The 144,179-nt window shown below is 40.8% G+C and overlaps 1 protein-coding gene and 1 long non-coding RNA gene across 9 annotated transcripts; both read right to left on the bottom strand.

Annotated features, from left to right (window-relative positions):
* Positions 1-26,924: 26,924 nt before the first annotated feature.
* LOC112263999 lies at positions 26,925-29,167 on the bottom strand. Its single transcript, XR_002955576.2, has 3 exons — positions 28,969-29,167; positions 28,447-28,514; positions 26,925-28,012 (listed from the first exon to the last, which is right to left on the bottom strand). It is a non-coding gene; the product is annotated as an uncharacterized LOC112263999 (long non-coding RNA).
* A 24,055-nt stretch (positions 29,168-53,222) lies between these two features.
* LOC112262973 (pre-B-cell leukemia transcription factor 3) lies at positions 53,223-129,930 on the bottom strand. Of its 8 annotated transcripts, none has more exons than XM_024438883.1 (11): positions 128,514-129,930; positions 127,690-127,769; positions 69,350-69,591; positions 68,374-68,564; positions 67,219-67,354; positions 66,148-66,177; positions 59,787-59,952; positions 59,096-59,173; positions 58,535-58,647; positions 57,414-57,503; positions 53,223-54,999 (listed from the first exon to the last, which is right to left on the bottom strand). In XM_024438883.1, exons 1-11 carry the CDS (start codon positions 128,705-128,707, stop codon positions 54,907-54,909), a joined length of 1,413 nt encoding a protein of 470 aa, XP_024294651.1. In that variant the 5' UTR covers positions 128,708-129,930; the 3' UTR covers positions 53,223-54,906. The 8 variants fall into 8 exon arrangements, with proteins under 8 accessions (XP_024294651.1, XP_024294652.1, XP_024294655.1 ...); XM_024438884.1 differs by having other exon boundaries at positions 127,690-127,763; XM_024438887.1 differs by lacking the exon at positions 58,535-58,647.
* Positions 129,931-144,179: the final 14,249 nt, after the last annotated feature.

Genomic DNA, 144,179 nt, shown 5'->3' with positions numbered 1-144,179 from the left:
CCTCTGGTAATGGTGGCATTGCAGACAAATGAAAGCTGGCACACAGGAGACCTACACTGGCCTTGCATAAGTTGTTGCAGTCATTTTCAAACATGGCCTATGTATCAGTCACCCGAGAGTTTGATGTTCTGAAACTATATATTTACAAAGTGTAGCAATGGGAATGGAAGGTTTTTGCTTTTGAGTCCTTACTAAAAAGACTAACAAGATAAACTAACAGAATATGATAATTAAGCATACAGAATATGGTCATCAAATGTGCTTGCAAATGACCTCAAACTCATCAACAAGCGCCTTTTAATGAAATAACATCCTTAAATGAACACTGGGAGAGAGTAAAATGTGAGCAATGGCTTTTCAGGGTAGCTTGAATTTTTAATTGCCTATTGGGAGAATATGAGATCAAGCTTGATTAGAAATAAATTGGAAATCTCTGCTGAATGCATCTGCTGATCAAATTATTAAAAGAGACTGGTAGGGAGGGCCATCCATAAAATAGACCCAGAAGAGAAGGACATTTGATAGATTCAACATCAAATAGTTTTTTTTACTTGTTCATACAGTGATAGTTCTTACATTATATGTTAAATGGTCTTTTCAGATATACATAATGCTCAGTGTGTTACAATAGTTATTATTCCTTAAAATCACATAGATAGAATAAATCATCCTTTTGATTTAATCTTCTTGTGACAGACAGACAGACAGACAGACAGACAGACAGACAGACAGACAGGCAGGCAGGCAGGCAGGCAGGCAGGCAGGCAGGCAGGCAGGCAGACAGGCAGGCAGGCAGACAGACAGACAGACAGATGAGAACATCGGACAAAGTGCAGGAGCTAGAATGCTGGTACTCCCTTCTTACATATGTCTCCCTCATGCATGATTTTGACCTCTGACTTTTCCTCCTGATTTATTTTACGTGTCTGTCGTCATCATTGGTTCCTTGGCGCCGTTAGCACCCAATTAAATTTAAAGGTCTGCAGTAGGAATTGGATTGAAAAATTATTTGAGCTCCTAATTATGTAATTTCCACCTCTGCCTCACATAAATTCGAGCTACATTTTTAATGGCCTTTATTACTTGTTCAGCAACTTATACATTTCAGTGATCCCTGAAAAAAGCAGTGAGTCACACTGCTTTCTCTACAAATCCCTCCATTCTGGAGACAGTCTAATGTTTCCCAGTGACCTTTGGACTGCAGGTCTGATTTATTAGCCAGACAACGTTTTTCACTTCTGGAAACATCCCAGCACATACAAAAGCTTTCCTTCCTGTACTGTATGTAGGCAATTTCTCTGACTAAGTGAATTAGACCACCACCTAGCCTTACATTATAAGGAGGCATCATTGGTGTGGATCAGTTCTGTTAGCGTTGGAATAACCGTCAATCTTAACATCATCCAACTACCCCAAACAAACACACATAACAAAAACACACTTTGCCACCTTTAAGGAGCCTTAACCTATTTATATCGGTAATTGGTGTTGCTTTATATTTTCAATCAAAGCCTAAAGGAACAAAAGTCCATCTAGAGTATGTGAAATAACTAGTTCTAGAGAACAGAAGCTATCACCGTGACAGGCAGGTCAGGGGTCGGCGGACTGCAGAGCATGTTCAGTGGCGGGTGTGAAGAAGAGGACACAGGGGACGCTGAGCCAAGCTCGTCTGGATAGACAAAGGGACGGCTGCCTTCTAACCGGACAGTCCACAGGAAAAATACAAATAAAAGGAATGCATAAATAAAGCACAGACAGACAGAGTAAACTATTTCTATCCACAAGTTGAGTTGAAAGCTGGTGAGAGACACAGGGGGCGATTTATTAAACATCGCATTTAAGGCAGCTTCTGATTGAGATTTGTACTTATAATTGTGGGGTGCAAAGCTGTGACATAAGCACATGAACATTACCGGTATATTTTTGTTTTACCACAGTAAAAGGACAAACAGATATGGCTTGGAGGGCATAGGTATAGGCCAATGTGTGTGCATGTGTTGTTAGTGTGTGTCAGACTTTTTATGTGATAACATTGACTGGACAAGATAAAGAAGAGCCATAACAGTGGACCAAGAGAACACAGGGCACGGATGCTGACATTCTATCACAGTAGACACATATTGACTGGCGCTCTGAAAGTAGTCACTCACTCATCAATGTGAGGCAAGCTGATTGAGTTGCCAGCAGCCAGTAAATGAGGCTTCCATTCACTGTGGGTCGAAATTAACTGCAATCTTTTCAGACCTCGTTTTTTGGCCAGCAGAGACAGATTTAAAACCCAGGAGGATTCCAAATAAGTTTATTGAAAGAGAAAGAATGAACAATAACAATGAGAACAGACATGGCTAAAGTATGCGCCTATTCTCCCCTTGTGTACAGTAGAATACATGTTTTATAATGTATGTCTATTATATATCGATTCTGTCCATTTCCACAATAGTATTCAACATTACAGCACATTTTGAAATCTACAAACATTGATTTGATTATTTTTTTTACAGCTTCTTTGCACCTGCATGGAATAGGACAATGTTATGTTGGTCCCAGTAGGATCATGGCATCTCTTCTGTCAAATATCAGAATACCATATTAACCATATCACTACTTTTTGATGGGAAGACGTATTATGACGTTCTCACTGTTATCACCATGCAGCCTGCGTGAGTATCCAACTTGTTTACATTCCCTCCCAAGCCTCTCCCCCTCAATACAGACTTATAAGCTGCTGGTCGAGGAAGGACAGAAAGCATGCAGTTAATTATGTCTAATGAAAGCTCGTTTGAGCGTAGGAGGAGGGGTGTACATTAGGGGAGGGAGTCAAGCGGCTTGAACCAGAGGGTTCTACGCACAATTTGTTTGAACCTGGGTCCTCCTCACACTCTGCATGTTAATTTACCTTGGGGCTGTACTGCCTGTTTTTAAATATCCTTAATTGACTTAAGAGCTCATCAGCGTGCTTCGTCTTCATTAGGTTAATGAAAAGGCCCCATGTTTATTTTTTTGTAACAGATTGTGGCAATGGCATAATCTAATCGGTTACTTCCACCTTCTGAAGAATTGAGTTTCCCTGACACGTGCCATTGCAACCATTCAAATTCTATGTGTTTGTGTATGTCTGTCTTTGACGGGAAAGATGGGGAGGGAATTCGAATAAACCCATTAAGCCCTTGGCATGAAAGCATGTTACACTTCTCTTATCGACAGTGTGAACTAACAAGAACATAATGGTAGCTGTGATGTGTGAGTTGTTGGGAGATGTGTCGCAAGGGGAATGGTGCGCTCCTGAAAATGGGGTGAGGGAGTGTAGATTTGTCTCTTTAAACCTAATTGGGCGAAATAAATCAGCTACAGCCGTGAAACAGCCATGACCCTGACCGTGACCCATGGGCCTTACAGAAATGTGATCAGCAATAAAACTAAATAACAAAATACTACGTTGACTATCTAAATATAAGACACTGTGGGTGTTTATATAAAGGAATACTATTGGAAAATGTATTTTAGACCACAAATCATATAGCTGACAACACACTCTTCCATTTTTGAGCAACTCCATTTTCCTGTCCATAATCACGCTGTTTCAAATGTACTATATCAGTTCCTTTTAGCGACAGAAACACACAGAATTACTACTGACACAGACAACTTCATTAAGACGTTGAGAGAGAATTGCCACATGGCCAGAATTCCTGTGACTCGTTACCTTACTGTCACTTCAGCTTGGTTGGATATGTAAAAATATAAACATTTCCCTAATTGTCAACCCTTAGTTAAGAATAGTTAGCTAACTGGTTTGATGTACAATGTGATTCCACAGCCTGACACATTTATCCTTATTTGCATTCTTCTCTTTGGACACCATTGAGACATGAATGTCTCACATCCTAAAAAGGCATGTACCTTGTATGGAAAACACAGAGCCAGGAGGGACACACAGTGAGTCCATTTGTCTGAGCTGCTGTAATGCTTGCCAGGGAAAGCTGTGCACTTATAGTGCTGATATTCCTCCTGAGGACGGTAACATTTGAGGCAGGCTCTTGTGGTGCGGCCCATAAAGAGTGACGTGGTGGTCAAATAAATCAAGCATCCTTCCCCCCTCTTCACTGTCTGAGCTTGGCTACCCGTCGGTAGGCAGCAACAGCTCACCAGTGAGAACTTCAGAATCCTCTTAGGAGCTGTTCTGGGGTCAGTTCAGTTGCTCTACACGATAAACAGCTCTCCCTGCAGTTAGGTTCATCACTAACTGTTTTCCTGTCCATCCATGCACTCCCTCTCTGTAGCATCCAACAGCAGACGTGTTCAATAAATCATTTTGAAACTCCCTCCTCTCGCTCCTTGTCCGGCACCTCCTGTCTGTCCCCGTGTTGGCCTGCTTAGGACTCTGAGGCGTTGTGTTGAAGTCACTTAAATAAAAAGATTGCAGTGGGAGACATAATGTGTTAAAGTAATAAGATGGTCTCAGGCAGGTCACAGCCCCTCTCCCTGCTCCAGTGCTCTTGCCGAGGCTCTTTGAGTTAATGGACTGTGGTCAGTGCACCAGTGAGCCATAAAGGCTGCCCTCTGCCACACAAACCCACTCCTGACTGGGAATCCTCAAAAAGCCACTAACTGGCCCATCTATATGACGGCACACCCAGCCCTATTCCCACAGCATCTGTCACTCTGTGTACCTGTAAATCACCTGTATTTATCATCTCTTGTTTTACCTCTTCTCCCTGTCTGCCACATTTACAACTGTCCTTCAATGTCATTTCTACGGTAGGTGGCTTTCACCGCCATCTCGTTTGCTGCATTTCCGTTATGAGTTCTTTTTTTTTTTTTTTCATCTGAATTCCCCCGATTAGTTTCCTACCACTACATTTCAATTGTTTGGGACTAAAGTGAATCTATTTGCATTATTCTGCTTTAACCTACATGTCAAGTCCATATCAACTGATGGGTCAATCTATTTAGGACTGTTTTCACGCGAACACATTGTCATCACGTTAACAAAACATTGTGTCCACTTAGAAAGTAAACAGACGGTGTGCACGTTGTATCAGTCCACCCCCAATAAGGGCAGACTACTTTCACACCAGTGGGGACCCCAATCAGACATGGTACATTTGCAATCGATCTGAGACCACCTCGCACTGGTGCAGGTGTGATCCTTTAAAGCACTCAGATGCGGAAAATGCATTTGCGCCTTTTAAAACTAAATTAACGCATCCTGATCCTAAACATCCCTTCCAATGGAACTAGGTTTGAAACACACACTCCCAGATTGGTCTTTAATGACTGTTTCATTTCATTTACCAGACACTCTTATCCAGAGTGACTTACAGTAGTGAGTCCATACATTTTCAATTGTACTTGTCCCCGTGGGAATCAAACCCACAACTCTGCCGTTGCAAGCGCCATGCTCTACCAACTGAACCATACAGGACGCTTTCACAAAGGCACACTGATAGCTAAACTGGGGTGTGTTGAGAAGAGGAGGGAGTGACTGTTAATGAATGTAGCTTGAGGGATTAATGAGAAGAAGCAGAGTACGTGTCATGGAGAAGTGTTCTCCCCTCATGACGACGGGACCGCAGCCCCGTGCCTCTTCACTTACAGTGATTACAAGTGAACCCCTGTCACAGAATATAAGTGGTTTTATGAAATTGTATTAAATGGCATTGTTTATGCGTCACTTTTCACTTGGTGTTCATCCGCCTTCCGTTTTGGTTTGTTGTTTTTTGGCGCCTGTGCATTTAGCTTGGTTCATTTGCTTTTCACTTTAGCTTTCATCATCACGACATTAGCATGTTAACACAAATTAGCCCATTTTTACTCTTGCCAGATTAATGTGACCTTTCGTTTCTATTTGAAGTTTTTAGTGCATTGAAATACTTCTGCTACGATTTGTGGCTCGGGTGGCTCTCATCTCCTTCAGTTGTATCATCAGCCACAACAAAATAACCAGTAACTGTGGGGAACTGGCTGAAGCAGCAGCTGAATTTGCCGCTGAGAAAACCTTTACTAATAGAGTTTCTGTTCATTTAAGCCTGAAAAACAATCCAATTGTCAGCTTCCTGGTGACAAGCTCTGAAGCCGAGACCGAATGAAGACCTACACTAATATGTCTAATGTGAGACACAGTCCAGCCACACCAGTGGGCTGCCAGAGTAATAACCGTCTAATATAAGGCTGGGGTCAACAAAAGCCATTTACACATCATCTCTCTGTTCTTAATAGCTTAGCCATAGGCTACAGTGTAAAATGAAAACCCTCCTCTCGTAACTTTAGTCAAATTATATTTCAGGACAGATATTCTTAGATAAAAAACAAAAGATGGATGCGAGAGAGTTGAGATAAGTCTTTATCTACACACTCATAGTTTTGTTTGTTGACATACAATGGAAATATCATAGATTTTGAGGCCCATGGGTAATAAGCAGTATATGTGGTGAAATGCTCTCAGATTGACTGTCTTTGTTTGACTCAATAACAAGAACTAATACTCTCATTGATTGTGCATTTCATAATCAAACGCTTAATTGTTGATATTCATTGAACATGTTCAGTGAGCATCGGCATGTCATCTGTGGATTAAGTGGAACTGTCATCTTGTGGAGAAAAGAAACCAATATGTCCATAAAGACACATTGCCATCGAGCTCTCGCTCCTATATATGGAGTCCATATACTTCATCACAGTACGTCTCAAATTGATCTGGAATAATCAAACCATAAGCGGTGCAATTTAAACTTCTCACCTTTAAAACCACGTAAATATTTTTTCCACACCCGTCTTTTGTGTAGAGACCAGAGTCATGTTGCTCGTCTTACTTATAAAAAAATCTAGTCTGTACTAGAGTATATCCCTCTCTCTCTCACACACACACACACACGTACACACGCACACACACTCTGTCCTCTTTCCAGGATGGCTATAATAACCTCCCAATGTTGGGGCTGACTCTGAGAGATATCCTTGAGCCTCACCTCCATCTCTCTAACAGGTCACGCCGAGGCGAGATTCAGGAGATAGTGAGCTATAGTTAAGGTCCAGATCTGCTATCTGGACTTGAATGATGGAGGAAACCATGCGGGGACATGTTTATTGTCACCCAGATGGTCCACAATGCAGTCGCTTGGCGAGCCATATCCATCCCTAATAAAATTCATGTGGTGGCACCATTGTAGGGTGACTGATAAGGCCTTCACTTTGGCCCGCACTGGTCACTTGTCTCAAGGAGACTCCAAAGAAACTTCACTCTGTACAAATGGTGGCCAAAATATCTCATCCCACCTAGGGTTGCACTTTTAGTGCTAAAAACTGTGGAAAGGTTACAGCATTGAGAGATGCCATTTATAACTACAGAATTCTCCCTTTACCAGTTCCTACAAAGGTATATTTTAGAAAACAAACACTTTGCCAGTGGTAGCAAATAGTGTAAATGCAGAGCAGGTCAGTATGTTAATTGATATACCACTTTCGTCAAAATCATGGGATGGTTTGGAGGCACTTTGATAGCTGAAAATCCCTGTCAAACTGTTGTTTCAACCGAGGGGGTACTACAGCAAAATCAAATGTGTGGACCCCTCTCATGAGTGTTATGATCAGGCAGATCAGAGATGATCAAACTTGTGTAAATCACAAACTTGTGATGACTCCTCATATCTGTTTTCTATCCAACGTTGATGAGTCTTGCTCTCCAGAGAACACCCCCTGACAAGGAAAATGCATTACGGCCTTACGAGTGGTGTAGTAATCTGTTCCAGTAATTACAAGTGGCATGCAGACTTGTAGCTTATGTGATAATCATGAACCATTGTTTAATGTTTCACTTTTATCTTTGGGCAAATGAAGGCTTGGTTTAGATTGTCATGCAGCAGCTCCACATGATGCAGCACCTCTTTTGTCTAGAGTATATACATGGCTGAAGTCAATAGAAAGGCAGTACATCTAAAATAATGATGTGTGTGGTAATCTCTCCACTTTTCAAAAGCCATTTATGAATGGACTCCGAGTCACACGACTATTTTTCAGAAACACCCAGAGTTGGACTTCTGCCTATCGAAGCAGCATCTTTATTCGGATGGAACACCAATCCTCAAGGAATATGGCCAGGCGCTTTATTGTGTATGCAGTGTGTGGCCAGGTTCAAATTGGCAATCAATTATCCAATTAAGACTGACAGAAATGCACATCAGGAATTCCAGCCCATCGGTCCAGGCTTCTGATTGGAACACGATTAGAGGGACTTAATTAAACCCTAGGTGCTGTGTGTTTAAACATCATTTGTGTGGCGTCAGAGGGGTTGCAAAATAGAAATCTGGACTCTTTGGATTCTTCACACAAAAATGCAATGTCTCGAGAGGAAAAATCTCTCTCATCCTGAGGTAAATCTTGTAGATGTAACTGTGTATTTAACAGTACAAAAAGAAAGTGTACCCCCCGGGCATAGATAAGAAGCAAGAGATAAACATACAGTAAAACGATCGTACAATACCCCACAACAAATATTGTCAATGATATTGCCTTACAGAACATTTCCCAGGGTTTTCTTGGTTTAAATAATTCAAGGGCATGATCCAATATCCATAATACCATACTATGAAAACACAATGTGGGACATGTGGAATAAAATGCACCATGACTCCGAGAATCCTAAGGATATTTTCATGTGTTGTGCACTTGTCTCACCTTCCTTCTCCTGAGCAGTTGTTTGGTGCCCGTATTGATTTCTGAACTGTGTCTTCTCCTATGTCAGACAGTGTGAAATGGAAGGCACTGCATTTTAATTTGGGGTTGTGAATTAATCATTTCCCCTGATACCACAGCTCAACTCGGTCCCTGTAGGAGAACACCTTATCACAGCAAATAGGATTCAAAGGAAGAGGAGGAGAATAATCCACAGCTAATTGGATGAAATGGCTCTGCACTTTCCCTCCTTCCAGTGGCTGGCGTCCACACAGCCTCATCCACAGGGACCTTGGAGCCACTGAAGAGGTTATTACAGTGTGTCCTAAGGGAGCATTAATACCGTAGCCCTTGTTCAGACATGCAAATAATCTAATTCAAGGTCTACCTAATTAACAACTCAGCTACAGTAAAGATAAAGAGGCTCAATAATAGGTGAGGGCTTCTTTCTTGGAGGGAGATACAGCACCACCTCCTTGAGTTGCACAAGTGTCACAATAACAAAGATGTGGCTATGAATAACCCAGACATAGTGGTATTATAACTGCACCTTCCAGAAACGAACAGTGGTATGAACAACAACATACCAAAAAAACGAAACACGTTTTTGAGAGTGGTTTTCTACAATACATCAATCAATGGCACAATGCAAACTATGTATGGTTGTCTTTATTGATTCATATCCCTTTTATATCTTAGCCCTATAAGAGTAGCATACGTATTCTACTGAAAATCTATAGAGCAAAAATGTTGCTACTCCTGGGATTTACATATTCAGAAATATAAACTGGTCGACGTGTTATCATTTCAGTCAAAGATTTGATGTGTATGCATTCATTTTTTTGACACCTAGCATTTTTAGGACTAATAAGAGTTTCTCCTTGAGTGCTCATGGAGTATACTGTGGACATTCATTTGAATAGCCTCTGTAGGCTGTTGTCTCATAACACACAAGGAAAATGGAAAATGTTTTAAGGCATCTCCATGTTTTCCCAGGTAAAATGTTAATCCAGCTTTAGCAAGGTTACATGGTCAAGGTTGCCAAATTACCGATAAGCACTAATAACCCTTGCCTCAGAGCAAGTCTGTCTCAGAAGCAAACACTGTGGAACCATCGTTCCCAGTCCCTTCCGCAACGCCTCGCCAATCTCCCAGCCAAGCTCCTTTCCTGTTTATGAAATTGTGATTTACTACATCAATTTACACATGCCGATACCCAATAACCTTTCCTTAATTCTTTATAGTCCAAGACGTTGATTTTGAATTTCAGGACCCCTTTAGGAATAAAATATATATATATATATACATACAATTAAAACGGTAGGTAGAGGTAGAGAGAGAGAGAGAGATAAGTTGGCCTTTACTGCTAAAGCACATAGAAATGCATTGAATAACACATTCATAAAGTGCAGAAAGGATAGTCAAAAATTGTATCAGGGGAAACAAGGTTTCGAAGTGTTTGTCCTAAATCTAGGAGATGTAAAACAAAACTGGAAATATACAGTACCAGTCAAAAGTTTGGTGACATCTACTCATTCAAGGGTTTTAAAAAAAATATTTTTTTTACTATTTTCTACATTGTAGAATAATAGTGAAGACATCAAACTATGAAATAACACATATGGAATCATGTAGTAACCAAAAAAGTGTTAAACTCCTCCTCCGCTGCAGAGGATAAGTTCATCAGAGTTACCAGCCTCAGAAATTGCAGCCCAAATAAATGCTTCACATTGTTCAAGTAACAGACATATCTCGACATAAATTGTTCAGAGGAGACTGTGTGAATCAGGTCTTCAAGGTCGAATTGCTGCAAAGAAACCACTACTAAAGGAGACCAATAAGAAGAGACTTGCTTGGGACAAGAAACACGAGCAATGGACATTAGACAGGTGTAAATCTGTCCTTTGGTCTGATGAGTCCAAAGTTGAGATTTTTGGTTCTAACTGCAGTGTCTTTATGAGACGCAGAGTACGGTGGTTCTGTTTTTAAAAGTTTTGAGTTTATGCCGCGACCAAGCTTTGTGGTAGATGATGGCAGATTATGGTAAATTGTGTTATTCTGGCAACAATGGCTGACACTTAAATAACTTGCCATTAAATTCTGCGGCACCCCACAAGCTTTGCTGCAGCACACCACAACTTTTAAAGGAAGAACCACTGTATTTGAACGGATGATCTCCCCGCATATGTAGTTCTCCTCCATGCTTCACGTGGGGAGGTGTGATGGTGCTTTGCTTGTGACACTGTCAGTTATTTATTTAGAATGCAAGGCACACTTAACCAGCATGTCTACCACAGCATTCTGCAGCGATACACCATCCCATCTGGTTTGCGCTTAGTGGGACTATCCTTTGTTTTTCAACAGGACAATGACCCAACACATCTCCAGGCTGTGTGAGGGCTATTTGACCAAGAATGAGAGTGATTGGAGTGCTGCATCAGATGACCTGGCCTCCACAATCACCCAACCTCAACCCAATTGAGATGGTTTGGGATGAGTTGGACCGCAGAGCAAAGGAAAAGCAGCCATATATATATAGAATATACAATAAAAGTGAATCTATATATTGTACATCTTTAACCCCTTTTTGCAGTAGTCACAAAACTACCTTCATACTTCCATTATTATTGTTTTTTTACTGGTACCGGTTACCTTCAGTCCCGTGACACTTGTGGGGGTCATAGAGCAAAATGGAGAACACCATTGTGTTCGTGTGAGTCTCCCCTTTACCTAGAGTGGTCAAACTATTCAGACGCTACAGACGTTTACAAACACCTCTTTAGCTTTGCCACCTTTCACCGCAAATTCGGACGTGCAACACTGGCGGATGCGGTGGATTGAGACGCATCCAGATATCTCTAGCTTAAACTGAAAGCTTTTTTAAAGATGTTTTAGTTTTTTGCACCGGTGCATCAATCGACTCTAGGGGGCTTTAAATACTCACAGTTTCTGGTCGGAAGAGTGGGGAGTTTTTCCTCTGAGGCAGTTTCTCTGAGATGTGCATTAAGCCATGCGTATTGAAGCTGTACCAGAATAAGACTTGATAAACATCAACATGACTATTGACCTTTGAAGATACAAGGAATTACCATTGCCATTATCAGAAGATAAACAGTAATGAAGAGCAATGACGAATATTCCACAGTATCATGAAAAAAATACACAAAATATCAAATGCTTTATTTATTGTTGATTCTATATTAAATTGTCCATGCAAAATGGCCTGATATTTAACTCATCTGGAATAAAAGGTTTGACATTTAGTAAGGAAAACATTTTTGAGTAAACTGAACCTTGATCTCATGACATATGATGCTTAACATAGCTAATAGATTCTGAGTGCAAATAAAGAGTTTTGATATCAACTCAAAGATACTGGGCAAAGTACTATAGTTTACAGAGTATGTTGCAAGAGTACAGTAATGATTTACAGAACCAACGAGACTGTTTTATGTGTTTATTGGTCTGGTTGGGGTAAGTGGAGGTAGGGCATAGAACACAAATGACTAAAACAGATAAAAGATGAAATTGTTTTCTTCTCATCCATGAGAGTTTTAAAAGAGTCAAGAAGGCATCATTTTAATGTAGGTTAAGTTTTTAGAATTTGCTTCAAGCCAAATTAGAATATGTAAATGATGTACAAACAACAAAGACAGTCACACAACAGGGTATAGTCTGGCTAGGCTGAAACTGCTGTAGACGAAGACAGGGAGAGTTTGAAGTTACCCCCAACCTCACATCAATCTGTTTGAACACCTCAGCATGCCGCTTTGCATCTCTCTCTACAAAACTCATTACATAAGGGTGGAGAGAGCATGCTCACATTTCTTTAATGATGGTTTAACATAAAATATTGTATACTAAGTCTTAGGATTCAATCCCTTTTTTAATAGCTTCGTAGAGGCCAGAAAATAAAGTGTTCATGAAGATTGAGGAAGATGATCCAGTGAACTTCAATTTAATTGGTGCAAATTAAAACAATCCATCTTTTCCAGCTGTCCATCTATCTGCTATCACCACTTCATTGCTCGTCCTGCACCTTGATTACAATTATCTTTTAATAGTAAAACTTGTCAGCAATTTCTCCCCCTTCTGATTTACATCACCTCAACACAGTATGGATTCACCAACATAACTCATGTTTTTACTGTAATTCAGAGTAAACCTCCACTGGGCAGACACAAGATATATTGACACCTTCACCTCATATCTGCTGGGTACCATGACATATCACAAAATGGCAGTCTACAGTCAAACAGCGAATCCTTTACCCATTGAAACACAGTGAGCGAAGGGACGTTTGCATGCTTGGAACTCTGTCTCTATGGAGTGATAAGTGCACATGCAGACACAATTTTTTGCAGTGTCCAATAATGGTTCTAGGCAATTAGAGCGAAGGATGACATTCTGACTTTTAATTTGGGACAAAGTGATCTCTCTCTCTCTCATACCCTTCTCTTTCTTCCTCCCCTGCATCCCACCTGAAATGCTGAGGTAAGAACTTTGGAAAGATCTTTATTTTATCATAAAATGAGATCTTACTATTTCTGCTCTTCATACTGACAGTGAGTTAAAATGCTCATTGTAAGTGACTCTAGATTTGGTAGATGACACTACATGTAGCTCTGAGAATGGAACACATCAACAGCTAATGAGCTAAGCAGCAAGCATTCACATAACTCAATTAAAAAAGTTAGCAGGAAGAAATGATTAAAGTTGAGTTTTAAGAAGTTGTTGGCAAACAAACACCTTTGAGAGATCACACTTTTGAGATTCAATTTCACGTAGACATTATGCCTCTTTCTTTCAAAGTATCAACAACCGACTAGTTTTGCTGCACCTACAGTACACTGAGTGTACAAAACATTAGGAACACAGTCCTAATATTGAGTTGCACCCCCTTTTGCCCTCAAAACAGCCTCAATTTGTCGGGGCATGGACTCCACAAGGTGTCGAAACCGTTCCACAGGGATGCTGGCCCATGTTGACGCCAATGCTTCCCACAGTTGTGTCAAGTTAGCTGGATGTCCTTTGGGTGGTAGACCATTCTTGATACACACAGGAAACTGTTGAGTGTGAAAAAGCCAGCAGCGTTGCAGTTGTTGACACAAACCTGTGCTCCTGGCACCTCCTACCATACCCTGTTCAAAGGCACTTAAATTCACCCTCTGAATGGCACAAATACACATTCCACGTCTCAATTGTCTCAAGGCTTAAACATCCTTCTTTAACCGGTCTCCTCTCCTTCATCTACACTGATTAAAGTGGATTTAACAAGTGACATCAATAAGGGATAATAGCTTTCACCTGGATTCACCTGGTCAGTCTATGTCATGGAAAGAGCAGATGTTCCTAATGTTCTGTACACTCAGTGTATAAAAACAGATTCAACCAGCAGGTATACAATCCATTTAATGTACATTAAAAAAAAGATATATAAAAAAAATGACAGTTTTAGAATGTCTGACAGCAATTCCAACCCAGTAAGTATTGTGTAAGCGCTCCTGGAAAAGTGTTTCCCTTTTTCAGGACCAGTGTAAATCAATGTACGTGTAGGTATGTTGTGCTAATCTAAGGCTACAGTATATGGTGAAATACTAAACAAGCACTTCTGCTATAGTGGTCTTTAAAAAAGCCTATGGGTGCTTTGGGGAATAGTTCTGACCATTTCCACTCTGCCCCAAATAAACGTGGATGTTCTCCATCCATCAGGTGACTACATGGAGAGCTGACCTGTCATAAATTCACAGTGGGGATGATGACAGTGCTGGAGCCAATCTTCATGAAAAAAATAAAAATGTCACTAGCTCCCTCCTACCATCCTCCACTCCCTAAGCCCCTTCCAACCCTAGCTCACCCTTTACCCTCATAACTAGAGCTCCTTCTCTCACTCTTTTCCCACTGTTTCTCTCTCTACCGTTCCTCATCTTACCCCTCTTTCTCTCTCAACCCCCTCTGTCTCCCCCACCCCCTTATATCTCTCTCTCTCTCCCTCTCTCTTCTTTTCTCTCCATGGGTAAGCAGGTAATCATGAGCTGTCACAGAAAGGTGACCCATTAATGTGATGGATACGGTGTGAAAAACAAATGGTGTGAAACGTGTGGATTGCTGTCCTTACTGCACCTTGGCCTTTTGTTCTGTCATATCAATATCCACACAGGGCCTCATTACACCGCTGCACTACACAATGAGTGGAGCGCCAGGGTCAGGCCTGCGCCACGCTCCCTTTGACTGGCTTCGACTGGGCTTTTCAGCTAAATCTCGCCCCATAGGACTCCCAGGTAAACAGGAGGAGGGGAGCCTCTGGAGCTGCAGACAGAACACATCAACATGGGCTGAATGGGGACCACAAAACAGCCATATTTTAGAGAGGAGCCACCATTGTTGCCAAAGGGTTCCCGGTCTCCAAACAAAACCAGTGCGTCCGAGATAAGCAGATGCAATGGCTTCTTTGTTGATGTTGGACACTTTTGTTTCCCCTTTTGGTTGGGTTGAATTTCATTCAACAGGAGCAGAGAGCATCGCTCAGAGAGATAGGAGCTTCTCTTTGTGGTCATTGTGTATGTGTGAATGTGTTCAAGCTTATACATAATTGTACTTATTTCATGACAACAACAATTGTGAATACTACCTGAAATACTATTTCACATTTCCAGGTGTTAGAAGCCCCCAGGACATCTTATCCTCTACATACAGTATAATAATGGGGACACTAAAAAGCTATGATTTTCATAATGTTGTGACTACAGCAACAGTAAACCTCCCACACATGTTCTGCATAAGAGGGGAGCACTTGCTACAAGTGATGCATAGTTATATAATACCCTTATGAAACACATGTACTTCATACTACTTCATAATGCATAATTATGGTTTTAGTCAAGAGGTTTCACCATGCTAGAATCACAGAGGACAATGCACATATTGTATTACTAATTCATCACTTTCTATGTAAATGTAGGCTGTATCTGTACAATTTCTAAATGATTGTTGCATGGGGAAGGGATGAATGAACCAGACAAATACTGTTCTATAATACTGTATGTACATGTATTGCTTCTGGCTTACTGCAGGATATGCCATTTTCAAAGAGCCACCCTGCCATTCAAGGTCAAGAGGACAGGCAGAGAGGAGCTATTCCAGTCCTGGGCTAACCTTCCACTGTCCATTACACTTGATGGTCAAGCTCTTATTAAAGACCGGGGCTAATTTCATAGCCAGGACCTGTGATCCATAAAGTAACTGATAATCACCAATTAAGTAATATTATGGATTACAATCCATAGATTTTTTTTGGTGCAGAATCCAGGAATAAGAGCCCCAGGGATCTGTGAAGAAGCTTGGAGGGATATACTATAGTATGCAAGGCTCAACTGTTCTACATGTGAGTCCCACACGTAATGACCCATGACACGGTACTAAAGTTGCAAAATGCTTATGACAGCATATTCCACATTTCCAGAGAAAAAAGGTTTATTTTTTTCTCTCCAAAAAATATAACTTGAAATGATCGTAGTTTATTGGCTTTGTTCACACACAGTAAGTGATAGTGTATGCCTGAGAAAGAAGCAGCCTACTCTGCCTCCCCACGAGTGAGCCAAACTCATGTCAATACACACAGCCGTGTTCCCCCCAAGGTCTCCAGTGGTGGTCTAGTGGACACCTCAGATGAAACGGTGGAGACTCTATTCAAGACAGTGGTTACAGGCCACAGACTAATCTAGTATGACAAACTGGAGGTGTCCTGTTATTTCCAGACCTGGTGATGAATAGACGGCCGTAGTCCCCCATGCTGTCACGTCAGGGTGGAACTGAAACAGATTGAGAGGGTGCGGACAGACAGCGGATTGATGTGCTGGGCCACTTCTCTCTCTCTTGTAAAACCCACAGAATCAGTCCATTAGCCCTCCTCCTATTTGCCTATCATCTTACACTGTTGGCTGCCAACACATTCAAACGTATCACTGGGATTTACTGAGACCAGGCAAAAAGCATAGAGCAGACCAGTCAATGTTCTTGTTCTTTCATGTGGCAAGAATGCCTTATCATATATTCAAGATATGATACTAGGACTATTTGTTATCAATACAAAATATAGTGTACACTTTAGTGTACTTTAGGTTTTGCAAAGTATTAGCAACCTTTAATAATTGTTTTTTCATGACCTGTTCAATTAATCTTTTAATATATGTCCTCTTCTAGATGATGATAGCCTTGTCGTGGTCATGAAAATCATATTTAGTCCTTCATTACGACCCCATATTGTCATGCACAATTGATTGTTATAGGTTGGGTTAAACATATGGATTAGATGATGAGCTTCAATAATCTATATTGGATTTCTGCCCTCTGAGGGAGCACTTTCAACCCTGTAGCTAACCATGGCCTCATAGGTCCAACGTTTAAGTGATATATTCTAACCTCTGATTGGTGTGAATGAGCCATGCAGGGACAGACCTCACGTAACTGCTCTCACATCCACTCTTTCATCAATCAAGACCATTGAGTGAACTACAGCTGTTTCAGAGTTTCATTCATAGCATGCTTGACATACAGTACACCACTACGGTATTTACACTGGTACTCCAGTCCAGAGGATCCTTGGCCAGCAGGTAAACTGTAGTTTCTCTCTGCAGCCATTGGCAGCACTAATGGGGGGATGAAGACAATGACATCTCTCTCTGTCATCACGGTGGGCCCTGATGTGTCTGTCTGGTCTGTACTCCCCCCTGTACACCCCCTCTCTCTGCGATGACCACGTCCTCACTGTAATGTACCGCTGGGTGTGTGTGTGTGTGTGTGTGTGAAGGACACCCCGGCAGGGCGATCACAGACACAATCTCAGAGCACTTTAATAACTTTCAGAGCGGTCAGCACCCTGCGCTTTAATAACACTCCCTGTCAGCTCGCCCTGCGCACCACAAAATTGTCTCGTTGGAATTCTTTATGGTGGCGGCCAAAGAACTGTGGTGATGGTGATGGAATATAGCCACGCTCAACCCACTCTGCCTCCAGATGGGTTTCCAAGAGCACGCTTTTATCTGTGGGTCAAAATAAAACAGGAGAAAAGACATTTACTTGCTCCGTGATGCAGCAATAAGCTTCTAAAATCAGTGCTGTCGTCTATGAAGGAGGACCAAGTGATTTTGTGAGAGCTTCTCCTACAGCTCAGTTCACTTGCCCATGTGATAGAATGACACAATTGACACAAGGCCTCTGAGCACATGAAATGCATTTCAATATCTTTATCTGTAAGGCTCTAGAATGGTACAGCCAGCATTTCAGACTGAACTATGAGGGTGCCCTAAGACCTGTCCTCATCACATGCAAACATTTATGCATTTGTTAGGGAAGATCAGAGACTGTGGGTTTAAAAATGCATCAGGTGTCCTCCCATAAAGAGAGATCGCACACATAGTCTGGAAACATGAAGGGTAAAGCAGATTGCTTGGTAAAGAATTGCTGTGTTAAGGCTAATGGTGCATTTGGGGTGCTCTTTTGTGATGCGTCTGTGATTATAGCCTCTCCAGCATCAATAGAGGTACACTCCTGGTCATTACAACCTCCTAGTACTACTTATTAGCATAATCAGCCAGCGTTAGTTATTCATGTGATGCGCAGAAGTGTTCTGGGAGTCACAACTTTGCTCTGTCTAATAACCTGTGTTAAATATTAAAGAAGAGCATGGTCTGGCCTGATTTACATGCCTCTCATCCTGCCTCTTAGATGCACCATTGTCGGGGAACTGACTCCGGGCCTGTTTCAGATTACTCTGAACCAATGTGACATACTATAATATGCTGAAAATACATTGTTTTGAAGAGTATATTGAAAGACAATATTCATAGACCAAGATCATGTACATTCGATAATAATGGATAACATATTTGAATGTTTCCATGTCCAATCACTGACTGGCCACTGCCTCACAGCAGACAGGCGATCAGTGTATTGTGTAAGAGGACCACGTAGCTATGTGTAAGAGGCTTTTCCACTCGGCTTCATCTGCCTTTCTGAAAATAAGGAGCCCACTGGGCATGAATGGGCTGACTCGCTACGTCCTTATGCCCCTGACTCTTGATTAAAGACAATGAGCGCAGAGGCTAGCCAAGCGTTGTGCTGGCCAGGGTGGGTTGGAGAGGGGGAGACCTACAGTAGGGCCAGAGAGAAGAAGGCTGCTGCTGCTGTGAACCCTGAGGAGGTCATTAGGAGACCAGTGACCTCACTGGTACAGTGCTCTTACAAGCCACCCACTGGCATGATGTCATACTTCACATGTCATCACAGCCACACACAAAAACAGTGAAGACCCAAAAATGATATTTAATACCGGGTAGCTTTACCTATGTTTCTATTAAAAGGAACAACATACACACTTTTCCCCTCCAAAAATATTAATCCTGTGTATTCTCCATGCAACAGAAAATTACATCAACTGATTCAACAGCAATTCACTAGAATGTTGCATTACATCTCCAAACCTGCCACCATATTGGCATATGCTGTGAGTATGAACTACTGAAGCTGTAAAAAGAGAAAAGAGGAAAGTCCTCATTAACAACTTGTAGTCTGAAATTGAACAGATGCACTATTTATCACATATATTCCCCCCACCCTGTAGGACCAGGAAGTCCAAGCATGTAGACTAATAACATGGAAACAGTCCTCTAGGCTTTCCTCTGTAATGATTTAGCTACCTGGGATTTCCTTTTTAATTTGGTCCTTAAGAAAATAACAATTCTCCTTGGTGCTGCTCATTACTGTATGGCTGCGGTGACCATTAGGAAATGAAAATAACCTTGCTCATTTATATAAAGCAAAGCATTTTAGTTAAAGGCCTCAAGGCCAAGGGTTTCAATAAAGAATGACATTTCCAAATATAATCATACAGCTCTAAGGTTACTAGGCACCAAAGTGAAGAGATGTGCTTCTGCCGAATGAATTCCTGAATACTTGGACATCTAAATAAATTCACTCAGGGAATAAGAGATGTATGTTGTGGTATCTATCTATCAAAAACCAGAGAGCCACAAAATGACGTATTTCATGATCTTATGAATTACGCTCTCTATGAGTCAGGTGTAATGAATAACAAACACTGCATACTATACATACAATGGGATTTTATAAAGGAACTATAAGCCGTTATGAATGCTTATAACAAGTCTTAAAGGCACGATTCATGATATATTTACATACAGGTGGGTCAAAGAGAGTATCACCATAATATTGTCTTTTTCATGAAGAATTGTGATCACTTTATAATCATCACTCTTAAATTTAAAATCGACAAACTTGATTTTGTATTATTTATTTTTATGTGTCTTTTCAAATATATCTCTTGACATAGATTCTGGACTGGACATATAAAAATGGGTGGTCTACTAGCCCAGCTGGCCAGTGTCAAATTACTTCAATTCCACCCCTGATTTTGAATGATTCTATACAGTAAAACATGAAATACAGAACTTGTGACAGAAGGTAGAAAGTAGAGTCATTCTTTCATAACAGAAAAACTCATGTACACATATTTCAATGATATAATCTAACAACAGCGTGTCACTTACTCCAAACATAAATGCACTAGAATGGTATCCCAAAAGTAATTGGGTGAGACCAATGTCCAGTGTTCGCTAGATGGATGGGTTACAAACTTGCATCGAGCGCACCCTCAGATCCAGGGTGGACTGTTTAAATCAAGCAGTGGTCACACTTGGTGTGTACATCACCACTGAGGCATGGTGAGCAATGAGACGCTTGTACAAGGCCCCTGCCTGCCCGTCGCAGGGCTGGACTGCTGAGGCCCGTGGGCTGCCTAATCAAATCTGAAACCATCACATTTACTTGCCTCTCAGGCAGCTATGCATGCAAAAAAAAAAACTGACTAGGCTACATAACCAATCACACCCTCATGGCCCTTAAAGACAGCCATTAGAGAAGGATTATAAAGGAATATGCGGATGGATCATATTTGATTTGTCTCTTTTAGTTTCCCTCTATAACCATAGGAACCATGCTTGCAGTTACTATTGAGCTGAGGAAAGTTAGAACATAACCTGACAGTGAAATCTCATGATGATTTATTATAAAACAAAACCATGTGTTACATGAATGTGGAGCAACTGTAGTCTCCACTAAAAGATAGCCAATGCCTCAAACCCTGAACATAATATTGATAAGTGTTTATTTTGCTTGGCCAACCCAAAGTAGAGCTGTTATTTCCTGGTCTGAATGGGAAAGATGTAAGCCTCTTATTCATTACCATACACGTTAATAGTTTCCTTTGATGGAGATTTGGGGCATACAAACTTCATTAGGCAAGCTTGAGCAATGATCATGATAAAGTGCAGAGTACTAATTAAAATGCTTAAGCATTACAGTGTTTTAAACATGACAATAAATATAACAGGCCCAAAATGTATCACATGCTGTAGAGGGCAGACTTCCAGAGAAACTAAGGGATGTAATGAAAATATGTCTGAATATATGAGATCCACCATGAAACAGCGGCCAACTGTATTGTGTAACATCCTTTTAACCTTAATTCTATACCCCCAAAGATACTATAAATCCAATATTGCCACATTGACTCTGAAAGAATGTTTACCTTTCTCAGTATTGGATTAGTAGAAGCCTGTTTATGTAAATAATGGTCATGCGGGAAAAATGTTTGCATTATTCTTTGAATTAAATTGAACAGATCAGTGATACACACAAATCTCCCAAATTGAAGGAAAATGATATACGTTGCTGCATTAGCTTCCTGTAAACTGGTATTATTTATTTGAACTATAATCCTGTCATTTTTTTAAACTGGGTTGTACCTGGTTTGTATCTACTCTGCTCATTTTGTGAATATGTTTAACCAATCACATGAGTTTGTTTGGAGTCTTTCTCTAGATGGATAACAACAATAAATTGTAACTCAATGTAACAAAGCACTTTCTACATCCGCAGTAAAATTAATACCATTAGTTATCCAGGTTGTATGAATACACATAGATAATATAGTAGAAGAGCACTTTGTTTTACCCACTGGTTTGACCTTGTCTTTTTCCTTCAAAAAACATGTCCATAAAGACCCAGTCAACATTCCACATCTTAATGTGATGTCAGCCGGGTTACTGTATTCATTTCTAGCCTCGCCAATCTTTTAATGCATGTACTGTGGCGACTTCCAAGAGCATTTGTTTCTCTGAAGATCAAAATAAAACAGGGTTTTTGAACCAGTCTCCCGAGAGGAGCATTGATTCTGTAATGAATGCAAGGGCAGAGAAAAATGGATTTCTTCCTTTAGATGTGTCTCTATATCTCTCCTTTAACATCTCTGCAGCACTGCATTGCATTGCATTTGATTGCACATTGAGAAGGAGAAAATCTTTGCATCTCTATAAAATATTCATTTGAGTGGATGTGAAACAGTGCTCTGTGGATGGGCTTGGGGAATGGGGAAAATACTTAAAGATTTGGCGGATTGAATAGATGAAAACAGATCATGGATTTAGTGGTAATAGGAAGAGGGAAGTATGTGCATTTTTTCATCTACAAAATATGATCAGTTTTATATTAATCGTGTGGCCGCTGAAGTTGTGTGTCATCCTGTTGTGTTTGGAGGCAGATTTATTTGATTCTTTTGAGTGTACGTACAGTTAGATACCGTATTCTTTAAATTGTAGAAGGATTATAGCTAGAAGCCTTTAAGCTGAGGCATTTAAGCTGAGGCTATAGACAATTCTCATGTGCTTCATTTATCCATGTCGCTAATTCTGTTTTTACAACGGAATTCACACATTTTCATTCCCGAAACAATGTCCTATGTCCCCACATTCACTCATTAAAGCATATTTTCAGTCAAAAAAGACATAATCACAAATTGATTTTAATGCCTGGCTTTTAACGTGCCTTAATATGTGTTAATTGGGTAATAATTAAGATGGATTTTTATATGCAAAACGTAATCAAATTAATTTGGAGTTTCCAGTCAATGGCCATAATTAAAAGGAATCACATTTACATCATCTGACAAAGGGAAACATATGAGTTTGTGATTGGATAATGAAAGCTGTGGTGTATTGTCTCCAGGGTATGGGTTTAGGCTACTAAATGGTAAAACGTTATTCTGCTCTTGATATATTTGGATGAGAAATACCTGGTGACAAAGTGTTTGATGTGTTTCAGTCAGTGGTGTAGCTCTTAGATGTGATTGACATGTGTATAATCCCATTGTTATTCATCACAAAATGTAAGACATAAGGGGCGGCAGGTAGTCTAGTGGTTAGAGCGTTGGACTAGTAACCGAAAGGTTGCAAGATTGAATCCCCGAGCTGACAAGGTAAACATCTGTCCTAGGCCATCATTTAAAATAAGAATTTGTTCTTAACTGACTTGCCTAGTTAAATAAAAGGTAAAACAAATAAATAAGATTAACTAATATTTCACATCTCAAGGCTGAACTAACTCACTACATATAAGTATTTATTCATCTTCCATTCATTAATTACACAATTAAATAATTACACATAAGAAATCAATTGGTTTTACTATGCTCTATGATTAGGGTGAACTTTTGTACACATTTAACTTGTTTGGATTGTGTTTAGGGAGTGCCAGAAGGTGTCACTGTTCATGCAACACTACCAGAAGGTTCATGCGTCAGAGGAGCATGGAATCACTCTCTCGTACGAGTCTGCGGTCCATTGTAGCACACTCAAAATAAATCAAAACGTCATACAGATAGTATAGGTAATTATATAGCAGGTAAGGTGGCATACAAAATGCATAAATGACTGTTGAAATCATTAATGAGAACTAATCAACGAGGAAGAGTTTGCTTATGCATGTACAGGAATTCTGATTCCTTTTAAACTTAATAGGATATGTTACTGTATTTCCGTTGAATATAGTGTAAACCATAGAAATTATGGAATTAATCATACCAACGTGGGATCCACAGGGATGCCTCTCAGGCAGGGTGGTGTGGGCTGGAGAGACAGGAACAGTGTGCACCTAGAGAGATAGCTGGAGCTTGTCAAATCAATAATACTGCTTGCTTGGTATCTTCAAAGATGACTAGATGACAAACATGTCTGTCAGAGCTGTGCCAATATAGTTTAGGGCCTCTCGTGATGGGGCATACACCCAATGACAGAAGCAGGTCATTTCCGCTCCCTGGCACCATAAATCGAGCGTCTGGCCCCTGTCCGAATGCTGATGCTGCAGAACACCACACGCAGAGGGCCTGTCTGTACACCATGAGCTACTGCACTGTCGCCATGGCATACTGCACAGTAAACACTTCTACCCTCCCTCTCTCTTGCTCGCTCAACAGCTACCACAGCAACACCTGTGTAATGCAAGAAAATCCACATATTTTCACAAACTACAGTGCTTGTTATCACTTCTTGGATGTTCTGTGTCACTAGAGGCTGGTACTTAATGCTGGTAGTTGTACAGTGTCAACAAATGTAGTAAAAACCCATAGAGGTCTTTCAGTTGACGTACGACGCCTTCTGGCGGCCATGTTGGAAGACCACCGCCTGAATTCTTCTGACAACAGCTGAGTAGCAACAACGGCATGATAGCAGTGCCTAAAACTAGTTGATTCATCACCAGTCATTTTCTGTGCATTATTTGGCTGCTCTAGCAAGGCAGAAAAGACAACGGGGATTTAAAAAAAAAAAGATTCCCCGCAATCATGAAACACCATTGTTGACACCAAGGAGATAAGACTCAAGAACTGTCGGATAAGTAAAGAAACCTTTTTGCCCGTCAAGCCCTAAATTCAGACAGCTGTCAGTATGTGGTCTGCTACTATCATGTTATCACTGATAGGTCAAGTCTGTTCGATTTTGAGTTAAGCCGTTATTCTAACCAGGCGTTAACAACAACACTAAGTTAGCCAGAATTAGCTAGCTAGATAGCTTGTAGTGTAGCTATTAGCATGTGTCATGTGAGTTTCAAGTTTTGGGGAAGCTATTTTTTCACCATAAAAATGCACCTTTATTACAAAGGATTCCAAGCATCTATCATCGCATTTGCAGCCTTATGTAAACCTACTATTCCTAATATGAGTAGATTGGATAGTCATAATGCAGGCTATCAATGAGTGCGTAGTGGAATGGGCCTATAGGCTATATCAGAGACTATTATTTCCTTTGCACAGGAAAAATGTGGCCTTTGATAAACATGTCATACACTTCTACTATACTTTGACTGGAGACATTATTAGCACAATATATTTTAATAAAATGCTACCCTAGGTATTCTCTTCTGACAACAGATGACCGTGTCTTGAATTTGCGGTTTATTATCTATGCATAGTCACATTATCCCTACCTCCTTTACATGTACAAACATTTCGCTACATCCGCAATAACATCTGCTAAACATGTGTATGTGACCAATACAATTACATTTGATGTACAAATTACCTCAACTAACCTGTACCCCCGCACATTTACTTGGTACTGGTACCCCCTCCCCTGTACATAGCCTCGTTATTGTTATTTTATTGTGTTGCTTTTTATTAAATCTTTTACTTTAGTTTATTTAGTAAATATTTTCTTAACTCTATTTCTTGAACTGTATTGTTGGTTAAGAGCTTGTAAGCATTTCACAGTAAGGTCTACACCTGTTGTAGTCAGTGCATGTGACAAATACACTTTGATTTGATGTAACCACGTAATCTAGGCCTATGAAAAAAAATAACCAGCTTTTGTTAAATTAATGTTAAGTTATTTGTTTTGCATTTTAGTTAAGCCTAACCCCCTTCCTTACCTTAACCTAATTCTCCGAACCTGCTACGTTAATTCTCCTAGCCGGCAGCGTAAATTCTCCTAATCTGCTACGAAAGTCAAATGAATTTAATTTGACAAAAGCTGGATCCCTTATAGCCATGACCATGAAAAGAGGAGACAAATTATACAATGAGGTCCATTATTAACAATATTCTTTTTGCAAATGTATATTAAAAAAACTGAAATAACTTATTTACACAAGTATTCAGGCCCTTTACTATGAGACTCAAAATTGAGCTCAGGTGCATCCTGTTTCCATTGATCATCCTTGAGATGTTTCTACAACTTGATTGGAGTCCATCTGTGATAAATTCAAATGTTTGGACATTAATTGGAATTGCACACACCTGTCTATATAAGGTCCCAAAGTTGACAGTGCATGTCAGAGCACAAACCAAGACATTAAGTCAAAGGAAGTCTGTAGAGCTCGGAGACAGGATTGTGTCGAGGCACAAAGGGTACCAAAACCTTTCTGCATCAATTAAGTTCCCCAAGAGCACAGTGGCCTTCATCATTCTTAAATGGCAGATCTTTGGAACCACCAAGACCCTTCCTAGAGCTGACCGCCCGGCCAAACTGGGCAATCAGGGGAGTCACTCTCCCAATGGTCACTCTGACAGAGCTCCTCTGTGGAGATGGGAGAACCTTCCAGAAGGACAACCATCTTTGCAGCACTCCACCAATTAGGCCTTAATGGTATAGTGGCCAGACGGAAGCCACTCCTCAGTAAAAGGCACATGACAACCCTCTTGAAGTTTGCCAAAAGGCACCTAAAGACTCTCAGAACATGAGAAACATGATTGTCTGGTCTGATGAAACCAAGATTGAAATCTTTGGTCTGAATGCCAAGTGTCATGTCTGGAGGACATGACATCCCTAAAGTGAAGCATGGTGGTGGCAGCATCATTCAACGGCAGGGACTGGGAGACTAGTCAGGATCGAGGGAACGATGAACCGAGCAAAAGACAGCGAGATCCTTGATGAAAACCTGCTCCAGAGCGGAGCACTCATGCCCTCAGACTGGGGAGAAGGTTCACCTTCCAACATGACAACGACCCTTGAGTGGCCCAGACAGAGCCTGAACTTTAACCCGGTCTAACATTTCTGGAGAGACCTGAAAATAGCTGTGCAATGATGCTCCCCATCCAACCTGACAGAGCTTAAGAGGATCTGCAGAGAAGAATGGGAGAAACTCCCAAAATACAGGCGTGCCAAGCTTGTAGCATCATAACCAAGACGACTCGAGGCTGTAATTACTGCCAAAGGTTCTTCAACAAAGTAGTGAGTAAAGGGTCTGAATACTTATGTAAATATGATATTTCAGTTAAAATTCAAATAAATTTGCTAAAGTTTTATTTTTTTTAATCACTTTTTGCCTTCCCATTATGTAGTATTGATGTTTTAAGCTAAGGATCCCATTTCCTGTTTCCAGACATTTCATCACCAAGATTATACGTGTTGGATTTGCACTAAACAATTTAATGTCAGCACAAGGTATGTACAACATCTAGCATAACGATTAGCCTCAAATTGTCTACTGGCATTGTTTTTAAATTGAGAATATGGCTCAAAAATATGTAAACAATGTGTGACTTAAGATGTTCTCTGGTTCAGGTGCACAATGTTAAGGGGTGCAATGCAAATGCCCATAAGGCTAATGCCATCATACTGTAGGCCAGTGTTTCTCAACTCCGGTCCTTGAGTACCCCCAACAGTACACAGTTTTATTGTAGCCCCGGACAAGCACACCTGAATCAACTTATCAACTAATCATTAGGCTCTCAACCAGATGAATCAGGTATGTTTGTCTAGAACTGCAACAAAAATGTGCTATTGGGGGTACTCAAGGATGGGAGTTGGGAACCACTGCTGTAGGTCTATGACTGCATTGGCTTTGCATGCCATTATCAGCTGCAAAATGGGTTCACATGGCTGATGCTGTATCTTGAAAAAAAAGTGACAAACTAATTGGACAGCTTACAACTGAACAAAAACGTAGGTAGTGCTCATTTGAGAATAGAGACAAATTCCCTTACCCTCTTTATTGCAGGATTGTGAGCTGTGGTTAATCGACATTGACACTAGTTCATCTTGAATAATATAGTTAACAATTAACTTATTTCTTTGTAAAAAAAAAAAGTGTACTTTTTACCCCTTTTTTGTGATGTCCAAATTGGTAGTTAGTCTTGTCCCATCGCTGCAACTCCCGTACGGACTCGTGAGAGGTGAAGGTTGAAAGCATCCTCCGAAACACAACCCTGCCATGCTGCACATGTTCTTGACACACTGTTTACTTAACCCAGAAGCCAGGCGCACCAATGTGTCGGAGGAAACACCATACTGGCCTGGCACAGGGAGTTGCTAGCGCGTGATGGGACACCCTCCCCTAACCTGGATGACACTGGGCCAATTGTGCATGTGCGCCACCTCATGGGTCTCCTGGTCGCAGCTGGCTGTGACACAGCCTGGGATCAAATCTGGGTCTGTAGTAACGCCTCTAGCACTGCGATGCAGTGCCTTAGACCGCTACGTCACTTGGGAGGCTCCTTAAGTTAACAAATAAAACAAGTTTAAACACTTCACCTCGAAGAATCAACACTTTCATATCATGTCAAAGTGTACAAGTAAGCTAAATCATATTTAAAAGGTTACACATCTTATTAACAAGTATGCTATTATTACTAAAGCATAATTTAAGGTGACCCCCCCAAAAAAAAGTAATTACCAGAGGTGGCCAACCTCACTCCACTGATCCCTAAACTACTGGCTGAGCAGACTTCTGTTCCAGCCTAGCAATAGGACACTTGATTATCAACTAATTAGGTTTGATACATTCAATCAGGTGTGTTAGTTATGGGCTTGAACAAAGCCTGCACACCCAGAAGGGTTGGCCTACTACCAGTTGTAATTGGTTTATACATTGTTGACTTTGTTTACCAAATTTGCTAACAATATAATTCATGGTATACTAGGATTTTACCTTTTATTCTTTTGGGACATTCATTGGGACCTCTTCAGCTGCAGGCAGGGTTTCACGGCTCTCTATATCTGACAACAGAAAACATTAAAGAAACAGGCTGCATTATACTCAAATTAGACAGCACTGAATATTATGTTTCTATATCTCTCTGTCCTCATAGTTTCTCGCTAGGGATTTTAACTGGAGAATATTTTCATAATGTTCTCCCACAAAGCTACATGCCTTATCCAAAGTAGCCTACTATCCTTTCTGACAGCTGGAACTGCTAGCTTTCACCCTCTGTTAGTTAGCTAACTACCTAGCTACAAATACGTTTTGAGTTACAAAAATAAATGCATCAAGATAGGTAGCTAACTAGCTAATATTAAGTTAGCAAATTGGTGAGATTTAATTAACTTGGCTACTGTAGCTTTATAGTATGTAAAGTTTGCTAGCTAGCAAACACATTACATTAGCAGATCATTTGAGTTAGCTTGCACACAAAGTACCTGTAGCTATCATTTTCAGAATAAATGTATTTACTTGAATAGGTTCTCCCAATGCCTCCGTTTTCTGGGTCCTTAGAAAAACAAAATAATGGGCAATCTTCCCGAAGTTTCCAGTGATAGCAGAACACAGCCAGCCTTTTGGACAGTTGGAGGACTTCCAACAGACTGATTGGTCTTCCAACATGGCTCCAATTGCGGTTGCTAGGTGGTTTGTGACGCAACTGCAAGCCCTCTATTGTGTGCAATTATAAACTGCGTAATTGATTTGTTGTTAATAAAAAATATATTTAAATAAATAAATAAACAATTATAAACTGCGTAGTTCGAGCACTGAATGCTGATTGGTTGACAGCCGTGGTATGTCAGAACGTATACAACTGGTATGACAAAACGTTTATTTTAACTGCTCTAATTATGTTGGTAACCAGTTTATTTATAATAACAATAAGGCACCTAGAGTGTTTGTGGTATATGGCCAATATACCACTGCTAAGAGCTGTATCCAGGCACTCCTTGTTGCGTCGCGCATCGCGCATAAGAAGCTATGGTATATTAGCCATATACACCCCCTCGGGCCTTAATGCTTAAATATACTCTTCAGCTATGATGAATATCTCTCACCAGGAGTACAGTAATATATAACAATATCTTGCAGAACATCCATAGTCTGTCTTTTCTGTGATTCTGAATAGTGGTTGTGACAGGAGCTGTCTTCTGTGTTGGCAGTGAGGCTAAGCAGCTACCACATCACACCACAGCATAAATAAAGTGTGGAACATGGTGGTGGGGTGAGGAATACTGTATGTAATATATTCATGTTTGTTAAGATCAGACTCAAGGTTAAAACAACAGCTATTTTTCTCCATGTCACTTCTCTTTGGCAGAGTGTGGAGAGTTGCAATGTGCCAAACTTGACGCCTATGTTCACTAATGGAGGAAAAATAAAAGATGAATGATAAATAAGTAAATATTTTCACAACCTTTCACTGCCCAACCCCCTCGCTCTTCTCTCTTCCAGACAGAAATGCAAATAGCCCCATTGGGTTTCATCCCCCTTATGCTCTAACATGCATTGACAGAGTCTTTATATTCCCACTTCCCCCGAAAGAAAAATATAGGCAACACTTTCGTTTAATATGAAAAGATATTAATGTTTCAGTATGTATAGGTAGGGATCAAATCTGTGCTTTAGGATGTCATAGACAGCAGTTGAGTGGAATGCTAAATGCCATACATCCTCAAGGTTATCTCTGCAGACAGGGGCCTTTTGCAATCCGCCTCTGTTTTATTTTCTTCAATGCATGCATCAAGTCAGCCGAGATTGTTGTACAGAGAAGATGAAGGTGACTTTTAAAAGAAGCCAAATCCTCCCTCTCGACATGTATTCTGTCAGTGATTTTAAATTAGGTTCACACCTTGCTGTGACCACAATGAATGGTAGTAATTTGGAGGGTCCAGTTGTGCTCTCCCAAAGCAGTGTGTGGGGTTGGTTTTGCTTGGGGGTGAGATTAGGCAGAGGTACAGTAACCCAGGGGCTCACAAAAGCACTGACACATGAAAGTGCCATTTCCCCCAACGAGTGCCCACCGAATATTAAAATTAGGTCATCAGTATAGCACGCGCCAATTTTTGCCCTCATAGATCACTGCTGCCCTTCCATCCAGGTTCTCATTATGCCATAATTGGTCAATAAGCAGTTAACATACAGTAGACAACGTGTAATTTTAACATGGATGAAGAACATGTTTCCATGTTTTCTGTAGAATTTTGTTTGTGTTGGTTCGAAGGCAGTCAGGCCCCTATCAAACAGTAATTTTGTATTTGTATTTATTAAGGATCCACATTAGCTGCCAAGGCATCAGCTACTCTTACTGGGTTCCAGCAACATTGAGGCAGTTATATACAATTTAAAATATTACATGACATTACATTTCATAACACTTTACCCAATACATTTAGTGTGTTCCCTCGGGCCACTACTCCACTATCACATATTTACAATACAACATTCATGTGTACGTGTGTCCCCGCTGTTCCATAAGGTGTATTTTTATCTGTTTTTTAAATCTGATTCTGCTGCTTGCATCTGGGTCCACCTGATGTGGAATAGAGTTCCATGTAGTTATGGTTTTATTTTGTACTGTGAGACTCCCATAGTCTATTCTTGACTTGGAAATTGTAAAGAGACCTTTGTTGGCATGTCTTGTGTGGCATGCATGGGTGTCCGAGCTGTGTGCTAGTACAGAAGTTTAAACAGACACCTTGGTGCATTCAGCATGTAAACACAACACACGTAGTCAATCTCTTCTCCACTTTGAGGCATGAGAGAGTTACATGAATATTATTAGTGGTGAAAAGTACTTAAGTAAAAATACTCTAAAGTACTACTTACAGTGCATTCTGAAAATATTTAGACCCCTTCAATTTACCACATTTTGTTATCTTACAGCCTTATTCTAAAATATATTACATTTTTTTCCCTCATCAATCTACTACACACAGTACCTCATAATGACAAAGTGAAAACATGATGAACGGCGCAAAGGACAGAGAGATCCTTGGAGACAACCTGCTCCAAAGCGCTCAGGACCTCAGACTGGGGCGAAGGTTCACCTTCCAACAGGACAACAACCCTAAGCACACAGCCAAGACAATGCAAGAGTGGCTTCGTAACAAGTCTCTGAATGTCCTTGAGTGGCCCAGACAGAGCCTGGACTTGAACCGGATCGAACATCTCTGGAGAGACCTGAAAATAGCTGCACAGCGACGCTCCCCATCCAACCTGAGATAGCTTGAGAGGATCTGCAGAGAAGAATGGGAGAAACTCCCCAAATACAGGTGTGCCAAGCTTGTAGTGTCATACCCAAGAAGACTCAAGGCTGTAATCGCTGCCAAAGGTGCTTCAACAAAGTATTGAGTAAAGGGTCTGAAAACTTAGGTAAATGTAATATTTCAGTTTCTTGATACCTGATTTTGCTTTGTCATTATGTGGTATTGTGTGTAGATTGATGAGGGGGGGGAAATAATTCAATCAATTTTAGAATCAGGCTATAATGTAACAAAACGTGGAAAAGGTCAAGGGGTCTGAATACTGTCATTTTTTGGGATATCTGTACTTAATTTACTATTTATATTTTTGACTACTTTTACTTTTACTCTACTACATTCCTAAAGAAAATAATGTACTTTTTACTCCATACATTTTCACTGACACCCAAAAGTATTACTTACATTTTGAATGCTTAACGAGACAGGAAAATGGTCCAATTCACACACTTATTAGGAGAACATCCCTGGTTGTCCCTACTGCCTCAGATCTGGCAAACTCACAAAACATAAAATGCTTTATTTGTAAATTATGTCTGAATGTTGAACTGTGCCCTTTACTATCTGTAAAAAGGATTGCCTAATAGAAGTAATTTGACATGAATTATATTTTTACTTTTGATACTTAAGTATATTTTTTGCAATTACATTTACTTTTGATACTTATGTATATTAAAAACTAATACTTTAGGACTTTTACTCAAGTAGTATTTTACTGGGTGACATTCACTTTTACTTGAGTAATTTACTATTAATTATATTAATGTATCTTGACTTTTACTCAAGTTTGACAATTCTGTATTTTCCACCACTGCATATTATTAATGTTAGCTTTCCGTGTACATTTAAGGGCCAGCCAGCTGACCTGTTCTGAGCCAATTGTAATTTTCTGAGGTCCCTCTTTGTGGCACCTGACCACACCAGTAGTCAAAGTGCGACAAAACTAGAGCCTGTAGCACCTGCCTTGTTGATAGTGTTGTTAAAAAGGCAGAGTATTACTTTATTATGGAAAAACTTCTCCCCATCTTAGCTACTGTTGTATCACATGTTTTGATCAAGCAGTTTTGTCACCTCAACTTGCTAAATTTCCACATTATTTATTACAAGATTTAGTGAGGTTTAGGGTTTAGTGAATGATTTGTCCCAAATACAATGCTTTAAGTTATTGAAATATTTAGGACTAACTTATTCCTTACCACCCATTGTGAAACTAACTGTAGCTCTTTGTTAAGTGTTGCAGTGATTTCACTTGCTGTAGGTGCTGATGTGTATAGTGTTGAGTCATCCGCATACAGTACATAGACACACTGGCTTTACTCAAGGTCAGTGGTATGTCATTATTGGCCTAGACAGCTGCCCTGGGGAATTCCTGATTCTACCTGGATTATGTTGGGGAGGCTTCCATTAAAGAACACCCTCTTTGTTCTGTTAGATAGGTTACTCTTTATCCACAATATAGCAGGGGGTGTAAAGCCATAACACATATGTTTTTCCAGCAGCAGACTATGATCGATAATGTCAATGTAGGAAGTCTAACAAAACAGCTCCCACAATATTTGTATCATACATTTCACTCAGCCAATCATCATTTGTGTAAATGTGGTGCTTGTTGAATGTCCTTCCTTATAAGCATGCTGATAGTCTGCTGTCAATTTGTTTAGAATAAAATAGCATTGCATTTGTCTAATGTTTTTTTTTCTCCAAAGGTTTACTAAGGGTTGGTAAGTGGCTGATTGGTCAGCTATTTGAGCCAGGAAAGGAGGCTTTACTATTCTTTGGTAGCGGAATTACTTTTGCTTCCCTCCAGTCCTGAGGGCACACACTTTCTAGTAGGCAAATACAGTAGATGTGGCAATATCGTCCGCTCAGTAATTTTCCATCCAAGTTGTCAGACCCCGGTGGCTTGTCATTGTTGATAGGCAACAATACTTTTTCCAGTTCTTCCACACTCACTTTACGGAATTCAATATAGCAACGCTTGTCTTTCATAATTTGATCAGTTATACTTGAATGTGTAGTGTCAGTGTTTGTTGCGGGCATGTATAAATTTGCTAATCTTGCCAATGAAAGAATAATTAAAGTAATTGGCAACATCAGTGGATTTTGTGTTGAATGAGCCCTCTGATTCAGTCAATAATGTAGTTCAGTTTGCCTTTTTGCACAAAATTTCATTTTAGGTGCTCCAAAGCGGTTTACTATCATTCTTTGTCTTTGTTTCATACTATAGTTTCTTCTTCTTTTAATTAAGTTTAGTCACATGATTTCTCAATTTGCAGTACGTTTGCCAGTTGGTTGTGCAGCCAGACTTACAGTTCAAGTCGGAAGTTTACATACACTTAGGTTGGAATCATTAAAACTTGTTTTTCAACCACTCCACAAATTTCTTGTTAACAAACTATAGTTTTGGCAAGTCGGTTAGAACATCTACTGTATGCATGACACAACTAATTTTTCCAACAATTGTTTACAGACAGATTATTTCACTTATAATTCACTGTATCATAATTCCAGTGGGTCAGAAGTTTACATAGACTAAGTTGACTGTGCCTTTAAACAGTTTGGAAAATTCCAGACAATTATGTCATGGCTTTAGAAGCTTCTGATAGGCTAATTGACATCATTTGAGTCAATTGCCATTCCTTTTACTCATCCCTCTCAACCATACAATTGTACAATTCCTCATCAATCCACTGGGATTTAACTTTTTTAAAATCATTTTCTTAACAGGTGCATGCTTATTAGTAACTGGAATAAGCAATTTCATAAATGTGTCAAGTTCAGCCATTTAGAAATCTGACACCTTGGCTGGATTAACAACAAGTTAAACTCTATTTTGATGTATTGCACTTGTGATTTCATGAAAGTTTAATATTTATAGTAATTTAATTTGAACTTGGCGCTCTGCCATTTCACCGGATGTTGGCCATTTCACTGGATGTTGGCCATAGGTGGGATGCTACCGTCCCAGCTATCCCAAAGAAGTTTTAAGCAAGTCAATATTTAAATCACCCCAAAAATATACCTCTCTGTTAATAACACATACATTATCAAGCATTTCACACATGTTTCCAGATACTGACTGTTATCACTTGGTGGTCTATAGCAGCTTCCCACCAGAATGGGTTTTAGGTGAGGTACATGAATCTGTTCCAATATTACTTCAACAGTATTTAACATGAGATCCTCTATAAGCTTCACAGGAATGTGGTTCTGAATATAAACGGCAATACCTCCACCTTTGGCATTTCTGTATTTTCTGTAGATGTTATAGCCATGTATTGCTACCACTCTATCATCAAAGGTGTTATCTCAGTGAGTTTCAGAGATTGTCAGAATATGAAGGTCATCTGTTACTAGCAACAAACAAAAAACATTTTTTAGCACTTTTCTGGGACGCTTGATTGTTTTCATTGCTTTACTGGGAATCTTAGCAGAAGTAGACATGCTCATGTTATTTATGTTAGTGTAGCTGCACACATTGGACTTCCAACTAGGGCACACCGCCTCACAGCTAACAGTAAAACTATGGTTCATAGGCACATGATTACTGCATACAATAGCTGTATGATCAGCAGAGGCATTCAGGTCAGTTAGTGATACATCAACTAGGTTACTTACATTGTGTCTTCCAACGCCCCTGGAATAATGCACATTTGCTGAAGCATTATGACAACTCAGCGACACAATAGTAGGGATTAACTGAGCTGGGCTTGGGTCATTGATAAGTCATTGTCTCAACGCAGCCTTATATTGCTGTGAAAGGATCCATGAACCCAAATGTTTTGGGTGGATCCCATCCTCCATATAAAATGTTCTTTGTTTCCAGAAGGTATCAAAATTGTCAATAAATGTTACACCCACAGAGCTGCAAGTTATGGAGGGCTAAAAGTCTGCTGAAACTTTCAATGCCACGATTTAGGGAGGTCACAGGGCCAGATATTATGGGGCATTTGTTGGTGTCAAGCAGAGACCGAATCAGTTCTTTCAAATTCATCTTCAGCTGTTCTGAGCTGCCCTTCATAATTTCATTGAATCCCACATGAACTATGATAGACTCAATTTCCTGATGCAGGTTTAAAATGTTTGGGAACAGCTTATTGGTGTCCTATATAGCACAATGTTTTGCTCCAGGGAATGAAGCATTTCTCACCATTGAACTGCCCAATGCCATGGCCAGAGAAACTGGTGCTTTGTATAAGTAGTGATATACAGTGCCGTCATAAACTATTCACACCCCTTGACTTTTTCCATATTTTGTTTGTGTTACAGCCTGGATTTAACATGGATTAAACTGAGATTTTTTGTCACTGGCCTACACACAATATGCCATAATGTCAGAGTAGAATTATGTAGTAAAAAAATATATATATATATTTTTTTTAAATATGACAAATTACTTACAAATGAAAAGCTGAAATCTATTTAGTGAATACGTATCCAACCCGTTTGTTATGGAAAGCCTAAATAAATTCAATAGTAAAAACTCTACTAAACTAACACAGCTTATTCAGCTGTTTGATTTGGAATTTTAGGACACATTTAGGTATCGACATAATTTTCTTTTTAAATACTTTACTACTATAGCCCATAGAAACACATTAAATAACACATTCATAAATGGCAAAAAAAGACAGTAAAAAAAAGACATGATAAGGAATAAGGTTTTGAAGTGTCTGTCCTATATCAAGCAGATATAAGAAAGCTCAGGAAATAAATATATACATATATATATATATTTTTTTTTACACATATTTAATCACTTACTTTTGTTGGCTTAAAACTACCTCCATACTTCCATTCATTTGAGTTACCTTCAGACGAGTCCCGTGATACTTGTGGGGTCATATTGTTTTATTTTTTAGAAAACAGTTTGGATGCTACAGACAGAAGTTGGCACATCAGCATTACCGACTTCAGACTTGTCCTGTGGGGCTTGTGGAGGTCGTAGAGAAAAACAGAGAACACCAATCCATAGAGTGGTCATATTAGTCCAAACCGTTTGGACACAACCAATGTTTTCATGAGAAGACCGATTTTCGGGATGTCTCATGGTCTGACAAACATCGCTGTTGCTCGGCAACCTTCCAGTCCGTGCAAAGAAATTATATCTCTAGCTTAGACTGACAGATTTTGATGTTTAAAAAAAAATTGTTACTTAGATTGACATGCTTCAATAGACTCTGAAGGATTAATAGCTCTGAACATAGTTACCTGCATTTGATTGGTTCTCTTTGATTTTAAAACTTCACAATTGCCTTCAGATGAGCAGGAGGTATCAACATTCTCTATAACAAACCAAAGCAGGGCTCTGAGCCCCCAGCTGTAATAAATGGGGGAAATCGTTGTCACAGCCCATGTTTCTCTCTTCTTTAACGCAGTTACATGACTGTACTAGGACTATGGACTTCTTGATCCAGTGGTGGTGGATTAAAACAAAATCAAGCCAAACTGGTTTAAACACCCTTTGTGAAGGAGTCTCAGCATACTGTGTAACAAAAACATATTATGAACACTGAAGCATTGTTTTATTTTATTTTCCTTTTTTGATTCAATCTATTTTCCTCAATTTTTTTGTTGAGTACCTTCTTCCTGCTTGTGAAAATGGGGTTTGTATTGATGAGCTGGGCCCAATATTGATTTCCCATCATTCCAAGTGTGGACATTTTCTGGTCTATTATACTACAGTCGCAGCATATTCCCCTAGCAGCTGTAAAGTGGATATATGGACAACCTGACCTTGGCAATACGGAGATAATGAAATATCCTTAATGACCCTCCCTGAAAGATTTTACAGGCCCGACTATAGACTGCCAACCCATGTACAATAATAGTTAGTGGAGGGGGATTTTAAAGGCCTACCTAAATCTATAGCTTCCAGTACATATTGGTGAAACGGTTAACTCTTCTGTTCCGTAAAAGTACTGCAACCATTAAGGGCACATGAGTACATAATAGGCCCAAAAACATGAAACACAACCGGTGAGTGAAGTTTATTTTGAAGGGTACTGTTAGATATGGAATATGCGGGGGGAGTATTGTAAGAGTTATCTCTTTGGCTTGCACTGGTTAGCAGCCGTAATATCGATAACTTTTGTTTGGAGGCGCTTTCCTGTCACTTTCATTCAATGGATAACTAATAATTATTATTTTTTACCAAGAGGGGAAATATGAATACTGATGGTAATGACCTAATCCACCAATCTTTAAAAATATATATACCTAGTATATATACCTACCTATACTAGTTTCGCCTTAGACTTCAGCTGAGCGTATGCAGGTGAATACTGTAGATCATTATTCACTCTACTATCTGACAGGCATTTCAGCGATAGGTACAGTAGCGAAAGACGATAATAACAGATTTTGAACATGAAAAGAGCATCTGTGTTGTATGATTGCCATCCAGAGGCAATCATACAAATACTGTAAATCACTTCTAACATTGTTGCCATAGGATAATATAAGCCTTACAATCATTATTGTGGACAGCCATCACACTTCATAGGTGTTTGTGAAAGGGCTATTGTAAATATTCCTAATGTGAAGCAAGAGTTGTTTTACAGATTTGTAAAATAACAGTTACACTTGTACTTATTGTGTGGGAAGTCCTTTGAGTGTAGGTTTCTGATTTAAATAAGGTCCTGGCCATCAGTCTGTGTGGCTTTTCTGGGCCTAAATTGAGGAGGGAGGGTTGCAGAGGCAGCTGGCTGAGCATGTCTGGTTCAGACACGGCTGGCACATAATGACTATAATCACAGCAGATAAGCAACTGGTGCATGGGAAAGGGGGAGGGACTGAGGGGGTGAGGGAGATAGAAAGAGTAATTTAATCTTTTGGACCCACATTTGTATGAAAGCTGTGGGATTTGTGGGAGATGCCTTTCAGTGAATGACATTTAGATTACAGAGGCACCCCTGCTGACACCACGGTCAATACCACCCTCTCCACAACAGAGGTCCTAAGACTAAGCAACACCATTCTCAGAATAAAGCAAACATAGTTTACAAGCAATCATTTTTTAAGCCTGTAATCATTTAAATATGGACATGCTCAGGACTTAGAATGAGTCAGATGAACATTCATTTCAGTGGAATCTATGATTGCTTTGTTATTTATGTCCAATCTAGTGCACTCACTTTCACGGTAGTTTAGCAAAACATGTTGTATTTGATCATTTAAAACATGAATTGGTCATGTACTGTACTGTACAATTGTGTATTGCTTTAGGGTGGGTTTATGGGATATTGTAACAACACTTGCATTAGGTAGAGAATGACATCTTCTTCGTCATCATCGTAATAATTATCATCATCCTCCTCATCATCATTATCATCTTATTTGTTGTTATCATCATATTGCATCTCATGAGTAGTCGTAAATCCACATATTTGGTGACCTCCTGTACATTGTTAAGTTTGGCCCCTGATCTACGTATATGGACACTAAAACAACAAAATAACTACCCTCATCAGTGTAAGACACAATAACGTAGTGCTTTGCTCCTTCCCTGTTTCCTAATATTAAAGAGATCACATATTTCCCTGCTGAGATACTTCAAATGTATCTCAGATTAATGATATATCACAGTAAGGGATCTACAAAAACCGTTAGAAAGCCTGACACCTTGATGTCAGATTTTTTAAAATCTGCAAGTAATCTTGTTGATTTATGAAAGTGTGTCCAGGTTCATCGAGAGTGATTTCAGATTTATCACATCCTGGTTAGAATTATTAATGATTTTCAATTTGTAAATCTGATGCTGCCATGTTCTGAAGTGCTCCGCAGAATCACCAAAGGCTGATATCGGGGTCTAAAGCTTGTTCCTGGAACCATGATTACTTTATCAAAATATCACTACCTATGAGTTACATTTCACTTATTTTCCTCTCTTGCAGTCTCTCCACTCCCCTTCATTTATTTCTCCTCACGTACAAGTACTAAACACATTTTTCAGAAGTTCCTCAAAACAACACAGCCACAACTTACTGTATTTCATTGCCCAGCTAATCTTTTAAGGTAAATAAAACATGATTTTTATATTACTGTTGACTAAATAGTTATTTAGTTATTATAACTAAATAGTTATTTGACCTTCATTGCCTCAAAAAGTTTTCATATGAGCCTCCCGGGTGGTGCAGTGGTTAAGGGTGCTGTACTGCAGCGCCAGCTGTGCCACCAGAGACCCAGGGTTCGCGCCCAGGCTCTGTTGTAACCGGCTGCGACTGGGAGGTATGTGGGACGATGCACAATTGGCCTAGTGTCGTCTGGGATAAGGAGGGTTTGTCCGGTAGAGATATCCTTGTCTCATCGCGCACCAGCGATTCCTGTGTCGGGCCGGGTGCAGTGCATGCTGGGAGGTATGTGGGACGATGCACAATTGGCCTAGTGTCATCTGGGATAAGGAGGGTTTGTCTGGTAGGGATATCCTTGTCTCATCGCGCACCAGCGATGAGACAAGAAGGTTGCCAGGTGCATGGTGTTTCCTCCGACACATTGGTGCGGCTGGCTTCTGGGTCGTCTCTCCCGAGCCCGTACGGGAGTTGTAGCGATGAGACAAGCTACTAACAATTGTATACCACAAAAAGGGGTATAAAATAAAACATTTAAAAAGTTTTCATACCAGAGAAAGCCACAAAGCTTGCATAAAAGTTAGAATGGCTGTTCAAATATTATCAGTTATGCCTTAAAGGTACTGTTATTACAATTTACATTTATGATAAACAAACAAGCCAAGTTAAGTTCCTGACACATGCACTTTTCCACACATACCAAACCTTGAAGTGTAACTCGCAGACAGCTATATTGCGCAACCTTTGTAACAATGCTGATTAGCGGAAAAACTAGACCATCACTTTTGAGATGGTGGACAATGTCTTACTGTTGAGGTTTACTAGATCTCGATGGCTATGACATGTCAACACATTCACAGATCCCCTTCACTCTCCCACTCTTATGGCAGCAACTCAGAGCTGTACTCACTCGTTATGAAGGCTATGTGGGCATTCTGATTGCAATATACCCATGACAGACATGAATAAGGATGGCAATTTGCGAGTTGGCAGTATTACCCCACAAACATGTATTGTTTGGACACCCCTGTTGAAACGTGCTGTTTCAAAAGAGTAATTTGTAACTAACGAAGGCCAAGTTTGCTCTTACCTTTCGAAATGTACATATAAAATCTATTTTGGTTTGCTTTATTCCAAAGTAATAATTGCTGCATGTTATTTATATACTGGCATACCTATCAGGCTGCAATCAGATACTATAACCTTGAAGTAAATAGTGATTCTTATGTGAGAATAACCCCCTACATAAATGGTGCCCCATGTGAGGAGAATCCACTACTTCACTGTCTAATCTGTTACAGCAACAATTGTACTCTCTGTTTAATTGGTTGACTTTTTCGTGTTCCTCTCTTGCAGTAATTTGCCAGTTGGTAAATCAGTGTGATACAGTGTTTATTGCTTTTTGGTAAAGAGCCCAGGGGAGTTTGTGTGTCCTAGTGGGGGTAATTAAGAGACATGAAGGAGTGGCAGGAAACAACGGTGGGAGTTCACACTAAATGATGGCCTATCTCCCTCTCTAAGTGATAATCCCATCCAAGATGCAACATTTATTTCTGTATAAGATACTTTTGCTGGAAACAGTCACAGAGATGCCCTTGCCTTTAGCACAAAGTGTCAACTGATCAGAGGACCAATTTGTGCTTAAAAGTTTAACAGTTAAGAAAATATTTACTAAATAAACTAAAGAAAAAAAAGAAAATGAAAAGTAACACAATAAAATAACAGTAATGAGGTTATATACAAGGGGTAATGGTACCGAGTCAGTGTGCGGGGGTACATTAAACAATGCAGGATATTACCTTCACTCCAATAACCTGTAGAAATAGGGTGCATCTTTCAGCTGCAATGCATTAAATGTGACATTATTTTTGAAAGAGCCCACCTTATTTAAATTGTGAATGTTTTCTCAGGTTGGATGGATAGCTCTAGTGTCGCTTTATCCTTGTACCAACTCCCTCTGTGGTGGGGATGGAGAACGGCTCATATTCCCCACCCTCTCATCCCATTTCCATTCATTGTGCTTGCCTGGGGACATAAGGCCATTAACCCTCCAGAGCAGTTGCCTCTTTTCCATTAATGAGGGTCTGGTGCTACGACAAATGCTGTCATCCATATTGCTCAGCTTCTATATGTTAGATTTGAAGAGATATTATGGGGTCTTTGATCATTACCTTTATTGAGACAAGTATTTTTAGCTAATCCACTGAAAATCCGCAAACATTCCTTTGTGTGTGTTTTTTTACAGCCCGTTGCACACTAAATACAGCAAACCCGAACAATGCCATTCTGAAACATCATCCTGACTCACTCCCATTCAGACATGCAGGTTATTTTCTCATAAGGAATCAATAGGAGGATGGAGAGTGAACAGGGATGCGTAGATGTGTAAAGCAGATGCTCTGAGAGGACACAGAGACAGGCTGATTTCTCTAGGGGGAGGGAGAGGAAAAAGGGAAAATGTGTTCCATACCTCTAGCTAGACACAATTGGAAATGGAGTTTGAATGCAAAACCCTCCATTGCCCCAACTCCTCTCTGAGCTGGGAATTCTCATTGGACGAAAACCTGTTTGTGCTAATTTGGTTTGATGTGCCTCAGTCTGTATGCCTACCTCTCAATGTGGTCATGTCTCCCAGAGGGACTGCAAAGGTGAAGGGTGACAGTACTTCTAGTAGGATTGTACAATTAATTCATAGCTTTAGGGGTTAATGAGAGAACCATAATGGAGGAATTTGGGGTTGAAAAAGTCAAGCAAAGGATCACTTCCAACCAGCCCCTACTGCCATGACATACTGTGACAAACGGAGCTGTAAACAAACAGGCTTCCACCCTCTACAGACTTGACTACAGTAGTCTGACAACCAAACAAATTAAGGATGGCTTATGATGAAGTATTGTGGTCTAAGAGGGTAGACTGCAAGTGCCAGGACTTCATTTGTGTCAGACTAGCAATGATGGTAAGTCATTCCTGTGGTGGGCTGGACACTGTGCCAGGTTTTGATATCCATGCCATGAATACACGAGACACAGATCCTGGACAGGCCATGATGTCATTTCTAGTTGCATCACTTCCTGCATGTATTCTCCTCATCTCCTCACATGTGGATAAGACCAATTTTAGCACAAAACAAGCAATATCTTTTGAACCACGGCTTAAAACCTCAAAGTGCAAATTCATGTGATTCTCCATGTAGTAACAGAGTCTCGGAGGTCTATAAAGCTTTGGGCCAGAGTATTTTATCCATCCTGTAAATAACCATTTTATTGAGAAGGTCAATGAGGAGATCTGGTTACCTATGCTGGATCGGAGGAAGAGGGAGACTTAATTGCTCCCAGTGAGTGCAGTCTGAGGACTTGATTAGACCTCCAACCACTTCTCATGTTCTTCATTTGTATGGCGACAACCTTCCTCCTGACTGAAATCAGGCTGGGGTCGTTCCATGTCTACCAGTCTCCTGAGAGTCATACCCCAATGACTCTCCAACCTACTGACTAGATTCCCTCTATTTTACTTCACATTGTTACCCAGTGAAAAAATATATACTGTATAACTTCAATTAATAGCCTGGTCATTTATTTACTTTAATCACTAAGCAACCGGTGCTTATTAGAGATGGGCTTCTACTAGAGCCAAGTGTTATTTCCTTAATGCACGCAGCTTTTGCTCAGTAAAATGTTGCAAACACTACACTGTTTATTGTGACCAGTATGACCAGTATAAACATTACAATGAGTGACAGATAGCCTAGCAATTAAGAGCATTGTGCCAATAACTGAAAGGTTGCTGGTTTGACTCCCCGAGCCGACTAGGTGAACAATCTGTAGATGTGCCTTTCAACAAGGCACTCAATGAGTCTGCTAAATGTAATAATAACAAATCCATCTGGATCAGACGTGCAAAGGCTTCCTGTAATACACCCCTGATTTCGTGCTTCAGCACCATGAATTTGATGTTCTGTTTTCTTTTTGGTGGTGCCATGGCTAGCAACGGTGACAGAACATTTATTCAATCATTTTCATGCACTTGACCATGGGAATATCATAGCCGTGTACATGGTAACATTGTAAACCATTAATTTATTCATTTAGACCTGCCATTTATTTTAAACAGGTGTTCATTTGTTAAAATGTGTGCCCGGCTATTAAAATGTTTTACATGATTCATATCAAGACAATTAGTAAAATAAATATGTTGTTTTTTGAAAGTACAAATCATACTAATATATTTTTAAAAAATTAGATGCATTTTACTTGAGTAATTGTCTTTTTCTGTGACTGAATAATAGTATCAGCACTCCTGTATTTCAATGATTTATTTTGTACTTTTGTACAAAATGAATCCAAATAAACTGTGTTGAGGGAACTGAGGACAGACAGAGCTGTTATCTCTTAAGTGTACTTTTGCTAATTGTATTATCTCAAGGAAAAAATAGGAACTGCAGCCAGTATCATAAAATGAAAAGAGAAAATCACAATAATAGCGCTCAACTGAGCCGCCTGCCATTAGCAAGATGAATTAGTTGGGTCCATGCTAGTGACAACAGCTACAGAGGGAAACTGATCCTGGTGCCTTGAAGACCTGAGCTCCCAGACACCACCAGGAAGCAGACACAAGGCCGGGCAGACCTCCAAGACCCAGTGGACACACACACACACACACACACACACACACACACACACACACACACACACACACACACACACACACACACACACACACACACACACACACACACACACACACACACACACACACACACACACACAGGGAAACAGTTGGCACAGAAAAGTATACCTACATACAATGAATAATCTGAGATCTAAGATACACATTTTTGCAATTATACTTGATGGAAATTCCAGTATTACTTTTCATACAACATATAAACTTTAGTACTTTGGTACTTTGACAAGTGAAACAACGGACACAGACAATAAAAACATACTAATTGCAGAAAATTACTTTGCCCATTTTACTTTTAGCTTATGTATTTAAAATCATCCTTTATTTTGCATGGTCATTGCCTGGAGCCTGGCTCCCCAGTGGACTCTACTCGCCATTCTATCCAGAGGCCTACATAATAAAGTGAGGACCCTTGGTCAGAGGCAGGTTACATGGCAAGCACTGCTGCACATAGGTGACATTGACTACAAATTAGGTTTAATATTGGATTCCAGGCTGGCGGCCCTTGCCCGGACTCCATTACACCAGGGAGCCAGCAGCCGCATGAAGAAATTTGTATCAGATCACATACAGGAGTATTTCAAAAATACGTAGCTAGGGGGAGTGAAAGTCACCTGAATACCATGTTTATGTGGCTAAGGAGGTTCGCTTATGCAAGACCTGAAGACTTGTGTTAGCCGGAACTGATACCTAGTCTTCACGCTTTAGTTATACCTTAATGTTTTGGCTTTGGTGAATGCCCCAATATCATTCAATTTATACACAACTAACACTTGAACAACATAAACCAATCAATGTTGTGGTGTGTGCCCAAATGTTGTGGATAGAGAAGGCAATGTATTTTTGTGTTAAAAACAACTATAATTGACCATTGAGTCAACTTAAACGTGCTGTTATCGGTTCCATTGAATTTCACATTAACACGTCTGTTTGTCATGAAAGTATTCTTGAATGGTCAGTATCTATATACTCGTCATTTTTAGTGGCCATAGGTGCTGGGATGATTGATGGCATGTGAAGTATGACATCATGCCAGTGGGTGGCTTGTAAGAGCGCTGTACCAATGAGGTCACTGGTCTCCTAATGACCTCCTCAGGTTTCACAGCAGCAGCCGCCTTCTCTTCGGCCCTAATGTAGGCCTCTCCACTCCACCCTGGCCAGCTCAACGCTTGGCTAGCCTCTGAGCTCATTGTCTTTAATCAAGAGTTTGGGGTATTGAGTAGTAATTCATTTGGTATCTCCTTGCCCTTAATTGATAGCACGTTTTCTGTACACATACAGTGGTGTTGCTATGTATCTATTGATGTTGATCCTGTGGATCTTCATTCATGATAGCGTAACATCTTTCCTGCTACCTCATACTAGTGGGTATAATTTGCAGTATATATTCATGAGCTTTAACTGGTCAGGTCACGAAAAACTCATGAGCTAAAAGTATGCTTGCATTAAGTATGCTTACAAGTTCTGTAACATGGTTACTATTCCTAGAGAGGGCTACTGTGCAGCCTTTACGGTGGTCGCTAAAGGTCTTGTTGCCACACAAACATCGCCTCAGCAGACTAGCAGACTAGCCTCACATCAGTATTTGTTCTGCTCTGAATCATAGGTGGCCCAAAGCTGTCTTGATAAATAGCTACTCCAGGCAAGCATGGAGTATGCTCTCTGACACTATAGGTCACATAACCTTGTTGTCGGGACTAAGACTAATGCAATGTGAAGTGTCAAGTTATTATACTGAAACTAGACTGTGGAGCAGAACCCGAACTAGTCTGGTGATAGGAAATAGGTGAAACAAGGCAAGGTGAATGTAGAAAGGTCAGAGAACAAAGAGATAGTGAGGAGCAAATGAGAGGGTATGGCCGGGGAAGTATTACACATTAACAGTAGCCTGTTGGAGCTGGAAAGGGGCATTGGGGGTGCTTGCTAGTTGATGTGAATGATAATAGGCTGCACAGAATAATTGAACACGTGATATGTAATAGCTACTCAACGGAGACTTGGTAGCACATGATGCTTGTAAGGAACTTGTTTGTTTATTTCAAGACTAAATAATGCAATAATAATTCAACTCTCTGTGTCTCCTGAGCAAATGCCTCAGCACCTGTCAGAGATTGTGGTACAGTGCCTATTGAGAGAGATGCTAGAAGAAAACATGCTATTATAACAAAGCCAAGTAAACTCAAAGTAATTGTCTGCAGATGGTGAAAACAAGCCACAGCTGTTAATATAGAGTGAAACATGAGCTATAAAATATAAATGTAGCAGCAAGGGATTGAGAACACACAGCACCAGACCAAAAGCAAATGACTTCCCATTACAGAATATAACCTACTGATCTGACTATGCTCTAGGTACATAGAGCATTTAAAGAGACCAATCTATGACTTGCTCATAAGGGTGGGGGGGAAGGAGAGAGAAGGAGAGAGAGAAGGCGAGAGAGCAGGAGAGAGAGAGGTCTGATTTCACTGATATGCCTTTTTCTCTTTTCTCTTTTTTTTTTTTGGGACTTGATGTCAGTGTACTTTACCAGCACAAAGGAATCCCGTGCTTGCTGACATGCCTCTGCTGAGAGGTAAAGAGAACATCTGTCTCCTGTCACAAGCCTTCACAGGCCTGCCATTACCCAACAAGGGTAAGATAAGCCACCATCAGTTTGGAAAGGAGGCTACTTGAAGCCTTGTTGCTATCCTCATATAAGAACGTACATTGTACTAGCTATGGGGAGGGAAAGATGGTGGAATGGTTTCAGTGTGCTTTGAAATGAAATTGAGAATGAACTCCAGAGATGCAAGGATAGGTGGGATCAAATGTTAATTAACTGTACTGTTTATAGCTCAAAGGCCACTTAGGACTCATGTCTTTACAGAAATCAGCACTCCAGATTAACTCAGTATAGTGAGTCCATGCCCCATAATGCTCATACTCAATAAATCAAACTAGTCTACAGCTTGAGTCGTGTGTTATATGCACGTGATGAAGCAAGTGCATTATAAAATAACCATATCCACTGAAGGTAAACTGACATTTTTGTGTAATGAGTGTTGACTACATCCAGACAGCCTATATTTGCTGAATTCCCTACAACTATCACATGATCAAAATGCAAGAGGGCATGCTAAATACATGTCCATGCTTTTCAAATAATATTATGCTGCTTCTTTCAGAAGTCTTTACCCACTATTAAGGTTGTGCTGGTAGCCTAATGTTAGTGTAGTTTATTTGGTGACAGATGGCAATGTTAAACAGCAGAATAAGCCTACATAATGCTAACATACTCAGTCATTTACATAGATACAGAATCAAACCAAAAACAGCAATCATCTTCCATCTCCATTGCTATTTTCCTGCAGTGGAGATGTCTGTGCACATTGTTAATCAAATGTGTTGTGGAAAAGCAATGCATTTGTCTATACATCACCCACCAAGCAGGGAGAGCCAGGCAGGCCCTGTGCAGTAAAGGCCCTGTGCTGTAATGGGTGTGTGGTGCTTCAATGAAATATTAAAGGATCCTAATGAAAAATAGGAAGATTGCCTTTCGCTGCAGAATTACAAATGTGTCTATTAATTTATATTTGAAATCATACCAATTTCATCTGGTGTGAGTAGAGCCATGCAATAAGAGCAGTTTAAATTTTAATGTATAAACATTGTTTCCCTATTGAAATGTAACATGGGTCTTTGAACAATGTACTAGCAGCAATAAATCAACAAGAGTAGAAAATTGCATGTCAAATTTGCATTTAACAGAATATGAACTCTACCTTAATAAAATCAATTACATCTTTCTTTAATTTAATTGGCGTCAGCTCAGATCTTGCAGAATGCTAATATAATTCAAGATTTCCATATTTAATGATGCATGATTTTCATGGTAACTTTTACTTGGAAAATGTTGTCTTTAATGAACCTTAGAGAAAGCTTTAGTAGGATTCTTATTTGATAAATGTAACTTTTTTATTTCTAAAGGTCTTTTGGTCATTTTTCTTATTTGATTATAAAAAGCCTAATGGATCACATTTGAACAATAAAGACATACTTACATTTTTTTTTTTTTTTTAACTTAAATGGGTCTTGTTTATTTATTAACGTTGCACACCGCATAGGGTTCCTACTGTATGTTAGTGATGGAAAGGTTGACTATTTTTACTGACGGATCTTTTCGACTCGTTCGGTCAAAAAAACGAATCTTTCGACTAATTTCGTTCATCTGAGTCTGTAATGCCCAGAGCACACAGGACCCCCTACCGGCGATCGATGAACTGACGACTCGAAAGTGTTATGATTCTACAAGCCTCTCGTTCGTATGTCTTTCACTTTAGGGGGCTTATTGGAGCTTTAATTTCCGACTGAGACTTGTAAAAGTGTGCTTTAAACAATCTAAATGTATTCAGTGCTAGTTATACAAATATGATTACTTCTTGGTACATATATTTTTCATAATCTATTTTCCTGCGCGCATTTATGACGGACAGTTCATGGTCGGAACACGTTCCTGGACTAGAGCTCCTGAGCGGGAGGAGCGTATATCAATTCTGCTGTAGGACTCATTGCGGCCAGCAGGTCAAACTAATTACTAAAATGAACAAGTCATTAAAACGTATCATGCCTCTCGAGTCAGTAAAAAGAGTAGTTCAAAAATAATGAATAGTTTGCTCAGTGCACATCACTACTATATGTGCAGAAACTCTTTCAGGGGTTTGTTACAGTATTGTTGAGCTATACAATATCAATACAACAGTAACAAATGATCTATTCACACTCTTGGTTCATACTGCATGATGTAGGTATAGCTACAGTAGCCAGTTTGCCAGGTGCTAGCTTAAATTAAATAATTACAATGCTGGTCTGTTTTAAATGTGTGGTATTTAATCCATCATTTACAGTTGAAACTGAGCTTTCATAGCGAATAGATTTTTTGGTGTATACCATGCTCTTAGCTAGTGTTACCTGGAGTAGATGTCCGAGCCCACATAATAAAAACATTGCCAACAAAATCCCTCTGTTTAAACTAGAAACTATCTGAGACTCTCACGGACGTGTTCTACGTTTTATTCTACGACAACCAGAAGATTCACCGGCCTCGTGACGCCGGCGTTCCAACTTCGAGCAGGTCTTCTCACAAAAACGTCTGTCAAATCCGAACAGTTTGAGCCATAGACTACGACCCAATCATCGAAAAATGGGACTCTCTGTCTGAAGACAACCCGGTACAGACCGGTAGAACATGAATGAAAATTAATAGGATTTTTTTGGAACCAGTGTTACACATGTAACTTTTTTTAAATTATTGTAATGATTTCCTATATGTATCAGATGTATCTCAGACACCTAAAACCATACTTCCTTTAGATTTATTTTTGGATGCATGTGTTATTCAATGCGTTTCTACGAACTAATATCACTCAGGCCTAATAGCATTAAGGCCTAATTCGGTGTTTCATCAAATATACAATGCATTCAGAAAGTATTCAGACCCCTTGACTTTTTCCACATTTTGTTACATCACACCCTCATTCTAAAATGGATTAAACCATTTCTCTCATCAATCTACACACAATACCCCACAATGACAAAGCAAAAAAAGGTTTTTAGGCATGTTTGTAAATTATTATTTATTTATTTTTAACTTGAAATATCACATTTGCATAAGTATTCAGAACCTTTCCTCAGTATTTTGTTGACGCACCTTTGGGTATGACGCTACAAGCTTGGAACACCTGTATTGGGGAAGTTTTTCCCATTCTTCTCAGGAGATCCTTTCAAGCTTGGATGGGGAGGTTGGATGGGGAGCGTCGCTGCACAGCTATTTTCAGGTCTCTCCGAAAATGTTCGATCAGGTTCTGGCTGGGCCACTTAAGGACATTCAGAGACTTGTCGCAAAGTCACCCCTGCGTTGTCTTGACTGTGGAAGGTGAAACTTCGCCCCAGTCTATGGAGCAGGTTTTCATCAAGGATCTCTCTGTACTTTGCTCCATTCATCTTTCCCTCGATCCTGACTTGTCTGCCAGTCCCTGCCACTGAAAAACATCCCCACAGCATGATGCTGCCACCACCATGCTTCACAGTAGGGATGGTATTGGCCTGGTAATGAGTGGTGCCTGGTTTCCTCCAGAGTGACCATCGGGTTCTTGGTCATCTTCTTGACCAAGGCCCTTCTCCCACGATTGCTAGGAAGAGTCTTCGTGGTTCCAAACTCCTTCCATTTAAGAATGAAGGAGGCAACTGTGTTCTTGGGGACCTTCAAAGCGGCAGAAATGTTTTGGTACCCTTCCCCAGATCTGTGCCTCGACACATTGCTGTCTCGGAGCTCTATGGATAATTCCTTTGACCTCATGGCTTGGGTTTTGCTCTGACATACACTGTCAACTGTGGGACCTTATATAGACAGGTGTTTGCTTTTCCAAATCATGTCCAATCAATTGAATTTACCGCAGGTGGACTCCAATCAAGATGTAGAAACATCTCAAGGACGATCAATGGCAACAGGATGCACCTGAACATTATTTGGAGTCTCATAGCAAAGATTGTAATACTTATGTAAACAAGGTATTTCTGTTTTTTATTTTGCCCTTACATAGCTGCATGCTTCCCTTTTCAGTCGCAGTAAATGCACAGTCTCTTTCCAAGGAGTCTGCTACGAAAATGGGAATAAATGGATGTCAATTTCCATTTTAAATTGGTAACCAATGACCCATTGAGACAGCCTTTCTACCACAGACAGACAGAATAACTGGAATTAGAACAGCCTGACATTTCAGTTAATTGCACCAAGCATGCCACCTTCGCAATAACCTCCAAACCAGGTTCAATTAAGTCTTCACCTTCCAGCCACAGTTTCAAATGAGAGCAAAGACCACTTAAACAGTGCTATGAAACAGGAGAGGCATGATAGATTGTAGCAGTCTTTTGAAACAAGTTCCTATTGAAAAGTCACATTGGGTAATTATATTTTGTACACTGAGTTCTGTCTCTGATCAATTTTTTTTTTCAATTAGACACATTTCCTCATCTTTACTCTAATCTTCATAATTGGCAGGCTCTTCAACACTCAGCTCTTTGCATCTAAATGCATTTCCATGCAGACATCCATGAGAAGCTTACTTCAATGTCCAATGATTTTTACATGTTGTTTGTTTAGGATAATCCAGGATTTGGATTAATCACAAATCTGCAAACATCCCAATTCATTTAGTTGCCTTTGTCAGAGGACTCAGGCAACAAATATAACTATTAATATGATCTCGTCAGATGTCCGTCTTGTCATTTTTCATGTCATTTTTATAGGCAAGTCAGTTAAAAACATCCTAAAGATTGATTCCATACATCGTTTGACTTGTTTCTATGACCTGTAATGGAACTTTTCAAGTTTTTGTCTGGACGAAGTGCCTGCGCTTCATGAAGATGGATTAAAGGGCTGAACACGCTAACAACAAATGGCTATTTGGACATAAATTATGGACTTTATGGAACTTTATGGAACAAATCAGTCATTTATTGTCGAACTGGGATTCCTGAGAGTGCCTTCTGATGAAGATCATCAAAGGTAAGTTAATAACTTGTTTCTAACTTCTGTTGACTCCAAAATGGCGGATATTCCTCTGGCTGTTTTGGGTTCTGAGCGCCGTTCTCAGATTATGCTTTTTCCGTAAAGTTTTCTTGAAATCTGACACAGCGGTTGCATTAAGGAGAAGTCTATCTTTAATTCTGTGAATAACAATTGTATCTTTTATCAATGTTTATTATGAGTATTTCTGCAAAATCACCGGATGTTTTGGAATCAAAACATTACTGCACGTAACGTGCCAATGTAAACTGAGATTTATACATGTATTGTGTAAAATTATGTCCTATCTGATGAAGATCATCAAAGGTTAGTGATTAATTTTATCTATATTTCTGCTTCTTGTGACTCCTCTCTTTGGCTGGAAAAATGGCTGTGTGTTTTTTTGACTTTGCTATGGCCTAACTTATGTTGTGCTTTCGCTGTAAAGCATTTTTTAAATCGGACATGATGGGTAGATAAAGATTTTGTTAATCTTTCATTTGCTGTATTGGACTTGTTAATGTGTGAAAGTTACATATTTCCCAAAAATATTTTTGAATTTAGCACGCTGCCTTTTCAGCGGAATGTTGTGGAGGGGTTCCGCTAGCGGAACGCCTGCCCGAGAAAGGTTAAGAACACATTCTTACTTACAATAATAATTGTGAATTGCAAGTCCTATTGGACTCCCAATCACGGCCGTATGTGATACATACTGGAATTGAACCAGGTTCTGTAGTGACACCTCTAGCACTGAGATGAGGTGCCTTAGACCGCTGCACCACTTGGGAGGCCATGTAATGGTCTTGTAATCTTGCAAGCTGTTCCTCATATTTATATCAAAGCAAATGCCTGAAATGGGCCCTGAAGTCTTATAGCCTTGTCTGGCCCTGTGGATAAACAATGCTTTCTTTAAGGGTTGATAGTTTGATATTTAGCATGCCACAACAGAATGAATTACCTAGATTGGTCATACTTTATGCAATGACTGTAGGGGTCTTATGAGCCATATATAGATACGCAATTACTTTTGACTTTACTCGTTTCTGTAATGCATTCTGATCATGACTGAATGTCAAAGTCAAATAAATGTAAATTATATTTTATATATATATATATATATGGGGAACGATTGTTAGTAGTAATGTACAAATTAATAATAAGAACAAATTTCAATTTTTAAAGCAAAACGTTTATTCATGTTTGAAATTACACAGAACTACCACAAGGAAGACTTTTCAGTCCAGGGTGTAGTCGGGTTAGAAAGAAACACTAAACATTTTTAATACGTTAGAATCACTGCCACAAATCATTTTCCATGACTTTATCAGTTTCAGAATCACATACAATACAAAAAAGAGAAAGAAAGTTTGAACCCTGTCAAACAGAGCTTGAAATGTACAGTTCTGAAAACTGAAACCTCTATGTATTACAGTTTTTATAATGATTTTTTGTGTGAATTAGTAACAAGATGAGCAACATTCAAAATGTTCTTCAGTATTTACAACAGTTTTACTGTTTGGTGTTAATTTATGACCAACATTCTCCTAGCCCCTCCCTCAAAATCCACCAATTAACAATTTTGCACCTCTCCCTCTTATTTTTAAAAATGACTTTTTTTTCTCATTATTCTTAGTATTAATATTCTTGTTGTTAACATCATACATTTTCTTGTTTTTGTCTTTTTGAAGTTGCAATAAAGCAACGTTCTTTTTTTAAGATTAAAATATACATTAGATTACATGAACAAAAACAAAGAGTTTATTACAAGATGTAATCAAAACCACTAAATAAAAATGTTAAATAAAAAGACAAAAACTATGGTGGTGATATTGTTTAGAGGTAGTAAGTGAGCACTCTAAGCTATAGAAATGTTGAAAATCTATTGGTTTCTATGAGTTTGAATGAGGTAATAAAGCTGTGTATTGATTGGTGGGATGTATAAATACTCTTAAGCTATATTATATACAACATATTTTGTGTGACTGGTATCTTGTCACATGCCAAAAGGAAGTGCTATAACTGGTTGGATTTACTGTTAGACCCATGACTATTTCAACCAATAGCTCAAAATAACATTTGAATATCACATGACTTTCACCTCACACAGAATGTTAACCTATATAAAGTTGTCATTTTCTATGCTTGAAGATTTTGTCCCAAAATACAGTGTTATCCCATTAGTCTTGTCAATGAAAGGACTGCATGTCAACAAAAGGACTGCATGTCAACCTGGTGGTTGTAAGGCAAAACTAATACTGAAAGCAACTCTTCCAAGCTGCCAGTGAGTTTACAACAGTAGCATTTCTTATTTGCTGCACTCCTTGCGTTCAGTGATGGAACTGCTACTTTGTTAGTCAATATACAGTAGGTAAGATACCAAGGGAATTAGCTGATCTAAAACAAAACACGAATGATATACATTGCATTTCAAAACCAAAACATTTTAGAATGCATATGACAACACCAAATGCCATCCACTTAGGAAGAAATTCAGCTTGGGGAACATCACTTCTTAAATCAATTGTCAATTGAAATGAATGTTGCGCAATAAACATCTGGGCCTTGTTTGATTGGTACATGTATGTGCTTACCCCTTCAAATGACAGACATAAAATAGAGAAATGGTGAAATATAATCATGAGACTGATGGAGTTTGAGCGAAGATTTCACTGAACTACCAAGAAAACATCAGGTGTCCATATTGTAGAACATCATTGTGAGGGGGGTTGAGGACTCTGGTAGATGTAGCAGACAATTAGTTCTGAAAAAAAGTTTTGTTTATCCTCTCTGGTTGGTCAGTCAGTGAAAGTTCACACTCTACAGCTTGGGGATCAGATGCATCGATAACAGATCAATTCGAGGTATCAGAGTGCACACTTCCAGGTCCTTCTGTCGGGGAGATTACAGAAGATGGAGTCATTGCATCGTGCCATCCCCCATTAGCCTAGGAAGGAAGCAGAAGAGAAGGGATCAAAACGAAATACTACAAATGAAAGAAGTCCATGTTAACAACATAATGCTTCGTAAGGAACCTATATTTGTAATCAAGACCAGTTACCAGTCAACCAAAATGTTTTCATGTGAGGGAGAATAAGATGACTCTGTACAATAAAATATATTTAGTAATACAGGTAAAAGAGACATTCTTATTGTGTAGAGTTTGTTTGTGTCCATATGCTCATTTACTAATTAATAAATAAAAAGAGGTATCTCCTTTGATATACAGTAGTATGCAGTACAACTGGAAAGCCAATGGCCATTCTCTGCATTATACTAGCATCAGCCATGAGACTCCTAGAAACAAATGTGCCTTATGCCTCAGCCAATGGGAGCGACCCCTGAAATCAATGTCTAATCAGATTTCAGCAGTGGCAGACAGCTTGTCGCTACATATTCTTATGTCAGTCAGGAAGAAGGAGGGCTGGGGGTGGGTGTGGTGGGGAATGCTGAGTGGAAGTGACGGGGCAGGGCCTTTCCCAGAGAGCCAGGCTGAGCCAGCCTGACTCCGATTGGCTCGCGGCAGGGACTAGCCTTTGCTGCATCCCCTTCGTCACCATCAACAAAACAAAAGGTTAGCGTATGCTAATTAATCTATGATGCACTTCATTATCAAAACAATCCGTCTGCATTACTGTACATTGGGGGCTCTAGCACTCGTTGTTCATTGGTGGAATTAGTATTTTGATGATTTAGATCGCCTGGAATAGGTCAATAAATAGCTTTATCTGGTCTGCTTTGTCACAATGTCGGTACTGCATTGAAATAAGAGTATTGCTGTATGAGAAGGCCTCTCCATCTCTTTAAATTAATTATCCAAAGCATGTTTTTGTTGTTTTCTGGATGTTTCTCCTCTTTTCACGTGCTATTATTGGATGTGTTGACTTGTCAGTAATGTTGTATTTCAGAGAGTATGTTTGTGTGGTGATTAATTGAGCTCTGGCCTAAACAGTGAAGGAAAGTGAGAGAGTGAGAAACACTTCAGTTGAGCCTGCTAGAGGTTGACACTTCTTCTAAAGGCCTGCGGGCTAAAAGGTGTTCAACAAAACCAAAATGACACCAAACGCTGTCCAAGAACACTAACGACGGCCTGTGTTATCGTGTGTGTGCTTGCTTACATGGTAAATCCCCCCCAATTATTTTTATTTTAAAGATAACAGTGTGATATTTTAATCTACTTCCAAATATGTATCCCACTTTGTGAATGTCAAGTGATTGTCAAGTATGGAAAATTAAACATCTAAGCGGTTCATTGACAAAGGTTGGCAATGTCAAAAGTATTAGGTTCACCTCTTTGCAATACTGAAAATGTATAACTTTTATATGACTATCAGAATGTACATATTAGCTCATGATATTAAAATGCCTCTCAATAACAATAGCTGTCATGTTGGGAAGCTGAAAATAACCAAGCCTTCACATCACTACTGTCCCAACCATGGCAACATGAAGACAACAAATGGTAATAGTTTCTCTCTGACATTGCAAAGGGAAATATGTCAGTAACCATTTCTCTCTCTCCCTCTGCCTCTATCCTTTCTCATCAAACAAATTAATCTTTACTCTGATGGCTTCAGATTATGCACTGTGTTATAAAAAAGAACCATATCAGCCTTCATCAACGAAGATGGAATTCACGTCTGGAAAAGGCTGCAGGCCATCTCACTTTCATATTTTATCACGGTGATAAGGATATGGCCAAGTCTCTGAAGCATTTCAAAACAGCTAAACTAAACATAGAATACAACTAAAAGCCTACTTATGTAATTTTGCTTTCAGTCACATAAGGTATTACAAGATGTTTATAAAATCAAAAACAGGGGGGATTTTAAATCCAATGTGTTTTTATTCCACCTGCACTATGATCTAGGTGTGTTTCATTAAACTCTGCTTTTATCCCCCTGCAATGAAAATGTGCCAACTTTCCTACAATCTCTAATCTCCAGTGTCATGTTTGCTCTATCCTTTAAGAAGCTCAATCACTTGCTGCGTTGCTGAGGCAATGCTGAATGGAGTTTCTCACTCCCTGGCTCCCAGCTGCTACTATCTATTCTCCTGACATCCTAGATTTCCATTCAACCTTTCAAGTAACATTCAAAACTTTTTTCTAAGAAAAGTAAATGTATAACGAGTCAAGAAATAAAATCAATTAGTGCAATTCATTTGCCTAAGATGGCACTTTAATCAGACAGTTGGCAGCAACACGGGGTGTTCTCCGTCTGAGCTACACACTACTACCATTATGTATATAATGTTTACAGTAGAATGGATCCAGTTTGGACAAGGTCTGCTCAAGGTAATGAAAAATAACCACTGTCTCCAGAATGGTGCCTACAGGAAGAGGATACCGAGATCACTTACATTCAAGCCATTTGGGCTGTACATAGTGTTCCCCCCCAGAGCTTCACTGTATCCTGCCGTCTGACTGATAACATGGCGCAGGGTATCCACCTGTGGGGAGAGAGAGGGCGGGCATGGCTGTCAACTCACTGTGGCATGGAGGTTTACATGAACACACATGCTCAATGCCACATTTCAAAACATACAGGACTTACTCCATGTGGAAAGGGACTATGAGACACAGACAACACATTATGGTGGGTGTTTGCATTATCCAATGTATGTAGAGTATATCCACTGTCATCTAAATGACTACTCTACCTATGGCTATGTCGAAAGTTATTGTGGAAAATGTCTAAATTCTAACGTTGAGACATACCATTGGGAAAGGCACGGCCACACTATACACATAAAGTATTCAAACATACAACAATGTGTTTTGTAAACAAAACTATATGCACAAACAAATAGAGGGGAGGAATACATCCGAATGGACATAATGACGGGGACATGTTTGCTGTAACATATGGACAATACAGTTGTATTGTACGGACATGATTCATATGTTCTTTAAAGTGTTAAAGCCATACGTCTCTAGTTCTAAGGGGTTCATCTGACATGCGTATGATTATGCTCCTCTATGTGTCTCTGAACCTGAAGAAATAACATAATGGATGACAACAACAATATGTAACACAACCAAAATGAGACAAAGACAGGAAAAGATACAAGAGAGGAATGTAGGGGACCATAAAACCCAACACCAACCCAAGAGCTCAAGTCAAAGCCAAATGCATTCACAAAATGGAAACTTCAATCAAGTCTGTTACAGAGATGAAATACATCCATTTTCTGGAGGCTTTTATAAATAATTGTTGATAGCAATGGGGTGGGATATTTTTAGGTAGGCCAGAATATTCCATCCAAAGCGAATTAGAGTCAGTAAAAAAGAAAATGGAGCTCACAGTGTGGCTCACTTTTGCAGTGGAGACCTGACTGTGGGAATTTGAGCTGGCCCAATGTGGGCAGCATATCTTAGTTACTGTACTTCAGACTGCACTGTGGATGGCTCAGCACACAGGCAAAACTGGGACGGCTCTGTGCATTTGCACACAGGACCTGTCCCTGTTTTTGGCTCCTACCTGTGACTGCACATTGACTCCGACTTGTGCCCCTTGGTAAGAATCCCCATTCAGAGACTGCATGCTCAAGAACATGTCCCCAGAGTTTGGGAGGTTAAAAGAACCTGAAGAACCTGGAAAGGGAAGATGTAAGTAGCTGAATAACTATATAGAGGGCTACGAGGGAAGAGTACACACTAACTTAACACACAAGCGCACAGAGAGACACAAACGCAGACACAATCTACTGTACATAGGAACACAATGCCCACTACTACACTCAGTTACTAGATTCCCAGAAAGTAAGCAACTACAAAAGGAAAGGACAGAAAGCAAGGAAATACAAGATAGAGGAGAGGATTATGGTCATGTCAGAACTCTGAGAGGCTATACAGATTTTCCCCAAAAAGGAGGCAAAACAAACTGAATGAAAATCACATGACACAAACAGAGATTCAATATGTGGCTGGTGGCTTTAAGCTCCAAATTTGTTCCACATCCCTTAATCCTTATCTACTGTTAGTGGGGAAATATCATATACCAATGACAAGGACAATAAGAAGCTTATGAAAAGAGCAGTACCAGTAAACATGTTGGTTAAAAGAGTGTTTTTGCTCTCTGCAGAGTCCAGCTGAAATTCTTCATCTTTCATCTGGAATCCTGGGTGCAAGAAAAAGGGGACCACTTCAAATAGCTATCGCTTACCAGATCACATCCCCTTGTCAGGTCAGCCAAGTCCAAAATCACAGTCATTCTCCTGGACTATACATTGTGTTGGATGTCTTTGTATTGTCATTTGTGAGTCCTATTCATTAATAATTGTGTGCATTGTTGTTGTTATTTCACATTGGTGTAACCTATACAGTCTACTCTAACTGCTCCCAGCTATTATTTTCAATCTCTCTTAGAATAAAATGCACTACCATACAGTGGAGCTACAGTTTGACAAATTAGAGGGGGGGCTGAGGAAAAGTCAAGGGAAAACAAAACCTCAGTGACATCATTTTGAATTGTCTTTTTGCCAGAAATACATCTGTTCTCGGTTCACAAACCAAGAACGCACTCTTTATGCATGAGTTTGCTTGTCTTATTTGGCATCGACTGTCTCAAAGACAGGAGACTCTGGGATCCCCAGGCTGGGAGCAGTGCCTGTCACTCCTGCCTGTGTGAATGGTGCGTGAGTGGGGGTGAGGCATGGGGGCGAGGCATGGGGGGCTGGGGGCTGAGGGCTGGGGGTGGATGGCAGAGTTAGGGCCTGCACAGGGGTGCCTACCGGAGTTGGGTGTGGTAGGGGAGTTGGTCTGGCTGTTCTGCACTGCGGCGGCCACTGCATGCGCTGCTGTTACTGCAGTCTTAGCAGCGTACAGGTTAGCTTCTTCCTGGAACTTGCCTATGTTCTTCTTGTACCGGATTCTCTTGTTGCCGAACCAGTTGGATACCTGGGGGAGAGAGCAGAGGGAGAGCCGAGGTGTCAGACGTCAAGCAGCCAAGGCACTGTGCACTGAGCAGTGTGATTGTTTCAAGACGTTTGGGTCCATCAAGTACCCAATTCCCAGCCCCTGCCGTAATGTCCACTGGGTATGCAGGCTAATTAAGCAATAATCAGGAATCACTTGTGCGTTTTCATAAAAGTGAGCATGACATGCTCTCTGTTTGTCTCTTGACAAAACCAACACACCAGGGGTTGCTCGTCTCCCACAACACAAACTGAAAAGTTATCCTGACTGTATTACATTGCCAGGCCTATTGCTAAGGAAACAAGTTCTGCCATTACACTCAAAGAAATGTATAGACTTGTTTGCTTCTGCATTGGTGGTAAAACTTGCTTGTGTTTTTAACAGATACACAGTTTAATATTATTGAAGGATATTGCGTACTACACCAGTGCAGAGCATCAAACCCATGGCTGGCCACTGCACATTCTGTCAGCCGGGCTGCATAACACAGGACACAGGCATTGTGGTGCTATGGTGAGGTCAAAGAGTGACAGTGAGACCTAAAGTGCCTTCACAAACTATTCACACCCCTTGACTTTTCCCACATTTTGTTCTGTTACAGCCTGAATTTTAAATGGATTAAATTGAGATTGTGTCACTGGCCTACACACAATCCCCCATAATGTCAAAGTGGTATTATGTTTTTAGAAATGTTTGCAAATTAAGAAAAAATGAAAAGATGAAATAGGTTGAATACTTATTGACTCAAGATATTTGTTATGGCAAGCCTCAAGTTCAGGTGTAAAAATGTGCTTAAGAAGTCACGTAATAAGTAGCAATAATAGTGGTTAACATGGTTTTCAATGACTATCTCATCTCTACACACATACCCTTATCTGTAAGGTCCCTTAGTCGAGCAGTGTTTTTTAAACACAGATTTAACCACAAAGACCAGGGAGGATTTCCAATACCTCGCAAAAATCTGACTTTGAATATCCCTTTGAGCATGGTGAAGTTATTAATTACACTGCGGATGGTGCGTCATTACTTTCCTAACTCAGTTGCCGGCGAGGAAGGAAACCACTCAGGGATTTCACCAGGAGGTCAATGGTGACTTTAAAACAGTTACAGAGTTTATTGGCTGTGATAGGAAAAAACTGAGGATGGATCAACAAATATTGTAGTTACTCTACAATACTAACCTAAATGACAGAGTGAAAAGAAGGAAGCCTTTACCGAATAAAAACTATTCTAAAACATGCATCCTGTTTGCAATAAGGCACTAAAGTAAAACTGCAAAAAATGTGGCTAAGAAATTCAATTAATGTCCTGAATGCAAAGCATTATGTTTGTGGCAAATCCAACACAACACATCACTGAGTACCACTCCATATTTTCAAGCATGGTGGTGGCTGCATCATGTTATGGATATGTTTGTCATCGGCAAAGACTAGGGAGTTTCTTAGGATAAAAAGAAACGGAATGGAGCTAAGCACAGGCAAAGTCTTAGAGGAAAACATGGTTCAGTTTGCTTTCCAACTGACACTGGGAGACAAATTCACCTTTCAGCAGGACAATAACCGAAAACACAAAGCCAAATATACACTGGAGTTGGTTATCAAGATGACATTGAATGTTTCTGAGTGGCCTAGTTACAGTTTTGATTTAAATCGGCTTGAAAATCTATGGCAAGACTTGAAAATGGCTGTCTAGTAATTATCAACAACCAACTTGACAGAGCTTGAAGAAATAATAATGTGCAAATACTGTACAATCCAGGTGTGCAAAGCTCTTAGACTTACCCAGAAAGACTCACAGCTGTAAGCGCTGCCAAAGGTGATTCTAACATGTATTGACTCAGGGGTGTTAATACTTATGTAAATGAGATACAGTATGTCTGTATTTCATTTTCAGTAAATGAGCAAACATTTCTAAAAACATGTTTTCACTTTGTCATTATGAGGTATGATGTTGTAGGTGGGTGAGACATTGTTATGAATTCAGGCTGTAACACAACAAAATGTGAAATAAGTCAAGGGGTTTATGCGGAACTGTTGCGTCCATATGAAATACAATCTCAGGACAATGTCTGCTGTGTCTCTTCAAATTGAAACCTGAAACTTCACTTTAACAATACTAGTAAATGTTAACATTAAAAATGGTATAGGGTCCAGCTTCTATATTTCTAAAGTGCAGTTTCTATATTTACATTTCTACATTTCAATATTTATATTATATTACTATGACTACTACTTCAATATTACCGCACTGTGATAGAAATAAAACTGTCTCTCATAGTAGAAAGAAAGATTGACATTTTCTTTGCATGGGGTAAAACCAGTGTGTGAATGCTGGCTCTGCAATAATAGTGGAATAATAATGAGATTAGGTTTGTGTTTTAATAGTCCTATAAATTAGAGTGGCCTGTCGCCGTGCTATGGCTCCCCTCTCAGCTCCTGCAGCCTTCTGCCGGACCAGCCAAAGAGCAGCTGCCCCTAATGAAGCTTTATTTAATTTCCACCCCTGCGCTTACTTTTTAATATCTCCAGCAGCCCGCCAATACTGCAGCAAGCGCAAACTGACTGGATTTGCATGACATCAGATCATTTCTATCCTGCATGTCTCTGTGCTTCTAAATCTTTAATATCTAGGCAATTAAAATTAATGACCATTCAGGCGAAGCCACTGTTGGCATGGTTTCCTTGACATCAATTGTTTGATGGGTTTACCTAGAGGTTAAACTAACAAGCAAGGTTTAATTGGATGCAATGAAAGCCCTAGCCATCATCCTTTTTACTTAACCTGCTTACAGTGGTTTTTAAGGGCAGACAGGATGCAGGCAGTCTCACCCTTTGAGCCAGATCACCAACAGCATTGCAGACCATAGAAAACCTCTCTCTGAGTGGTATCATTACTGGGATATTACTGTATATATTTAACAGGAAACAAAAACACATTACCCTGCTTTGAGAAATCACTTTAAGGCAAATGCAATGACATTGTTATATTTTAGTAAATGCAGAACTAAATTAAGTATACAATTATCATTATTACAGTTAATTAAAATAAATGCATATAATAACAGTGATGATTCTGCGGTATAGTACAGGGGCTAACATTTAAGAGAGAAAAAAACAAAACATAGGTAAAAACAAGCATCCAGCCAGCTCTCTAAAGCCTCTGGCCTGTTTCATCTAATAGTAAAGGCCAAACTGAGCTGCCTGTCTGTGTGTGCTTCTGGGTAATGGCTGGAGCTGCCTTTAATCCATCCTTTATGAAAACACATGGTGGACCAAGGCTGATGCCGTACACCCGTCTGCTTCAATGGCATCTATGGGCCTCACAGCGCATCATAAAAAAGTCACTTATCAGCAGCGTTGTGTTAACACAAGGGCCACAACATAATGACAACTACAGAGCCCACCATAGCCAGACACTTTATGCAGCCCATCTACATGGCATTATAGTGCATAATAAACACAATGATTATGACACTGAGCTTGGATTAGCAATATATGAGAGGCCTTTGAACATTTTTATACCGGTAATGATCATCATTGTGACTATCACTGGTTTTGGTTATGCTATAGAAACAGTAGTTCTGTCAGAGATATTTGCTTCTGATTCTTGATAATAATTCACTATCCGGTATTCAACAGTGTTAAATGAATGCTTGAAATAGAAAAGTATTGCAATCAATTCATCAAAAACAGAATTGCTTTGACAGGATATATAATGTTGAAATGGTATTTAATATATCAGTATATCAGTTTGTGATGACCTGGTCAGTGTTATTCTGTTATTCAGGACAAGCTGTTATGACTGTATTTAACCACTGTTTGGTGTTGTTAGATTGCACAGCCTCAGCAGTGTTAGCATCACCTAGCCTGGGTACTCAGGGGCCACTTCCTCTGGTCTACACACATTTTTCTCCTGCCCACTGAACCCTGGCTTTGGTGATTCACAGGTTGCGCGAAACATTGTGTAAATGCAGGCACCGTAAGGTAAGGACCACAACCCAATCCACAGAACTAATTCCCTTTTATCTTGTGGCAGACCGTGCATTCAATTGACTTCCCTGTGTTAGTGGGAGCCAGGTTGAAAGACTGAATTACCTGACCTCAGCAGCTGCATCAAAGGGAGCGATTGTATAATGGCCATGCAGACTCCTTGCAAGAACACGACACCGGGTTTGTTCTCAGCGACCCACTAGAGAGGGCATGTAACAGTAGTTAATAATCCACTAACATTTCTGTCCCATTCCGGGTCAATACACCGCTCTTGTCATCGAAAGAGAATAGATGATCTTTGCCAGATCTCAATACAACTGGATTTATAAGGACTTCTTAGAGAACTCCTTAATGAAGCCTCACACTTGGGTCTTAATTATACAGACAAAGGTGGTTTCAGTGGCCGTGCTGCTACTTATATTATCAATAATAGAACAGAGAACATGAATACTTAACACATTAACCCAAGGCATCCCTCGCGCCCTCACCTAAATATATAATGACCTGAAATATTGATAAGTGTCGCTCAATTGAAGAGTGTGAGCTCTGAACTAGGCAACCACAGATTGCGGTGCTGAGTCGGCCATGTGTTCTGAACTCTCTCGTTTGTCCGTCTGGAGGGCTGCCTGTCCCTGTTCGTGCCCTGGGAGCAGAGTGACCCCTCACAGCAGCACTGTCTGGAGAAGATATCAATTATTGCCCCAGACACATCCATAAACCAAGACACAAACCACTGGCGTCCAATCACATGCTTTCATTTAGGAGCCCAGTGTCACACATGCAAACTGACAGAGTGAAATAATACGACTGCATCCTGCATTTAGAGGGCCATTGCCTCATGAAGTGAGGTCAACTTTTAAACAACACCATTAGCTCCTTTCGCATCACTGATGGTCGCTACAAACAAGCACATTTGGCCTCGGATGGTATAATCCGAGGATATGCTGTTTACTTCACCAGTAAATAAGTCATCCATTCCTTTTATTGGACGAGAAGTCCAATTCATGCTTGTAAGTGTTGGTGCACATGTTTTACAGATCTAAGTTAGGTTACTTTTTTTCAAAATGATGTTCATGCAATGAAACTCATACTCCGTTCCTTCTTTTCAGAGAAGAATATAGGCATGTTATAATGTCCACCCAAACCTACTTAATCAATCCATTAATCAAAGCAGTACAATCCACCTAGACATCTGTGATAACCTTCAGGCTGATATTTAATGCTTATTGATTCACATAGTTCTACTACAGTCATTGAAGTTCACCATTAAATTTGAGGTTATTTGGAAATACCCAAACACTCATTCTCTGGAGTAACTTTCCTGGCTCTCCTCCTATGCTTGAGTATTTTAGGATGACAAACTCAAAGAGGACTTGGCTTAGTCTAACTCAAAAGTAGTCAGCAGGAGTGCCTGCAGTGGCCTAGGCTTGTCAAGGAGAACCCTGCTAATGGGGCTTGAGATGAGTTCAAGTGAATTTGTAAAAGACCTCTTATTTCTGCATAGACTGATTTGTCCTCCTGGGAACTCCTACAGTGTACTGTTTAGTGAAGCACTCAGAACAAAGAATTGTTCCACTTGTGAGGGTCAATGTCCACTCCTTCAACTAACATGAAGCACACAGGTAGAAAGCAGAACATTAGACACACGCTGCATGTTTTAAAACCAAGAAGAACATACCTAACAAATGATCTACAACTAACAAAAAAATGCATACAGTATAGAAAATAAATGATTTGTGTTATAGAAATAACAAAAAAGTGAAATGATATGACATGAGACATCAAAACAAACACAGTGTGGTGGCATGGGTGTTATCTTGAACTGGTATTTAACAATCATAAAAAAATGATTAAAAGTGAGCTGAAAATACAAATGGAAATGTTGTATGATCCCTAGTCTTTGCATATGATTTTCTCACACTCTGATGTGTGAGATTCACAGCAAAATAACACGTTCTATGTATCACAGTGGAACTTGCTTGGTGCCAAACCTACAGTAAAACTGTAATCATGGTATGCCTACATGAAAATAGCGTCGGATACATTTGTTATGCCAGGATATCAGTCCATTTGTGTGAGGGAGGGGAGCTGTGTGCAGTGGTAGACTGTGAAGGTGCACATACAGAAACAAAGAAAATATACAAAGAATGAAAACAACAACAGTGGATCAGGAGAAGTCATGACATACCTGTGATACTGTGATGGTGCTTCCCACCCCCTGAAGGCAAAAAAGAATGGGCTTTTACAGTATCTGACTGCATGACTACACTCAATATACCCTTTCACACCCCCTCCCCACAGAAAAGAGAGAACATTGCAAATCATTGTTTCTTGTATGGGTAATTCTCAAATTGGAACAGCCATGGATTAACATCTGAACTAGAATACAAAAATCTAAATGGTTCAAGTTTTAACAATAGTAGCAGAACAGAGTGCAGGAAGATAACAATACTAAATTGGTTTGGGTGTGGGGGTTGGGTGTGAGAGATTATATTGCCTTCAGGTTAACCCAACTATTAGGCTAAAGGTCAAGTGGGAAAGTCACATAAGTTGTCTGTAAAAACAAAATGTTTAGTAGGTGAAGCAGTATCGTCTCCATGTACAAGCCACTGTGACCACACACGTACACCTTAAAAATCATATTTATTTACTGGATAACCTATACTGGTAGACATCCAGTCACCTGGACTGATCAGGCAGACAGAGAACACGCATGGCAGATGGGAATGAGAAAGAAAATGGCAGGAGACCCAGAGTGGACAGCTATTGAAAGGCTAACATACTGTAGGCCCAGAGTGGACAGCTATTGAAAGGCTAACATACTGTAGGCCCAGAGTGGACAGCTATTGAACGGCTAACATACTGTAGGCCCAGAGTGGACAGCTATTGAAAGGCTAACATACTGTAGGCCCAGAGTTGACAGCTATTGAAAGGCTAAAGAGTTGACATATATGGAGGATTAACAGGCCTAGAGTGGATAGCTATGGAGGGCTAACCCACTGTAGACCTCCTATTGAGGCCACTATTGAGGACACTGACCTCCCCTCCCCATGGCTACTGCTGCGATAGGCCGAACACGCCCGAACTGAGGTGTCATTAGGCTCAATGTCAAGGTAAGATAAAGACACTGGGCTCTGATAGTGCGGAATAGCCGTCCTTCCAGGCTGGTCTGGTGTTGCAACCAGGGGCCTCGTTTACTGCCTTTTCCCCCCTGATTACCCAACAGCCACTGCGTCTGAGACAAGGAATCTGCACCCACCTGGGATACTGTGATGCTGCACTTCTTGGCCAACTCCTCTTTGGCTTCTTCACTGGGATATGGGTTGCTGAGGTGCGAGTAGAAATACTCGTTTAAGATTTCCGTCGCCTGCTTGCTGAAGTTTCTTCTTTTCCGCCTGAAAAGTGAACAAAATGAGAGAAAGGCCAAGCTCATTAGCAAGACCAGTATTAACTCATCCATTTGGAACAGACAAATTGCACAATCAATCTCACACATAAATGGTGAAAATAATGAGGAATGTGGGTCTGAGAGAGGCGTCAGGAGCGGAATATTGTGTCCTGCCTTTCAGCACCATCCTCATCAACACACACCAAGCCATCCGGCGACCCACAAACACACACAACACAAACACGTACAGTACATTGCTTAATTTGGTCTGTTGGTCTCTGATCTCCAGTCCAAGCGTGTAATATGTAGTGTTTAGTGCAGTGGATGGGTAGGCGTGGTGATGGAGAGCTAGGCCCAATTGCCCAGTCGGAGTGCATCTCGGAACATTATAGAAATCACAACATGCCCAGCTGAGCATTCTTCCTGAAGTGCCACAGCCCCAGGGAACTTCAGTGGGAACAAAGCAACTCTAACTAGATCCGGGTCCCCTTCTTCCCCCCAGGGCACTACTTACCATGTTATTGAGCATTAACTTATTTTGCCTTGTTTACTGCACTTCACGAAAGCAATGGGAAGCAAATGTGCTTCTGCTTGGTTTGCTTTAGCCCTAAACTTCCTCCCGCTCTCCTTAGAGCTCCACTCCACAAACTGTTTGTTATTACAGTAATCCAGAACACCTGCTCATGACCTCCACTCCACCAATTACACATGTTCCTGCTTCATTTAATCTAAACTGCTTTCAGGTGCTAGCGGATGATTGTTTTGAGAAGATGGCTATAATACATAACGAATGCACTTTATGGCAAGATCATCTGTGAATATTTGCAGTGTTCTCTTTGGCGCTGTATGTTGTGGGTTCGTTTTTTCTCAGACAGGAAGTGCATTTCTCTAATGTTGTTATTACGATCATATGTCTACATAGAGTTCTGTCTATGGGTACCTTCCGATGCTCCAGGCTAGAAACATTGGTTTTGTGCATCACAGTGAAACACACAGGAACACACACGCACATATATACACACTGACCTGGCATCAAGGAATCTGGAGCGCAGGATCATGACGGCCTCACAGGTGCTCTGTTTGAGCTGCATCTGGATGGAGCTGAACTTGCGGTGGATGATCCCCACCATGCGCTCGATCTCTTTGGGAGAGATGGGTCGCGTGCGGGACTGCTCCCTCAGCAGGTTCATCACATGGGTGGTGAACTCGTTACACGCCTGCAGAGAAATTACAGAGCACAACCCAGCCCTGTTAGTGTCCTCCTGGCTGTATCTTTTGGCTAGGTACAACTCTCTAAGTAGCTGACCCGCCTCCCTTGGTTAAAAGCATCTTCACTGAACGTGCCCTGTATTTATCCTACTGCTGAGTGCTTCAATGACTTAATAGGTGAAGTCATCTATGAATGCAAATGCCGATTTGCAATTTGGCTTTGGCCCAGCACAGAGAGAATTTAACCAGCTTTTTGTTAAACCAGTAGTTCATACATGATTCATTAGAATAACTAATTTACGTTGTGCACACTTTAGCTCATTACTCTGAGTAAAATTCGTTAAGTATTTACATTTAGATAATTAAACAAGGAAACACCCCTAAGAAAGATGCCTTCACTCCAGGCAATGCTATCTCTCAGAATGAGAGAGTACATTTGTGTAATTTACCTAGCCGCCTTGCTGAGGCAGTGTTCCAACCTTTCATTTTCTCCTATAATACTCCTCTGTTTTATTGCTGAAGCTCAACGAGGCAGCCTAATGAGTTGATCGTATTCTCATTTTACTGAGACGACTGCACCACTCCTCAGAATTTGTTCACGAACCACACAATATATACATGTTTACAATATTACAAGGGGAATATTTTGTTCCCAGTTTTGTACTCATGGTGGTTAATATTACTGGCAATATTTCTAGAACATCAGGGCAAAGTGAGAATGAAAAACATCATGCAAGCCTATGAAGCTTAAAGGTGTGATGTAAAGGAGGTTAAAGGTGTGACTCACACCCACCTGTTCGTATTTCTCCAGCTCTGTGTGGTAGATCTGTCTGATCTGGGTGAGTTTGGATCTGTAGTCTGAGTGTTCGATGGAGTTGTCTGAGGCCCCGCCCGAGGCTGCAGCTGCAGCGGCTGCAGCGGCTGATCCACCCCCTTTCTCTGGTCCTGACACGCCCTCCGCCAGCAGCATGTTGTCCAGGCGCATGAGCTGGGGGTCAGGAGGGTCCTCCTCCTGGGAACCACGGATGCTGAGGCCTGAGAGACAACAGAGAGAGAGAAAGAGAGAGAGATAGAGAAAGAGAGAGAGAGAGAGAGAGAGAGAGAGAGAGAGAGACACATGATGACATCCAGACCTCCAGACATGACACAGAGGCTTTTTGATTAGTGGGCTGTATGATAGGGCAGAACCTCCATGGTAACTGAAAAGTCATATCACTCCATTATTTGTTTAGTGTTCCTTTGAAACCAGAGGGTGAGTTTGATTGGCTCACCAAGAACCACACCTAGACACATATTCTCAAACAACTCCATGGCTGACTGGGTGATTTCCATTAGGGTGGAAAACACACAACAGCTCAAATTATGCAGCTAAAGTACCAGCCTCACAAGTATTGTCTTGTACAGAATCCTGAGCAGTGAGCCACTAAAGCCCAAATTCACTGGATGTCTGAATTCTGGTATGTGCAAACATTGCAGGGGTAATTAACGCCATTACCTCAACAGAATCGTAAAGCCGTAGTGTGGGACAGGTAGTCCCCTGTGGGCATGGATTGGGTACTTCCTGTGTATGGTCTGTATTCCTGTTGCCCAAGCCTTCTTTTAACTGCACACTGTGCTTCTCACTGTGTGTACAGGGTGCCTTACATGACAGCAACATCCATAAACTGACAAAAGCTCAACTGCAAGGTAGCGCTTCTATTCTCCGAAAGGATGAATATACCTCAAGCATGTGTCTGCCTTTTTGGCATAGAGCAGAGCCTTAAATCACAATTGTCACTTTGTTTTCTGAGATGAAACGCATATTTTGCACTATTCCACTTCATTTACAACAATCTGCGAGAACTACTGTACTACTACACTATTAAAAAAAAATGGTGCAACTAAGAAACCTCAGGGCACACGCCCATGCACGCACACACCCACAAATCGTTGAGCGCTGACTTTTGCTGCTGTTTCTTTTTTCTTTCTTTCTTATCTTTCAACAAATCCTGATTAGCCATCAGTCAGCCTCGGAGCACACCTGCACGCATAGAGAACGTTGCCATGACGGCTGCAAAGAAAAAAGACTGCAGCAGTTCAGAATTACCAGCCAAATAGCCCTGTATTATTCAGTCTAATAAATGGATTAAAAAAACTGCACCCAATCTGCAGTAAACACTGAGTGCCCACTCAGACGTTATGATTACCAGAGTTGTCTCAATTCAATAATCTGCCTGCGATTCAGGGATTTCCAGCAGCTCATTAAGGCTTCATTAAGATATGGTGAGCCTCTGAATTCCAAATAAGAAGATTAGTGGTTCTATTGTGTGAGGCAGTAGCCTAGCAATCAGAGGCCCTCTCAAATCAAATCAAATCCAATTGTATTTGTCACATACACATGGTTAGCAGATGTTAATGCGAGTGTAGTGAAATGCTTGTGCTTCTAGTTCTGACCATGCAGTAAAATCTAGCAAGTAATCTAACCTAACAATTTCACAAGAATATGTACATTCAAATATATGAATGAGTGATGGCCGAACGGCATAGGCAAGATGCAGTAGATGGTATAGAGTACAGTATATATATATATGAGGTGAGTAATGTAGGGTATGTAAACATTATATAAAGTGCCATTGTTTAAAGTGGCTAGTGATACATTTATTACATCAAGATGGCAAGATGCAGTAGATGGTATAGAGTACAGTATATACATATGAGATGAGTAATGTAGGGTATGTAAACATTAGTGGCATTGTTTAAAGTGGCTAGTGATACATTTATTACATCAATTTTTCCATTATTAAAGTGGCTAAAGTTGAGTCAGTATCTTGGCAGCAGCCACTCAATGTTAGTGATGGCTGTTTAACAGTCTTGAGATAGAAGCTGTTTTTCAGTCTCTCGGTCCCAGCTTTGATGCACCTGTACTGACCTCACCTTCTGGATGATAGCGAGGTGAACAGGCAGTGGCTTGGGTGGTTGTTGTCCTTGATGATCTTTTTGGCCTTCCTGTGACATTGGTTGGTGTAGGTGTCCTGGAGGTGTCCTGGAGGGCAGGAAGTTTCCCCCCGGTGATACATTGTGCAGACCTCACTACCCTCTGGAGAGCCTTACGGTTATGGGCGGAGCAGTTGCCGTACCAGGTGGTGATACAGCCCGACAGCATGCTCTCGATTGTGCATCTGTAAAAGTTTGTGAGTGTTTTTGGTGACAAGCCGAATTTCTTCAGCCTCCTGAGGTTGAAGAGGCGCTGCTGCGCCTTCTTCACCACGCTGTCTGTGTGGGTGGACGATTTCAGTTTGTCCGTGATGTGTACGCCGAGGAACTTAGAACTTTCCACCCTCTCCACTACTGTTCACTACTGTCCCATCAATGTGGATAGGGGGCTGCTCCCTCTGCTGTTTCCTGAAGTCCACGATCATCTCCTTGTTTTGTTGACATTGAGTGTGAGGTTATTTTCCTGACACCACATTCCGAGGGCCCTCACCTCATCCCTGTAGGCCGTCTTGTCGTTGTTGGTAATCAAGCCTACCACTGTAGTGTCGTCTGCAAACTTGATGATTGAGTTGGAGGCGTGCATGGCTACACAGTCGTGGGTGAACAGGGAGTACAGGAGAGAACGCACCCTTGTGGAGCCCCAGTGTTGAGGATCAGCGTGGTGGAGATGTTGTTACCTACCCTCACCACCTGGGGGCGGCCCGTCAGGAAGAGCAGGACCCAGTTGCACAGAGTGGGGTCGAGACCCAGGGTCTCGAGCTTAATGACGAGTTTGGAGGGTACTATGGTGTTAAATGCTGAGCTGTAATCAATGAACAGCATTCTTACATAGGTATTCCTCTTCTCCAGATGGGTTAGTGCAGTGTGATTGCGATTGCGTCGCCCGTAGACCTATTGGGGCTGTAAGCTAATCGGAGTGGGTCTAGGGTGTCAGGTAGGGTGGAGGTGATATGGTCCTTGACTAGTCTCTCAAAGCACTTCATGATGACGGAAGAGAGTGCTACGGGGCGGTAGTCATTTAGCTCATTTACCTTAGCTTTCTTGGGAACAGGAACAATGGTGGCCGTCTTGAAGCATGTGGGAACAGCAGACTGGGATAAGGATTGATTGAATATGTCTGTAAACACACCAGTCAGCTGGTTTGCACATGCTCTGAGGACGCAGCCGGGGATGCCGTCTGGGCCTGCAGCCTTGCGAGGGTTAACACATTTAAATGTTTTACTCACGTTGACTGCAGTGAAGGAGAGCCTGCAGGTTTTGGTAGCGGGCCTTGTCAGTGGCACTGTAATGTCCTTAAAGCGAGCAAAGAAGTTACTTAGTCTGTCTGGGAGCAATTCATTGTGGTCTCCGACGGGGCTGATTTTTCTTTTATGATTGAATGTAGACCCTGCCACATACCTCTCGTGTCTGAGCCGTTGAATTGCGACTCCACTTTGTCTCTATACTGACGCTTAGCTTGTTTGATTGCCTTGCAGAGGGAATAGCTACACTGTTTGTATTCGGTCATGTTTCCCGGTCACCTTGCCCTGATTAAAAGCAGTGGTTCACGCTTTCAGTTTTGCGCGAATGCTACCATCAATCCACGGTTTCTGGTTGGGGAAGGGTTTAATAGACACTATGGGTACAACATCACCGATGCACTTGCTAATAAACTCACTCACTGAATCAGCGTATTCATCAATGTTGTTGTTCGTCGCTATGCGGAACATATCCCAGTCCACGTGATCGAAGCAATCTTGAAGCGTGGAATCAGATTGGTCAGACCAGCGTAAGAACAGACCTGAGCGTGGGAGCTTCCTGTTTTAGATTCTGTCTATAGGCTGGGAGCAACAAAATGGAGTCGTGGTCAGCTTTTCCGAAAGGAGGGTGGGGGAGGGCCTTATATGCGTAGCGGAAGTTGGAATAAAAATGATCTAGGGTTTTGCCAGCCCGGGTTGCGCAACCGATGTGCTGATAGAATTTAGGAAGCCTTGTTTTTAGATTAGCCTTGTAAAAATCCCCAGCTACAATAAATGCAGCCTCAGGATATGTGGTTTCCAGTTTACATAGAGTTGAATGAAGTTCTTTCAGGGCCGTCGATGTGTCTGCTTGGGGGGGAATATACACGACTGTGATTATGATTGAAGAGGATTCTCTTGGTAGATAATGCAGTCGGCATTTTATTGTGAGGAATTCTAAGTCAGGTGAACAAAAGCACTTGAGTTCGTGTACGTTGTTATGATCACACCACGTCTTGTTAATCATAAGGCATACACCCACGCACCTTCTTCTTACCAGAGAGATGTTTGTTTCTGTCGGCGCGATGCGTGAAGAAACCAGGTGGCTGTACCAACTCCGATAGCGTGTCTCGAGTGAGCCATGTTTCCGTGAAACAAAGAACGTTACATTCTCTGATGTCTCTCTGGAAAGCAACCCTTGCTCGGATTTCGTCTACCTTGTTGTCAAGAGACTGGACATTGGCGAGTAGTATGCTTGGGAGCGGTGCGCAATGTGCCCGTCTACGGAGCCTGACCAGAAGAACGCTCCGTCTGCCCCTTCTATGGCGGCGTTGTTTTGGGTCGCCGGCTGGGATCCGATCCATTGTCCTGAGTGGTGGGCCAAACAGAGGATCCGCTTCGGGAAAGTCGTATTCCTGGTCGTAATGCTGGTGAGTTGACGTCGCTCTTATATCCAATAGCTCCTCCCGACTGTATGTAATAAAACCTAAGATTTCCTGGGGTAACAATGTAAGAAATAACACAAAATACTGCATAGTTTCCTAGGAACGCAAAGTGAGGCGGCCATCTCTGTCGGCGCCGGAAGTGCCTGGCACTGACTGAGCGACTGACCCAGCACACCTAGTGAGTAGGCACTGGAGTGTGTTAAGCCTCTCTCTCTCTCTCTCTCGCTCAGACACATAAACACAAAATTGAGCTGAAAACAGTGACACTATATGGTCCTTTTAAATGAACATGATGTCATTTCTCCTATCACATTCCCAATTGACATTGGTGTGTGTAGCTCAGATGTGGAGATGCGAATGCAAGACAAATGTGTGTCTATTCATGGATTGTCTGGATGTTTGTCTTGTAGGTGTAATGGTGTGAAAGTAGAGGATGAATGTGGCCATTTGTGTTGGAGACACTGATGCTGGAAGAGTTGTAGCATCAGGTCTGCCAAGCCAAATCACCCATGTGGACAATATGCCATTAACTCCACTAACTCTAACCCCATCATACCTGCAAAGATGCTAAGCTATTAGAATCGTATCTATGGTGGTGGCAATAGCTGGAGGTTGATCTACCAAACAGGTTTGCTCAGAGCAGTACTTTTGTCTACCTTTTGCTGCAGACACTTGTTTAAGTCTGCACTTTCCTTTGTGCTGGAGGTGCTAGTAAGTAGATAGGCACGTTTTTCATGTCAGGTATATTAACTAGAACTCTGAGAGCAGCCGTTCACATTTCCACACCAAGCCCATGTTGTCACTTTCACTCCACTCTTTATCCAGGGGAAATACAGCTGGGGGAATTTACAGGGCTTTTCAGTTAAATGGACATAAATCACTGGTTTCATTCCAACCAAATAATCACTGGCCATAAAGAGCTCCTTGTCTCTTACCATATATTACCTCAAAGTTCCTATGAGCAATAATGTGGCCATTCAGAGCTTGGGAAAACAGACCGAGGTATTAGGAAGTGACATGTAATCCTGTTATGAAGCTGACGTGTGGAGTGGCCATGACATTTTTATCATAAGTGTCCATTTCTATTTGGGAAATCAGCGGGATAAAAATCATTACTCTACTGGTCTGAGATTGTGCCGCCCCTCCAGCAGCCCACTAGGGTGTGTTTGTGCCAGAGCAGCTATCGAGCCCCATCCATAACAAACACGTTTGGAAACACTTCCACCCTCCACCTGGCTCAACATACAGTAGGGAGCAGCTCTCATTCAAAAGACCAAGTGCTGCGATTTTCCTCACAAAGCCTATCTACTACTGTCCCACTGGGTAAAAACTGGTTGAATCAATGTTGTTTCCACGTCATTTCAACCCAAAACAATATAGTATATGTGATGGTGTTAAATCCTCGTGGAAAACTGATTGGATTTGCAAAACAGTAATCAACGTACTGTAAGGGAATTGTCTTTTTTTCACCCAACTTTTAAGCTAAATCCAATATCATGGTGATTAAGTTTGGGGGGGAGATTTCTCGTTGAATTCACGTTAGTTGACAACTCAACCAAATGTCAATCAAAACTAGACGTTGGAATGACGCCTGTGCCCAGCGTGGTGTTTCTCTCTCTCTCCCTCTCACTCCTCTTGTATTTTTGTTTTCTCTCATCATTGAAATCTTTGTTCATGTTACTTAATACCTAATTTCTCCTCTAGGGTTGAAAGGAATAGAAGTCGACAATGTGATTAATACATTCATATCAGCGAGGTCTGGCCTGACTTTTTATTTGTACATGTTTCAATGTCGTATCTGATCCGAGACAATAACACATACGACAGATAAAGACAAAGCAGGCCTCTCTCACAGCCTCTCTCCCCTCCTCTGTTTATGATAATTTCCGGTTTCAGGCCGTTGTCTCGTTCATCACCCCTGCTTGAAGTTCTGACAGTGATCTGAGCAGTGCCTCCAGCCTCTCCTTCCTACCACCTCTTTCCCCCTGTGCCCTCTTTCATTCCGTTGGCTTAGCTGACCTTTGGCCAGTGCTTGTTTACTCTCATCACTGAAGTGTGAGCTGGAGAGCCATAAAGGTAGAGCCCTGCTGGGTTAATGTGAGCTTCTGAGTAGAGGAGCAGAATCAGGGGCTGGAGCAGGGTTATCCACCAGTTCATACTGCAGTACTACACTGTTATAGAGAACAGAGACAATCATTTTTTCTAATGAGATGATTTTCTTCTTTTTGCATTTCCTTTCTTTTAATATTTCTTCCACAGATTGAATCAAAAGACTAATTCTTCTTCTCTCTATAGCATGTGATTGGATAGAGGGCTAAGAATATGGAACAATATAAACTGTAGAATAGTGTCGTAAATTGTTAGGAAACTGTGTGCCTTGCTGTATTTGAAAGAACACATTGTATCTCTGTAACTTCCACTGCTTTCAAAATATCCTGTTCGATACACTTAACCCTGATCCCCTGCAGTTCCTTTCCTGCTCAATGCTTCCAACGAATGGGCCCAGCGCATACCTACACACTCTGCATCTAATTGCATCGATCCACAAAGGTCTCCCAAAGCTAACTAATCGAAACAGAATTTATTTTCTGTCAATAATTGCAAAGGTCATCTCTCTTAAACCAGGAGACAATCCCAGGCAGTACAGATGCGGGCAGGCTGTGGTTCTCCTCTCTCCTCTCAGCCCTCTCTGTTGTGTGTATTAGTGAAGATCCATGATTTCCACCATGTGATTAGACCACACTGCCAAAGCAACACACCAGAGACCACGGAGGACTTAAGAGAAACACTATCACAAAGAGCACCGTGTCACTACAGTCTTGTTCCCATGTCTCTTTTGACTTAATATCATCTCACTTTTCAAAGCCCCCGGATCAGTGGCTGTCCTCTTTGGAAGCAGGGAAGTGCATCAAATTACCATTGGAAATCTTTTGTTCTGGCAAATCAAAAATAAAGATTCCCTTTCATTGATGTCCTTAAAGTCTTTTATAAGCTTGGCCTACATCCACATGGTACAAAGAATCTGGGAGAATGCCTGCGGGCTCTCTCAAGCATGTACATAATTAACATGCCATTAACACATTAATACACATTAGCTATTCCCAATGTTAATGGCAATCACACTGAGGGAAAGCTAGCACGCATTAGCCACATTTTGTTCCAATTTCTTTCTTACCATGAAAGAGCTGAAAAGGATCCTGTCTAATTCGGGGGCTAAATCATTATATTTCCCCATAGACAGAAACAGTGGCTTTGACAGTTCTCTGCACATGTCTGTCAATGTGTGCTCACACTCTCTCTTTCAAACTGCATCAATAGGAAAAGATACACACATTACATTACTATTCCATCTCAATAAAAAGAGACTTCAAAGCATGCAAGTTCTCGTTGTATTCAATGTAAACCGCAAAGGGTTTGACTTTAAAGGAAGAGAAACTGTAGGGATGAACAAGTGAGCATGCCGATTAAATGCAGAGTAATAGAGGGTAAGAAAGGGACTGGGGAATCTAAACTGGGGAATCTAAACTGGGGAATCCCTGTCCAGGATGATGCTGTATTTCCTCTCAGTATGGTGAGTGATAAGATAATCAGCAGGCCCGTTGACAGTGAAGTGGTACAGCCCCCCGGTGCTGGGTCAAGTCATACACCACCAGCACACTCTAAACGGACAGCAAGCGAGGGTAGAGGGACAAGACGTGACAAAAAGTGGCTCCGGTCAGAGAAGAAGATCCCTGTCAGCTCAGGTAGCCTTTGTCCTTCGATGATGATGCTCTCCTCTCCCAAAGGAGGCTTTGACAAGGTAATGGGGAGGGGGTGTACTCCAAATCAGAAAGATGGGAGGGGGGATGGGTTAGGGGGTGGGAATAGATAACCCGAACAAACATCTTGTAGACATTTTGCCGAGTACACCAAAATGAATCACTGTCCCATTGTGGCACGGACATTTCTGGAATGTGACACAAGGCATGACAGGCCAGGGAGAGAGGATGGGAGAAAACTGAGGGAGGGAGACTGGGTAAATAAGGCCTAGTGTCACTTGCTGTGTCTGTGTGTGTGTCCGTGTGTGTGTATGTGTGTGTCCACTCTGAATGCTGCCCTCTCAGACTGTGGTGGGCAGGCAGCCAAATGGCGCGGTGATGGCTGACCAGGCCTCGCTGTGGCGGCCGCACGCGGCGGTCGGGGAGACTGGCCAAATGAGTGGACAGGACCTCCGTTACAGATCAGCACACAGACTGACCCTACAGAACACATACAGGGATCAGCAGCAATCACCAACTCAATTCTGCCTGTTTACCTAATGAACCACTTACCATCAATATTAACATAAACCTAGTAGAAAAATATGACATATTTATATAGCTCATAAAAAAAATATATCTTGCTCTACTTTAACAAATAAATGAGATTTACAATAAAGTACTCATGTACAATTTCAATATGACTAAGATCATTTGTTGCTTCTTCCCTCTTCATTTCATATCTTATGTACTTTTGGTTTTTAGCTGCTAGCCTCAATTTACTGCAAAAGTACCCAGATTTTTTATTCAGACCCCAAGCACATAATGCAAATGTGGCACTGAAAGCCACTTATGAAATACCCAAAGGCAACTAATCTCTCCTCCTCTCGTTCCAGCCTTCTCTGCAGCTCCCTAATTAGAAGATTGTATGAAACCAGGTCACACAGCAGGTCCTGTACACACAGACAACCAGGCATATATACAGATACCATTTCATCTAAACATCATGTGCATGAAGCCATGCATACATTATTCTACAGGCTAAGGGTGTTATTAATCCCATGTTTTTACTGTTGTCCTCTAAAGAAATGGTTTAGGGTTGAAGAATTGTGTGTGTGTGTGTGTGTGTGTGTGTGTGTGTGTGTGTGTGTGTGTGTGTGTGTGTGTGTGTGTGTGTGTGTGTGTGTGTGTGTGTGTTACTCATGCACACATAAACCATAAAGCAGCATGGGGAACATACAGCAGACCATGATCCAGTGCCAGACAAATTATTCTTTGCAGTGGCATTTCTACACGAGAGTTGACAGTCTATCATTTAGATTTTGTTGCAGTGTATCCACGGTAGAGACTGCTCTGCCTGAAGGAGAAGGAGCTGTTTCCCTCTGAAGAATGTATTTTATAGAGAAGAATATGACTCCAAATTATAAATTAACATTCCCTTCACAGCCGAGCTAACGTATATAGTCCCAATTACACTTGGAGGCAGAGGCTGTACCGGTGGAAAATGGGCGTTTTTGACACACAAAAGAATATCATACTGCTGAGCGGTGAGAAATGCTGAGAAGCGCACCATACATTTGTTTTCACAGTGTTTATGACCTAAGGTAAATAGTGAATATGATTTGGAGAGACAGAATGCTCAGGTCAGCCAAAGTCACGTGTACCTGAACAGGAGCATCATAGCTTCTGGCGTATTGTTGTGCCTGATGCTGCAGGTTGCTGTGGTCTGCAGTGTGACTTTGAGGAGGAGCTGGACAAATCAACGTCCAGTCCCAACAACAGCATGTGACAGAAGCAGGCCAGAGAGGATGGACAGAGGAACAGAGACTACCAGGAAGGCTGCCAATCTACTCTTAATCAGCTCTCCTTTTGCTCAACGCATCACATCATATCCATCGCAAGAATAACTGTGACAGTACTACAGTGGTATTGGGGTTTAATACAAGCTATTATAATAGGGATTCACAATAAAATAAACATTTCTATAATAATTCCAGCAACAAATTGCTAAAGGGAAAAACCCTTTGTTTTTTGTGTTTAATTTGATCTTATGAGTAACTGTTCTGTATTTAGGGTGCTACTGCTTGTCTGGTATCCAGTGAACAAGTTAAAAAAGGTTATTTGTTTCTAATTATTCTCAAAGTGTATTTTACACACCATTTAATGAGTTTGTCTGGAGGAGTGGCCATGGGCTGTAACTTCCTCCCCTAGTTATCCAAGATGAACCGTCCACTCTCCCCCACGTCACCCCCATCATGTGAATCAAGTCCCTCTCCCTACTCAATTCTCTACAACGGCTTCACCGAAGCAAGACAACAGCTCCCGTGCCATCTCGTCTCGGCTTACCGGGAGAGAGAGGGGGTTGGGGGGGACAGAGCGAGGGGCTTGCTCCATAATTACAGTAATTAACAGTTGCATATTTAATTGGAAGGGAAGGCATTAACGGGAGGAACATTGTGGCGGCGTGTGCGGAGAGAACCTTTGCGGCACAGGGCTTTTGTGTGGTACACACCTAATGGAGCAGTGGCTTGCTAGCTGGCTGGCTGGGCTGCGGTAGCGCTGCAGCCCACTGCTGACACAACAAGCACTGGGTTCAGATGCCGGGGCTCGTCACGACTCAAACTGGAAGCAGATAATTAGGTGCCAGGTTAATGAGAGCATGGGCTCTTGATGGCATTTGGTTACTGTATGTGGGCAATTAATGATTTAGCTTTTGTGTGGAAAACATAGCCCATTACTCAGCTTGGCCTCTGAGTTGGAGTGATGGAGTGGCAAAGGGCTGTAACTATGAACCTTTTTTAAATGGCTAATGTTGAATACCTGCAGTCAACTTGCAGTTCTATAACAGACGTTTGGAAACATACATTTAATCTCAATTTCCGTGTTGGAAACATACATTTAATCTCAACTTCCGTGTAGCCACTAGCTGACCTTTTCAGACTGTATTGCCATGTGTCACTGCTTCTACGTTAAAAAAAATAGCCCCATAGACATCAAGCAGACCATGAGGTTCCAGGTCAAACACAGTACATTGCACGCCCATACACACACAAGAAGAAAGAAAATGGGTACTCATGCCATAAGTGTTCATTCACGGTATCGCCTTTCACAATGTGTTTGTGAAATCCCATACACTTTTGAAAAGCACTGCATTTTCATTCCATAGGATTTACTGGCAATGAATCCACAGAGAGAACTTAAGACATCCTCTTTCTTAGCCCTCCAGCCCAACGGCTCCACATCTCTTATTTTGGAGTATGTTGTTCTCTTGTCTGTGGTGGCCAATTAGAGTGGTATAAGATAAATGGGCACACACAACTTTGATGTCCATCTTTTTAATAAGCTTTGGTTAAGATGACATCTGTGTGAAAGGGTTCAATATCCTCACAGTGGGAGAGAAAAGAGGTTTATTCAGAAAAGAAAAAAAAATGTAAATACTGTTTGAAGGTTTGGGCTGGGTTGGGGATCATCACTTCTGCTGTGACTCTGCTGCTGATATTCATGATCATTTATAGCCCAACATATTGGACATCTTAGTTCTGCAAATTAGCCGAGGAGAGATGATGTTTAGAGCTTTTCCAAATCGTTACTTTTATTAACAGAGGCATGTGCAAAAAAAGATATATTCAACTACAATGTATAATCCCTCCCAAAATATATTTCATATTTCATGCATGGACAAAATATTTAATTGAAAATCATTTAAAAAAATAACTCTATACTAGTATAGAATATGTATCTGTGTAGCCTTTAAGCCTGTGACATACTGTACAGTGCATGGAGATATGATCACGTTTTTCTGAGCATATTTGTTGGGCGTCCACGTGTGTGTGTGTGTGAAGTGCGCATACCCGCTCTGGCCTGGGGACGTGCCCTTTTATGTGTGTGTGTAACTCAGCCAGGAATAATGTAAATGTCTGAAGAGTCTTAAGACTGAGCAGGCCTGTATAAAAGTGCCCTGTTTGAGGCTAGTAAAACAAGTCAATAAATACAGACGAGAAGCCAGAGCTGTCTGCTGCGGGCACTCCTGAATGAAAAGAGAGGTGAGCTGCTTATTTTCAACATGGCATCACAAGATGACAACAGCATTATGAGCCCTCATACATTATGACTATCACTCGTCACTCGCTGCGTATATCTGTCAACATAAAACTCGCCTACATCCTAGATGTAAAAAAACATCCACCTCCACAAGAGAGAACTGTGATGGTCATGGAATTTTGGAGGATGGTAATTGGCCAGCCAAATGACCACGGTCACCGTAATAACCGTTCGAGTAGCAAAAAAATATTAACTTTTTTTTTTTGCACATTTCTTTTTCTCCTCTGCTCCTGGCTGCATGAGCTGCCCTGGAAATAGAATGAATCCCCATTCAAGACAATGATGGCATAGTGGGTGGACTGGTGGCCATAGCGAGTGTACACATAGGAGCAAAGTAGGAAGTCAAATACTGTATGTGCTAAAATATGTGTTGTGTTTTGTTGATTCAACTCAACTGACATTTGCACATATTTTACTTCCTGCCTTGCTCCTATGGGTACAGTGGCTATGGCCACCAGTCCTCCCTAGAATGGGGATGCCCATTCTATTCATTCTATTTCTATGGTAGCACATGCACATGTTTGTTCCACAAACACAAATATATATATATATATTTTTTTTTTTTTTCGGGGGGTTATGATGGTTATTATATTTTCATGACAGTCTACATACATAACCGTTGGTTACACGGTTATACAGTAATTGTGCCAGGCCTAACTGTCAGTACACAGCTGGTTGTGTTGGGCAGTGACACATTGTATTAAATGCTGCCTAGTTACTGATCCAGGTTGTGAACTCTCTCTCTCTCTCTCCTTTGAATTTTTATCTCTAAAAGAACAGCAGCAGGAGATGGTACCACTCTCTGACTCCCACCACAGACAGCACCCAGAAGGTAGAGTTCCCTTCCTGTTTGCTCTCCAAATGGGAGGGTGATGACACAGACTTACCTAAATGGAAACACCATTACGAAGACAAACACTACACTATAAAAACTGTTACCTGATTACAGGTGAGAGCAAAGCCATGGCTTTCTACCTTTTACATTATGTCAACACTTCAGAAAAGCTAATAGGTCAGCAACTGACTGACTGGCCTCTCTTTGGTCTGGTCCATTTTGTGTTCTTTCCCTTTTCTCCATATCTGTTATCCCAACAGGATGTGTTGACCAATGGGAAAAGTTCCTCTGCAAACAGGCTACAGTACTGTACTGTATGTATCATATCTGTGGCTTTATGTATGAATACTCTTGAAGGTCATATATCACCACAGGTCGTATATCACAGTGAGGCCATTTTCAGTCTTTTAAATAACACACCTAATATTCAATCGCTGTATGTGGATATCCGTTTTCCATTTCTTTTGCATGTTTTTAGGAGGATTATGTATGAGTCATTCCACCTCAAAAAGCACAACATAGTGGATTTTGACACCCACCATGTCACATTGTTCTGAAATTGTTTCTGTAGTTATCGTTGCTGAAAACGTATTTTGTTGAATATAATGAGATGTCAGCAAAATTGATTGCACCCACATTTAAATTGACAGGATTCACATAGTATTAAAAAAAATTGTACCCAACATCCAATTTGGAACATAATTCTTCTTAACAATGAGTAGGACGTGAGGAATCCAATAAAATGGTCAAAAGCCACCCACGGACCCCCCACACCCCACGCTAATCCCACCCCAACAACCAGGATACACAGTCAGTTCTCTATGTCTGACAAGTAGAATGGAGCTGCTGCTTGGAGTATTGCTTCTTCAACCTTTGTAGTGTATTCCCTGTGAGTATGGTGATGTTTTTTTTCATATTCAGAGAAGCTATTCGTTTTCTACACAAAGTTGCAAAGAAAATGTTGTGATCCATTTAATAAACACAAGAGATCAGAAAATGGATACAAGGGTGTTGTGGAAGTACTCAATGGTAGGAAGAAGTTTGGTCCAAATCAAATGTTGCTTACTATTTTTGTTGAATATTATGTGAATCCCATAAATGAAAAGGGGCAATTTGGGTACAATCAATTAGCTTAATCTCTCAGAGATCAAATACAGTTTCACCAAAATAATGTTTCAAGAATGCTAATCTTATCTGTTTCCTAACTACAGAAATGATTTCAGAACAATCTGAGATAGTGGGTGTCATCACTTGCTGAAATTACATGGAATTTACCCATGTGAAGTATCATGGAGGCATGTACTGCACACATCTGCACAACAATGTGTGGAGTGGGAGGTGTCACGAGACAAATCTACAGGAACAATTATTAGTCCGTTTATTTCCCCTCAGACAATACCACCACTGGTGATACACCAAATGTTGCAAGCCTAAAATCCTGTGATAAGCGATACAAATCCCCTGGACAAAATGAAATGTATTAAACATATGGATTTCATAAATCTAGCCTCCCTCACTCTGGGTCAGAGGTAGAGTCACTATAGAGCCCAGCATGCAGTTTCCCTGAGCTCTGTTACTCAAAGTCACAAGTGCTCTGTCTGCTATAAAATTGAACACCAGCAAAAGCAGCAAGAAGCCAATAAAAAATGTCTCTCGGCCCAGGAGTTGTTGAATTTCTCAGGGAACTTTGACTTACATGCATGTTACACGGTAACTATTGTAAGCTATTCCAATGGTTGTGACTCTAGTACAGTATAACCTGCGAATCTGACACTTGGAACGGTAATAATGATGTTTCATTATTACTACTTTCTGGCGTCCATATTGATGGTGGATGAAAAATATGGATCAAAACCATCTAATTGAGACAACTGATCATCTTCATTCACTCAAAGACAAAGAGTTCACCCAGGAAATAGGAGGGAGATATTCCTCAAGGTTCAGTGCTCTGCAGCATTGCTATTCCTGTTCAAGATACAGTAGCTCATGTTAGTGTTAGCCCGAGTCCAAGCCGTACGCATTGTTAAACACCCAACTGGGATCCTTTTAACCTTGAGCAGCATACCAAAGGTAGAGGCAGCCTGGGGCTATGGGGGGACTGGGTTCCACAACTCCCAGTGCCATGCTGCTTCACAGTGGGGGCCCAACATGGCCAGATTGGTAGAGAGGCCTTGTGGTATAAGGGCTGAACAGGGAGGAGGTAGAGGCTAGATGAGGGCCGGGGCACTAAACCCATTCATCTGGACCAGTGGTACTACATTCATTTGAGTTGTTTCATTATTTATTTGCTTTGATGTCCAAATGAGGCTTGTCTGGCCATCTCACTAGGCAGTGATACAGGGGGAAATTGCAAGAACATTCACCTTGGTAGAGACAGTGGTGGTATATGAGCATCTGCTCCCAGTCTGTTCACGAGACATTCAGGGTAATTATTTCTCTAGCTTGATGGATAATCTGTGATCACTAAAGATCAGAAAGAGCTAAGAAAAGACAGCCCGTAATTATCATTGCTCTGTGACTCTCCCTGATAGGTGAAGGACTTTTGAGCATCTCGTAAGTCAACTGCGCAACTTGTTTTAAGCAAACGAACACAGAAATCTTCAGATCCAGTCTGGCAACAAGGTCACACTAACAAAGGCAAAGTCTACCCCACTAAAATACATTGTTGGAGACACGGCATCTGTCATGTTGACTGTAACTCAGAATGTACTGCTGTAGTAATCTTACAGGCCTCTTTAAAACAGATGCGGTCCATTATTTTTTAATTTTTTTAAGATATACGTTATAATTTTGGGGTCCATTGTTGTACAGGGTCAATAGAAATTTTTGGAACGTTGTTTTACAACAAAAGGGGGCACTGTAGAAAATACTACAAATGTCATATCAGTGATTATGTACTTGACTGCCGTGTGCTTCCATTAGTAGCTAGCATTTTTTATGCCATTTTAAAAGTGATAGCAAATAGGCTTTTGTGTCAGAGTGGAGAATAGAATGGAAAGGAAACAGTAAGGAATGTTAGGACAGAAGTGCAGTGGGCTAATAGATGTCCAGTAGTCCTATGAAAACCATGACTTTGTTTTCCTGTGTCCCTCCCTACCGGGCTGTCCTCAGAGCACACAGAGTCCGAGAACAGCCAGAGTGGATGACGGTAATACACTAGCAGACTAGGTTTAGCAGACTACTGTATGTGTGGGCAGAGTGAATATGATGAATAAATGAGTATTTGAACAAAGTAGAACCCTTTTTTCTCTCAGGCTCATATTATTAGTTGTGCAAAAACAAATATACAGCCCCCACCCTTTGAAACATTTAAATTCCGATTTCCAAGTATAATTTAAGATTTTTTTTTGTTGCGACAGTTGGCGGTTATTTCAAAACAGCGTAATGACAGATTAAAAAGTAGTCAAATTGGATATTTAAGAGGACTGCAGGCAGTTGTGAATTTTTAAAGGAATAACACAGATTGGATATGAAATGAGGAACCTATATGCATATGTTATGCCATAGGAAATGAATACGGTCATTTTCCTCCAGGCCACCTACTTTCTAATAAGGAACTGGGAGTGTATAGACGTGGTAATGTCACAGAGTAGAGTTCATGTGGGCGAGACATTGCTTTTACACAATGATGTCAAAAGGAATATGTCACTGTATGATCATGTGGAATAAAGATACTATTTTCTTCTCTCTGTGAGTTAGTATGGTTTCATTATTCCCCTTAAGAATAAAGAAACCAGCCTTTTATATGAACCTTGAATCAGCTTCTATTGAAAGTGGTTAACAGCATTTTAGTTTTCCATAGCAGCACAGATCTGTTGAAAATACCCACGTGTAACATAGGCTGTAATGTAACAGCTTTCTTATATATTGAACAAAAGAGAAAGTGACAAGTGACAGTAATGGTATGACAGTTTTTGCGAGAGGAGTTTTTGCAAACGTACAAAGCCAATGTGCTGGATGCAAGAGGGTTAAGTCTCAAAGACAGCAGGGTGTTGCTATTTTACACAGCCAACGTAATTGATTGTAGGAACAATGTCTGATCAATACACACATACAAGCCTCTTCCTAACAAAGACCTGCATGTAGAATTCATATACAATATCATATCTCAAAAAGAGATAGTTCTGGACAAGCATGCTGAAATAGCACTTACTGTACCCACTGTCACTTCTGGCTGTTATTATTCAACACTAACGATATAGTTTTTTCTGACCTTTGGTCATTTTGTTGTTGTTTGTTTGTTTTGTCTTTCACAAGCGTTTCCTTTCAGTAACTGTTACTCAGAAACGCCCTCATGTCCATACACACTTCCTCAAGTCCATACACACTTACTCATGCAATAAGCATCATTGTCACAGTTCCTTCCCTTCCAAATGGCTCTGCCTCCACCATCTGCAGGCATTCCCAGACACCCCGCTTTGAGTCTGCCATAATGATGCATGACTAAGTACAGTTAAAGTGTTGCAGTCTGTTGGCAAAAAGCAGTCAAGCACTTTGCTATAGTGTCACTACGGATAAGCGAGACAGTTGAAGGTTGACGTTGGATAAAAGGCAGTGACAGGTGGTGTGTGTGTGTGTGTGCGTGCGTGTGTATGTGTGTGTGTGTGCATATGTGTGTGTGTGTGTGCGTGTGTATGTGTATGTGTGTAGGTACGTGTGTGCGTATGTGTGTGTGTGTGTGTGTGTGTGTGTGTGTGTGTGTGTGTGTGTGTGTGTGTGTGCGTGTGTGTGTTGTGCGTGTGTATGCGTGTGTATGTGTTGTGTGTGTGTGTGTGTGTGTGTGTGTGTGTGTGTATGTGTGTAGGTGCGTGCGTGTGTGCGTATGTGTGTGTGTGTGTGTGTGTGTGTGCGTGCGTGTGTGTGTGTGTGCGTGTGTGTGTGCGTGCGTGTGTGCGTGTGTGTGTTCGTGCATGAGTGTGTATGTGTGTGTGTGTGTGTGTGTGTGTGCGTGCGTGCAGGCGTGTGTGTGGAGACCATGGCACAACAGCTTTGAGTGTGCATTTCAGTGGCACGTGACATGAGGATGGACACACAGAAGAGAAGTGCTGTGCTGGGGTATATTAAATCTGGGACATGGTTTAAAATAAGCTCCTCTGCCAGGGAGTGTGGCCACAGTGCTGCCAGTGCAGCTTGGTCACGCCACTGCCACTGGCTCAGTACAACCACAGCAGCTGGGCATCTCCCTCCACACAGGTGGCAGGACCCGGGCAACACTGGCACCGTCTCTTAGGAAACTAAAACAGCCTGATGATGCTGGACTAAAAATACTGCTCAAACGGTGAAGGAAGTGTATGGTGTAAACACATGGTAATATAATTGAAACGATCACATTTATAATAAGAAATCCCTTGGAGAAGGCAACGTTACTCTTCTGAGAATGCCTACACAGAGTGCCCCAGCACTTGCAGTAAGCCTGTGAACAAAGTACAGCCTTTCCAGTGCACTCCTCATTAATGCAGTTTATTTGGCTTCTTATGCTGGGCTGTGAGAGCCGGTCTCTTTGGTGAGTCTATGGAGCAGCTGATGCCTGCTCTGTTTGACAAAGCAATCAGGGGGCTGGAGGTTCACTCAGAGCAGGGATTCTCTCTCTTCCTCTCTCTCGCTCTCCCTCGCTCTCTCTCTCTCTCTCCATTGTCCTGCTTCTGCCACTAGATATTCAACTTACAGTCAATGAAAAGCAGACAAAGAAATACCCGCTCCACTTTCTTTTGCCTGGGGTTTAATGTCTACAGTAAATGCTGCATAGACTCACTCGCTCCTTTACCAAATGTAATGCTGCTATTGCTTTCATGTACATTTTTTAAAGAACGCTTTTTTTTTGTAGAAATGCTCATTTTGCCTCATCATTCTGTCACAAACCCTTCTCCTCTCCCTCTTTCTCCCTTCAACTCTCTTTCTCTCCCTCTCCGCCGCCACAGACTACATAATTGATGCAAATGCTGTCACTTGCGTCAAGAGTGGAGGCTCTTCTGGTTAACTTCTCTGCAACACTTTATCGAGGAACATTAACTAGAGAAAGCAGCCTCGCGCCAGGGGTGGGAAATATGCTTGTCATGGGTCTCATTCAAGCTGCCATTCAAGGGACTACTTCAGGACTGTTTCATCAAGGTGATTGAGAACAAAAAAGTACTGAAGCAAATTCCAGCTTATGTTTAGGGGCCTCGGCACATACATTATTTATACTGGCCCAGCCCAGCCTCTCCACCCCTCAGAATACATCATTGCCTGATTCTCAAATATTTCTCCAGGTTTCATTCCATTTAAGCTATATCATTTTCACATCAGGCTCGACAAACCATTAGGCACAGAGAGCCTGCTTTTTGTGTGTGACACAGACCTGAAATTATGGATTGCTGCTTTCATGTGGGAGCAGTTGGGGCTTGATGGGAAGTCTCTCACGATTGGTAAGCGACAGGGATGCAGTCAGACACAAACACAAACCGAGACACAAACCGAGTTCCGTCTAATAAAACAATGCTGGAGGAATATTCAATTTAAGCCTGTTTCTAAAAGGGTATAGATTGTTTTCATTTATGCAATTACAAGTATTGAAATTCATCATATTTTATGTGTAGGTCCAACATTTAGCGTTCTAAATCTGGTTAGGAAAGATACTTGAAAGGCAGACATTTGCAGTTCTCAAGTATGCACATCGTCTACTCCCTCCGACTTCCAGCAGAGTGCTGCGCTTGTCTGCTCCTGCCTCCCCCTTTCTCCCCCTCTCTCTCGTTCTCTTTCTCTCTCACTCCCTTGTCCTCTGTTTCTGGCCCAGGCCTGTGCTACAGATTAAGTGACTTGATCCTGCAAACATCTGAGGAATTCAGTTCCACATAGGGGTCAGAGCGAGGCCAGGGGATAGCCTTACAGGTCCTGGTCCATTAGCAGATCAGCAGAGGTGTCTTCAGCACGGCTCTACCGGCAGGACAGGAAGAAGGTATCTTGCAGGATGCCATTCAACAACACTCATTATCATTACAACCATAACCTCAGCCTGCTCACTCACATGACCACAGAGATTAAAGAGGAAATGAATTAGTACCACACGATAGTTGTTTCTTTGGTAGCACGTGTCTTGCTTTATGTGTTGTACTAAAGAAGCATACCTTTGGAGATAAGACTTTAGTTAGTAATATAATACATAGTTTTGAAAAGTGCACAATGATATTTTGAGCAGTAATTTTTGTTGTTGTTGACTTTTTCACTTATTTGTGAACTGTACAACTCAATCTCAATAGCCTGCTGACTGGTTCTAAGTAGGTACTTCAGAAATAAACAATACAACATATTTCTGGCCAATGGAAAAACATGCTTCCTGGAAAAACATTTCAACCATAATTAGCTTTCTCCATGGGAGGCTCAAATGCTTCAGATGGATTTTTTGATGCTCTCACTGTGTTGACTGTTCAACCCTCTGTGCCATTCAGAGGGTGAATAGGCAAGACAAAATATTTAAATGTCTTTGAACAGGGTATGGTTGTAGGTTTCAGGTGCACCGGTTTGAGTGTGGCCAGAACTGCAACGCTGCTGGGTTCTTCACGCTCAACAGTTTCCCGTGTGTATCAAGAATGGTCCTCCACCCAAAGGACATCTTGACACAACTGTGGGAAGCATTGGAGTCAACGTGGACCAGCATCCCTGTGGAACGCTTTCAAAACCATGAGGAGTCCATGCCCCAACAAATTGAGGCTGTTCTGAGGGCAAAAGGGATACAACTCAATATTAGGAAGGTGTTCCTAATGTCTTGTACACTTAGTGTACACAATCCATGTCTAAATTGTCTCAAGGCTTAAAAATTATTCTTAAACATGTCTCCTCCCCTTCATATACACTGATTGAAATGGATTTAACAGAGGTGACATCAATAACGGATCATAGCTTTCACCTGTACTCACCTGGTTTGTCTGTCACAGAAAGAGCAGGTGTTCCTAATGTTTTGTACACTCAGAGTATATTGTGGTAAGCAATTTAGGTACGCTATTTAGCTTGCTTGTTTTATGGCATTTACATTGATTGTGTTTGGCTCTATGTGGTAAAGCATATGGGGTGAAAACATGCCAGCATGAAGAACTGCCTTTAAGGCAGTGGTGTCCATCTCTCAGGAGTCAGGAGCCCTGCATAGTGTGTGACCTGCTCAGAAGGAGCTCCTGTAGCTTACTGGCAACGCAATGTGAGTTTACGGTTAACACAGATTCATTTATTTGACTCAGGAGCCTATTGGTGCTAAAGTACTGTTACCCATCCACCCTCTGGCCCATTACAACACAACAGAAAGGAGATTTTTATGTGTGACAGCAGAACAGGTGTCTGCTGTAGGGTTAGGCATAACTAACCTTTTTGTAAAGTAAGACACAGTAACATGTTGGTCTTATTTCTGAGCCCAGCTCAGATTTTATTAAATGTAGTACATTATATCAGATGAATAGGACATAAATGGGGTATATCTGGTTTTGCAAGAAGATACATATTTCCTTATACCAGGGCTCTCCAACCCTGTTCCTGGAGAGCTACAGTCCTGTAGGTTTTAACTACAACCCTGTTCCTGGAGAACTACTGTTCTGTAGGTTTTAACTCCAACCCTGTTCCTGGAGAGCTACTGTTCTGTAGGTTTTAACTCCAACCCTGTTTCTGGAGAGCTACTGTTCTGTAGGTTTTAACTCCAACCCTGTTCCTGGAGAGCTACTGTTCTGTAGGTTTTAACTCCAACCCTGTTCCTGGAGAGCTACAGCTCTGTAGGTTTTAACTCCAACCCTGTTCCTGGAGACAGTTCTGTAGGTTTTAACTCCAACCCTGTTCCTGGAGAGCTACTGTTCTGTAGGTTTTAACTCCAACCCTGTTCCTGGAGAGCTACTGTTCTGTAGGTTTTAACTCCAACCCTGTTCCTGGAGAGCTGGACTAGTTCTGTAGGTTTTAACTCCAACCCTGTTCCTGGAGAGCTACAGTTCTGTAGGTTTTAACTCCAACCCCCTGTTCCTGGAGAGCTACAGTTCTGTAGGTTTTAACTCCAACCCTGTTCCTGGAGAGCTACTGTTCTGTAGGTTTTAACTCCAACTCTGTTCCTGGAGAGCTACAGTCCTGTAGGTTTTAACTCCAACTCTGTTCCTGGAGAGCTACTTTCTGTAGGTTTTAACTCCAACCCTGTTCCTGGAGAGCTACAGTTCTGTAGGTTTTAACTCCAACCCTGTTCCTGGAGAGCTACAGTTCTGTAGGTTTTAACTCCAACCCTGTTCCTGGAGAGCTACTGTTCTGTAGGTTTTAACTCCAACCCTGTTCCTGGAGAGCTACTGTTCTGTAGGTTTTAACTCCAACCCTGTTCCTGGAGAGCTACAGTTCTGTAGGTTTTAACTCCAACCCTGTTCCTGGAGAGCTACTGTTCTGTAGGTTTTAACTCCAACCCTGTTCCTGGAGAGCTACAGTTCTGTAGGTTTTAACTCCAACCCTGTTCCTGGAGAGCTACAGTCCTGTAGGTTTTAATTCCAACCATGTTCCTGGAGAGCTGTAGGTTTTCCCCACAACCTTAATCTAGCACACCTGATTTGAATAATTAGCTGGTTAATAAACTGAATCAGGTTAGTTACAACTGGGGTTGGAGCGAAAGGAGGGTAGCTCTCCAGGACCAGGGTTGAAGAGCCCTGCCTTATACATATGCTGAGTATAAGAGAACCTAAGCATTCATTGCAATAGTCTTAAAGATGGTTTAAAATGACACCAATGACACCAATGAGCCCAGAGCCCAGTAACTGCCCAGTGTTTCCTATCTTCTATGAAATATGACCTATAAATATTGTATAATTACAATACGAGTAAAATAGTTTTCCTTCTATGTTAAAAATTGCTTTTCTGTATTGGAATGGTGTGGGCATACCCCAACAACAGAATGGTGTGTATACAGGTAATTAAAAAGGTTAATGCAAGTAGACCGCTGATTGGACAGCTCATCGTCCTCTAGACCGCTGATTGGGCAGTTCATCGTCCTCTAGACCGCTGATTGGGCAGCTCATTGTACTCTAGACCACTAATTGGCCAGCTCATCCTCCTCGCAGAGATTATATCATGTTCTATGAGGAAAAAGCAAGCATTTTTTAAACAGCCTGAGATACAAGTCTGGGGTGGGGTTGTGTCTCCAATCTGTGCTTTGGCCACAAATATGAGTATAGGGTGAGTCAACAACATTATTTGGATATGAACATTTAAAAGTGAAATTTTCACTGGGCAGTTACTTTAAGGATAAAGGGGGAGGAGTGGCTGTAAATCAGGAGCAAGGAGAGCATCTTTTAGCTCCCTATAAATCCTTATTATTTCAAATAGCATTTTTGAAGGCTAGAGAGTAGAGCAGAGCATGTTCTCTTTATTCTGCAGTCAGTGGCAGACACGGTCAAGCACTATGGGTTAATGTAATATCACAGTTGGATGCATCCCCAAGCCACTTAAACTCCCTATTAGTAAAACAGTCCTTCTATGCACAAAAAAAATGAATGTCTGCAGTAACTTAAAGAGCAAAGAGCATTGTCTAACCTACTTCAGGGAGTAGATATGTAGGGAGTAGATATGTAGGGAGTAGATATGTAGGGAGTAGATATGTAGGGAGTAGATATGTAGGGAGTAGATATGTAGGGAGTAGATATGTAGGGAGTAGATATACAAGCTGAAAGAAAGAACGAAGAAAGAAATACAAGCTGTTTCCATTGCAATATGAACAGCATATGAACATAATTTCAAAAAACAGCTACAGTTGGTGAAAATAATCATAATTACTAAGCTTTATTCAGATTTTCTTAACTAACTGAGATATTCATAAACCCAATTTGGTCATAGGAGGAAGTTAGACTAAGTAGCCTATGGAAAAATGGAGTGTACAAAAGCCATGGTTCATCTAGTGGGACTGGCATATCAATTAGGATTCTGAATAAGAGTGTAATTGGAAGCAACAGGAGCAGAAAGAAGCGGAAATTCATCAAGGCAACCATGGAAAAGCACAAATGGGTTCTGAAGGAAAAGTAGAGAGCCGCTCCGCCACTCCCCTTCCCAGTCTTTGCCAGGAATAAAATCACCTACTATCACCAATGCTTACCAAACAATTAAATCAGCAACCAAACAACTCTTGATTAGTTGTTTCCTTCCCTGGACAGTCCTAGAAAAGTTAATGGTTTTGCTGCAAATATTAGTGAATTATTCCAGAACCCTTGGTCCTTCAAGTCACATCAGCTGAGATTTTAAACTGGGTCTTAAGAGCAAAACATAGCATTAAAGTTTTATAGCTCATGTGCTCCACCAAGTTGTAAATTCGTTTCATTAAAAACAAGATAAAAGGGAGGAAATGAATGTAATGACTGTCTGATGCTCTCGGCATACCTCCCGTCCAAAAGAGGGCAACGTCATTTTGTGAAAACTGAAATAGCTACGTGGTGTTTGGGTCATGGGCCATTTTCCAGGGTGTTTTATAGGTAGGTGGGTTTTATGGGGTGAGCATGGTGAACACACATACAAATACAGCCAATGTGCACTGTCCTTGTGTTTTCAGAGTAGGACTGGCTGCCTGGTGACAGAGGCCCACTGCCCAGGAGCATCTGTCTCTCCACACGCCCTGCCTCTGCTGCCAAACAGGCACACTGGCGCAAGCTTGCCACACACTCACTGTGCCACAGCTCCACTGTCACTAAATGGCACGTTCTCTCAGCCCCAGTCCTCCCTTTTCATAGGCACAGGCTTCTCCAGCTGCAGCTTAATTTCCTGTGACTTGCCTAATTACTGTAATTAAGGATTAATTGCCATTAATTATTCACACATAAGCTCATCGCAAATCATGGGGTAAATGTCTTATGAAAGCTGCCATACAAGTCATGTATAAACACACTAGGATGCTCCAGGCTGCTGAATCGATCACTCAGCCCTCCAGCAAATCTCCACGCCACACTTAGGAAAACAGCGATAACTCTCCCCAAAATCAACAGTCTAGCCAGGTAATGGAGGAATCAATCCAAATGTTTTTTTGTCTCTGTTTCAATTCATCTATTTCCAATGGTGCATCCGAACATCTAAAACATCAAACGGATATATGTGCCTGAAAGTGTTACTCAATCACAACCGTAAACGTTGCCGTAGCAATGTTTTGGTTTACCCGTGAGTCATGTGGTCAGAGATGATGTATGTTGGTACTAAACACAGGACATCACAGACTAAAGAAACCAAGAGGTTGGAAATCAAGTTAATGTGGGAACATAAACATGAGCATATGAAAGGGCTAATTTAGCTTTAAACTCTGCTTCTAATTCTCTCCCTCCAGGTCAACTGCATGAGAGGATAGTTTATTCAAACTGCTATCACAGCAGAAAAGATGCCTGAAAACTGGCAGGAATTATCTTTGTGTGGCACATGGGGTGAATTAAATCAGTTAAAACATTTTCAGGAGGTTTCAGGGGGAGGGAGTGAGACAAGGTTTCAGGGGGAGGGAGAGAGGGATAGAGATGGGGTTTCAGGGGGAGGGAGTGAGGGAGTGAGACAAGGTTTCAGGGGGAGGGAGTGAGGGATAGAGACAGGGTTTCAGGGGAGGGGAGTGAGGGATAGAGACAGGGTTTCAGGGGAGGGAGTGAGGGATAGAGACAGGGTTTCAGGGGGTAGGGAGTGAGGGATAGAGACTGGGTTTCAGGGGGAGGGAGTGAGTGAGGGATAGAGACAGGGATGCAGGGGGAGGGAGTGAGGGATAGAGACAGGGTTTCAGGGGGTAGGGAGTGAGGGATAGAGACGGGATTCAGGGGGTAGGGAGTGAGGGATAGAGACGGGATTCAGGGGGCGGGAGTGAGGGATAGAGAAGGGGTTTCAGGGGGTAGGGAGTGAGGGAAATAGACAGGGTTTCAGGGGGTAGGGAGTGAGGGATAGAGACAGGGTTTCAGGGGGGAGGGAGTGAGGAATATAGACGGAGTCATGCAGCAACAACCTCTCTCTCTCTTCTCTTAGAGCTACACAGACATAGACACACATTTACATGTGCCTGTGCAAAGCCTGAGAAATCCCCATGCACTTTTGAGGCAATAGTTTAAAAAGCTCATGGTTCATAAAACCATAATAATGGCCATGTAAATCTGCTGAATATGAAATGTCTTCCAGGGGGTAGCATGCAAACAGTATTTAAAATCAGACACTTTTACTAGCCCTTCAATCAGTCCTTCCAGTTTGGCCCATTTATGTGTTGAGAGACAGAAAACAAGATAAACTATGTAGTCCTTTACAGAGGCTCTGCACAACCTCACAGCAACCCAACAAACTCAGTTCTAATATACAAGTCTGACAATTATTTTCAGATTCCTGGAGTGGGGTCTGGCAAAGGTGCTGCTTCAGCAGTGACATGGAACTCCAAATCTGCTGTCCCAGGAAGTTTCTACATAAACACTACTGGTACTACTGATTGAACTTGGGCTGGGGTGCGGGTTGGGTGCGGGTGGCAGAGGGGGCACTAATTGTTAGGCTGGGGCCGTCTGTGCTAGATTAATGCAGGGAACATTTTCATTTGGGTACATAAGTTTGTTTGTCTGATTTAAACATTTATGTTAATGGCCCTTCTGGCAGCTCTTTAATGCTTTATACACTCTTGTAAACTACTTCTTAGCAGATCCATCATTTAGCCATCCTCTCCTTGCTATCCTGCTCAACCCAAGTACTGTAGAAAAAAGAGAGCAGATAGAAGATCATTTGAGATCGAGAAATGTGGATTACAAAACCTCCTAACAGAGCTGGAGCCAACACTTGCAGAATTTCACAAGATCAGCATTATTGCAGCCAGTGTTTAATTTATAGAGCCGACCCAGGGCTGTTTTATGCGTTTACTAGATTCATGTGCAGAGCCATACTTTTTTACTGCTGTGGTCTTTGATCGAGTGAAATTTATTGGGATTAACATGCGGTTAAAGCGTGGTCTGTGATCCATTTCAAATCATTATAAGAAGCCACTATTTTTTCCTCTCTACGATTGAGTCTGCAAAGCTCAGTTATTATATACAAACATAAACTGTCAGGTTGTCTGTCACGCCACTATGCAAGTCTCACCATAATGCTATTACTGTACATTTTGAACAACTCCTTACAGAAAAAAATAAAAACCAGTCCAAGTGTCATAAAAAGTCCAACTTTGTAGGCTGAATGTGTTACTCTATGTGACTAGGTGCTAATCATTACACATGTAGACACCATCACCTAAAGCAACACCTTATATCCATAAAAAAAAAAAAGGTGTCTGGGATAACGTGCTGTTAAAGCGCCAACGCGAGATGCAGTCAGTGTGTCATCACCCCTACACAGTGAGTCAATGTGTGAGATGCAGGACCCCACAGCTTCTGTCTGTAGCTAGCTGTCTGTAGACCCCTCCGCCCCCACAAAGCACACTCCTGACTCTCACCTCCACCCCCTGCATGACACCTCCCAGCACACGCATCACCGCCACTGCCTCTGCCTAATTGATACTTCTCTATTTGTCGTCACCTTCCCTCTGTCAGTTGGCTAGGTTCTCCATGTCGCTTTGCATTTATGGACTCCCAACTGCCTTGATCTGGGTAATTAGAGTTTATGTGTTAATTGGTGTAAATACAAAGATGGGAGTTGCAGGCGAACATTTCACACTGCCAGCTATAAATTGTGGCTCTGATAAGTGCGGGCTGCCGTGTTGGAGGGACAGCAAAGGGAACAGAGAGATTTCTGAAACTGATTTTATAGCCTCTCCTTTCAAGTGCAGCAACAAACTTTATGATGTGATTGCAGCAAAGTGCTTCTAACAAGCCGTATGTATGAACACATGGTGAGTCGTGTTTAATATCTACTATACCTTGTTAATAAAATCCCCATATATTCCCAATGTAATTTACTGTTTTGAGTATTTGTGTACAAGAAAATGGCAAATAATTAGCAGAAACACAAAACAATAATAATAATAAATGTTATCAATTAAATAAATACAAATGTAAAGAAACACATTATCAGACAAAATATGCAGATCAATTACACAACTTTGAGCTGATTACAAATGTGCCCCAAGCCTGTGCTTTTCACATGCAAACACACAGATGGATGTTTCTTCTCCCCCCTTTTCATTTTCAATGTGGTTCTTTTTCAACTCTGTGGTGTCAGCAGATGTCCTTCTAACGGAGACAAAGAAAATGAGAAGGGGCTGGATATCATCAGCATAGAAATGAGGCTCCTCTTACTGCCCCCTCTAAGGCACAGCCATAGCGCCGCTCCAGCCACTGCACTACCTTTTCAACTTGCAAATGACAGTGTCACCAAATGCTATCCTTCCATCAATCAAGTCGGGGGGGTCATGAATATACAAAAGGCGAAGCGGAGACTGGCTGCCTCCCGCCGCTCTACTTGGCCCAATTATACAGGCTCAGCTTTCTCCTCTGCGCTCCCACTTTTTGTTTCAGTCTAAAGGGTACTGTCCTAGGCAGCCCCAGGCTTAATCAAGGTAGGTCACGCATACTGGCCCTCTCAAGTGGACTGCAAATGCAAGTTAAATGTGGACACCAAATGTCATCTTTCTTTTGCATCATTACTGCTAGAGGGCAAAGACAGCAGGGGACATTTCTGCACCCCTTACCCAGACATATCCCATGTGCCGCATTCCTCCTCTTCCACCAGAACCACACCAAACTCCTACATGTCTGATCATAGTAGTGAATTAGCATTCTAACGGATACACTCCAATCCAGGGATGAATTAGCGCACTGGGCTAATGACCTTCCTACTGAAAGTAGAACTGATCGTCGCCGGCACTGCTGATCAATAACAAAGCCTCAGCTCTCCCTTTCCTGTTTCCCTTTTTGTTGATTTCTCAGCCTCATAACACACTATAGATACATCTCCAATACAAACATGAGACCCTTTGTTAACATGGGAGCCATAAGTGTGGAATAAGGTGGAGAGAGAAAGAGAAGACTTCTGATCAGGGTTGTATGATCAAGAAAACTATAGACACTATTCAGGCCAATCTATTTCCTTTGTCATAGATAATTGTCAGAGAAGTTGGATGTAAAATGCAAATAAAATACTGTGCCTACAAATGCAAGTATGACTAACAGAGCACAAGAAATCAGTCACCGAATACAGAAACAACTGATGTACCTGTGCCGCATTGACACATTTTGTAGTGAAAGATGACTCATTTATCATCTTATTAAAAGTGATGACTCTAACTGCTTTGATTAGTGCAGCTCTGAAACAAAGGTTAAGTTCAGGCCCTTCCTTGGGGCTCAGCCAAGAGTGGACGATGTGCTACACTATGTCTGAATTTGACACATAAATCTGTGCTGATGGAGGGGGAGGAGACGTTCCTCTGCGTCTGACCTGGTAGACTACACTTTGTTTGGACATGACCACTCCCTGAACCTAGTCAGTTTGGCATTTCCTTGAGAAGTTCATACTCCCTTTCTCAGATCTCTCAGACAGATAGTATCATGAAATACACAAAAGCATATTCATACTGTTAAAGGAGAAGCATTACAATAATATTTCTCCATCTTCACAACAGTCCGTCTGAAAAAGTCTCGATAGTTAGTGAGCGTCTAAAACACATTCGACAGGGTCTGTTTTCAATTAGCTTTGATCAGGTTTTTGAGGTGTACATGTGGCAGCGTTACCTTGGTAATCAACACACACACAGAGTCCCACAGGAGAGTGAGAAAGTAAAGGGTTAACCTTGGCCCACGGCTGAGAAAATAAATTACTTTAAATATGTAAGTGGACGTCAGAATGGGCCATGCAAGAGCAGTGTGGGTTTGGGTAAACCAACAGTCTGCCTCCAGTAATTTATAGACAGCTATGATAAATGCTATTTGTCCATGACAGTCACATGAAATAATAAACCTTGGCTTGCTATAAACATTACCAAATCCTGACACTATTGATTTATAATGTCTAGCAGTGACATCAAACCAAACAACTGACAGAAACAATGCTGGGGCTTTAGGAGCAGTTTGTCAACTATTAATTCTGTCAAAGGGGGTTTCGGCTCTAAGCCGGGAGAGCTTGTCTTGCAGTTGTCAATCCCTGTACTGAGAATGAGTGCAGTGTGTTCGTGGGTAAGGGCCCAAGGTACTGCTCCGTTAGCCCTAATTACCCCCAGCCCTGCCTTGGCAACCACAGGGCCAGCCTCTGTTTAAAATGCATGTTAATTATGCAAATTATTAATTGGGCTGGTGCTAGAGGATTTGTGTTTATGCCCGGATTATAGTTAATAACTGTATCAAGCCGCATTTTAAGCCTGACCTATGACAAGTAATGCTGAGGTGCTGAAAGGGACATTTTCCAATACATTAGCTTCTCTTCTCTTCCAAGTCCATTCCCCATTACTACGCGCTGAATAAATGACATGTGCATTTTCCAACATAGTGGAAGGAAACAGGGTATGAATACCCTCATGAAATTGTACAGTAAGTAAATTAGATCTTAAGAATAAGTAGCTATTCTTCTGAAATTAATGTCATGTAATACTATCTATTATTTGTATACAGTATATAAAAAAAAGCCAGCTGTTTATTTCACACGCATGCACACACACAAACAAACACACACACAAACAAACACACAGGCATTTTGGAAGGGGTCCTATTTCATGGCTGTCCAGGATTAGCTGTCAGGCTAATTGCACACACCTGTGAGGGAGACCACACATGCCCTGTCACCACCTGCAATATGGAGCTGGCTTATTGCATGCTGTAATCCCCATACTACCAAAGTCCTGCCACCCAGCCTCAGCCCCGGCCCCGGCCCCAACTCTCAACATCTGTAATGGGGTCCCAAGTAGACTTAGGTCCCTCTTACTCCACACCTAAACTACAGGCCCTCTCCAAAATTCTCAACATCAGTCCTGTGTCCCCTGGCCCTAACTTTCTCAAATGCAGCTCAAGCCGTCCTGTGCGAGTATGTGAGTATGCAAACTAGCCTTCAAAGTTGAGCAAGAATACAACTCTGGGGCAAAGTTATGTCAAATGCCATAGTGAGCATAGTTGTGACTAGCATATCTTAACCCTGGCAATGACTCACTCACAGAGATCCTGATGGAGCTTGCAGGCCCTTTGGGAGCTTTGAGTGTTTCCTGGATGGGGTTAAAGCTTGATTTGGTGTGCAGACAGTCATGCATGAGTGAGAAAGTGCTACACAATACCCAAGAGCTATGAAAAGAATATCCTCGGCCAAAACCTTGACATTAAGAGATTAGATAAATACAGTGAGCTCCCAAAAGAATTGGGACAGTGACACATGTTTCGTTGTTTTTGGCTCTGTACCCGAGCACTTTGGATTTGAAATTATACAATGACTATAAGGTTAAAGTGCAGACTGTCAGCTTTAATTTGAGGGTATTTTCATCCATGTCGGGTGAACCGTTTAGAAATTACAGCACTTTTTGTACATAGTCACCCATTTTAGGGGACCAAAAGTATTGTGACAAATTCACTTATATGCTTATTAAAGTAGTAAAATGTTTAGTATTTGGTCCCATATTCATAATATGGAATGACTACATCAAGCTTGTGACATTACAAATTTGTTGGATGCATTTGCTGTGTTTCTGATTATTTTGTGCAGAATAGAAATGAATGGTAAATAATGCATTATGTCATTTTGGAGTCACTTTTATTGTAAATAAGATTTGAACCTAAAAGGGTTCTTCGGCTGTCCCCATAGGAGGACCCTTTGAAGAACCCTTGTTGATTCCATGTAGAACCCTTTTCATTCCAGGTAGAGCCGTTTTGGGTCCATGTGCAACCCTTTACATAGAGGGTTCTACATGGAACACAAAATGATTCTAGGTGGAACCAAAAAGGGTTCTACATGGAACACAAAATGATTCTAGGTGGAACCAAAAAGGGGTTCTCTTTAAGCGAACAGCCGAAGAACCTTTTTGGAACCCTTTTTTCTAGGTGTGTAAAAAAAGTCTTGTGTCATTTTGGAGTCACTTTTAAATAAGAATAGAATATGTTTCTAAAGACTTCTACATTAAGTTGCATGCTACTATGAATCCTGAATGAATTCTGAATAATGATGAGTGAGGAAGTTATAAATATAATACCCCCCCAAAAAATGCTAACCTCCCCTGTTATTGTTAATGGTGAGAGCTTAGCATGTCTTGGGGGTATGATATTTGTGCATCTGTAACGCTCACTCATCATTATTCACAAGTCAGTCAGGATTATTCGTAATCATGGTAGGATCAAATTAAAGCTGACAGTCTGCATTTGAACCTCATAGTCATTGTATCATTTCAAATCCAAAGTGCTGGAGTACAGAGCCAAAACAACAACATTGTCATTGTCATTGTCATAATCTTACTTTTGGTGTACACTGTATTTCTCAATCTTAATGGTTCACTATGCAGAAATTGCTCCACCATTTCCTGGTTGGTAAATTCAAATATTTCGCCCAATTTCAGTTTACAAAACAAGAAAGTATAGTGTAGAGAATCATTATACCATCTAAACAATAATTTATCATCTATATCATTGTACCATCTATTTTCAGCTGTTTGAAGCTGGTGTACAAAACCGAAAGTAAAAGACAAAAAAACTCAACTTAAGAACGGGAAGCATAGAAATAGTGCATATTGAACAGATCTACCACTTATTAGATTTGCTTTCAATAAGAATGACAGCTATATGAGAATGACAGCTATATAAGAATGACAGCTATATAAGAATGACAGCTATATAAGAATGACAGCTATATGAGAATGACAGCTTAACCCCCCTTTTTCTCCATATCCAATTATAATCTTCGCTGCAACTCCCCAACAGGCTCAGGAGAGGTGAAGGTCGAGTCATGCGTCCTCCGAAACATGACCCGTCAAACCACGCTCCTTAACAGCCGCCCGCCCGCTTAACTCAGAAGCCAGCTGGACCAATGTGTCGGAGGAAACACCATTCAACTGACGACCATAATCAGCCTCCAGGCGCCCAGCCCACCACAAAGAGTCACTAGAGCGCAATGAGCCAAGTAAAGCCACCCCCCCCTAGCTAAACCCTCCCCTAACCTGGACGACACTGGGCCAATTGTGCACCACCCTATGGGAATCCCAGTCACGGCCAGTTGTGACACAGACCTGGGATTGAACCCGGGTCTGTAGTGATGCCTCTAGCACTGAGATGCAGTGCCTTAGACTGCTGTGCCACTCAGGAGGCCCAATAACACACACAATTAAGGCATTTTTTTCCTTCAGTGAGCCAGGACACCATAGCAAGATATTTAACCCTATGACTCAAAAAGACATGTAAACAGTCAGAAGCCATTCTCTGATGTTAAATAGAAAAGTATTGTCAAATGTACTGATACTTAATGACATTACTTCACAGCAAGAGGGGTTTCACGCATTCCTGATAATCACCTCTATTACTAACCCGAGCTAGCTAGCTAACTCAGAGGCCTGTGCAAGGGAGGGAGCAGTACGAATAGCCCAAAGGAGAGTTGTAATGCTGTTGAGATTGCACACTGTACATCACATTGAACAGTAAACACACTGAGAGTCACAGTGTGTACTATTCCTCGGCTCAAGTGCCAGCTAACCAGCAGTAAGCAGCACTTCCTCCAGTTGCTGCCTGCATTGAAATGGTTAAGAGAGCATTAAGCCATTTTGCTCAATAGCCTTTGATCAATACAAAGAAGTGCTTGGATTGCATGTTCTGATTTATGCCCTGTGAACACATGCACACACATGCCTATGCACACATACAAACACCAACAAACACACTTTGCTCCAAAAGCGTTGCTATACCACACTAATGAGTTAGAATATCATGAGAAGGAAAGGCCAGTAACCTTTGGCAACGGACTGAAATACTAAAAACAGCCTTCCTATGCACTTGTCTTACATCACCTTTGAATTTGAATTTTAACCATTCGCTCAATTGATTTAAATGCTAGTTTGAAGAGAGCCTGGGTAGAAGGCTACTGTAAATCCTGCTCTCCTTTAATGTTTGCTGCAATTCCTCTGAAATGGGGAATATTGATCAGTGTGATTTCCCTGGGTAGCCAGAGCCAGGCAGAAAGAGTGACAGACATTCTTTAAGGGACATGGAGCCAAAAAGTAGAGGAGATGTTTTTTGCAGATGTTTTCTACATCCCGATAAGCTGATAGATGACACGCATCACTTCCCCATGCTGCATGTGTTGTACGTGTTGTGCTGACAATGGTGGATTTGCTTTAACGTGGGACTGTTGGCTACACTGGCTCTAGCTCATCTAATGGGTATTCTAATGGGTATTCTAATGGATATTCTAATGGGTATGGTAGGAAAAGCTCTTTTCTTCTTACTTCAAAACTGTGGAGCGGAATCTGCCATTATTTGCACTAGATCAAAGCATGTAATCATGTTTCAGAAATCAATAATTGCTATTTTCTCTAAGTTGCCTGTTTTTCTTGGCTGGAATGTTAGAGCCCCTGAAACAGATGAGTTAGCTAAGTGGGTTCGCTAAACGGAGGGGCTTTAGCTGGTCAGGTAAAGAGTATGCATCAATGCCTGGGAACCAGTGAGTAGTGATCTGATGTTGGTTTTACATTATTAATTTGAGACACACAAGGTCATTGGAGCCTGATAGTCCTGGGAACTGGTTGTTATCTTAACAAAGTTGTCAACCTGCATCTGCATTGACTGATATGGCACTGATTGATAACACTGGGCTGAGGAGCGGTTCTGGATATTCTTTGGTGATCTCTGAAATGTAAATGCCCAACATTTTGCTTTAAAAACAAAAACACAAAAGTGATTTTTGGAATACTGAAAACAAATGTTTATGCAGTCTGTTTGGAGGCAAACTGCCAGAACTAAACATATCCTTATTCCCTTAAATCTAGCTCAAAAGCAAATGTTAAGGGAATATTGTCAAAACGTATGGTCAGTTGGAAGAGAAAGCACACCTATTGTGTGAATTGTTTTATTCTAACTGGAAAATAAACATTTGAATAACCTGTGATTTTCTTTTACAAAAGGGTGGAATCCTGAGCAGCTGGCATGAAATGAACTCTTCTGTAAAGGGAATGCCAGTTTCAGAGCGCCTTGAGCATCGATTTGGAGCCAAGGCAGTAAACAGCTTTTATCAGCAATAATGAAGGCATAATCCCAGTTAAAGAGGAAAGTAGCATATGGCATCAGGCTTACAACTGCAATCCAAACAAAGTAGGGGGGATTTATAACCCTTTGTCCACTTGAAGGATATTGGATAGCCAATATTCTTCTTTTTTTTCATTCACAGGTTATCATCGACACTGTTAGAGATTAACCTGACTCATGGGATTTATTAATTCATTCATTTTTGTCATGATTTGAATCATGCCAATACACATCATAAGAGTGTACTACTGCACCATAAGCACCATAAGCAGCATGGCACCATATGGTTAATAGCTTACAACTGGCAAGTGGGGAAGTATCCATGTTAGCCATGCTACCATGTTAAACAACTTGTCACAAGGTATCAGTCAAAAAAATCCTGTCTGATAGAAAATTATATAGAAAAGTATAATACCTCAATATTGCTGCTGTATTGCGAGCACCTGAACGGACTAGCTACAGTAGTGTACAGCGTGTTTATGCAGAGCAAAAGCAGTCTCTCGACTTCCCCTAAGCAGCTAATTTAAATGTATTATCAATCAGGCCTATTGCATGGCTGGGGCTCTGAAGTAGAAATTCACTGCGCCGCAATATCTATATTTCTGTTGTCAGTTCTATCGTATCTCCCTTCATTAAACCTATCAAGTTTTCCCTTTGATCATGCAACCAAGGCCAGAAGGCAGATTTGTTCCTGGAACCGTGTGCGCCTGCCAAGTTGCTCTCGAGACCGGCTTCAACCTCCTCCATTGATTTTCCTCCAAGCTGCGACCATTCATTGTTTGTGACATTCTCCTGTCGCCTCTTTAACACCCTTCAACCAAATCAATTTCATATTTTTGTCAATGCCTTGCAAGAGGATGAGCCTGATGGAAAGGGACTATACATGATTTAGGATGTCGATTTTCTACAACAGTTTTATCTGCAGTTTTTACAAGACTTTTCCATTTAAGGACATAGAGAGGAAGAAGAATGTGCTGTCAATCACGGTAAGCTAACAGTCCTCTTAACCACCTCTCTAAACAAATGTTTAAAGGAAAAAAGGGGATAAAACACTGCAATTCTGTGAGACAAGAGACACATCATGTATGTCTGTGGAGCACAAAAAAACTCATACTTGATTTGGCAAACAATGACAACCATTTAAAATACAATCTTCCTAGACTTGTAACCTAAAAGCTCATTCACAAACTAGCAAAAGGTAAGACATATTTCTATTATGACCAAACAGCATGCACTTATATTTTATGCTTTACATTATAGGAATTCTAATCTTATTTCTTTCCCTTTTTATGTTTAATTTGTTCTGTTACTTTCTCTCTCATCTCAGCAAGCGTATGCCATTCTGCTTCGCCCTCTATTATAGTCTTGATACCAGAGTCACAATGACAACAATAATACCAAAACTGACCTTGACTTTCGGCATGAATTCTAAGAGTACTATTTGATAACAATATTAACTGTAGCCATAATGAGATGAATATTCCCTATTTAGCGTGGAAAGCTTTAGGACAAATTCTGAGGGGAGAGCTGCCTGCTCCAGCTACATGCTGGTCACTCTTGATGATTTATTGCCTCCTAGCTGTTCAATTTCACATTTTGTCCTCGTCATATCCCCGACTCATGATCATTCTGCGCTGACCCCTGTAGGGCAGGCAGGGAATATTGATAAAACAATTATCTGCTTGCCGTTCATTTGATTTTCCATTTCAATTACGGATTGGAGAAGGCAAAAAGAAAAAGATTGCAGCATTGATTTTCCCCCCTACCTTACAACAGGAAGGAGGCTGGGTTTGATGGGATGCTTTGGTGACATGAAATGGAGGCAGCTGAAGCGAGGCGTTCGGTAGCTTCAGGCTTTCTACATCTTCTTTTCTGTTGCCGTTGTAAAGGCTTTGCTTTATGGCCTGTTCTCAAATTAGGTATAAAGATGTCATAGGGACCAATGACGGTATTTTAAAATGCAACAAGATGGCGAATTAAATTTTAAAAAATACAAAAAGGGTATACATGTTTACCATTGAAAATCTCAAACAAAATCTTAACCCAATTTCCATCCCACTCTATAGGCTAAAGGGTTTGACACCTGTCCTCTCCACCAGTGGAGTCTGAACTGTGATGGGATGAGCTGCTATCCATGGGGGAGCACCATATTCACACCACTGCTGACCTGAGGTAAATCAGTGCCGGGTCCTCTGGAGGCCAGGGGCCCAAGAGGTCAGGGCACTTTGTCAGTGACACCATTCCATTCCCCCATTCTGATGTTCTGCCAGTGTGTATTTGTCACTCTGAAATGACAACATACTGTAGCTGCATCATACTAGTACTCCCCATGGCACTGACACAATCCTTACTCCACATGGGGCTGTGCTATGGTTGAGAGGATACAGTTTGACCAGACCAGACAACAGAGCGCTATGTACAGTATTCCAATAACAATTAAACTATACACAAATAAAGGCTGCAGGCATTTGAGTGCAAATTCTGTCATACTGAAAAATCATGTAAATATGTACAGCGCCAGTCAAAAGTTTGGACACACCTACTCATTCAATGGTTTTTCTTTATTTTTACTATTTTCTACATTGTTGAAATAACACATATGGAATCATGTCGTAACCAAAAAAGTGTTAAACAAACCAAAATGTATTTTATATTTGAGATTCTTTGCCTTGATGACAGCTTTGCACACTCTTGGCATTCTCTCAACCAGATTCATGAGTTAGTCACCTGGAATGCATTTCAATTAAGAGGTGTGCCTGGTTCAAAGTTAATTTGTGGAATTTCTTTCCTTCTTAATGCGTTTGAGTCAATCAGTTGTGTTGTGACAAGGTAAGGGTGGAATACAGAAGATAGCCCTATTCGGTAAAAGACCAAGTCCATATTATGGCAAGAACAGCTAAAATAAGCAAATAGAAACGATAGTCCATCATTACTTTAAGGCATGAAGGTCAGTTAATCAGGAAAATTTCTAGAATTTTGAAAGTTTCTTCAAGTGCAGTCGCAAAAACCATCAAGCGCTATGAAACTGGCTCTCATGAGGACCGCCACAGGAAAGGAACACCCAGTGTTACCTCTGCTGCAGAGGATAAGTTCATTAGAGTTACCAGCATCAGAAATTGCAGCCCAAATAAATGCTTCACAGGGTTCAAGTAACAGACACATCTCAACATCAACTGCTCAGAAGAACCATTACTAAAGAACACCAATAACAAGAAGAGACTTGCTTGGGACAAGAAACCTGAGCAATGGACATTAGACAGGTGGAAATTTGTCCTTTGGTCTGATGAGTCCAAATTTGAGATTTTTGGTTCCAACCACTGTGTCTTTGTGAGATGCAGAGTAGGTGAACAGATTATCTCCACATGTGTGGTTCCCACCGTGAAACACGGGGGATGAGGTGTGATGGTGTGGGGGTGCTTTGCAGGTGACACTGTCAGTGATTTATTTAGAATTCAAGGCACACTTAACCAGCATGTCTACCACAGCATTCTGCAGCGATACGCCATCCCATCTGGTTTGTGCTTAGTGGGACTATCATTTGTTTGTCAATCGGACAATGAACCAACACACCTCCAGGCTGTGTGAGGGCTATTTGACCAAGAAGGAGAGTGATGGAGTGCTGCATCAGATGACCTGGCTTCCACAATCACCCGACCTCAACCCAATTGAGATGGTTTGGACCGCAGAGTGAAGGAAAAGCAGCCAACAAGTGCTCAGCATATGTGCGAACTCCTTCAAGACTGTTGGAAAAGCATTCCAAGTGAAGTTAGTTGAGAGAATGCCAAGAGTGTGCAAATCTGTCATCATGGCTACTTTGAGGAATCTAAAATATATTTTGATTTGTTTAACACTTTTTTGGTTACTACATGATTCCATGTATTATTTAATAGTTTTGATGTCTTCACTAATATTCTACAATGTAGAAAATAGTACAAATAAAGAAAAACCCTTGAATGAGTAGGTATGTCCAAACTTTTGACTGGTACTGTATTTCAAATGTCACAAAACTTCAACAGAAAATCATGAAGTCTATACAGAAGAAACGAGTAAGACATGGATGTGGAATTCTGGTGTTCATGAGCATTGAGCAAGCCATGTGAAATAAATGTATTAGCATATAAAGTAAATAATTCTGTATTTGGAACGTTGGTAATGGGTTAAGACCTAATGGGAATCCTAGTAAAATAGCCTTCTGGGAGCCTGGGAAAATGTGCCTCAGTGAAGTGGCCGGCTCCTGGCCAAAACTATGTGTAGAGGGGAAGGGGAAGGGAGGGGAGGCGCTGACTTCACAGAGATGGCAGGACAGTGTGTGAGAGAGAAAGGGCGAACGGAGAGCGAGAGCAAGAGAGAATGGGGGAGGCAGAGAGAGAGAGGGAGAGAGACTGCTCTAGGAATCTTCACCCATGGATGATGTTAAGGTCCAGTGTTGAGCATAATCGTGTAAAAACGCTGAAGACTTGAAATGGCTGATGATAATGCTATTGCTGGCCAGTGATCCAGCACGGTCCCAGGCAGCAGCAGCAAGGCACCCAGTGCTCTACAACCTCCTATACTGCAGTCCGCTTCAGCGCACACAGTGGCTCCAGGGGAATTCACATGGCTGACCTTAAGGAAGTTTGGCTTTGATCAAAGTTTAGCGTTAGCAGGATTGGGCTGCCTGCTGCAGATCAGGCTAGGGGATCAGGGGCTAAAGCCAGGGGCCCTGGCAGAGATCTGTTCCCAAAGCTCCAGTGCACCCTTCCAAACCAGGATTCTGTTTGGCAATTAACGTAATGAACTGGACAACGTAAAAATGCATAATTACCTTCTTTATCCCCATCCATTGAGGTGCCTCTCCTACATTTTCTAACATGTTTACCACTCTATCATAACTGATAGGAGGGCTTGACCTGTCTCTAACTGAGGAACTCCCTATCCTACATCACCCAGAATTCATCAAGCTGATATGTTATGATCATCCTAACTGTTAGTATTCTCACTTATGACTAGGGTTGCTAAGCTACCGGTAGTTTACCAAAGTTACCGGAATCTTCAGTAATTTTGGTAATTAACAGAAAATCTATGGTATCTAGTGTAACTTGGGTAATTTATACTTGAATATAAATATTGGTCTCCATATTTTTTCTGAGTTTCTAGGGGAAATGATTCAAGAGAAAATAGCCTCATTAATGTAAAAAACTAAAAAATCGCATCAACAATGGCAATATTTTCAGTTAACTCTGCAACTCTTCTAACTGGCACCAGTTCGATGCCAAAACATTGACAACAAATACATACTGACATAGTAAAATAAATACAAATGTGTAGAAAAAAAATATAAAGGATATTTCATGCTGAAACCCTCACATTAAACACCAGTGCTATTCACTAGGTTGATGGTTTATATTTAGGATAATGTTTTACAGATTTTTCATTACATTTTTTATTTTGAAAATCATCTTATTTAATTATTTAATATATTTTAACATGTGATAAAGGCACATAGAGGGTCAGAGATTATTACAGACACCTGTGATAATTTGAAGTACCCAAAATGACCACTAGATGTCTTGTGATAGATTACATAAAATCCTTGAAAGATACTAAAATTCTGGTAGATTACTGGTAAACTTCAAAAGTTTACAGTAATATACCATCCCTTCACAACCCTGCTTTATGACACAAGAAATAATATCACAAGTGCTGACACGTCTGTAAAATAACACTTTCTTGTAGACTTCCTTGTCATCAGCAGGGGTGAAACACTGCAGCCCTTGTTCAGAGAGCAGCCAACAAGGAGAGGCCATGGAAAGAACAGAGGGGCAGACAGAAGAGACAGAGAGGAGAAAGAGAAGAAGACCTTCAGTAGGGAGAGAGGTAAGTGCTTCCAGGGCATATGGTGTGTGTGTGCATGAGTGTGAAAGATAGAGCCATGTGTCCATATGTGTTGCTGGGAGTGCCCGTGCTCTCGTTCCCCCATCCAACCTCCCAACTCGTCGATGCACAACATGTCTGCTCGCTCCCTTTTCATTTGAACACATTTACTAGCCCCAAATTTCACTTCAATCTCACCTCATCTCTCCATACTACATTAACCCCTGGCAATTGCCTTCCAAATGACCCCATTAAGCCGTAATTGCCTCAGCAGGCCCGCTCCCTCGCTTGTAATTCTGTGCTGCTCACCCACCAGACGTTCCCCCGGCATTGTTTCATGTTCTGCCTCCCATCAGTGAGTTCAGATGCTGACCCCCTGCCATCGTGGCCGGAGCCACCGCTCCACTCACTGACCGCTAGCTAACAGTGGCACTGTCAGATGACTACTACCCCCCCACGCCACAGTGAGCTCACACACACTGGAGGCACCATGCATTCACTTCCTCCTCAATGACCAGACACACAACCAATTTGATTGACAACCTTGCAGATGATACAGGAGCCATTCATTGACGATCAATGACTCTGAACTTCAACCTAGATTACCTCAGACTCAGACTATTTCAGTGTTATACTCCATTTATGATAACCGCTGTCGTGACGTTGTAATGGAAATATGCTATGGAAGTGTGATGTAATATATTTTTCTTAATGTGTGCCTATATCAGCTCTCAAGAACCAAAGCCAAGATTTTCATGTGATGTGTTCAATATTTAACTTAGGAAGTGATTGGTGTGATATCTGAGCATTTACAGCCAATGAGCTAACAATCCATTTTTGCCTTCAGTATTAATCAGGTTTGTGTTGGGAGAGAGTGCAGCCAGCAGTGACACCCGCCATGGCACCTCCCAACATTGCCTCACCTTCCGTGTTCCCACCAGGGAGCTTGTGTCAGGACTGCTCAACTTTTTTGATGAGGGCCTCCATGGGTAACTAACGTGCAAATGCAGATGGGTGGGGAAAGCAATCCTGACAGTGATGTATTGCAACTGGTTGCAGGTGTCAGAGAAGAGAGAGGCTTGGCCAGCCATTGGTGTGCGTGTGTGTTTGGGGGGGGGAGTAGGACTGATACCCCATCTCCTCTCAGCCACCATGTCCACACTGCCTCCCACAACTGGTTCATTACCCCATCAAAGCCCGCATCTTCTCCTCTCACAAACCCCTCTCTCCTCTGCTCTCTCTCTCTGTCTCTCTGCTTCTTCACAGCACTACTCAGCTAACAGCCTGGTTCATCTCAACATCCATAATGTATGTGACCTTTGAATACAGTACTGTTGACATACGTTCAATAGAAAACTGATAATAACAAATCAATACTCTATACTAGACTATACACTATAAAATATTGTGGTACAGTTCTACATAAGTATTGTATATTTAACGAATCCACCCAATACACTACACAGGACACACATTCATACATTGTAAACACACACACATTCATACATTGTAAACACACACACATTCATACATTGTAAACACACACACATTCATACATTGTAAACACACACACATTCATACATTGTAAACACACACACATTCGCGTCGTTTATAGCCATTTCATTGTTTATTTTTTCAGTTTTTAAATAGCTCATTCATTTAAATTCATTATTTTCCAAAGCAAAATGTTCCCTCGGAATATCAAGGTGTTTTTGTTGCAAAGCTCTAACTGATCCAGGGGGATTTGGTTCCAACAGCCTGTCTCTCCCTGGCCTTTCAACACAAAACTCTGTGCTCCAATCAAAATGAACCACCAGGGACCCCCCCCACACACACACACCCCCCCCCTCCCCCGAGCTATGCCTTCTCTGAGTGCTGTGATACCAGCATCTCTGCCATTGATCGCAGAGTTTTGCAAAGAGCACGCATGCTAGTATTAGCAGAGAACAAAGGCCTGTGCTGCCTTGATAAACTACTGCACACGATTAGTGCACCTAATGTCTCAAATTTGTATTTATTTTTTCTCCAAAGAATAGATCACTATTATACAGGTTAACTAGGGTCTCACACTAGTCATAACTAATCTTTTTTGAGAAATTGTTTGATACTTCAAAAAATGTATTGATATCTTTGTGGTTTACAATTGACTTGTCATATATGATAAGTATATACATATACAGTATGTAATAAATATACAATGTTTTGTGTGATGCAGTTCTATGCACTTCAATTGCTTTCATTATGTCCAATCTAATTTCAGGCACTAAGTACATTAAATGAAATACAGCTTTATTGATCCATAAACTTCAGCTGACACAAATCAAGGAAATCTAATACATTATAATTGGGATAAATCACAATTAACCCACGGCAAACTCAGTTATTGGTCGACCACTGACATAGTGCTAATTATTTTTGGAAAACTGTGTAATTCTTCCTGGCAAAGTTTAAAAATAACTCTTCTATAAATACAGTATGTGCTCGTTTATTTAATCAAAGGCTAATTTACTTCTGACAGAGAGTAAATTCCACTATTTTCTGTGAGGCTCTATAAAATTGCCATCATTTTTAATTAATTCTTAATTAAAATATATTACACCACAGCTTCTACCCATCTCTCTTGATATTCTAACATAATCAATTCAGAACCATTTACATATCATTAATTAAAAGCTTTCCTCTCTCATCCTTAAACTCATAATGAGGGACTATTCCTCATTAACAACCTATAAGGTAGAATATAACAATGCAGTGGAGAATGGATCACAGATTTTACAATGTGTCCTCTGGTTTTCAGCAGAGCTTTTTCTCATTCTAAAGTTGACTAAAATGTTGCAGTGTAAATTTTAAAGCACTGGAAGCCTATGGGTGAAACATCATCATGTTTAGAAATCACAATCAGAATTGTGCAAAAAGTAAACCTATCGTTCCCAATTTTGCTATTCAAAGAACATACTTCTTTCAGAAAGGGGAGTTTAAATGTATTTATAATGCAAAGAGAATTGACAGTTCAATATCAGCAGTCCTGCATTTTACTGTATAATGAATTGTGCAGTAAAATAAAAAATAAAAAAGCAGGCGTGTATTCATTACCCAGGCTTTAAAAACGCTGCCACGTTTCAAATATCTCTCCATCTTGAGCTCTCTCTTAAGGAAGAGTAATAATATCAAGTAATGGTAGGTATTGTTATGCCGAGGATCAGGCATATCCTGATTTTTATCGTCAGTCTCTCACAGGTGCTCCAGCGTTACTTGTCACGACTGCATGTCTGGGTCTTCCACACGTCAGATGGAAATCTCTGCACTTGGTGTTTCAGCAGGGTGACAGCAATTTATTTGAATGTTTCGTCACAACGGTGGTGCATATTGTGTTGGCTGCCCGCACACCAGAATGGCAACAGCACGTACCATTCTGACACACACATAGTGCTGTCACAAGTCCTGCCATATTAGCCAAATGGCCAGTGAGGGGGTGACACATTTTTAATTCCTTATTCACAACCCAGATCCCGGGATATGTCTTATATTCAACCATTGAAACCACCAAAATGACTGATTTGTGCAAAATGAACCGAGTCAAAGACACACTGACACATTCCACCAATGTAAGGCAATCAGACAATAATCAATAACAATGCTTGTGTGTTATAACCTCAGTCACTGTTGAATAGTCAGTATTATTAAGGAGTTCTAGCAGGTGGAGATCAGCAGTCTCTCTGCACCTCCGGGTTGTACAAACAACCTTTACCCTGATAAATTTAGGCCTATGCCCAATTACACGCTTGCAAAGTCATGCCCAAGTAGAGAATTATGAACAGATCCTACCGCAGCCTCATCCACAGCCTCATCCTCTCACACAGTGTTAATACCACCGGCCCAAAGCAAGCTAACAGGAACACACACGCACACTCACAGACATATACAGACAGCTAAAGCATTGCTGTACTTCAATCTGCAACCACAAACACTCGTTTCTAAGAGCAATAAACAAGAGTGGGATGACCATAATTGGCTGCACGGTGGATAACAAACATATTCATGAATGAAAGAAATACATCATGTTGTTGTGGCCAGGAAATAACAAGAAAGAGAGCATGTCATAAAACTGTTATGTATTGGATTCACACCTATACTAAATATTAAACTTACATTACATTACAGTACAGTACGGAAACAACTTCAAAGCCAAAATAGTTTAACACCAAGCTGTCAGCAAATGTCAAGAATCTTATTGACTTGGGAACTGACATGAATATGTTGTCTCTATTTTAGAATAGGTGCTTATATTTCACTAGCCAGAATAGCCCAAGGCTGGCTGTGTCAGTACATACCTACTACATACCGACTACATAATGTAAATACAATTCCTCGTATTATTCTGGAAGAACAAATTTAGCACACACAGGATAATCAGTAAGTTAATGAAATCCTCTCAAAGATAAGAACTCTATTTTTACACTGTGATAATTAAAGTACTGCACAGTTATAATTTACAGCCCTCGCTTAATTGCATAGGAAAAGTAAAATGGGAAAGGTCTATGAGGAGATTAAAATGAGAGAGAGAGTGTGTGTGTGTGTGTGTGTGTGTGTGTGTGTGTGTGTGTGTGTGTGTGTGTGTGTGTGTGTGTGTGTTTGTGTTTCTGCTCTCGATGTTGGGTTGCAGCCTCAACAAGAGATTTCCATACATCTAAACAAAAGCATTATATCTTTTAGCATCATGGAATCAATCAAGGATTAGGTAATGAAATATGTACTGTCCTATTTTCTTCTGCTACCAGGCCCTTTGACAAATCGAGCGCAATCCAAAATCTCCATAAATCACTATTAAAGAGAAGTATATCATCTCCAGCGCATATATCTTCCCCAGCCTGACCCGTAGACTAATGAGAAGAGGCCTAGACTATCTTGTCTGATTAATTAATTCAAAATGTCGCCTGTTATTCAAATGTGAGGCTGGTGTTATTTGAATAAGACTTGACAGAAATGCCTGAAGAAATCATTTCTGGTTTGTGAGGTTGCTGTTGCATTACTGATGATGGCTTATGGAAATGTTAGAAGCAGGGAGTATTTTCTCCCTCTGTGCCACTTCTCTCCCCCTCTCTCTCACCTCTCTCCCCCTCTCTCTCACCTCTCTCCCACTCTCTCTCACCTCTCTGGTCATGATAGCTCAGAGAAGTATGTCATTACTTCCACCCGTTCACAATTAGGGTTTTAGAACTTATTTCCACTGTCCTCTGTGTTTTTTGCATTCCGTCCCACAACTGGCCCAGATCTGCAGGGCAGTGCTTTGGCTCCACAAGAGGCATGCTGGCAGAGAGCGAGGTCATGGTTTTTACAACAGCAGCTCCCCACTGCTGACAGCCACTGCTGCCAAAGTGACACACACTGTTTGGCTTTCCCACGTTCATACAGCTAGCTCCACAGCCCTTCATCTTTATCACGCCCCATGCCACACACAACTAATCACAATTACAATGTAACGTTACTCCTCACTCGGATTTCCCAGGATCGCTCCCTTTAGCTCACCATGCTAAATCATATACAAGGTAGGCTACACAATTATCAAAGGCGTACAGATAATAATTGTAAAATATAGCATGATTTTTCCTTAACCCTAGTTTCTGATCTTTACTGGAGATAGCGGAGGAGACGGATAGAGTGGAGGTGGGGAGGAGAAAGGATGGAGGAATCGGAGTCCGTGGGTCTAAGTGTGTGAGGCTGGTGCACACCACTCTATCCCGTCCCTCATCAAGCATGGATTCTAATCAGGGCTCGGGAGATAAAAGACACTCAGTCATTAAATAAATTAACTCTTCCACTCCATGCTCTCCATCAGCACCCGGGAGAGGCCAGGCCGTGCTCGGCATACTTACAGACGGAGGTACCAGGCGCCCCCGCACCCAGCCTTCACTCCAGGACCTGACGGGTCGGCCGACCCACACAAAAACACACACACACACACTACGTTAGGGGATATTTTTCATTATTTAGAGAATGTGGGGAACCACGCCTTCTGTTCTAACCCAGCTATGTGCACATTTGCATGGGAGGCCTATCACTTTGCATAATTGTATTAAAAGACCGAAAGCAAATTGAGGGCATTACATATACAGTACAGACTGACACAACTTACTATATGTAGTAAAACTGTAGAGGTTTAAATAGTAAACAAACCCTTGCAACTATGCTGATTCAGTGACTTTGTGAGATTTTGTTGATGGGAGCTTTGAGCCTTCATACACAGGAAACAATTGAAATGACGAATGGTGAGATAGTAACTATTCAAATCACTGACAAGCCAAATCAAAGCTGACATTGTCTTCCTACGCACCCGTCTGAGAGCAGAGAGAGACCCTTATGAGGCTTTCTGATTCACTGTTTAAAACTTTGACTTCTCTGCTGCTCGCATACACTCCTACCTTCCACAGTGCTACGAGAAAGAAAGTGCTACCTAAATATGTATCAATCATTCTGACAGAGCTAGTGCTTATTTGAGAAGCAGGAGTGAGGGAAATACACCGTGTCAGCAGAATGTCCATTGGCAAAACTTGCTTTTAGAATTTTCACTGCAATGTGCAGAGAGAAATGACCTTAGAAATCCCTTACAAGGTGCCTGGTATCATCCTAATGCATGCTTTAATTCTCCATTACGTAGAAATGAAATACCTGGGAAGGTGGAAAAGACATTAGTGAAAGTAAGGCCTGAACAGAATGCTCTGGGGATGTCTGTGGCACACAGGATTAAATATTAATGTGTCTGCTGCTAGGACACAACAGACACTCATATCATGGCTACTGCACATCAGCTCAGTGTGTTCACACATGGGCTCCCGAATCTTTCACTTTCAGAAAATCCTCAATGTTTAAGATGTTCAATTAAACGACTGTTGTTAATATCCCAAAACACACTTACTATGAAAAAGCACATTGTCATCATCCTTTCTTTACAACATCGAATATATCTTATTTTTGTTTGCTGTCCTTTTCCAAGTGTACAGACATGATCGATCATATTGATACATGGATCTAGGTTGCCAACATGCCATTAACTGTGTTATAATATCTATAGACATGTAGTGGAGATATTAGGGACGCCTGTTAAACAAATCAAGCAAACATCAGTCAATACCTGTTATGTTGTAATATAAGTAATTCCATATATCAGTAGGTGCTTTTCCTTTCCCATGTACTTCCTAACAGCCATAACTCCAGGAAAGACTGAGTACTCCCAACAGCATGCTAGTGGACAGGATACCAGCTCACAAATCTGGGGAGCGGACCCATCCTAAATTCATTAGGAGGAACCATCCAATCTCCCACCGGAAAAAAAGGGAGAGAAAAATAGCAGTAATGTACTCTGGGTGACCTCCACTTTCTAAAGGGAAGAGAAGCCAGCCTTTTTCGCTTTTCAATGCCCGTCAATGTGGAGTAAAAGGAGGGACAGCGTTCCCCTGCTCGCCGTCATTAATCATGGCTTTCTGGGAGCAAGAGCGTATTAATTTCTGTCATCCCAAACATCATTGCGTATTGTTATGGCACGGCTCAGTCCTCATTCACCACCAGGCGTTACCCGCTCGTCCTGGCTGAGGGAATACAGGACCGGTGTGGCTATGTTTCAGAGCAAGAGGCCTTTATCCCTGGGGCTCTGACACCAATTAAGCCATTTCACCAAGAGACGAAAACAGGACCCGCCGTTTCACTGTAACATGAGCCAGAACCTAGTCGTTGGCCACTTGCCATCTTTCCATTGCTTCAGCCCACAAAAATGAACTTCAAGGGCTTAGGTGAAGAAAAAGAAAGATACATTTAGAGTAGGCTTATACATTCACCAACCCTTGCTTGAGTAAATATGACGCGAGAAGAGGAAGGGGATTTCAGTCCCTTGTGTATTGTTCTAGGAGTAGAGATAGTAAATCTGGATCACTCAATAATAGAAGGTTTCTCTGTGTGTTCAACACCAGGAACCAATATGTTGCCTTTAAAACAAATACAGCCCCATCATGGAATTGTTTTCATCTGACCTTCAATATATATTTTCACTTTTTCTATCATTATCTTAATGTTGAGTAAAAATAGACAATCTCTGCCCCATTTTAATAGTATAATGTAAGGCGGTATAGTATTTATTGATGACTTCAAAGCTGCTCATCCAGTTGTCGTTAGACATTTACACCCGCTTTTACATTTTTATGGTTGCCTTTTGGCAGGCAGCAGAGTGGGGCTTGTTAGGGCAGCAGCAGAATAATGCAAGGTTTGTTATGAATTAAATATTAGAAATCTTAACACAGCAGCCATAAGAATTATTTGCCTTATTAAAGCAGCAGCAGAAGACGCTGATTAAATTTTCATTGCATTGCAGTCTTTTTCCCATTTCGGCCTTCAATATATCATTCTAATGTGTGAAACATGTGGAACAATGGCTTGTGGAACAATGGAAAAGAGTCTTCATTTCAGCTGAACAAATAAGGATAGAACTTTAAAAAGCACCTTTTGGGAAGATACATATATGGTACAGCAAGGGAGAAAACGGACTACAGTCACGCGTTGTTATTCGACATGGTAGAGCATGTGTGTGATAACACTGATAATGATCTGAACACGGTAGCAGCCTTGCAATGTTGTACTGTTATAAATGCTCAAATAAAATCTGTAAAACTAATAGCCTACATCTGAAAATGCCAACACTTCTCTGAGAGAAAAACGGATCACCTGTAAGAGTTCCATCCACTATACATGTTACTGTATTAGACGGATAGTATTATATTCATCGTGTAACGAAGAAAACAAACGGCCAATCATAAAATAGATAAACCCCAAAACAAATAGCATCATCAAAATATATTTCCTATGAACAGCAGCGGTGCACCTCTGTACTAAAAACCATTATAGCATGTTGGTTGTCCACATGTAATGTGTATGGAGAGTAAATTAACATCAGGCATCTATTGCCCCATGAGAAAATCTCTTCCCTGAAACACTGGAGCTAATGAAATGGGGACCTATAAATAGCAGTATCATTACTGACAGCAGACCAGTCTCTCCATCTGACCCTCTTTACACTAATAACTGCTATATGGCAATATAGCTCCACCATCTAACGATGCTGCGTTAAAACATTAAGACCAAGATTGGGCTCAGATAAAGAAACTCTATAGGAAACATCCGGTAACCAAACCTTTAGTTGTATCATTGTTATAACTGTGTAACAGTCTTCCCCATGGTCCAGTGTCTCTGTTACCTGACCTGATCTGTGATCAGCTCTTACTGAATCAATATCACTTATCGCACCATAAGACACTTTCAGACTAGTCCCTTATAGGCTTGAACTGAATATTACCGACACAAATCTAGCAATGTATAATTGAGAAAATGTCATTAAGTAAACATGAAACAAATTGATTTAACAGACATACTCGCTGTCAAATCTATATCTGAAAGGAACCATCCAGTGAGGTCTGCATGGGTAAATGGTCATTTTACATTTTGCTGTAGACATAAACACCGTGGTGGGTGGATGGCTTTTTAAGCTTTTACGCCTGCTGACAAAATTATTGATGATAACACATCACAAATTGTACTTATTTCATATACACATGTCAGGGGAAAAGTATAAAATATTGAAAACAGCGTGGCTGGTGGAACATTCACTTTAAATGAAAATGTAATGTTTCAATACTGAGCACAATTTGGTTAACCTGCAAAGAATAGCTGCCGAGTCAAAGGTGATATCGAATTCATCAGCCGGCCTCTTTCTGGTCTGTAGAGCGCGCAGCCGCGGCAATATATTAGAGGAGATGCCATGTTAACAGATGCCGGGGCCCTGATAGAGAACAAGCTACCTCCTCCATGTTGCTGTGCCCCTAAAACATCTACAACATTTCAGTTCCTCCATCAACATAAGGGCACCATGTAGCCCACAGGGGGAAACATTATGACCTCTGGCCCCTGGAGAGGAAGGCTTAGCTACGCAACGATCACAAGGGATATAGTGTAGAAAAATAAATGATATATTCTGCAGGGATTGAACATCTCGAGTAACTCACACGTAAAACAAACATATTCCCATTTATTTTTTTAATATATTTTTTAAGCCAACTGAATTGATCAACTCCAATGAAATTACAATACCAGAATTCTGGCTATGAGTTAATATTCTATATGTTCATATTCACTGTGTTTTCTTGAATAACAAAGAATGGAGCAAACCGAGGGATCTGAGATAGAAGGTACTTAAATGAAACATGAGCTCATCGAAAGAGTTGGGGGTGGGGGTGCAGGGACCACATTTATTAAATGAGATTAGCAAATATAAGACAATGTCATTGATACCCAGACTGGGTCAATGTGGGAGGAGCCTTTCTGCCTGATGGAGGACGAACAATGCTGAGGAGGATCTGAGAGATTTATTCTAATTTTCTTTTCTATTATTCATCACGCTTCAGCAGCATGTTGGTTCAGGTGGGATACTCTGTTTGGTTAGCAGAGAGAGGCACCAGAACATTGAGGATAATGGAGAGTGCACAGAAAGCAAGCAAGGGCCATGATGCTCCAAGCTTTACCGATGTCAAACGTGTGAAATAAACGTGTGGCAGACACAAAGAAGTATTCATTGACAGCCACACTCCTACAGCTGTAACCCCTCAATTTCAATCAATCCTTCCCTTTTGCATCCCAAGCAGCCTTTCCTGGCTGCCACCGCCTGAAGATAGCTATTTCACCACCTCTGTCATGCCTAATTAACAACGCAGATGTACAATTTCGAAATTTCGCAATTAACCTACTAAAATATTGTTGGAGGATGCTAATTCTTATGCCAGTTGCCATAAAGACTAATTTGCATAACGTATGTGGAAAAAACAATTATCGGCTGTTGTTCGCATAGGAGCCCACAGAAAACGCTTCCAGCTATAGAAATGGGAGCGAGAGAGGCAAGTGCAAGGTTCTGCGTTTGTACAGATGGAGGGACATCAGCACCAGCGGATTATCGTTCAAAAGCGCCTCGTTCAGATCAGAATCAGATTCCGGTGCTGCTATATACTGTAGGAGTCAGGATAACAAAATACAACAAATACTCAGAGCATGTGAAAGCATGAGATTACAGATTTTCCCTCCCTATAGATACTGATATGCACCCTACTTTTTCTCCATTCTCTCTTTGTCATATGCTTGCTCTTTTTTCTCTGTTGTTAGGAGAAAGGATGGAATTTGGGAGCTGCTTAGATAACAGCCCCATCTTCCCAATCCCCTGCCCGCTGCCCGATGCAGAGGAAGCACAAGTGGCCCTGCCATTGAGACGGCCAGGAACCCAGCTGTGAGAGAACCATTCTGCCGAGCGCTATCTAGTCACTGCAGCCACATCACTGAGGCACTCTCAAACAAAAAGCAGCCAAAGTCAATTGTCTGTCTGCTGAATAGCTTTCTGTTCCCCAGCATACATTGACTCTGGTATTGTGCGCAAATCAACACTATGAAAAAAACAAATGGTAAAGAACAAGGCAGTCTTGACAAATATTGACTTTTGATCTTGGGCCACGGTAAGGATACTGATATCATTAACTTAGATTGTTTTCTCAATGTAATAATAATACTAACACAAATACTAATAATACTAATAAAAATACTACTACTACTACTACTAACAATAATAATAATAATGGGATGTAAAATTAACACCAAACTAGATTAAGGTGGCTCATTAACTCCGTCAGAGAGCCTTGAAATGAATGTTCCCTATAGGTTTGAGAAATGCTTACCCTTAAAACCTAACAATATTTACGCAAGGTAATGCTTTTACTCAGCCTTGCATGTGGTTAATTACAACCTCACTCTGAAATTAATTCAGCCAGTCCAGTGTTCATAACCACAGCGTGCACATAGATGAACAGACACATTTTGTAGCATGTTCAGCAGTGTGTTCAGTAATGTGAGGAGGCTAACATAATGCTGTCCAACACAATGCTGACATTCCCCTAGTCTATAGTTAGTCTCTCTAATACTCTGCTCTACACACTGGATCTGGGTATCTATCAGCCTGAGCATCCTGCACTCTCTTACCTCTCCAGACCTCCCGTTTCTGAACTTGATGAGTCAAAGGTCAAGAAAACAACAGGTCAATAAGCAGCCAGGAGGAGTGCAGTGCAGCTGAGAGAGCTGTGAAGAGGACTAAGCCTCTCAGTGGCGCGCTGTGATTTAGATTGTAATAGTTTTCTGTAATCTCTTTCTATTGATTAAACCTCACATCAAAGAGGAGTCCTGCTGCAGAACCTCTCCTTTCCTGGTCAGAAATACCATATGGAGGTAATCTTTCACCGTTGTTATTCTTGCTGCTCCTGCTGCTGCTGAAAGCCTCTCTTCCAGGGCGAGAGAGAGGGGAAAGGAGAGCAAGAGAAAACAAACCCAGCACATCTGATTAGCACTGAGATCTCCCTCCACAATGCACCGTAGTTCTTCCTCAAGCTATGGCAGAAAGAAATGACAGCATACTTATCTTTTTAGAGTTTACTTTTCTTTTCCTGCCCCTGACATGCTGGGCACAATTCAGAAGAGGTGTGGGAAAAAGTAATGTCGAAGAACAAACCTGTGTGATCTTTTGCAGATTGCTAGTGTCGAACATGATGAGAGAGAGAAAACAAAATGGGCAAAAGGGCACAGAATTCTAGCAGTTTTAGCAATATCTCACATTCAGCTCATTGAAATGCAAAACCAAGAGAAAGTGAAAAAACAAACCCCTCCTGCTAAAAACACTCAATTTACTGACAAGTAAATGACTTCATGCTGCCACTTAATCTCATTTCTTCCATAATGCCCTCTAATTAGCATATCAAAGTGAATTAATACTTCTAGGGTCTTAGCAACGAGGAAATCTGCTCTAGGTCTACAATAAGAGTGCCAAAAATCCTCCGAACACTACAAACAGCCTTGCATTGCAAAACCCATCTGTCTGTTTACCAGTCAAGTGCATCCCTCTCTCTTTCCCAACCACACAACACGGGCTACTGACCCAAGCGGAAAAATAGATTTAACTTAACCCCCCGCCCTTGACGCCATGCACCGAGGTCCCTGGTGAGTTTCTGAGATTCTAAGTGGGAGGCATACATACAAAAATTATCCACACAGGTTGAAATGGCCGTCGTATTTCTAACATGGATATTAATGTAAAGATTCTAGATATATATCAGGTACTGTTTCACATTTTTCCACTGGAGCTGTTTAAGAGAGCCTTGATACAACTACTCTACTTTTCTGCCAAAAATACATTTTCTGCTCAGTTTTGAAGCACATACTTTAAACATAAAATAATTAAAGCTGTGTTTGTTTGTTGCACTGCTGTCAAATGCATGGTTGGAAATGATTTTCACCGGATGGGATCATTGCATGGTTAAATGACATTGGGATTGTGTGCCACTTGAACAGACATGAAAGGGGCAAAGATTCACAGGGGCATGTGAATGGCCCACAGTGGGAAAGGAAAACAACCCGGTCAAGAAGGCCACCAGACCAGCTGAGCTCTGTCAATGGCGAAGAGGGGGGAGGCTGTGACTCCAAACCACATGTTAACCACACGCACACTCACACAGATACACACTCACACAGACACACACACACACAGATACACACACACTCAAGACAGATACACACATCATCCATTCACTCTTTAAACAGATGTAAATACGTATGTTTGCTGTCATTGTTTACATGGCTACAATACAAACACTTCTGGTTTGATTTAGCCTGTTTTTATTTATGCTTGATACAGTGTGATCCAAGAATAATAATGAGCATTTTATATTTCCGAACATTGCTCTCTCCTTTGATTTACGACAAAATATCTTAGCAAACTAATTGCATTGAATTGCATTATGTATCTATTGATAAAGTATAATCAAATGAAGGCACTGGAGTATCTGGTTACAATGAGATCAATAATGTCCACCTGTCAAATGTTTTCATACATATAAGATGTAGACAAAACTGCAAACAAGCTAAACACACACACACACACCTCTGAATTCTGAGGCACGTCTCAATTCAAAACAGAAAGAGGATTTAAATTCATAAAAGTAAAAACAATAACTTTACAACGGCACACAAAACACACACTGATCAGAGGGACTGGGACAGAGAAAATGTACAACCAGAAGAAGCATTATTACACAGCCATTTCTAAATTGAGTGCTCAAACAATGTAGTACAGAAGAATATTGTTTCGTGGAAAAATACATTGAAACAAAGGCCATCAAAGGGATTAAAGAAGATTACAACAACTGAGCTGGTAAACAAGCTCATTTAAATAATTTGCATACTTGGAGACCCTATTCCTCATGCATATTTAATTAGATCTTTAATGTAATATGAAATATAAATATGTAAAAAGTAATCCAATATGTGCCCATGGAGATTTGAGTTCTACAGGTGGGGTTTAGATCTGAAAGCATATAGGGAAACATACATATTGTGTGTGTGTTTATATTGATGCATGGATTCATCTATGATGCACACACAGAAGCATACGCAATACTGTATGCACAGTCGCTCACACACTATTACATCGAGCTAAACCATCCAGTGATGACTTTGTCCCTTTTTCTTACACGATCGCTCGCTCGCTTTCCCTCTTCCTTTTCGACAGGCATAAAGAATGCCTCAAGTAGGCAAGGCAGCCAAGCGGGCCCTTCTCTTGCCCCTGTGGACACCTCCTGTGGCCAAGAAGTTCATTAAGTTTTATGGTCTTCCCCAAGTCACTTCTGTTTATTATTAGCCCCACAAAGGCCACAAATCTGGCAAGCCATCACTATTTTGAAGCAGTAGCAAGTGTATGTCATTTAAGTTTTTTTGTATGATAGGCCACTTTCCTATGTTTTCAAATGGGTTTAAGAGTTTACCGGTATTTGACAGCTGTCATCACTCTCTCTACAGACACCAATATAGAAAACTTAGACCTGACCGGCATGTAGGGAAAATGCCAAATGCTTACATCACTCTTGTAATCTGATGTATTGTCTCTTGTAGTCATTAACTAATGCAACTTTGCCATTGGTATCAAATATACCAAATATATCAAATATTCACTAGCAAGAGTAAGTATAATGCTCCTGGCAACAGATTGAAAAAAAACTTTCCACAACTTGAAATCTTTAAAATGAAAAGGACATTTTATATTAAATGTATTTAATAAAGCTCAATATTTTGGGCAAGAATAAGAACCTCTGCCTATTAGACTGTATAGGGTATTGGCCCAAAAAAACAAGCCACACACACTTTAACAATAATAATGAATTTCAATATTTTGTATATGTTTCATATACACCTACAATACTGAAAACTTGTATTTGTGTTTTACATTGCAGTGCAAACACATTTTTGTAATAGGTTTATATGTGAGAAGTTGACTAGCAGTAACCTCCTTTTGGCTCATAAAAATTGTGAGAGGAATCCTATCCATGAAAAAAACCTTTTTGTCATATCCAAATGTTATATTATTTGTATTAGGTCCATACGATATCCATCTGGCCTTGGAATGACTGGCAACCTGTCCTAACAAAAGCATCACATCATTGGCTGTGGTGTTTGTGGCTTCTTATGAGCATTCTCCTTTCACCAAAACCTACAGGCCCACTCGACCTTGGGTAAACAACAGAAATTAAAAGGCGCATTATGATAAAATACTGTGCTATCAGTGTATCATATTTGATTTGCTGCATTTGCTGTGACATCAGGATTGCATGGCATCGCAACACACAAGAAAGGTGCACAAGACAGGTTAACCCACTATTAGCAACCTATTCGTTTGTGGATTTATTATGGTTAGAGTTCGAAAAAGGTGATCCTAAAGTCGCATGGTGCCACAATTGTCACTCACTCGCTTGCACATGCACAAACTCACTCACACAGTGGACACACACACAATGTTGTTGTTTGGGGGGCGCTTGTTTCCCCTTTAGTGTTTTACACATCATCTTACAGAAGGCTACTAAGATGACCAAACAAATGTAATATAAAATATATATATACTTAAAATTAAATTAAAATCTTAAATCATGTCCTACTTTCTAACAATGTATGAACCCTAATACAAATACTAATTTGTATGCTACCCATTTGTATTAGGAAAGTCAAATGATGTGCAGAGATGGGTTCTAAAGACTGTCCACGAATGCCTGGCAAATATTTTTATGTGTTGTTATATATACTTTACACCGTTTCATTGCACTTAGCTTGTCACGTTAGAAACGTCTGACTTTATTGATCCAATGAATGCTGTATGTGCGTTACAGATGGCAACAACGGTTAGATAGACTGGCGCTAATAATGTCAATAGTGATCCTGTGGTCAGAAAACCTCATTATGCAGGAGATTACATTGTAACTGACACATTTTCTGATTAATTTAAATAGTGAAAACTGGGATAATCACTGTAGGCTATACTTTCAATGTTAATAAAACACAACGACGCATAGTTGAGATGCAGCTCACATAATGGGCGCTGTGTGGTGTAGCCTAAAAACACCAAAGCCGGTGAATGTCCTTTATTTGTGCGAAACGGGAGAATGTGACGCACAGCGTAAACATGTGCAGGTTGCCAGCTTGTCCATGCCACGGCAATGGAACCACTGAATAACAACCCACTATCAATTTGTACGTGAGAGCACATAATACATTTATGTGGGGTATGGATGCTTCTCAACGGGTGAAACCATAGCCTACATTTTCCCGTTACAAATTTGCTCCGTTGCGGAGCTGATTCTGTCTCCCGCTTGATAACATCGGATAAGGCTGCCTAGAGGAAAATAAAGATGGCGGTGTGCAAATGCGTTGTGGTTCCGCAATGTTTCCTATTATTACAGTCCTCGTGTTGTTTAATCCTACACTTTAATGCATGTGAAATCTTACCAGTTTTCTCTTTGATCTCGCAGAGGACGCTGAAGAGTGCAGGTTTCATTCTGTGGCAGTTCAGTCCATGTTTCCTGTTTCAGTTTGAGACAAGAACCAACATTGAAATATAGTCACTATAACACCACAGTTGTTAAAACTTTTAAGAAATTACTGAATAATGTCCTTGCTCTTTACAATAACTTCGAGGTCTTGCTCACTTTGCACATGGAGGATCTGTAGGTAATGTTGACATGCATCTCAAAGTTGTAACATAAAGAGTTATTTGACAACACGAATGACAATGGATGCATTGTTTGTTGAAATACTAACTATTCTGTATGACTTCAAAGTTAGTTTAAAAAACTTTATTTGTTGAAAATTCACAATTGAAACTACTCAAGAGTGTACATTCAAAATTGTTACTAATGGAAAATAACTTGCTATGGAATTAAATTAGGACATTACCCAACGTTATTTTAAAATATCATACGTTTCTGTGAAACACATTATTCTACAAATACGCATCAGTCAATGTTTACAGTAGCCCAGCCTACCAATACGCAACATTATATGTAAATGAAATATATAGCCTGCACTTTCCCCTAAAAGTTTATGTAGACTCCACACAAGGCAAAGATGCAAGTGTCAAAACTGTTAGAATTACTGGATGACAGGTGTTCACTTTTTAATATACATTGGTCGCTGCAACTAATTGTCCGTGGGTTTCAGGTATGGAGCAGCATTTTATAGCCTAGCTACCTGTTATTACATGGGCATTAATTAGCTATAGTGCGTAATGGTGCGTAAAGTGTTTTGTAGTGAAAACATATAAATGAACCAACTTTGCTTGCGCCTCGTCCAGACTTTGGTCAGTAATGGTCATTATTTGATGCAGAATGTCACCGATATCTTGTTTTCGCCCATCATCTGTCCCATCGTGTCCATGTGGAGGCTGCAGTCCCATGCCTCCTTGTACGGAGTGGCCAGCCAAGCTGACACCGCCGAGAGCCTGCATGATCCGGGCTTGTTCGTCCATAGTCAGCCGCAACAGAATCAATGCACTAAGCCACACAAACGGAAATTTAGCTTGAAAAACTCACATACAAAAACTACTCGTACATGTGTTGCGTTAAGGAGCTGAATATTGGTGATATTGCGCGTATAAGAAAAAATAAATAGGTGAGTACCAGTGATGGTATCAATATCGCGTGTCCATGTAATCACTTTCTTACTATCTTGTTTATTTACGGTCCGAAGTGTGTGTAGTTATGAATGTTTGTGTCCAAAAATGCATAAGCTATAATTCTTCAAAACTTCTTTGTCAAAATGACAGCCGCTGTCCCTCGTATCCTGCACGAGTCCTCTTGTCAATTCGTCTTTCTCTTTAGATTTGACGTGTTGGGTATTGCTGATCCTTGCTGATCTCTCATTTATTAGCGGTCTTCTTTTGATTATGTTTCCTCTTGCAATTCCTCTTGTAAATGTTCAAATCCACATTATTGTGAGCGCGAAAAATATCCAAAGTGAAATAAAGCAATGAGCAAGTGAATGAAAAAACAACAACAATTAAAAACAAAATACAACACTTAGGTAGTAAATGAGTACCTTCTACCTGTAAATGTATAGCAATTATTTCCAAGATAACTGCAAATTAAATAAATCATTAGCGGCATTGGTAGCCAAATGCAAAAATAAAAATATGAAATGTAGAAAAAGTTAATAGCGTTAGTGGAAAAATTATAGAAAAAATAACAGCGAGAAATTAATTAGGCTACACGCTTTAAAGCGATGCGCAAAAATATCTGCCTGCTGAAATTTATGAGCCCGAGCCTCTGCCTGTGTGCTTTATGTTGTTTGATGGCAGCGGTAGTGAGCGATTGACAGTGTGCCAATGCCACTCACTCAGTGCAGACGTGTCAGAGCAAAAAAATACTAAATCGGAATAAAAATGCACGCTCCGCCCTTCAGAGGAGGGGTCTATAATCTTGTCACTTCTCTCTGGAACCCCGAAAATAAAATGCTAGAGCAGTGCTTGAGATTGTTATTATAATGATGAAATAACGGTGGAGTCCCACTTGTCGTATGCCTTACCCGTGCACGTGCACCAAAATGCCGTCATTCTCCACACATAATAAAAAATTGGAGTGTAACACACAAAATAAAAGGCTTAGCAGAGTTTTATATAGTTTGATACAGAACTGATAATGAATTGCACTGACTCTTCGCTTCTCAGGGCTATGCTATGTATGGTCGTCCCTACCAAGCCTTGCCTCATAGGGTAGGCAAGCAGTAGACATGTTTATAATATTGGAAGTAAACCTCATCGACCAATCAACGCTGTGTTTGAATGCGACTGACGACCAGGGTGACCTATTGCTGGCCGATGCATGGTCCTGAAAGCCCACCCACCACATCCCTTCATGTACTTCTACAAAGGACATAGAGGAAGAGGCGAAGCGAGAGGTTTCACTCTCCCCAAAATCTGTCCGAAATAATCCTTATGCGTTTCTATGGGTTTATTTTGGACCTACGCTTGTCGCCTTTGGGACAATTACTCCAATTGTTAGGGCAGAGACATGAGCATCTCTTCATTATATACAGATCTCTGAAAGTATATAAACTTCTGATTGGTCGTTGCTACGGGTGACATCCATAGCACAAGCAGGCAGCACCGCTCAGCGCTCCCCTGCAGTTGCTATGGCAGCAGACAAGTTGTTGAGCTGGATGCAAGGCTGCAACCATAGAGATCCTATTAAATAGTATTCTAGTAGTCGAATTCCTAATTCTTGGGCAACAACATCATCTATATACCCACCATTCATATAAGACAGGTTTTAATGAAATGTCACCATCATGCAAGCACTCCAGAATAGCAAGTGTGGGAAGAGTATCTCTGTGCAAACTTGTCGGAGAGCTCCACATGTTGGTGAGGGTGTAGGTCACACAAACTGTGGTGGTGTAATATGAACCAAGACATAATAACTAAATGTTATCTTAATTCATTGTAAGTATAACATTGACAAAATTAAAAAGGCTATACAGAATCTTTGCCTCTAGGGGTGCTTTTGAGCCAAAGGGGTCCCCTAAATAGACAGATATTCTCCAGAAATGAACTCAATAGACAAAAAGGGGCTCATCCATGCCCATGAGCAAAAGCCCTGTTAGCCTAAAAGAAAAGATTATGTGCTTTCATTAGTTACAAAATAAACTTAGGTACTGTACAGCCTCTAATGAAAACTGAAGGGAACCCCTTTTGTCTCAACAGCATTCCCAGAGCATGAAGTTCCATATAGCCTCTCTAATTCTGTCAAAACTCTTGAGATAAATTGCAACAAAAATTGAAAACTGTTATTGGATCATACAGTCATCATAAAATATAACAACAAAAGTGGTTTAGTGTTGTTTATCAGAAAGGAACACCAAGAGGTTTTGCGTCACAAAATAAAATCAAGATTACAATGTAGCCTTTGGGAAAAGTCATACCACTGAGTGAACTACACTACACTACACTATACACTACCCTGTGTACTGTGTACCTTCACAAAATTAATGAAATAAATCCAAGAGAGATTTGGTTCTGGATTGAATCAAGAACCTCAAATGTCTGAGGGTTGAGATCACGGCAAACAGCTTCTAACAAGTGAACTGTGTGGTTCCGCTCCTTTCTTATTCACTTGACCTTGAAGTATCAGCTCAACACACTCTTGAGTTTAGTGAATGGGAGTCCCAGGACTACTGCATTTATCATTGAAATACCGGAGCTGTCAAGTCACACTGCATACCTGTCAAGGAGGGCTCAAAGGTACAGCTCGAGCTCCTCTCCTCTGTTGCAGTGCATGATTCTTCATTGCATTGCATACCATACCTTTTCACCATTGTTTTCAGTCATATGTCAACATAATTCATTTCCGTCCTATGACAGCCCGCTGCAAAAAGACACAGTAGCATTCCAAATTCACCACCCTATGTTTACATAACCAGTCATGCACTATTGTCATAAAACAATGTTTTCAATTCTGAAACCATATTATTAATCTAAAATATATTATTTATTCTACTTTTATTAATTTCCCTAATCATTTTCAGTAGAAAACCATTGCAAAAAATAAGTACGTAATAAAAGCCTCTTCTATTGCATTTATAATGCGACTGCAGTTGATCTAAAAAGGAGTAAGACATAAACCGAAAGTCAATTTGACTGTATACCTGGTATTTATTTTTAGTTGATTTGTGTTAATTGAAACATCACCACTTCGATGAAGAAAAGTTGAACATTTGAAATGAATTATTGCTGTTATGGCAACACCACTTGAATCAAGGGGGGAAAAAACAAGCATCACATTACATTGCATATGAGATAATTTGATCATTTTAGGATTTACCTTCTGTGGACTTTGTCAACAATGGACATGGTATTGGAGGAAAGGATGCGTGGCATAACATGATATGTTTAATGCATGAGGACTTATTACTGAGCCTCATCAACTCACCATTACTAATGAAATGAGGACTTTTAAAGCAGAGCATGCTCGTCTGTTTGAGCTACACATGAGTGTGCAGAGACAACACTTTGTCATCTGTTCAAATGTATATTATGCTTTTCAATGTGACATCTGAAAAGACCCACAGGTGCCATAGAAAGCAGTGACTGTGTTGTCATATTTCATTTAGGCATCCTTCTGCAAAGCTGTAATTGCCTAATTAGCTTGTTAATTAGGAGATTAGCATTTACTGATAGAGTGGCTTGCTCTGTTTTGATGGGAGGGATACAGTTTAAGTGAGGAAGTTATGGGTGCGTGATTTTAGAAGGCTGTTGTCTGCAAGGGGTTAACAGAATACTAAAGAGTATTAAAAAAAGAAACACGAAAATTCTGTAAACCACCCAGTGCTGTTGAACACAAAACAAATGAATCAACAACATTTCCAAATGAACTGAAAATCCAAAATGTTTGCGCTTTAAAGCTGAGATCAGCGAAACAGCACAACTGGCCGACCCACCACCATTGTTATTGTTTTTGTTGCCGAGCTAAGGAGCATCTTCCAGCATGGAGGAAAAAAATTGCTCTTCTGTCGCACGTGCAATGATGTCAGGGGGAAAAAAGCGGTGTTTGTTGTTTGCTGTAACTTCTTTGTTGTTGTAAAATCGCAAAACGGACATGGCCGTTTCACCATTAAGGATTGCAGCTTTAAGATATCAAAATGATATGAATTAACAATGTATATCTTATTGTTATGATTCATATTTTGTATGTTCAATAGAACTAGAGCTGCTGGTAATGGGTCTACCTCTGACCAATGGTACAAAGGAGCGGTGAGATGGATCCTGGTCTGAGTGTCGCCTCTGTGATCCCCTTGTTGAGGGAGATTCGAGGAAATGACCAAGCAGACGGTGCCAGAGACATTACTAACCAAATTATGAACAGTCTTTCATTTGGTTTGTGTACATTGTTTATTTATTTCCCGGCATTTGTTCCAGGCTTGCACTTTGTCTTCATTATTGCTGCACATGTGAAAGATGAGAGGTACTGACTGTTTGTTGCATCTGTTTATGGCTGTAGAGGGGTGAAGAAACATACATGCTGCCTGCTTTTGGCTTGACTTTTAGGATCTTTGCTCATGTTTGCGATAATTTTGCATGATACTGTTTCAGAAATATCAAGCTATGGACATTTTTATTGACAATGTGAGGTAAATATATGATTTGCTTCAGGCTCTAAATCCATGCTAAATTTGTATGAAATACGACATGCAATAGATGTTTTGTGATTGTGTATTGCCTGCATCGACTGTTCCAAAATGAATCTGTGAAATGGTCTTATTCATGGAAAGGGATAACTGGTCCAAGAAAATTGTCAATGCTGCCTACTTTAAAGCTGGAATCTACATTAGGAGAAACAGCGCCACTGTTCACCCCCAGCGTATTTGTTCATTTTGTTCTGTTTATGACATGGCGGAGAGGAGCATTGAGTATGGTGGTAAAAATGCAATACGTACTCTGTGGTTCTATTGTGCGTGCTATAATGTGCTATGATATGCTATGATGTGCAATGATGTGCTATGATGTGCTATGATGTGCAATGATGTGTATGATGTGCTATGATGCGCTATGTGCAATGATGTGCTATGATGTGTTATGATATGCAATGATGTTCAATGATGTGCTATGATGTGCTATGTGCTTTGATGTGCAATGATGTGCTATGATGTGCTATGATGTGCTATGTGCTTTGATGTGCAATGATGTGCTATGATGTGCAATGATGTAAAATAATGTGCTATGATGTGCAGTGATGTGCTATGATGTGCTATGATGTAAAATGATGTGCTGTGATGTGCAATGATGTGCTATGACGTAAAATGATGTGCTATGATGTAAAATGATGTGCTATGATATGCTATGATGTGCAATGATGTGATATGATGTGCAATGATGTGCAATGATGTGCTATGATGTAAAAGTATGTGCTATGATATGCTATGATGTGCAATGATGTGTCATGATGTGCTATGATGTGCTATGTCCTATGATGTGCAATGATGTGCTATGATGTAAAATGATGTGCTATGATGTGCAATGATGTGCTATGATGTAAAATGACATGCTATGATGTGCAATGATGTAAAATTATGTGCTATGATGTGCTATGATGTAAAAGTATGTGCTATGATATGCTATGATGTGCAAGGATGGGTCATGATGTGCTATGATGTGCTATGTCCTATGATGTGCTATGATGTGCTATGATGTGCAATGATGTGCAATGATGTGCTATGATGTGCTATGATGTGCAATGATGTGCTATGATGTGCTATGACGTAAAATGATGTGCTATGATGTGCTATGATGTGCTATGTCCTATGATGTGATGTGCTATGATGTGCTATGCTGTGCCATGATGTGCTATGATGCGCTATGATGTACAATGTTGTGCAATGATGTGCAATGATGTGCTATGATGTAAAATTATGTAAAATTATGTGCTATGATGTGCAATGATGTGCTATGATGTGTTATGATGTGCTAGGTTGTCAGAGGGGAAAAACATTGTTCGTTGTTTGAAGTAATTTCTTTATTGTTGTAATATTGCAAACAGATTGTGGCAGTTTCAATGTTACTAAATCCAGTTTTAATGTTGATTCTTTAGAAGTCCATGTGTGTGCTCTTTGCAAAGGTAAATACATATGTTTAAAATACTGCATCTGTCATTGCATGTTGTTAACTCCTACTGTCGTCATTAACTAATTTCAAGTGCAATCTTAGTGTAGGAGCGAAATTAACAAACCATTAAGAATGTTTTAAATGCACAATTAGCATGCTGACATTTCTATAATATATTCATGAGCAGTAATTTTTATAGTGAATTTGCAGACCCTTTTTAAAGCAATATAGTCTAAAGTCTGTCTGAAAAAGAGGTCTCAAGATGGGCCCTGATTTAATGGGTCATTAGAAATGAGTAACCACCACTATATCTGGGTTAGAGCATGTGCCTCTCACCCCACACTTCTTTATCTTTGGCCGTTCCTGATTTGTAGACCATGGCTGTTTACATTGCTCCACCGTAGATGAATAAACTCTAAAGTCCATGATACTGTACATTGGCAGCTCACCACTGTAATGTTAAAAGAATAAGATGAGGGTGCCAGGGTGTTTGTGTTGTGATATGTGGTTTATGAGGTTGAATAAATGAAGCCAGAAAGATAAATGTACTCAGTCACAATATGGGCTATACTCGGCCTTGTCTCAGGATGGTAAGTTGGTGGTTGAAGATATCCCTCTAGTGGTGTGGGTCTGTGCTTTGGCAAAGTGGGTGGGGTTATATCCTTCCTGTTTGGCCCTGTCCGGGGGTATCATCGGATGGGGCCACAGTGCCTCTTGATCCCTCCTGTCTCAGCCTCCAGTATTTATGCTGCAGTAGTTTATGTGCCGGGGGCTAAGGTCAGTTTGTTATATCTGGAGTACTTCTCCTGTCTTATCTGGTGTCCTGTGTGAATTTAAGTATGCTCTCTCTAATTCTCTCTTTCTCTCTTTCTTTCTCTCAGAGGACCTGAGCCCTAGGACCATGCCTCAGGACTACTGGCAGGATGACACCTTGCTGTCCCCAGTCCACCTGGCCGTGCTGCTGCTCCAGTTTCAACTGTTCTGCCTGCGGCTATGGAACCCTGAAATGTTCACCGGACGTGATACCTGTCCCAGACCTGCTGTTTTCAACTCTCTAGAGACAGCAGGAGCGGTAGAGATACTCTTAATGATCAGCTATGAAAAGCCAACTGACATTTACTCCTGAGGTGCTGACTTGCTGCACCCTTGACAACTACTGTGATTATTATTATTTGGCCATGCTGGTCATTTATGAACATTTGAACATCTTGGCCATGTTCTGTTATAATCTCCACCCGGCACAGCCAGAAGAGGACTGGCCACCCCTCATAGCCTGGTTCCTCTCTAGGTTTCTTCCTAGGTTTTGGCCTTTCTAGGGAGTTTTTCCTAGCCACCATGCTTCTACACCTGCATTGCTTGCTGTTTGGGGTTTTAGGTTGGGTTTCTGTACAGCACTTTGAGATATCAGCTGATGTAAGAAGGGCTATATAAATCAATTTGATTTGATTTGAATGACAATCGGCACAGTGAACCTTTTGCCCAATTGTTTCAACACAGCCTGATCTCATGATTTAATGTTTGACATTTTTAGGGTAAACATTTGCCAACCCGTTACCATAACCCTAACCCTGACTCTAACCCTGACCTTACTCCTTACCCTTGCCTTAACCTTAACCTACTGTCATCCTACAACTAACCCTCATCAATACAATACGTACAATTAACAATACTGGAAATCCCAACACTATGGTTTGAAAGTCTTGTCCCTAATCCCAAAGTTCCTTCAAAGTACCCGTCAAAAGAGAGTCAGGAATTGTGAGAGGTATTCTGGGGGAGTGTTTCTTTGGGAAGTCAAGACAGATGTGAGAGATCAGGAGCAGGCAGTAAGCACAAGGGAAGGTGAGAGCTACACAGCTATACTGCTCCCCATGATCAATCATACTCTACTTGTCCTTCCTAGACTCCAGCTGTTACACTGTCTCCACTGAATGCACTGTTCTCTTTGCTTAAAATTATTACACAGGCTATAAACCCTGAGAGTGAGGAGACCTGTTAATGTGGGTCCATGTAGTGGTCGCAATAACCTTTAAGATCGGCCAGTGGTGGGTTGGACACGGGCCATATATCCCGTCCAATACAGGATCGAGAATTGACTTGAGGAAGCATTTAAGGCCTTTCCCTTTTAATTGCCACTCACTGACTGTTTGCTGCAGTTCCATTGATTATTTTATGACTATGTTGGACTCAGGCCTTCATTTCAAGGCTACACTGAAGAGCAAGCAAAAAAAAGCTGGCATTGTAAAACAGATCATGAAACATTGGAGGAAACTGAAGTGTGTTGTTGGTTAAGTAATTATGCATTGAATTAGCCCAATATGATAGTATTTGCCACATCAAACAATGTATTATAAATCAATGAGTCATCAATATGCCAGATATGTTACACAAGCAAAGCGAAGTACTGTGAGATCATTGTTACCCATTTATCATAGAATAATCTGTAACTACTGAGGATGCTAACTAGCAATAACGCTAATCATGAGTTCTAGTTATTCAGTTGTTTACAATGTTGGGAAAGTATGTTAGGATTAAATATGTTAGATTTGGATTAAGCCTAGAGTATGTTCTCATCAAGGATAAATGTTGTTTGTGTAACCATTGATGTGCTGTAGCCTATAATGATGTGAAACATCCTGATAACAGTGTATCATTCAATATACCGCTCTGACATTGCTTGTCCATATAATTATTCTTAATTCCATTCCTTTCCTCAGATTTTGTGTGTATTGGGTATACTGTATGTTGTGAAATTGTTAGATATTACTTGTTAGATATTACTGCACTGTCAGAGCTAGAAACACAAGCATTTCGCTGCACCCGCAATAATATCTGCTAAACAGGTGTATGTGACCAATACAATTTGATTTGATTACACCCTGTAAACAACTTGAAACGTAGACTTTGAATATACAGTATACCGTCTTATTCAAATGCTCCCAGACAGATATTGTAAAGATTAGAAAATGAGGATGACCATGATAAATAAAGCAATTGTGTTACCTGAATGACACACCCACAATTCACATCAGTTTCTTGGTATCCGTCCGTCTGATTTTTAAATGGTACAGCACTTTTCCCTGCTACATTAATTAAACATTGTGCAAAGGTCATAGCACAGTGTGTCTAAATCACTGTAGCCAGGCTGCCCTCAACTCAACTTGGGTGTTGACATCATGCCAGATATGACACCATAACTCAGCCTACTGCGATGGTCATTTGATAAATAGTGCCATAAATTGTTGACAAAACAATTTGTGATGTATTATGTTACCGACTGCTTATCAAATCAAGTAATCTGGCAGGGTGCTCCATTCATCAGTATAATGTCAGCTCTCGTTTGGGCGGGATAGAGACAACTTTCCTGTCCAGTGGACATATCGACCTGCTTGGAGAGATCAGCAAAATGTTCAGAGAATATTTGTGCAATTTTTCTCTCTCTTTTACTACTTCTGTGTATCACAAGATATTTTATGACTTATTTTTCTCTTTTGTTGTTTTTATTCTGCTATGTTGAGAATCATGACTTTTAAAGAACTCTTCAGGACTTTTACTATACAGTAGGACCTGGACTTAGCTGTTATTGTAAGACTGCTTCTCTCTCTGAACTCGCACTGTTAAGCAGTAGACAGATTCACTTTATTTGATCCGCATCCGCAGTCATCTTTCATGACAAATGCCAGAGATACAAAAGGACAACTGAGAACAATAGTTGATTAATATTGGACAGCACTGTGTGATCATTTCCATCATCTCTATTCCTCCTTTTATGTGTCCTCGTCTTAAGCTCAAAGACATAAAAAGCAAAAAAGCAGGCAACAGAACGCTACAATGGAGAAAGTAACAGTGACTGAAAAAGAAAAACCTTGTCCAAATGAAGTGTCTGTGCATTCAGGTACACTTACAGTATCATACATGTTAAAAGCAATCTCCGTATTTTGTGTTCCTATCAACAGAATCATACAATTGAAAATGCTATCCATTGTTACCATACTTCAAACTCCTTTTGCTGAGCATGTCTGTCAGTATCATCACTGTGACTCGCTTCTTTGTATGCTACTCATTAAGTGAAATGTGAGCAATATCTGTGCTACTCTAAAGCCATTCAGCCCACGCAATAGTCAGTTTTAAACAATGAAATATTTGATCTTAAAATAATGCCATTGCTCAATAGCAGTTGCATCTTCTTGATCAAGAAACAATGTCTACATAACGCCTCTTCATCATGTCTTTGCTGGAAGTCGGCTGTCCACCCTCTCATTTATAATGTTCAGTATCTGCTCGGCTGACAGTGGCTGACCTGTGGGCTTCAAAGAGACATTGAAGTTCTGCAAATAACCTGTCTATCATGGAGTCTGTCAATGATCATGATTTATCCACAGCATCTCAATGATGCCTTTAATGAATACTCAAAGTATGTTGGCAAAAACTTTTTCATCATGACTACATTTTAGACTGGCCTCTCCCTATTCCTCCTGCAGGTTCTAGCGTATAACTTGTTTAATTCTTTGCCATTGTCTTAATGCAATCTTGTTTGAAAAAGTGATCAGATGACATCCTGACCTGTACTAATTAGTATCCAGCAAAAAGGGCCAGGGGATTTATGAAAGGGTTCACACTGACACTCATAAGTCTTACTTAGGCCTCGAGTTAAAGTCACACAACCTTGAGAGTGAGGGAAACAGATTGCCCGAAAAACGTTCATGCGGTGCATTCAGCCTAGATTAATTAAATCGGCAATTGTAATACATTTTTTAAGTAGACAAATAAAAATGGAAGTTTAGAATTATGTGTTCTTTCACTATATCTTCAACATTAAGAACATCTTCACTTTAGCTATGAGGAATATGTGTAATTTGTTAGGTGGTGATATCATCATGGCTATTATTATTTTTCTTACTGTATAATGCGAATGAGTGAAACGTGCTGATTGGAAAGCTTTGTGGTCTGCCAGTGAGAGCATCTTTAAATGCTGCAATTAAGCCCAGCTGTCAGTCTCTGGGGGAGGCGGAGGCGGAGTGGTGGAGGGAGTGAGGTGGGGCTAGGGATGGGATTGGAGAGGGTGTGGTTAGAAGCTGGCACATCAATGTTCTTCCTTCCCAATGAGGAGCCAGGTAGGCATCTACTTGTGGTGACTTATCTTGATCGATAAAATATCTCTTACAAATAATTTAGAAAGGTCTCACTTGTACTGAGAAAACTAGTCTTTTAAACCATTAACAGGGGTGTAATCATTAGTCCAAACAGTTGCAAAGTGTTTTGTTTTGCAACGAAAATAAGAGTTCCTATTGAACAATTTCAGGTAGGTCCCTCCACGTTCCGTTCCGTTTGCTTCTGTTTGGTTTCTAGAGAATCCACCCACGTTTCCTAGTTACTAAACATTTCTGACAACAACATGGCAGTCAAAATTAGGGGATTTGACTAAGTAGCCTGCGTTGAACCGGGCTATGGCCCCTCAAGAGACCGGGCAAAGCTGGTGAGGGAGGCACACTCTGCTCAAATTGAGAAGTAATCTGTTCCCCTCGGTCATGTTCTCAACAAGGCAGTATGATGCATGGTTCCGAAACAAACATAATCTTTCCCATAAAATAAAGTAAACTCCCAAAGTATTGGGACAGTGACAATTTTGTTGTTGATTTGGCTCTGTACTCTAGCACTTTGGATATGAAATGATACAATGACTATGACGTTAAAGTGCAGACTGTCAGATTTAATTTCAGGGTATTTTCATCCACATCAGGTGAACTGTTTATAAATTCCAGCACTTTTTGTACATAGTCCCTTCATTTTAGGGGACCAAAAGCATTGGGACAAATTCACTTACAGTGGGGCAAAAAAGTATTTAGTCAGCCACCAATTGTGCAAGTTCTCCCACTTAAAAAGATGAGAGAGGCCTGCAATTTTCATCATAGGTACACTTCAACTATGACAGATAAAATGAGAAAAAAAAAATCCAGAAAATCACATTGTAGGATTTTAATGAATTTACTTGCAAATGATGGTGGAAAATAAGTATTTGGTCACCTACAAACAAGCAAGATTTCTGGCTCTCACAGACCTGTAACTTTTTCTTTAAGAGGCTCCTCTGTCCTCCACTCGTTACCTGTATTAATGGCACCTGTTTGAACTTGTTATCAAAGACACCTGTCCACAACTGCAATAGGTAAGCAGCTTGGGTTGAAGAAATCAACTGTGGGAGCAATTATTAGGAAATGTAAGACATACAAGACCACTGATAATCTCCCTCGATCTGGGGCTCCACGCAAGATCTCACCCCATGGGGTCAAAATGATCACAAGAACGGTGATCAAAAATCCCAGAACCACACGGGGGGACCTAGTGAATGACCTGCAGAGAACTGGGACCAAAGTAACAAAGTCTACCATCAGTAACACACTACGCCGCCAGGGACTCAAATCCTGCAGTGCCAGACGTGTCCCCCTGCTTAAGCCAGTACATGTCCAGGCCCATCTGAAGTTTGCTAGAGAGCATTTGGATGATCCAGAAGAAGATTGGGAGAATGTCATATGTTCAGATGAGACCAAAATATAACTTTTTGGTAAAAACTCAACTCGCGTGTTTGGAGGACAAAGAATGCTGAGTTGCATCCAAAGAACACCATACCTACTGTGAAGCATGGGGGTGGAAACATCATGCTTTGGGGCTGTTTTTCTGCAAAGGGACCAGGACGACTGATCCGTGTAAAGGAAAGAATGAATGGGGCCATGTATCGTGAGATTTTGAGTGAAAACCTCCTTCCATCAGCAAGTGCATTGAAGATGAAACGTGGCTGGGTCTTTCAGCATGACAATGATCCAAAACACACCGCCCGGGCAACAAAGGAGTGGCTTCGTAAGAAACATTTCAAGGTCCTTGAGTGGTCTAGCCAGTCTCCAAATCTCAACCCCATAGAAATTCTTTGGAGAGAATTGAAAGTCCGTGTTGCCCAGCAACAGCCCCAAAACATCACTGCTGTAGAGGAGATCTGCATGGAGGAATGGGCCAAAATACCAGCAACAGTGTGTGAAAACCTTGTGAAGACTTACAGAAAACGTTTGACCTCTGTCATTGCCAACAAAGGGTATATAACAAAGTATTGAGATAAACTTTTGTTATTGACCAAATACTTATTTTCCACCATAATTTGCAAATAAATTAATTTAAAAACCTACAATGTGATTTTCTCGATTTTTAAAATCTCATTTTGTCTGTCATAGTTGAAGTCTACCTATGATGAAAATTACAGGCCTCTCTCATCTTTTTAAGTGGGAGAACTTGCAAAATTGGTGGCTGACTAAATACCTTTTTGCCCCACTGTATATGTATTAAAGAAGTCAAAAGTTTAGAATTTGGTCCCACATTCCTAGACCGCAATGATTGCATCAAGTTTGTGACTGTTGGATGAATTTGTTGTGTTTCAGATTAGTTTGTGCCCAATAGAAATACATTGTAAATAATATAATGTGGCATTTTGGAGCCACCTTCATTGTAAATAGAAATAGAATATGTTTCTAAACACTTCTACATTCATGTGGATGCTACCATGATTACGAATAGTCCTGATTTAATTGTGAATAATGATGAGTGATAAAGTTACAGAGGCATAAATAGAAAAAATAAATATTCCCACCCTGCAGACGGCTATATCGGTCAGCTAATACAGGACTTGTCAAGGCCCAGTGCACTACAGTTGTGAAATTTTGTAAAAATATAGATTTAGATTTCCAGGGGGTACTGCAGCACCTCTACTTCCTGTGGCTATGAAAATACCCTCAAATTAAAGCTATCAGTCTGCACTTTAACCCCATGGTCATTGAGTACCTTTACCTGCACTAATAATTGGATATTAAACTGTAGGTAGATTAGGCAATAGTCATGTAAACACCTTACTCTGCTTATCTTAATCGGCAAAATCGAATTGAGTCAAAATCGAAGTAAGCCTACGGCAATTAAAAACTCCTGGTTTTCTGAGCAATCTTTCACATTTTTACGACATGTAAACACCTTATTCAGTGTTCCAGATTTGTATTTGATATGTGCATGTGCTCTAGCCGAGCGAGCCTCCCTGTTCAGCGCGAGTGACTTGAGTTCGGAAAAACTGAATGTATCTGTCTTAGAAGTCGTTATCACATACAAACGTTATATGTCAGAACTCAGAATCAAATATGCTTACCACGGTAGAATGTTTATTATGATTGCCGATTTTCTACCAATCAGTCAGCCTGATTTCAGATGTGTCGATAGAAACAGGATTTATTAGGCAAATCGTTCTTCATGCAAAGCATGTAAACAATAATGTCAAAGTGGAATTTTGTTTGTCGAAAGTTTTTTAATACAAGTATTACGAGTATTGCAAGAATACAAGTATTCAAGGCTAAATATGTTCAGCAGTAAAAATATGCTTAACAAATTCACATAATAAGTTGCATGGACTCATTCCGTGTTCAATAATAGTGGCTAACATAATTTTTGAATAACTACCCCATTCTTTGTACGCCACACATACAAGTACCTTTAAGGTCCCTCAGTTGAGTAGTGAATATGAAACACAGATTCAACCACAAAGACCACTGATTAGTAGATGAAATTTTAAAAAGCAGACGCTGAATATCCCTTTGAACATAGTGAAGTTATTAATTAGGCTTGGATGGTGTATCAATACACCCTGTCACTACAAAGATACAAGTGTTCTTCCTAACTCAGCTGCCGAGGAGGAAGGAAACTGCTCAGGGATTTCACCATGACGCCAATGGTGATTTTAAAATAGCTACAGAGTTTGGTTGTGATGGTTGTGATATTACAAAACTGAGGTTGGATCACCAACATTGTAGTAACTCCACAATACTAACTTAAATGACTGAGTGAAAAGAAGGATGCCTGTACAGAATAAAAATATTCCAAAACACTCATCCTGTTTGCAACAAGGCATTTAAGTAATACAGATTGTTTTGTGGGGTAAAGCAATTAACTTTTTGTCCTGAATACAAAGCGTTATGTTTGGGGCAAATCCAACACATCACATCACTGAGTACCGCTCTTGATATTTTCAAGCATTTATTTTGATTGATTTCACCTTTATTTAACCAGGTAAGCCAGTTGGGAACAAGTTCTCATTTACAACTGCGACCTGGCAGGTGGTGGCTGCATCATGTTATGGGTTTCCTTGTCATCGACAAGGACTAGGGAATTTCCTAGGATAAAAAGAAACGGAATACAGCTATACGCACAGGCAAAATCCTAGAGGAAAACATGGTTCAAATGGCTTTCCAACAGACACTGGGAGACAAATTCACCTTTCAGCAGGACAATAACCAAAAACACATAGCCAAATCTACACTGCAGTTGTTTACCA

The sequence above is a fragment of the Oncorhynchus tshawytscha genome, linkage group LG12 (genome assembly GCF_018296145.1).
Source record: "Oncorhynchus tshawytscha isolate Ot180627B linkage group LG12, Otsh_v2.0, whole genome shotgun sequence".
Lineage (NCBI taxonomy): Eukaryota > Metazoa > Chordata > Actinopteri > Salmoniformes > Salmonidae > Oncorhynchus > Oncorhynchus tshawytscha.
This window is presented reverse-complemented; position numbering and strand designations above follow the sequence as displayed.

Excerpts from the sequence above, each read along its gene's own strand:
- LOC112262973 (XM_024438883.1), bottom strand. The coding sequence starts at position 128,707 with ATGGACGAACAAGCCCGGATCATGCAGGCTCTCGGCGGTGTCAGCTTG. Across the intron at positions 59,953-66,147 it reads GCACCATCACAGTATCACAG|GTATCCAACTGGTTCGGCAA; the intron begins GTATGTCATGAC and ends TCTCTCCCCCAG. Across the intron at positions 58,648-59,095 it reads TTTAACCAACATGTTTACTG|GTTCTTCAGGTTCTTTTAAC; the intron begins GTACTGCTCTTT and ends TTCCCTTTCCAG.